The 144,179-nt window shown below is 46.9% G+C and overlaps 1 protein-coding gene across 1 annotated transcript; it reads left to right on the top strand.

Annotated features, from left to right (window-relative positions):
- Positions 1-29,908: 29,908 nt before the first annotated feature.
- WDR38 (WD repeat domain 38) lies at positions 29,909-136,239 on the top strand. The gene is made up of 9 exons (XM_086919965.1): positions 29,909-30,171; positions 48,521-48,641; positions 54,406-54,522; positions 96,152-96,249; positions 97,439-97,519; positions 98,478-98,600; positions 104,506-104,655; positions 116,755-116,802; positions 136,040-136,239. Exons 1-9 carry the CDS (start codon positions 30,103-30,105, stop codon positions 136,124-136,126), a joined length of 894 nt encoding a protein of 297 aa, XP_086776091.1. The 5' UTR covers positions 29,909-30,102; the 3' UTR covers positions 136,127-136,239.
- Positions 136,240-144,179: the final 7,940 nt, after the last annotated feature.

Genomic DNA, 144,179 nt, shown 5'->3' with positions numbered 1-144,179 from the left:
ACATGATAGCACCTCATTAAAAAGCATTGTAGTTAATAGAGGGTTTTAGGACTTTAGTTACATTATAAATCATTTGTTGATGGTACCATACTCATTTTAGGAATTGTGGTGTGTTCTAAGGTGATGTGAAAAAGCCTTCTGCTATGATATCATGATTCATGTTTGAAAGAAAACTAATATCTCATGATTTTCTCACAGTGGTTTGGAAGGGGATCTATAAGCTAAACTGAAAGCATATTTTCTGTAAATTCACATTATCTTTCTCAGTCATGTGAGAATGAAGTCTGACATTCTCAGTAAAACATGTACATCCAACAAGGACAGAGACTGTCAGTTGATTCCTTTGTGTTCTACTGCAGCCTCCTAGAGTATTCTAAAGAACAACTAGAGCGCTAACAGTCCTACTCATTACAAAGGTATAGCACACCTGAAGCCATCGTGATGGGAATAAAGTGGTATCTCTTAAAACATTTAATTTAAAAAGGAACAAAATGAGGGGGTATATTATGCCATAGAAAGTATTATTAGTGCTGCAGAAAGAAAAATTAGGGCACATTTTGAGTGATTTCTCAAATCCTCTTCTATTTCATTAAAAAAAATTCTGACATGCAGTCTCCCAAGATGGCCACCAGAGACAAAAGAGCCCAAATGTAGCCCAAATATCACCCATATGTAGCCCAAGTATAGCCCAATGACAGAATGTCCCAGAGTGTTCTAAAGAACAACTAGAGCGCTAACAGTCCTACTTATTACAAAGGTATGGCACACCTGAAGACATCTTGATTGGAATAAAGTGGTAACTCTTAAAACATTTAATTTAAAAAGGAACAAAATGAGGGGGTATATTTTGCCATAGAAAGTATGATTAGTGCGGTAGAAAGAAAAATTAGGGCACATTTTGAGTGACTTCTCAAATCCACTTCAATTTCATTAAAGAATTCTGACATACAGTCTCCCAAGATGGCCACCAGAGACAAAAGAGCCTAAATGTAGCCCAAATATCACCCAGATGTAGCCCAAGTATAGCCCAATGACAGAATGTCCCAGAGTGTTCTAAAGAACAACTAGAGTGCTAACAGCCTTACTTATGACAAAAGTATGGCACACCAGAAGCCATCTTGATTGGAATGAAGTGGTAAGTCTGAAAACATTTACTTTAAAAAGGAACAAAATGAGGGGGTTCATTTTGCCATAGAAAGTATGATTAGTGCTTCAGAAAGAAAAATTAGGGATCATTTTGAGTGACTTCTCAAATCCTCTTCTATTTCATTAAAAACAATCTGACATGCAGACTGAAACATGCACTTTGAATACCCGCAGCAGACTTCCCTGGTGAGCAGTAGCTTTACTACAGTGATCTAATGAGCAACTAGAGTGCTAACATTCAGAATTTATGGCAATTGTGTGACACATCTGAATGCCTTCTTGATGGAACCAAAGTAAACAAGCATTGAAAATGCAATAGATCTCGCCCTCGTTTAAGTTAAAGCCATTCTGTTTGTAATGAGGTGGCTTTTTAGCTTTGCTTTTATTAGTGTTTTCTAAACTTTCGTGTAAATAAAATGCATCTATATGCATATATGTATATGTATGCATGCATTTATATTTGTATTTATACAGATATACAGATTATATATGTTTATATATGTATGTATATATAACATATATATATATATATACACATACATATATATAAATGCGTATGCATATATATGCATATATATATGTGTATATGTGTGCGTGTAGAGAGAGGTAGAGAGGTAGAGGTGTAGAGGTAGAGAGGTAGAGGTAGAGAGGTAGCGGTAGAGAGGTAGAGAGTAGTAGAGAGAGAGGTAGAGAGTAGAGAGTGAGTAATAGAGAGTAGAGAGTGAGTAGTAGAGAGTAGTAGAGAGCAGTAGAGAGAGTAGCAGAGAGTGAGTAGTAGAGAGTAGTAGAGTGAATAGTAGAGTGAATAGTAGAGAGTAGTAGAGAGTGAGTAGTAGAGAGTAGTAGAGAGTAAGTAGTAGAGTGAGTAGTAGAGAGCAGTAGAGAGTGAGTAGTAGAGAGTAGTAAAGAGTGAGTAATATAGAGTAGTAGAGAGTGAGGAGTAGAGAGTGAGTAGTAGAGAGTAGTAGAGAGTGAGTAACAGAGAGAGAGAATAGTAGAGAGTAGTAGAGAGTGAGTAGTAGAGTGAGTAGCTGAGAGAGAGAATAGTAGAGAGTAGTAGAGAGTGAGTAGTAGAGTCAGTAGTAGAGACTGGTAGAGAGAGTAATAGAGAGTGAGTAGTAGAGAGTAGTAGAGAGTGAGTAGGAGAGTGAGTAGTAGAGAGAGTAGTAGAGAGTAGTAGAGAGTGAGAAGTAGAGAGGGAGTAGTAGAGAGTAGTAGAGAGTGAGTAGTAAAGAGTGAGTAGTAGAGAGAGAGTAGTAGAGAGTGAGTAGTAGAGAGTAGTAGATAGTGAGTAGTAGGGAGTGAGTAGTAGAGAGAGAGTAGTAGAAAGTAGTAGAGTGGTAGAGAATGAGCAGAAGAGAGTGAGTATTTGAGAGTAGTGGAGTAGGAGAGAGTAAGTAGTAGAGAGTAGTGGAGAATATTCCAAAGTTTGGCACAGCACCACTTGCACAATAAGTCCAATCAAATCATATCACTTAGAGTCCTTATCGAAGCGCTGAATCTTGGTGTATATTCAAATGCTTTTATTTTCCTTAAGTTTATGTACCACAGCCAGCCGAAACGTTTCGTTCTGTACAACAGAACTTCTTCAGGGCGTTCTTATTTCCTTCAAGTTATGTCAGTATCCTGTTGTCATATAACTAGATATTTCTTCCAAATGTTAGACGAGACGTAAGTACATTCTTATTCAAAGTGACTAGGTATCAATTTTACCCACACAATTCGGGCAGACTTGAGTAATTTATAGCATCCTCAAAGTAAGCCTTTCAAAAATTCCAAAGTATAGGACATGATAATTCAAATCCAAATGTTTCTCAAGAAAAGTCATTTTCAATCGTTCGGAATATCGGTGTTTTGGCAGATATGACCCAGGGACCCCCAGTATGCAAGGGGAATTAGTCCCCCCTCTGCAAACGCGCCAGTGGCCTGCGTTGCAGAGAGGTGTAAAAAGGGGCATAGCCTCATTACACCTCTGTGCAATGCAGCCCCCTGGCGCATACTGGAGGTTCCAGGTGGGCTAGTTGGCCCCCAGGGACCCCTAGTATGCAAGGGGAATTAGTTCCCCCTATTCAAACATGCACGGGGGCTGCGTTGCAGAGAGGTGTAAACAAAGGGTGTGGCCTCATTACACCTCTCTGCAATGCAGCCCCCTGGCGCATACTGGAGGCTCCTGGTGGGCTAGTTGGCCCCTAGGGACCCCCAGTATGCAAGGGGAATTAGTTCCCCCTCTGCAAACGCAGCAGGGGGCTGCGTTGCAGAGAGGTGTAACAAGGGGCATAGCCTCATTACACCTCTGCAATGCAGCCCCCTGGCGCATACTGGAGGTTCCAGGTGGGCTAGTTGGCCCCCAGGGGCCCCCAGTATGCAAGGGGAATTAGTTCCCCCTCTTCAAACATGCATGGGGGCTGCGTTGCAGAGAGGTGTAAAAAGGGACGTGGCTTCATTACACCTCTCTGCAATGCAGTCCCCTGGCGCATACTGGAGATTCCTGGTGGGCTTTCAGGTCTTATATAGTTAGGAATTAGCATTAAAAAAAAACTTTGAAATTCACTGAAAAAAACGTAGTTTTGTAATATGTGACGTAATCAGCAGTGCATTGCAGGCGCGCAAGTTATAGTGAGTCCAACTAACTATAACGTGGGAATTTTAATGGTTTTATGTCAGTAAAATTTCCAGCTAACTATAACTGGTGTGAAACCTATGGTTTTTTCAGTGAATTTAATAGGTTTTTTAAATGCTAATTCCTAACTATAACTGGTGTGAAACCTGTGGTTTTTTCAGTGAATTTCAAAGGTTTTTTAAATGCTAATTCCTAACTATAACTGGTGTGAAACCTATGGTTTTTTCAGTGACTTTCATAGGTTTTTTAAATGCTAATTCCTAACTATAACTGATGTGAAACCTATGGTTTTTTTCAGTGAATTTCATAGGTTTTTTAATAGCAAATTTCTATAGCTATGAAATATATTTTTTTAATGAATCCTATATTGTATATTTATAAAATACTATTTTTTATATGTATATTCTTCATTTTTTTTTTGCCCTGGATCGCTCCCGGTGCGCGTCCCAGTGAGCGCACCGGTTATGCGCAGTCTTGCGGCGCGCCCCAGGGCGCGTACCGGTGAGCGTCCCGTTAGCGCTATTGCCGCGAACGAAAACATCATCGTGCTCTATCGTGTAGCCGTGTCCGCATGATACGCATGGCGTAAGCGCACCCAGAAGCATCCACGTGCATACGAACGCACTACGTAAGCGCAGCCGGGCGCGCACCGGGGCGCGTAGCGTAAGCGCGTCGGGTCATGTGACCTGAAAATAACACTTTTCATTGGTTCCGAACAGTTTTGGTTTCCAAATGATGAAAACCCAGCTCATGTGACCTGAAAATAACACTTTTCATTGGTTCAGAACAGTTTTGTTTTCCAAATGATGAAAGCCCCCACCTTTTTTCCTCATTCTCACTTTATTCTTTGAGTGCGGAAGACCTGCTTCTATTGTTAGAGAAATGGCTACAGTAGCAGCAGCAGCTGGAGCATCTGCACCACCACCACCACCACCACCACCACCACCACCACCACAAGGACCACCACAACATCACATTGGTGGTGAAGAAGAAGAGGAGGAGGAGGAGGAGAGAAGGCAGTTCCTGCATGAAGACAATCCCCCATATAAACCTAAGGAGCACTTTATATGGGAGTTTTTTAAAATCCCAATGGGTTTCAAAAAAGTTAATGCTGCAAAGGTGACTTGTCTTATCTGTGGCGCTGAACTTTCCAGGGGGAACCCTGCAAAAAAATATTCATTTGGGAATCACACAATGCTACGCCACATGCAACGAAAGCACCCCAATAACTATTCTACAGCAGAGGTCAGAGAACTGACCAGAAACCCTCCCCAATCTTCTACGAGCACCTCTAAACAACCCACTCCATCGGGTCCTGAAACTAGAGAGATGGTCCCATGCATCCAACGCCAGTTTGGAGACTACAGGATTACTTGTATATTTTGGGACTATCATTTCTTATGGGGAGCAGAGCATCAAACTTATAAACCGTGCTGGAGACAACCACCGGTGCCGAAAGAAGCCTTAATTTTTTCCTGGTTTTTTTGCTCCAGTTGAGCTGTTTACAATTCCCTGTTTTTTGTTTGTCCCCATAAAAAATACAAAAAAATATAAAACTGTTCATAAAAGCCAAAAAAAGTATAAAATGTTCCAAAAAACTAAATAAAAAATATAAACTTTTCTTTTTAGAACTACCTCCAATTTATAAAAAAAGGCTAACTTTTTTTAAAACTCTGTCATTCATTTTTCCCCATGGTATGCTCCCCGGTCCGCTCCCCGGTGCGCGTACCGGGCGCTCCCCCCACGCAAATCGGAAAGAAAAAAAATGTGCCCCGCTGGGCCCTTTTATGGCCCCCACATCAAACCTAGGGGGTTGGGGGGGGGTCTATCCTGCCCCCTTTTGGTCATTTCCCTCTTTGTTTTTGCCACCTCTTGTGTCTCGATCCTACCGAGACACAAGATGGCGGCCGCTCCAGACTGTTTCGAATGTTTACAGACACCCGAGATTCAATCAGCTTTCTGAGCGCGAACTCGCGTAGCGTGCTGGTTCGCGCCCCGGTGCGCGTACCGGGGCGCGCTTATAGATATACATATTTTTTTGAACCTAAATTACTCAAAATCCACTGGAGCACATATCTTGAGACATAGCAAAGGCACATCAGGCTACCAGTCCCTACAATTTTGCCAAGTTTCGTGGAAATCCATTCAGCCGTTCGGGCTAAAAGTGAGGTCGACCGCCCTATGGAAATTAACATGGGGAAAACACGTTTTGGGACCCCCCTTTTTTCTCGGCCCCCGCTTGACGAATCCCCCCCAAACTTTCAGGCAAGGACCGGAGCGCCGCGAGGCAAATTTGAGGAAATTTTCAGGCAGATTCCTCAACCGACGCCAAAGTTATTCCCAATAGAATGTTGCGATTTCCCTATTGAAAATAATCCTAACTATAACTACCTACTGGCGACCGCCAGTAGGTAATATATATATATATATATATATATATATATATATATATATATATATATATATATATATATATCGCTCAGGGTTCCCAGCAGGGAAATGAAAACGCACTCTCTCGTCACAACTTTAGTTACAGCGGTTTATTTCAGCAACCAGTACCCAACGCGTTTCGCTTCTTACAAAGCTTGCTCACGGGATGTTGAGCAGGTTTCTAAGTCCTCCTTTTAAACACAGAGTCATGTGACTTCCTGTGAAGTTGATGGATGCATGCTGGTTAATGTAGTTGCCATTACATTTTCGTCACCAGTTTGCTCCATTGTGTGTCCTTGTGCAGTTTTTAACAGAAAGATAAAAGGGAGGGGAGTGCAATTGTTCGTGTGTAGACAAATTAATTAACTCTTTAGCGAGTTCGTTCATTTTTTCTCTCCAATGGGCCCATTGGATGAGTTGTATCATGTCACTTGTTGCTGTTCCCAGGTTTTGGGTTGTGAATCAGCATTCCGGTCACACAGTCTTTTGCTGTTGTTGTGTTTTGTGTGAGATTCCCTCTAGTGGGTTAACCCACACAATGGAGCAAACTGGTGACGAATATGTAATGGCAACTACATTAACCAGCATGCATCCATCAACTTCTCCGTGAACAAAGCCTGTTCCTAGGCTGAAACGCGTTGGTCTGAGATGGAGCAATAAACCCTCGTAAACAACTTAGAACTTTGTTGTGCCGCATCCTTTGTGCGAAAAAAAAATAATATATATATATATATATATTATATATATATATAAATATATATATATATCAGTCCAAAGATCGCTTCTCTGGAGTATCCCTCGTCTAGTGGGGGTGGCACGCTGCCGGTGAGGCACCCGGCAATCATATACCATACAAAGCGGCGTTCCATGGCGTGAATAAACCCTACCTTTGCTGACAGACCTACGGTGTGAGCGTGGATTATTTGCAACTGAGAGCACGCTTGGAACGCCGCTTTGTATGGTATATATATATATATATATATATTATATATATATATAAAAAAGGTGTCCTTTGTTTCTGCTCGGGTTGGAGGAGAAGTTTGGTGTGTTTTTAGCGCGTTACCCACGGCGCGCACAAAGGACCATTTCATTAAGTGGTAACACATTTGGGAACTGTTTGACTTGCTGCCGAGATGTCAGAGTATTCTGTGACCCGCCACCGCAGCCTCTGAGGTGCCTGAAAGTAGCTGATTGTAGCGGGTGTAATTGGTGCGGAGAAACGCTGTCATTGGACTTCCGCCTCTGAACGTGTAACCTACTGAGGCTGGTGGCAGAAAGAAGGGGACATTCGGTTGGTATTTCACATTCCCGTGTAGTTCTCCACTACACTGCACCGGAAAACCAGTGTGGTGCACATTGGGACTGGTAGTCCTTGGAATCAATGCACGTAAGGTTCATTCAGTGCAGGTGAGCCCTCGGCCACTGGGGAAGGAGGAGCTATATAAAGATCGACTAGTAGGTTCCACGCTACTTTGACAGATGCATTTGATAAAGGCATTCTGCCGAAACCGGTCATGTCTATCTGCCATTAAAACAACATTTGAAGCCCTGTGGTGTCCTTTGTTTCTGCTCGGATTGGAGGAGAAATTTGGTGTGTTTATAGCGCGTTACCCACGGCGCACACAAAGGACCATTTCATTAAGTGGTTACAGACATTTGGGAACTGTTTGAGTTGCTGCCGAGATGTCGGAGTATTCTGTGACCCGCCACTGCAGCCTCTGAGGTGCCTGAAAGTAGCTGATTGCAGTGGGTGTAATTGGTGAGGAGAAACGCTGTCATTGGACTTGCGCCTCTGAACGTGTGACCTACTGAGGCTGGTGGCAGAAAGAAGGGGACATGTCCTTTGTTTCTGCTCGGATTGGAGAAGTTTGATATATATATATATATATCCAAAGTTTCTCCGTAGTTTAAGAAGAAATGCGGGACACCCAAAGCTTCTGTGATGGTATTTAAGCAGACGGAAAAGGTCTCACGACGCGTTTCACCACTTAAGGCTTGATCACGCTCGCCTCAAATGTGCTGCCAGCCATTTTTAAACCCACAACACCCACGTGCATAGACATCTATGCGCGAAAAAGCAGACATATTGTAATGTAACGAACATGATTGACATTTCATCAAAAACGTACTTCTGTGCAAGGAAACAGACGTATTAACATTACAGAATTAATATCATTGTGTAGTTATCGGCAGAAGACAATTTTTACGTGAAATCACGAAAAAGGAAAATCATGTGCAAACAACCTTGTTATATCACCAAGTATATGTTCGTTAGAATAATATCAACATTGACGACTCCAGTCTAATATTTACACAGAAAACACCTCGTTATGGTCGCTGCGCTGGTAAATGCAACCATGCTTGTGATTGGCCGCTTTTCTAAGAGCAGTGTTCTCATTGGCTCTGTGGTTGCCATAGAGAATATACACATGTGCACATTTAAATGAACAAAATCGTGCTATGTCAAAGTTTGAACGCTGCGTTTTCTGTGTCAATTGTTTACATTCCGCCCAAGAGGGCTATAGACATCATGATATACATTTTTGAAATGCTATTGTACAGCCTACCCTGAAAATGGCAAAAAGCATTATTGCTACATTATTGGACAATCTTAGAAATGATAAAACTATTGTTATCAGACAAAGTGACAAGGGGGGAAATGTTGTGGTACTTGATAAGGACAAATATCTTAATGAAGGACTACGCCAATTGAGTGATACTGAATGCTATTGTCAAGTTAGTTGTGATGAACTAACCCGATCTAACATAGCGTTCAGGGAGTTATTGGTAGAGTGGAACAACAAAGGATTGTTAGAAAGGGAAGAATTTCAATACCTATACTGTGCCCATCCCAAAACACCCATATTGTATTTACTTCCCAAGCTCCACAAGAATCCCACTACTCCCCCTGGCCGTCCTATCGTTTCCTCCATTGGATCTCTCTTAGAGCACACATCGAAATATATTGATCACTATCTCAGATCGTATGTGTTAGCCCTGCCGTCCTACATCAAGGACACAACCCATTTTTTGACCATTATAAATGGTCTACACTGGGAGACTGATTACATCTTGGTCACATTAGACGTGAATAGTCTATATACCAGCATTCAACATCAGTCTGGTTTAGAGGCTATTAGACACTTTTTGAAAACTCGATCTATATCTTACCTGAGACATTCTGAAATGCTTATCTCGATGATAGATTTTTGCCTCAACAACAATTTCTTTTTCTTTAACGACATCTTGTATCGACAGTCACAGGGCACGGCCATGGGGACCTGCTTTGCGCCATCCTATGCTAATCTTTACATGGGATGGTGGGAGGAGCAGGTCGTCCGGGAGATGGCAGAATTTGACAACGTTGCCCTGTGGCTTAGATACATAGATGACATTTTTTTCATTTGGTGCGGAGATGAGATATCTTTGACCGAATTTATTGGAAAACTGAACTGCAACAATCTAAATCTAACCCTCACTGATAGTTTCAGCAAAGAAACTATCGAATTTTTGGACATAAAAGTGGAAGTCTCTAATGGACAACTCAACACCAGATTATTCAAACAAACGGCGGGCAACAGCATACTTAATGCCAATAGCTGTCACCCAAGAAATCTGGTGTGCAGTATCCCGTATGGAGAACTTCTCCGTGCTAAACGGAATTGTAGTACCCAAGAAGCTTATGAGGAGGAAGAAAAGATTATGTGAGAACGATTCCAAAGCCGAAGATACACTAAAAAAAGATCCTCCGAGCTAGAGAACGTGTGGAAGAAAAGAATAGAGAGGAATTGTTGAATCCTAGACTAATAGAGCAGGAGGAAGAAAAAGTTAGATTCATTACCACATTTTCTGGCCAAGCCAACGAGGTTCGTGGCATTTTCAAAAAACATTGGCATGTCCTACAAACCGACACACATCTTAAGAAATATCTCAGTGACAATCCCCAAATCACTTTCCGGAAAGGGAGGTCACTGAGAAATGAGTTAAGTCACAATTATGTTACCTCTAAAGTTATTGACAGTGTTCATAAAGAAGGTGGCTTCAAGTGTTGTCGCAAATGCAAGGCATGTAAACATAGTTTTGATTGTACATCACTCACAGTCCCCAACACCAACAGAGAGTTCAGAATACGTAAACATATCACATGCACCACGTCTTACAGCATCTATGTCTTAATTTGTCCTTGTGACAAATGGTATGTTGGCAGTACCAAGCATGAAGCCAAGAAAAGGGTACTGGAACATCTACGAGCAATCCACAACAACAATAAACAATACCCCATAGCAAGACATTTTTGTAACAAACATATGCAAAATGAGAAGCTAGTTCGCATGGTGGTCATTGATACAGTGGATCTAGGTATACGTGGTGGGAACCGGGAAGTGTCCCTCAGGAAATTAGAATCAAAATACATTGTGGACTTTGATTGCTTAATTCCGAAAGGATTGAATAACAGTGAAGAATTGGCAATACACCTGCACGAATGAGAATTTTATCTTGTACAATATTTGTCGAAGGTCTTCAATTCTACAATTTTAATGTTATAATTTTCTATTATTTTAGATTTCACTCAATGCGTGATAGCGGAAGAATTGACGACTCATGGGATTCCACGACACTATTATAGACATTACTCCCGAAATGTATCACAAATACCTAGAAATGTTTTACGATTATGCTGTGTAAATATGGGTATTTCGTGACTAAGTATGCAAATGCAAAATAAGAGAGAGATTTACAATTGAGAGAGTATGTTTTCACTTTCAAATGTTTCACACAATGAGTCACATGACAAAGTTTTTGTTATTGTATATAACTTTATTGAATTAACACAAGCATTCACTCGTGAGAAAGCGGCGAAGGCTGCGAAACGCGTTGGGTGTTGCTGTTGCCAAATAAAAGCACTTGAACTAAGCTGACCTGGGCCTCGACTCTCTGTCAACGATCAAAGACGGTAAAACTTTGGATTTATTGGGGCGAGGCGAAACCCCGTCGAGGCCCGCCACGGACTGAGAGGCGCAGGCACGAACTTCGCCAAGCTTTTGGAATGTTAAGTTTCTAAGCCAGCGCCCGCCTGTAATTGACTCGGAAGCTGCATCTGAACAAACAAACCGACCTCTCCGCATTGCACTGAAAACGGAAGAACGCTGCGAGGGTTGAAATTCTTGAAAACAGCACTAACACGTAAACGTGTCCGAGCCTAATATACGATACTAACAGAAGGCAAGTGGAGTTCCGCTCAAGCAATGAAAACATTGTAACAGCGGCAAGCAAAATAAGTGAAAATTATACTGAATGTACTAAATCAGTATGGCGACATCAAGAAACGAGAAACGCTATGAAGCAGCAAGTAAAATGTTTGAAACATCCACATTGGCGCCAAGCGAAGGGAGTACAGCGGAGCCCTCTGTTGGTGAAAATATGTCGAAAAAAGCACAATGGGACCTGCTCTGGAAACACATGAAAGCAGAGCAGAATAAATGGTGGGAGGCGACCACACTGCAAAAGTACATAGAGGCAGGGAGAGTGCCTCGAGGACTCCGGATCTTCATTACTCCCACATTCAGTGATCCAGACCCAGACTTGATCGGCGAATGGGCTGAGAATAATCACCACTGTTCAATGGTGATGTTAAAACTACTGGTTAAATATGCCAACCGTGATTGTGAAAAACTGAGCACGAAGATTGAAGAGGTAACAGCTAAATTAAAGGCACTCTGTGACACTGAAGAATTCAATCAGGATATGGCAAAGCTTGAAACTAAACTGGAACGAATTGAAAGGGACATCAAAGAAAAAAAGCAGAGGAAATTCCTACGGGACTTTGTGGACTATGAGAAAGGACAGATATTAACCTTCGCCAAGAAATTTGACCGGCTGAGAGGCCAAGGTATAAATGTCAAAAATGCATTGGAAAATGCTAATCAAGCGAATGGAGCTAGTTTTGGGGATAAAACACCTGAATCCAGAGCCACAACCAGTGAACCAGCCCAGAACCTGAACATGTCGGTAAAAGACAAAATTTTAATGGAGTTCTCAATGTTAGCACAAGACAGGCTTACAGCACCGGAGACCGTCGAACCAAGCAACCAAAGAGGACGAGGTCGTGGACGCGCAGGAAGAGGCGTAGAAAGGCTGCAGAATACGCCAAAAGAAATGATGGGGAGTCCGGTAGGATCTCGCACACGTTGGCAAAAAAGAACAAAAGAATGGAGCAAACCGAAATGAAAACCAAGACTGTGTTGAATTTATCAGATCGCGAATTAACAAACATTGACATTGACGTTCTATCTAGAGGATTAACCTTTGCCCCTACAAATGAATACGACTACACCCAAACAAGAATTGATCTCTTCTATTTTACAAGGAAACTGCGTTTAAAGAAATGGTTTTCCACAAAGGCGAATCTGGAGAAGGACAAGATCAGTAGAGAAGAGGTTAGTAACCTGTGTATCAATGACATTAAGACATTGCACTTACTGAATGAATTGGGGGACCAAGCAAATTTCAATAGCGATCCGATATTAAATTTACTCAACGATGACATTGCAACAGATCTTAGCAGTAAGAGTCATTTTAAACCCACATCCATATTCATGCCGCAAATAATCAATGAGGCACTAGATGTGTTTGAAAAAGGAGTAAAAAATGACCTCAAAAGAATCAGTGGCATAACATCAAAAGTAAGAAAGAACCTTACCATTGAACAGACCTCAGCCATCCAGACATTACAGAATGACCATACCATTGTGATAAAAAAATCTGACAAGGGTGGTAATGTAGTGGTGTGGGGAAGGGATAGATATGTGAATGAGGGTTTGAGACAGCTAAGCAATGTAAATCAATATGAAAAAAGTTCCAAAATATGTTTTGAAAAATCTAACAAAAAATACTATGATGAGTTATCTGAATGGAAAGTGAAAGGCTTGCTAGAGCAGAATGAATTTGACTACTTGTTTTGCAAATATCCGAAACTTCCGGTACTGTATTTGCTACCCAAAGTCCACAAGGACAAGGATAATCCACCTGGTAGACCGATAGTGTCCTCTAGAGGGTCCAGCCTTGAGAATACGTCAAGGTATGCAGATTATTTTTTACAGCAATATATGAAAGAGTTACCATCATATATTAAGGATACAGGCGATTTTCTGAGAATGATGAATGATTTTGTGTGGGAGGACAACTATTTAATGTTAAGTTTAGACGTTACCAGTCTGTACACGAGCATCCCCCATGACCTAGGGCTGAAAGCCTGCAGACACTACTTGAATAAAAGATCTATTTCCTACCTAATGCACACAGAGGTTCTGTTAAGCATGATTAATACATGCTTGACTGAAAACTACTTCCTATTTGACAATCAGGTGTACAGACAACTGATGGGGACTTCGATGGGCACTTGTTTTGCCCCGAGTTTTGCCTGTCTGTTCTTAGGGTGGTGGGAGGAGCATATTGTTAGACCCCACACCCTTTATAAGAAACACGTCAAAAAATGGGCAAGATTTATTGACGACGTGTTCTGTGTGTGGGATGGTACCAAGGAAGAGGCTGACGACTTTGTGATGAATTTGAATGCTAATGAACTGAACTTATCATTCACACACCAGGTGCACCCAATCCAGATGGAATTTCTGGATGTGTTGTTAAAAGTACAAAATGGCAAAATTGAGACCACGTTACACCGTAAAGCTACGGCTGGTAATAGCATGTTGCATGCTTGGAGCTGTCATCCTAAAAGCCTCATAGAAAGCATCCCGTATGGAGAGTTACTGCGTGCTAAACGTAACTGTAGCACAGATGAGGGATACGAAAATGAGTGCAAAACAATGATCAAAAGATTCAAAGACAGAGGATACAGTGATCAAAAGATATCAACAGCCTGCTCCAAAGTGAAACTAAGAACAAGAAATGATTTATTGACAGGCGAGTCACAAACAGGAAGTACACCCAGTAATGAGATGGTCAGATTTGTGACAACGTACAGTAACAAGGCCCATGAGGTTAGGAAATGTCTCGAAAAACATTGGAGCACTTTACAGACTGATCTTGACATTGGGAAGTCATTAAATGATTACCCGCAAATTACCTTCAGAAAAGGAAAATCTATCAGTGATCTAGTAAGCCCAGCGAACTTGCCGAAATCAGTCCATAAAAAAATGAACCCAGTACAGGGATTTTTTATTTGTGGCAAATGTAAGGCCTGTAAAAATAGTAAAAACTGCAAAACGGTGAAGTTATCTACCAAGACCAGACCATTCAGAATTCAGAAACATTTATCATGCGAGACTGAATATGCAGTGTACGCCCTCAAGTGCCCCTGTGAATTATTTTACATAGGGAGCACGGTACATAAAGCGAAAAAAAGAGTACTGGAACATCTGAGGGCCATAAACCACCATGACCAACAATACCCGATTGCCCGTCACTTTTTTAGTGAACACAACCAAAACACGAATTTATTATCATTTGTGGTGTTGGATAGTGTACCTAAAAGAGAAAGAGGAGGAGACAGAGTCAAGGAATTACGTAGACTTGAATCTAGGTTTATAATTGGATTCCAAACACTGGCTCCATCAGGGCACAATATCGATGAGGGACTGGCATCTCACCTTGGACAATAATAGCGTCTAGTCAAAACTGATGTATAATTAAAACTTGATGTCTTCATAGAACTCTATGGAATATGATTGTTTTATGATAACATAGACTATGATTTTAATTGATATGCTCTCTCATTTTGCAGGTCACGGTTGTTCACAGCGGAATGCGTGAATTGAATGAAAGTCACAAGCAAGACACGGAGTGATTCAAGCAGATTATGAATCAAGCGGTATAGCAGGAATGCACTGGATTGATTTACACGTGTAAGCCCACTGGGGCCTTATGCATGAGGAAACAAGCATGAGATTTACCTTAACAAAGGCATGCGAGAGTTTGAACTGTCTACAGTTGCCCACTGAGGCGACTTATCAGTGAGGTACAAAGGCCTGCAAACAGTTGCGTTGCAGAAAACGCTGAATGAAGTAATTCAGTAATGCGTGAGTGATCGCGCTAAAGGTTTATTGAATGATGCCTTTTAAATAGTACCGCGCAAATGTCTAGGCGAACTATGCAACATAAACTGAATGAGGTAATTCAGAATATGTATTTATCGCTGAAGGGCAATTCAGCCTAATGGACACTGAATTATGGGAGTAGTAGTTCGGTGTGCAGGAACTAACACGACTTTTCCCGAAATGTATCACAAATACCTAGAAATGTTTTACGATTATGCTGTGTAAATATGGGTATTTCGTGACTAAGTATGCAAATGCAAAATAAGAGAGAGATTTACAATTGAGAGAGTATGTTTTCACTTTCAAATGTTTCACACAATGAGTCACATGACAAAGTTTTTGTTATTGTATATAACTTTATTGAATTAACACAAGCATTCACTCGTGAGAAAGCGGCGAAGGCTGCGAAACGCGTTGGGTGTTGCTGTTGCCAAATAAAAGCACTTGAACTAAGCTGACCTGGGCCTCGACTCTCTGTCAACGATCAAAGACGGTAAAACTTTGGATTTATTGGGGCGAGGCGAAACCCCGTCGAGGCCCGCCACGGACTGAGAGGCGCAGGCACGAACTTCGCCAAGCTTTTGGAATATATATATATATATATATATATATATATATATATATATATATATATATATATATATATATATATATATATATATATATATATATATATGGAGCCTTTGGGGACCTGGCTGTACCCATGTGAACATACTGGGATCCTTCAAACAGAAGGGGGAGCCGGTCCTTGAAAAGGTAGGAAGAGAGTGAATCCAATTTGAGAGTCCAAGGTGTGAATTATGGTAGATGTTTTACCAACATATCAGTCCAAAATGAAATATATATATATATATATATATATAAAAGGCAGGATGGCAGTGCTACTGTATCCTAATGTCCCAGCCTGCTCCTGACTACTAGTGCGTGACTAAACAGGCCACTCCGCAGTAGTAGGGGCCTGTGGCTGCCATGTTGTTGGGAAAGAGGACCTGCACCTTAGCACTGATTGGCAGCGGTAAGGCGCCCAGAGACCTAGGTCCAACGAAAAAGATGGTGGAAAAAACAAGGCAAAGGGCGAAAAAAACAGGGTAAGACAACCCTAGGGCTGACAGGTCTAACAGTTTTCCACAATGTGGGTTAGATTGGAGAAGGAATACTAAATGTACCCCCTACAAATTCCATGCTTTCCCAGGTGTGGCATGATGGACTTTGGAAACCATGATGGGGCTTGATCATAGAGCACCCAGCATCTTCCCCGGATGTGTACTAACGGGGTACTATGCCGATCCACGGCAAGATTTGATTTGTTTCCACACAGGGTTAATTTGCACCTAACTGTGAACTGTATTGACATGTTCCAAGATGGCGCGCCCGTTTAACTGAGGTAGTCCGTCTACCATGCTTATGATTGCTTTGCCGCTATATCCCAGGCATGCCCTCACAGTGTAACTGACACTGAGGAAGGCGTAATGCTGAAACGCGTCTGTTAACTGTTTGTGAATAAACCTTTGGTGTGAGCACCGCAAAACCGAAGAAAAAAAAATGTTAACTGTTTGTGAATAAACCTTTGGTGTGAGCACCGCAAAACCGTTTGACTCCACGAGTGCGGTTTTTTGGAGGATACAATCTCTGAGGCTGAGCTGTATGTTAATGCGGGTACCCATTACCGCATACCGCACCCGCCCGCGAGTGCCCTGACTTTCCAGTGGGGCAGTGAGCGTGATTTACGGAAGGGCACCGCTGCAGTACTTTATCGCGTGAATGTGAATAAGTGACCCGGAGGAAGCAGGCGAGCCGCAGGAGAACAGGAGGACGACGCGGATCACGCAACCTCACGGTGAGAGCGCGAGCCCGGATCAGAACGGGGAAAAGTGCAGAGGCGGCAGGGCGACAGTGGCTGACCAAGCGGGTGCTCACACCATCTCACAGAGTTACCAGTATAATCCATGAGAGGATATGTATTGTGAGGACACGCGCAGGGATGCAGCTAAAGGAATGTTTAAAAAACAAGACACTATAACAGTGAGCTCTGGTGCGAGTGCAGTGCCCCAGCCGCAAAAAACCAAACTTAACGAACTGCTTGCAAAACTTGAGAGACTACACGAAAGAGAAATCCGGAAGTGGTGGGAGGCCACCAGCCTGCAAAGTTATATTGATGACAAAAGGGTGCCGAGAGGTCTAAGAGTGTATACCATCCCGTCTTACGAGAACCCAGACCCTCAACTTCTAACAGATTGGGCCGAACATACCGCACAATATTGCGAAGGAACTTTGGCAATACTAGTTAAATACGCGTGGAGTGACCGCGAGAAGACTCTAGCAGAAATAGAGTCACTAGAACAAGAACTGTTAAAGGAAGAAAAACCCGAGAAGCTAGCAACACTCAAAGACCAACTCAAAATTCGTCTGAATAAGTACGAGGAAAAGATCAAGACTCGCAAACAGGAGAAATATATAAGAGACGAAAATGACTACCTATCGGGCAGGATCCTAACTTTTGCCAAAAAGTACGACGCCCCGAGAAAAGAAGTTGATCGCAAAAGAGCTCAGGGCACGTCATCTCCATTGAACACGTCGGAATCAGAAGTCACCGACAGTGAAGCTGTGGACGAACAAAGGAAGAGGACGACAACCGTGAGGCAAAGAGGAGGCCAGACACCCCTTCCCCCTCCTTTTCACAACGAGTGTACGGTAATCCGCCAGTCATGGTTACGGGGCGGCAAGAACAAGCCTCCAGAAACCGGGGCAGGAGAAGAACAAGAAGAGCAGGAGGAGGCAAGAAAAGGAAGGGCACAGAGGTGGAGGAACAGAAGAAAACCCAGCAAAAAATAAACGCCACCGATGGAGAGGACCTCACTGTTGTTAACCTATCGGAGAGAGAGTTAACAGAAGTAGAACAGAACTTATTAAGCCGAGGATTAAGTTTCTGTCCTAATAATAAGAGCGAATATACACAGATGAGGATCGACATACATGCATTTGTGAGGAAACTCAAGTTACATAAGTATCACAAAATCAGAATTAATACAAAAGGATCGAAACTTGCACAGAAAAGACTAACTGCTACCGACATCCTATCCTGCGAAGACCTCAGAGGTATAGAGACTCTGGAGAATCTAAGAATGGAAAGAGAGACACAACCATCGCAGGAGAACACGATGATCAATAGAGCTCTAGAAAATGAAATAGACCAGGAGAGAGAGGAAAGCAAATTTAAACCAATGTCAACATTCTGCCCGATAATGCCGTGGGATGCAATAGATGCATTTTCTGAGACGGTTCTCAAGGATTTAGTGGCTCTAAGGGGAAAACGTGACATGTCCAACATAAAAGACAACATTACCCCACAGGAAAGGGAGGCTCTACGCAATCTGGAAAAAGATGAGACAATAATAATCAAGCCCTCGGATAAGGGCGGGAACGTTGTGCTTCTAACACGTGAATACTATCAAAAAGAGGCACTGAGACAACTTTCAGACACGCAATATTACCGGAAAACAGATGACAAACATTATAAGGAGGGCATCAGAAGGTATGATGAGCTAGTGAATAAATGGTACAAGAAATCCATGCTGGGAAGCGAAGAAAATATGTACCTGAGAAGCAACAACCCTATGATCCCAACCTTCTACCACTTACCCAAGCTACACAAAAATGCAAGGGAGCCCCCGGGAAGACCTATAGTGTCATCAATGAATGGATTGACAGAGAATATGTCTAAATTTATAGACAGCTACCTATTCCCTCTAGTAACACAGCTCAAATCCCATGTGAAAGACACCAAAGACTTCCTAACCAAAGTATCGGAGGTAACGTGGGATCCTACATATTTGATGATCGTGTTGGATATAACAAGCCTATACACCAACATCAGACATGATTTAGGCGTGGTAGCAGTGGAACACTTTCTGAACAAGAGACCTGCAAGATTCGCCTTGCACAATCGCATGTTGCTGGAATTCATAGAATTCTGTCTAACGAGCAACATTTTTCTGTTCAATGACCAGTTATATACCCAGGTCTCTGGGACCGCGATGGGCACCTGCTTTGCTCCCAGCTACGCGAACTTGTTCGTCGGCTGGTGGGAGGAGTGGGTGCCCCAGGTCCTTCAGACTGGGGGACAGAAAACAGAGAGAGTGATACAGTGGTTCAGGTATATTGATGACCTCTTCATCGTGTGGCAAGGGACGATGGAGGGGGCACAGCAATATATAAGAATCCTGAATGATAACAGCTGCAACCTACACTTTTCAGGCACAATAAGCTCGACAACAGCTGAGTACTTGGACCTAAAAGTGGAAATAGACAACAACAGGCTGCATACATCACTGTACAGAAAGGCGACGGCAGGCAATTCCATCCTGCGAGCCGACAGCAACCATCCAAAGAGGCTGATACAAAGCATCCCGTACGGGGAACTGCTGAGAATGAAAAGAAATAGCAGCAGGGAGAATGACTTTGAAACAGCAGCAACAAGTTGCATAGAAAGGTTCACCAGGAGGGGATATGATCCAGCATCCTTGGATAAAACTCTGAAAAAAGTCAGGAAAATGAAAAGGGAAGACCTCTTGAAGCCAAAAGTACCAACTGAACAAATGAGTAATGAAGGAAAATTCCGTCTAATCACACCTTACACCAGTGACTCCATAAGATTGAGGAGGATTATGCAAAAAAATTGGCATATTCTGGCAACAGATCCAACACTGAAAGAGGACATCCCAACCAAACCCCTGATCACGTACCGCAAAGCAAGGTCACTGAGAGACTCTCTGGTGAGAAGCCATTTCAAGAATGTGACCTCGAGAACAGGCAAAATTGCAGAGATGGGTGGGTTTTTCCCATGCGGGAAATGTAAGGCCTGCACGGGATGCAAAAGAGTAAGGATATATGATATCCCAGGAACAGATATCACCAAACCCATTAAGAAATTCTTAACCTGCAGTACGAACTATGCAGTCTATTGCCTGATCTGTCCATGTGGACTAAAATATATTGGGAGTACGATTCACCAACTTAAGATCAGGGTACTTGAGCATCAAAGGGCTATAGAAAAGGCGGATCCCGCATACCCAGTTGCGAGACATTTTGATCTGGTTCACCAAAGGGATAGGACCAAACTACAGTACTTTGGCTTGGATTGTGTACCTGAAAACCCCAGAGGAGGGGACAGGTTAAAAACACTGAGACGCCTGGAGTCAAGGTACATAATCGATCTCATGACTAAAGCTCCCAGGGGGCTCAATCATGGGGAGGAACTGGCAGTACACTTGGGGAAATAATCAATGAGAGAACTAACCTGACAATTTCCTTTGACTATATATATATAGTAGATTTTGTGAAGACAGCAGCACGTTGTTTGATTCGATTTGACAAACTGATCCTAAGATGGGTGAAGGGCGAATGGGGACACTGTATATATTGTGCACTGGAGGTAAAACTGGAATATAGAACTTGCCAATACATGGCATGATGGACTTTGGAAACCATGATGGGGCTTGATCATAGAGCACCCAGCATCTTCCCGGGATGTGTACTAACGGGGTACTATGCCGATCCACGGCAAGATTTGATTTGTTTCCACACAGGGTTAATTTGCACCTAACTGTGAACTGTATTGACATGTTCCAAGATGGCGCGCCCGTTTAACTGAGGTAGTCCGTCTACCATGCTTATGATTGCTTTGCCGCTATATCCCAGGCATGCCCTCACAGTGTAACTGACACTGAGGAAGGCGTAATGCTGAAACGCGTCTGTTAACTGTTTGTGAATAAACCTTTGGTGTGAGCACCGCAAAACCGAAAAAAAAAAAAAATGTTAACTGTTTGTGAATAAACCTTTGGTGTGAGCACCGCAAAACCGTTTGGCTCCACGAGTGCGGTTCTTTGGAGGATACAATCTCTGAGGCTGAGCTGTATATATATATATATATATATATATATATATATATATATATATATATATATATATATATATATATATATATATGGAGCCTTTGGGGACCTGGCTGTACCCATGTGAACATACTGGGATCCTTCAAACAGAAGGGGGAGCCGGTCCTTGAAAAGGTAGGAAGAGAGTGAATCCAATTTGAGAGTCCAAGGTGTGAATTATGGTAGATGTTTTACCAACATATCAGTCCAAAATGAAATATATATATATATATATATATATATATAAAAGGCAGGATGGCAGTGCTACTGTATCCTAATGTCCCAGCCTGCTCCTGACTACTAGTGCGTGACTAAACAGGCCACTCCGCAGTAGTAGGGGCCTGTGGCTGCCATGTTGTTGGGAAAGAGGACCTGCACCTTAGCACTGATTGGCAGCGGTAAGGCGCCCAGAGACCTAGGTCCAACGAAAAAGATGGTGGAAAAAACAAGGCAAAGTGCGAAAAAAACAGGGTAAGACAACCCTAGGGCTGACAGGTCTAACAGTTTTCCACAATGTGGGTTAGATTGGAGAAGGAATACTAAATGTACCCCCTACAAATTCCATGCTTTCCCAGGTGTGGCTTATATTGGAGTCAGAATAGTAAATGTACCCAACCCTCCCCCACCCCTCCTCCATCCCCCCCCCCCCCCCCCCCCCCACCCATCAAAGCCGAACACTTTCTCCAATGTAGCTTACATTGAAGTGGGAATAGTAAAGCTAACCCCCTTAAAGTCCAATTCTTTCCTCGTTGTGGCTTAGCCTGGAGTGGAAATAGTAAATCTATTCCCCTCAATGTACAACTATTTCTTCAACATGGCATAGATTGGAGTTGGAATAGTAAATACATATTGTTCAATGTTTAACATCTTTTACAATGTATTTTATGCTGGAGTTTGAAAATGTATTTTACTGTCTTGTAAGTTGAACACTTGGTAGTGTTTTTTTGAATTAACAAGGAAGAAATGTTGTGTTTTTTAAGCAATGTGTTTTTTTTGGTTTGTACTTTTACAGGTGAAAGTATTCTTTATGTGTAAGTATAAAAATTATAACATGCTATGTTTTACATTTTGGGTTATCAGGTGAAAATTGAAAAAATTGACACTTTTTTTCAGGTAAATTTTATTTATGGCACAAAGTAATTTTAGTAATATTTATTTGCATTTCGACATACATTATCACACCTTTCTCATCAACAAAAAAGTTTAAACATATATTTCTTGTTTTTTTATTTCTCTTTAAATATTTATCTTGAACATTTGGTATTTGGATAAATTTACGCATACAAATATCATATATATTACATTACTATACATATTATATATATATATGTATGTTATACATTGAATATAAACATAATAATAAAGTGTTTACATAGATATATTATATTCTTCATGCATACAATGTAGCACTGCGGCCTGTGCAGGTAAGAGCCGTGGGGCCGGAAGGGGGGATTTCGACGGACAATGACGAGCAAAAATTAAATAATTAATTAATTTCCCCATCGTCCGTCTAAATCCACCCCCTCCGGTCCCACCAATCCTACCTGCACGGGCTGCGGCTGCAATGTAGTGTATACATTATAAGTTCTTTTTAATATATTTTTACATTATTTATAAACTCTGTCTACCTTTTTAAAATAATTAATGCTTTGAGAGGAGTGTCTGTAGTGTAACAAGAATACGCATATATAACAAAACATCTTTGGGAAAGAATGAATCTTTATTTCTTGTCTTTAAATATGTAAGAATGTGTTTGGCGACAAGCAAAACCCATTCGTAGTCCATCAACTACGATATTAATATTGTCTGTGCAAACAATTCTCTTAATTGATACCAGGGTAATATGTGAATAGAGTAATTAACAACTTCGAAGTAAACTTGTGCAGCGTCACCACTGTTTTACTATGTGCCTCGCTTTTTCTTTCTAATCTAGAAACACATTTTTGTTGATTTCTTCACATTATACAGCAGACGGTCGAATATGTCTCCTGAAGTTAGTCCACAGTTATGCAGAAAATGCTGGGCCTCAGAGTCTTGTAATTTTTGTTGCCCTGCTTATATGCAATATTTGTTTTTTTCTAAAAGGCTATTGCATTTTGAAAAAAACTCATACATTTATTGGGTAGCAGCTGAAGGATCATTTGTGGGTGACTATGAAGGGTGACTTAGAATATCAGGGGTGAAACCTTTACTATGCAAGGGACACAGATTTGTATCACAGAAGGGACTGCAGAAACCCTACTACACTAATAAATACCTGTTGATCATACAGTTGCTAACATTTAAATGAGGGCAGTCACAGAGGGTGTGGCCCCATGCAAATGACATAACTCCTTTGTCCTTGTGATTGGGCATCTGAACATGGGGTGCAACTCTCCTGGGGACCCATTACGAGTCTGGCGGTCCTCGGACCGCCAGACTCGTGCCGGCGTGGTGGTGGTCTCCCAAATGCACTATTACAATAAGGACGGTTAGACCACCCTCGCCCGCCACAGCTGCCAGGGAACAGCGGCGGTCTGGAGGCATCACATATGGCTGGGAGGGGCTGGGACAAGCACACAGACAACGGAGGGAGGCTGGGAAGGGTTGGGGCAAGCACACAGACAACGCAGGGTGGCAAGAGGGGCTGGGGCAAGCACACAGACAACGGAGGGTGGCAAGAGGGGCTGGGGCAAGCACACAGACAACGGAGGGAGGCTGGGAAGGGTTGGGGCAAGCACACAGACAACGCAGGGTGGCAAGAGGGGCTGGGGCAAGCACACAGACAACGGAGGGTGGCAAGAGGGGCTGGGGCAAGCACACAGACAACAGAGGGTGGCTGGGAGGGGTTGGGGCAAGCACACAGACAACGCAGGGTGGCAAGAGGGGCTGGGGCAAGCACACAGACAACGGAGGGTGGCTGGGAGGGGTTGGGGCAAGCACACAGACAACGGAAGGTGGCTGGGAAGGGCTGGGGCAAGCACACAGACAACGGAGGGTGGCAAGAGGGGCTGGGGAACAGCATACAGACAGTGGAATATGGTTGGGATGGGCAGGGGCAAGCACACAGACAACAGACAGTAGTCAGGAGGGGCTGGGTCAAGCAGACAGACAACGCAGGTGGCAGGAGGGGCTGGGGAAGCACATGGACAATGGAGGGTTAGTCAGTGGTGGGTGCAAGCACACTGAGGGAAGGGAAGCAGGAATCACTAGGAAAGAACACTATTTTAGAGTGCATACACAAAAAGAAATAAAGTGGCACCTGAAAAAGCGAGTAGTGAGTCATTACTCCAGGGGAGGGACAAACACATGAAAGGAAGGAAGCCGACCTAAAGAGCAAGCACATGAGAGTGACAGTGAAGGAAATTAATAGTAAGCAATAGGCAGCCTCCTTGCCCCCTGTAAGGGAGGAATAGGTCATGCAAGGGGCAGCACATGCGCTGTCTTAGATGAGACCTAAAAAGGATTTCCAGACTTCCCACTAAAATAATCCATCCAGTTGTGCTTCTGATGCTGTTCACTTCTTCCATTGTAGGTTGAGCCAATACTCGAAAGACCTTTGAAATGCCAGAGAATGTCACAGGAGTACACTGACTGTTGCAGAAGGCTGGATTCATAGTTTGGCAGCTGTGAGGCATACGCTAATAAGTGGCAGGTGTCCTGTCCATCCTATTCAGAGTGCACCCTACATAAGGCGGCCGGGACATCCGGAAATCTCTCAATCCATCCCAAAGACATGCAGGATATATCTGGAGGCCTTGTCGTGTCTGTGGCTCCAGAGGGGTGAAGCGAGTGGGTGGGCAGCCGCGGCCGGTAGTGGGAGTAACGGCCAGGCAGTGACGTGGGGAGGGGGAGGGGCAGAGTGGGGGGTAGTAATGTATGGATTACGGACTTTAACAGGTAAGTAAACATAAAAATAAATAAAACGAATTTCGTTGCGCACACTGCACTGCATTTGGTGATGCAGTGCAAGCAACGAAATTTGTTTTATTTATTTTTATGTTTACTTACCTTTTAGGCAGGGGCGGATTGGCAAGGCGGGCATTCGGGCATCAGCCAAAGGGCCAGTGTCTCAGTGCCCTCTGTGGGCCGTTTTTTTCTCCCTTTTCCCAGTCCACAGAGAGTGGACTAGGAAAGGGGAGAAAATAAAACCGGCCCACAGAGGGCCCGTAGACAGAGACAGAGAAATGAAAGCAGCCTCGCTGTGCTCCGTACAGCGATTATCAGCTGTGGCCTCTCCTTCACCCCCTGCAGCAGTGGCGTCACTAGAGGTGTGCGTGGGGTGCGGACCGCACCGGGTGACACCATCAAAAGGGGTGACACCATGGTCCGTGTCAACAATAATCTTGGCCGGCGGCCGGGTAAGGTTCGACAAACAGTAATATTATTTTGCATTTTGGTGTCACGGAGTCCGTGATACCAAAATGCAAAATAATATTTCTGTCTGTCGAACCTTACCCGGCTGCCGGCCAAGATTATTGTCACAATTAGGCTACGACTTCGGCATCCGGTCCGGACGTCAATGACGTTGGAAACGTCACTCACGTCGTTACGTGACTCCCGGACCTGACGTTTTAAAAATACATCTGCTTCCACGTTCCACGTTCTCGAAAGTCCACAGCAAGTTCCACGAAGGACTGTATTATTCTGGTTGTTTTACCTCCTATTAGAGTGGGACTCCACTTTATATGTCGATAGAGCTGATGAAGGGAAGCGAGGTAAGACTGTTTTGAAAAGTTTCCCGAAGTGCTTGTATTTGAGTGCAGATATCAAGTCCGGGCTGAAGTCGTTAGAGTCTACATCCTCCTACACCCAGTTATCTGCCTCCATGCCATGCCCTTGTACAATCAGTTGTTAATTGGGTAATCAGATTGGCAGACACTGAGCAGAGGATTCTGGGATATTACGAGGAGTCAATTTCTGGAAGCAGCAATCGAGCCTAAAGCTTCCTCCGACCTTACTGAAAACTGCAACACACTCATTTGCAACATATACGTTTCGCGGTCTACAGTCAGTAAAGTATGGTGCTGGAGGTCCCGGCGCCAACAGAAGAAAGAGATGGGCACCCTCCTCCGGGGACTGGTCGCAACCATCGGACAAAAGAAACTACGAGAACATGGCTCTGTGTCTTGAGATTCCTCACAACTGTTGCACGTAATGTGACACAAATATGCACACCAGGTCATGAATTAGCAAAACACTAGCACTTTAGATGAGAAATAGCTCAAAACGAAAGGAACGACAACAAAAGCAGTCCTGGATCCCCGAACATCCTGGGTGGTGATTCTCTCCCACGGGACTGGCCACAGTTGGGTAATTGCTGATCGGAACTGATGCTTGCAGACTGAAACTACAACCAGAGAGGCTGGAGCACAATTTCCCTCCTCAAAGAGGTTTCTGAGAGGGGCTGGCTCCCTTTACGCTCTTACCACGTGCAGCAGGCCAGGTAGAATCTACAGGGTCTGCTCTTGTTGCAAACCAAGTATATTTCCCTTAGAAAAGTCCCTGACACAAACTACGCGGAAAAGGAAGACATTGGGAAAGGCGGTGCTTGTTCTTCAGGGGCGGCAGGTTTGCTCTAACTTGCAAATGGCATTCATACATACAGACAGCTGTCCTCCCTCAGTAAACCACAAATCTATTTTTATTCTCACATTGTGGTTCCTGGTGATGGTCCCTGTTTCTGTCAGAGCTTATGTCCATTTTCTAGATAGCCGACTTCAGCAAAAACTTGAAGCCATTGGACTTTGCTTCACGGGCCTGCTCCCGAAGCAGTAAGTGTGTAGTTAGGGATATTTAGCAACAGTTCGGTTTTTTTTTTGCTTGTGCTACTTCAAAAATGCCATTACTTGATGAAGTGATCAAGTGAACTCAAGATCATGTTCTGATGAAGATATTTAAGTGGGGCATTGGTATAGTCCTTCCCTGACGAATGAAACTTGAATGTTGGCACTTCTGAAGTACGTTATTTTCTTGTCATGATCTTTCCCGAACTTTCCACTCTTTAACACTGTCTGATTCCATTCTAATATACATATAGATGCAATACAATGTAGATGCCAGGGCGAAGATAAAAACAAGCATTTTTCAATGCAATAGGTCTCGCATTAAAGAGAGTTAGAGCTATTGGCATTGTAAATGACAATGCCTTTTATTTTATGTGGTGTTTTCAAAAAAGATAAAAGGCACTGTCATTTACAATGCCAATAGATTAAACTCTCGCAAATGTGTGCTATCAAAATTTTTAAAAAAAGCGCTAGGAGAGAGCGTGTCCTGCCTGCAACAGCAGGCAGGGCAAAGCTATTTGAGAAAACAGTGCTTGGAGGCTGTAATTAACGCCTACCAAGCAACAACACACGTAACAGGGGGTGTCACCATGGGAGGTTAGAAAATTAGACTAGGGAGTACTAAGGAGGGACCCACTAAGCATTTTGACTAACTAACAGCCACAGTTTACAGTGGACAATAACACAAGCTGATGGAAAGTGTGGGCAGAGAGTGGGTGGAGCTTCAAGTCCCTACCTCAATACAGAATGCCCCGCAGAGCAGCACATGCGCTGGTCAGGATCGACCTAAAGATCAGCCTTAAAGAGAGTATTCACAATCTAACTGGAGCCTGACCTCTGCAAATGGACCAGTGTGATGCGGGAAAGAGGAATCATTTCAGGAAAACCAAAGGAAAAAGAAGTCCCTGCAGGCTGAACTCTGGCTAACCGAACCGGGGAAGTGAACCAGGGTTTTGCAGCGCCAGGTGCACGCTTGTCTTCCTCTGCAGCTGGTAAGTGGCATCCCCATTCTTCCCTTCGCTGTGTTTGAAAGTATGCCCTTTAGCGATTACAACCTGTGCTCCTTGTGTCTGAGCGTGCAATATACCCAGTAAACTGCTTTGGTCTGTAGTTGCGCTATTGTGTGGAAGTGTAACGTACTGCCCACTGACTATGAGTTGCACGTGGGTGTCATGTTTCCATAAGTTACTGTGCGCATCTTTCTGAGTCCGTGCAGACGTAACATGCTATGCCCGGAAACAGTGTAGCCCTGAACGGGCATGTAGGGTTCTTGTGCTGCCAGTAAACCTGTGTCTAACTGGGCAAGGGTAGACTGGTGCCACGCATAGTGTGTGTGTACTGTACTGTCCAGGACATGTGTGTAGCTGCACATGACACGCGGGTGCCATGTGCATTTTAGTCCCTGTGTAAAGTCGTGTAAGGGTATCTGGGGGGCATCATGGATTCATGATGTAAGTCGTGAGTGGGTGACACCATGAGTTACCAGCACTGGGTGACACCAACCCTAGTGACGCCACTGCCTGCCAAGCAATCACGCTGAGGCTGGGCTGGGGAGGGGTGATTGCTGGCAAGAATAGGCCTCCCTGGGGGACAGGTGTTGCTCAGGCCTTTGAGCCATTTTCACCTCGGCCCCCCTGGGGCCCACGTAGCCCAGAAACAGTGTTACTCTTAACACCTCGTCCACAGCCCTTCACATTCAGGGCATAGTGGGCGAGGAAGAATGGGTCTCCCTGTGTGGGCCAGGTGATGTTTGGAACTCAGGCACCATCTTCTCCTCGGCCTCCGCCTGGCTACTTGGCTACCTTAGATGACCCAGCAGCTGTGTTTTGTGCTCCCCTGCCAGGACATTGCCCTGAGGCCTGGAGGGCTGATTAATTTACTAATTGCAGGGGCCTTACCTCTGTTCATGAGCTCCTAAGCTGAAGGGCTGGGGAGGGCTAAGTAGGTTAGTAATAGCAGGGGTATTTGCTGCTTTTCAGGTGCTCCTGCGCTGGAGGGCTCGAATAATTTTGTGACAGAAAGAAGCCTTAATGTTTTTTTTTAGTTGCTCAGCATGTAGGCCATTGTCATCTTGGCCCAGTGTCCTACGCAAGAACAGTATTCTCCCACTTTCATTCCTTGTCTGTGCAAATGGTATTTCATGAAAGGGCACACCCCTTGAATGTGGGCCACGCCCCTTAAATATGGGCCACGCTTCATGAATGTGGGCTACTTTTTTCGTCAGTGCCCGAGCCAAATTGTGATCCCAATCCGACCCTGCTGTTAGGGTCCATAATCCATACATTACTACCCCCACCCTGCCCCTCCCCACGTCACCGCCCGGCCGGTACTCCCACTACCGGCAGCGGCTGTGGGTGGGCCGACCGGATCACACGTCTCGGGGTGCTAAGGCTCTACGTTTCCACTCTCAGTATCGAGTATTGAGCTGCGTTCCTCTTTTCCACCCCTCATGAGATTGCGCTGGCACCATTGACTTTGTGTGGTTTGTGTAAAAATAAGCAAGTAAGTAACAAATGTGCATATTCCAACATTTAAACTAAAACTCGAAAGTGGGAGATTTTGAAAGAAACGGGTGGTGCCCTTTGACTTATGTTATGAGGCAGTTTTAGGCGGGAGACAGTTGAAATGAGGCCATTTTGGCTTTAAAAATCGTGAGTCTCCTGCCTGAATCTGGTTCCTTGGCAGGTATGAAATATAATCAATATTGCATGAGGAATGTCACATTTGGCAGGAAGCGTTTAGGACATTTTTACTTTGAAGGAGAAACTAAACTAGGCCATGTATTTGAGGCGTCGACAGGAGAAAAGGGTTGTTTGCAAAGTTTGAATGAGCCTGTTTACAGCCGGGAGGAAGGCCCAGCGCCCGGGCTCGGCGGGAAGGCCCAGCCGAGCCGAGTGCCTGTTACCAAGGGGACTGGCTGCGGGCTGTGTACACTCGGCGCAGGCCCCAGGCAGGGCGGGCGCTGCGGTCACCGCGGGCCGAGGGGCGCTGGCACCGGCCGTGTCCAGCGCTGCCAGTCTGGGTGCACCGAGCACCGGAGGCGGGTATGACATCGGGGCGAGGAGTCTGAGACAGAGAGGCGCTACTCTCAGGCGGGTGTGTCACCGGGGCGAGGAGTCAGAGAGGCGCGCACCTCAGGGCGCTGCTCTAGCGCCATGTGGCGGAACCCAGCCGAGAGCTTCGGCGCTGTACAAACCAAATATTTTGCGAGGCACAAAGGCGAGGTGAGTGCGGTCCAAGCGTTCATGTCATATATGTAAGGTGGATTTGTAAAGCGCTGCCTGTCACCGGGGTCGTGCGGGTATCCAGGCGCTGGTTCTTGCAGGCTCATCCCAAATGCACCGAGTGGCAAAAAAAAAACACATGATTTATTTTTCTCTTTTATATAAAATTTTGATCTAGCGCAAACTTTGCCGATTGACCGCACAAAAATACAAATACATCTATTAAAGCGTAATGACGTCAATACAGATATAAATCAAGATTCGAATGGTAGTGTCCATTAATGATTACTGATCGTACTCCCAATTGCACCGAAAAGGGTGACGAAAGAGCGACTTAGAATCAAAAGTGTTCATCTCGCAACCTTCGAACATTGGTCAATACCAGGCAAAAAACTATGATGAGGGGCACCGGGAGGCGAGCGGGGCAGAGGAGGGAACACAGCATTCAGAAAAGCGCCCATGGGAACACTGACGCGGTTTACAGAGAACACCTTCATACCGCCAGGACCATCTCTGGCGCGAGCTGTGCGTGTGTGCAAAGGGTTTGGAGAAAGCAGCTAAAACAAAATAGAATTTGATGAGAAGTGAAAGTAGCAACTCAGTTTGGATTGTTATTACGTAGCTCATTGTGCAGTTAGTTTTCATACTAAAAAAATAATGCCTTATATTAGGTACATTCCTAATTTGAGATACAGTTATTCACCCACAGTCATGCCATTAATATATTAGGTCTTTTCTAAGAAGTTATTAGTGAGAAAATGACTTTAAAGGGAAATAATAATAAAAAACACTTAAATTAACGTTTTTTTAGAACTGTTTTTTGACTGAAAATGAAACAAGATGAGGCTAAACTCCGATTGTTTTTACTTTTGACTTCCATAATTTTGAAATAGCCGACAAATCAGGGGCGGCTTCTCCATTAGGGCTGAGGGGCTGCGTCCCTCTGAAATTCCTACCCATAAAAACATATTAAATAGATCGATTTTAGAGATATGATTGTATCTCTAAATAAATCAATGTATGCAAGTCTGGGCTGGGCTGCTTGTTTCATTCTGCCTGCACCCCCCATTGGTGGAAATAAGGAATTGCTCAACATAGACATTGATGCAGAGAAGGATCTGTGCCACGTATGACGCGTGCATGATACAAGCGTGCATGTACAAGCAGGTACCAATGCCACCACTAGGTGGGACAGTAACCAAAACATTGCGCAAATAAGGACACTCCACACAACTCTGCTATAGCATAAAAGGTCACTTTTATTATTAGGACAGCCAAAGACAGACTCCGAAACATTACCTTTATTAAACAAACACCTTGTATGATTTTCCCAAACCTTTTTCTCAAATTGGTTTTACATCACCATTCCCCAAATGATTTTATTCTTTGCCAACAATCCCAAACTGTTTTAATACCAATCCAATGTTTTGCCTTCCAACTTTCCCTTTCCCTTCCCACCTACCCTCCCGTCCCAACCCCCCAGAGAGAAAGGATAAATCCGCTCTAGACTATCCTATCCCCTCAGAACACGCCTAAACAAACAAAATAACACAAAGGAGCACTGTCAAGACTGCCCTAAAGTGACATCACCTTCTTTTTTTCTTTTTTTTTTTTAAACAAAGACACAAATAACATCTATACCAGAAAAAACCCTTCCTAACCTCTTAACAGTTAAGGGCGGGTGGGTCAAAACTTGACGCCACCGCTCCCTCTCCTCAGCTGAATGACATCACCCTCCCGCTCCCGCTCCCGCCCCGCGCCTGAACAATCCCTCCCCTACACCTCCCAACAGCCAATCGCAGCACGTGGGATATCCCATCGCTCGAATCATCCCAGGGGGACACCGGCTCATGCCAAGTCCCCCTGAGACCCATCGCGCAAATAAGGACACTCCACACAACTCTGCTATAGCATAAAAGGTCACTTTTATTATTAGGACAGCCAAAGACAGACTCCGAAACATTACCTTTATTAAACAAACACCTTGTATGATTCTCCCAAACCTTTTTCTCAAATTGGTTTTACATCACCATTCTCCAAATGATTTTATTCTTTGCCAACAATCCCAAACTGTTTTAATACCAATCCAATGTTTTTCCTTCCAACTTTCCCTTTCCCTTCCCACCTACCCTCCCAACCCCCCAGAGAGAAAGGATAAATCCGCTCTAGACTATCCTATCCCCTCATAACACGCCACCCAGGAAAACCCCCAGTGTTTTCCTGCCCCACCCAACTTCTGTCATAGCGAAATTTTGTATTCTCTTTTTTTAAAATTTTTATACATCCTTATGTGATCACCATAGATCCACACACCACAATTTTGCCAATGCATCCCGCAGTTACATAAGATAGTATGCTTGCCCCATCTGCGACAAATGCACACCGTCTCCTCTGAATAAGTGAAGCTTTTCGCTTGAAAAATGTTCATGCGCCAGAACAGTTATGCCCATTGCTGTGCTGAAAATTTTTAATGCTCTGTTCAACTTACGGCGGGCTTTTTCTACCGCCGAATGTACCCGGGCCCCTCTCCATTGGTGTCTATAAACAAATTCAGTCCAAACAACCCTTGTTCCCACCCAATTATTTTGAATCACCGACAGATCCAGCTTCATTTGCTTTATCAGGGTTAGGCCTGATAATTCCACCAAGTCATTTTCTCCAAGGTGTATTATTAGTAGATCTGGAATTCCCCAAGCGGCTGCCAGTTTAGACAGCAAGGGAAATAGGTCATTCCATTTCATCCCCCCCACCCCTTTCCACAACACCTCATGTTCCTTTCCATACAAACCCAAGCCCCGTCCACAGATTTGCTGTTCGGCAAAAACTGATGACCATTTAACTATCAAATGTCCCACAATCCAAGTCCTCTTTTTCCGAGGGAAATCCAACACACGACCTGTGATACAAAAAAACAACATTAACTAAGATACCACATTGGAAGGCTAATGTATTTTACAACCGCACATATCTGTAACAACAGTTAGATTTCCAACGTCCAATGCGTTGTATCTCCTCCTTCCCCCAACCCAACCTGGCAGCCTCCGTAGCAGCACCTATTCCGGAGCATTTTGGATTTTCCTCCACCATTAAAAGAGTTTTCCTCAGTACTGACAAAAACTGAAAACAAGTTAACTGATCCCCCTTAATGTGACAACAAATTGTTCCAGAACGAAAACATTTTGACTTTAAAAATGACCCCCACTCCTCAAATGGACAACAATCCACCACCCCACTCCCTCCCAATTTTATCCAAGTCCCAACCCTTGTTTGGTCTGTCTTTGACTGTCTCAGCCTGATCTGCAACACATTCCCAGCCAGGATGTTGATATCTGATGTCTGGATCCCAGATTGGTGCCTTAACCCAATTAGTTCGCAAATGCGGAAAGCACCAAAGAAAAGCCAGACCATGCATAACCTAAACCTCACTAATTCCCATTTGTTCTAACAACAACTAGGCAGGACTCCTACAATTCGTCTTAACAGGTCAAATGTAATATGTTCTCTCAAAGATTTAACCTGAACCTTGCTTCTCCCAAACCCCTTCAGCATCCTCCGCAAAACAAACCCAATCTGTACTGCCTTGCCCAAAAATAACTGTCTATAAAATTAAATGCCTGCAAGTTTGCCCGAAATCGTGGTATGCGACAAACCTTTGTCCATCAAATGTAATACAAAATCTAATATAAACTGTTCACTTCCAACTGCTGTGCCATCCTGATCAAGATCCGAAGCATAAAGTAAGAATTCAGACCAAACTTGCTGGTAGCTTCTTCTAGTGTACTTAGCTATGGAATGTTCCACCAGCTCCGCAATCCTCACTCCCCCAGGTCCCAAATGATCGAAGGGATCACCGTCTTGTGTCTGTCCGCTCTTGGCGCCAACTCCCGGAACTTCTGCCAAATGCAACGAGACAGAGTATCGGCAATTGAGTTGTTCACCCCAGGGATATGCTTAGCCTTAAAGACAATGTTCAGCTTAAGGATTTGCAACATAAATGCCTGTAACAAATGCAGAACCCTCACATCTCTCGCTCACTGCCCATCAACCAAACTTACCACTGCCATATTGTCTATATGGAACAGTTCACAGCGATCCCTGAACTCCTCTCCCCACACCTGCAATGCTACCAAAAGCGGGAAAAATTCCAAGAAGGAGATACTACGGCCCTGTTCTAACCAATGGGCCGGCCAAAGCTCTGCGCACTAGCGCCCTTCCCAGAATAACCCAAAGCCTTGGGCTCCCGAAGCATCTGAGAAAATCTGGACCTGCCACACCGTGTCTTCATCCACAAAATTGATAAACACACCAATGAACTCATCCAAAATCCTCAATCAGACGACCAAATCCTCTTTAACTTTGCTTGTCAGTCTTATGTGATGATGAGGCAAAGAAACCCCCGACATAGCAAAACCGAGACGTCTGCAGAAAGTTCTGCCCGCTCTCACCACTCTGCAGGCAAAATTAAGGTACCCCAACAGCCGTTGGACCTGACGAAGTTGTAACCTCTTCTCGCCAATAATTTCCTGCAAAAAGACCCTAATCTCTTGCACCTTAGCCAAGGGCAAATGATCTACCATCGCTGCAGTATCGATCTCTATACCTAGGAAGACTAACTTCGTCGTCGGACCTTCCGTTTTTTCTGCAGCCAATGGTACTCCAAATTCACCTGTCATTTCCTGAAAACAAGCCAAAACTTTGTTGCATTAGCCGCTTCCTGCCTGACCAATAAACAAAAAGTCGTCCAAGTAGTGACAAACTGCTGCATGCCCAGATTTCTGTATTACACACCATTCCAGAAACTTGCTAAAAGTCCCAAAAAGGGAACACGAAATAGAACATCCCATTGGCAACACACGATCTACATAAAATGCTTCTTCAAAATACATGCCCAACAACTCAAAATCCATAGGGTGGATGGGTAACAACCGAAAAGCCGCCTAAATATAACATTTTGCAAGTTGCGCTCCAATACCAGCCAGGCGAACCATCCGCAAAGCATCATCGACTGAGGCATATGACACCGCCGTGTCATCCGTCGAGATGAAGTCGTTAACTGACTGACCTTCTGGACAAGACAGACGGTGAATAAGACGGAACTCACCTTGAGCTTTCTTTGGAATAACTCCCAAAGGCGAGACCATCAAATTAGGCAGGGGACAATGCGAAAAAGGACCTACTATTCTACCCCGATCCAATTCTTTGTCCAGTTTAGCTCGGACCACATGAGGTAACTCTTTTGCTGATTTTAAATTTTCAGCCCAACGCTGTACACGAGGACCTTGGTACCCAATGCGAAAACCTAACCGAAAACCCCAGAGCAATTTTACTGCTGCTGCATTATCGGGGTAGGTCTCCAGACAGTGCAGCATAGCTCGAAGCCTAATTGGGGTAGGAGCCTTTTGGTATAAGAGGTGGAAGGGTGCCTCGTCCTCTCTGCCCCCTCCCATGGTCCCCTTGGTGTTGATTGGGGAAGCACTGGAAAATAGCATGTCTACCCCCGCACTGAGCACATTCATGTTTAAATTTGCAATATTGTTGCACACAGGACCCCCGATTGAAACCCCAACACGCTCCCGTGGTAGGCAACTGTCCTCTTCCAAAACCACCCGCCCCCAGTGGAGCGGGACGTTGAAGAAAGGGCCGATATGTTATAGGGAGGCCACCGGCCGTATGGATCGTGTTTGAAGTCGGTGCCCTGACATCCATTGGAGCCACAACTCCTGGTCCACCTCCCCCCATGGCTTGTCATTAAACAGGCTCACTCTGGCCCTAAACTCCACGTCGTAATTCAACCAGGCATAGCCTCCCGCCTGCAAATGTGCCCTCCTTATGATGTCTATGTACTTAAACAAAGCCACTACCCTCTCTGGATAGCGCTCACAATAAACACTTGCATATATTATGAAAGCAGCCGTCCAGTTTTCTATCATTTTAGGCACTTTTGGGCGGCATGACAACTCCAGTTCTTCCTCCTTCAATCCCTCTCTAGCCTGCTGTTCTCTATGTAAAAGTCGGAAAATATCCACATAGTTATGACTCCAGATTCTTTGCCTCGTCCTTTGTGATAAGTGCATGCCTAAGGGCATGGCCACACCCATGTAAGGTAATTTTGTACGACCACACCCTTGACTCCCACTCTGCAAAGAACTACTTAAAGACGAAACAGGGCTTACCCCCCCATCACTTTCTTTCTGACCCCCAGACCCCAACATTGTCTGTGGTGTAACTTGTGGCACTGTGCACAAATCTCCTTGAGGCTTTGCCATCCTTTTAGTACCACCCTCCCCAGGCCCCACACGTGGGCCGCTCACCAAAGGCCGTGTCCATGCAGCCCACCAGTCTACCTTACCTGATGGCAGCTGTGTAGCCCTTTGTTGGAATTCCCTCAGACCAAAACGCTGATGATGTCCGCCATGCCGTCCCCGATCTGAAGAGAAAACCGCTCCAGTTCTCTGAAACACACTTGAAGAAGTGAGATGACCTACCCCCCTCACCCCAACATCTTGCCCGCCCAAGCCCGGAGCCGCCTCCCCCAAACCCCATCACCTTGAAGTATCCACATTTTCTTTATCAATACCTTCATCATCACCAATGACATCATCATGTACTATATTATCACACAAACTTATGTTTGGCATTGAGCCAACCCCAATGCCCCCATCATATCTTACCCAAGTGGACCCTTAAACCGATCCTTATGCACTCCAGGGAAAGGCTTCTGAGGCAAATCAGCGTGTTTCACCCATACCCACTGCCCTTGCCGAGGACCCATATCTGATTCAAACTCCACCTGTGGAAGACGCGGCGGTGGTCTGGGTTCCGGAAAGACCGCAACTACATCGCTATTCAAGGAATGAGACCCACCCTCGCCACTACCCCCCACCCACACAGAACTTGTTTCACCAACACTGTCCCAACCAGCTCCTCCAGCTGTCTGAAAGTCATATAGCGACATGTCCACGTTGTCCTGCTCCTGGATGTAGTCCGCGCCAAAATTCATCCTCGGGGCCCTCTAGCTTGAGGCAGCAGAACCTCTTGAAAATCTGCGCGCTCCTGAACCTGCATGCGATGTGCTGTCAAGGCTGCCTCACCCTGACCAAAGATTTCAGCCCTACAAATAGTCTCCCGAACTTCCTCTTCTTCATCACTGTCTGTTGGGTAATCTACTAGCGCAGACACAGTGTCCCCAGACCAAGTCTCAGGCGCTATGTCAATTCTGGCGGTATCCTGACCTGTAGCATATCTCACTGGGAGCAAACCTCCTGAAAACTTTGCCACCTGCTGCATAAGTGATACTCCTGGCGACTGTACAGGCGCTCTGGCGCCTGTGGCATAACTGTCAAACAACGCCCCATCACGCAGTGTAAAATGCTCCTGACTGAATTCACCACTATCACAGGTTTTGTCGCTCCTTTTACCCAATTTCTTCTTTGCCTGTGGCACCAGGGGCCCCTGACTTCCCCTCAGCGCACCTGGCGCAGATGCAGAGCGCTGCGTAGCCTTCCTGCCATGAGCTCCCCTCCCTGAGGAGCACGCTCGGCGAGGCTTAAAAGTAGTCATTGTGGACTCACAAACAGTCTCCACAGGACGGCTGGACAGGGGCATACATGCTGCCACAGCACGACTCACCCCTTCCGCCGCCAAGCGTCTCGGTCTCTTCGCCTCCTCAGCGCCTTCAATAGTGGCTCCAGGACGCAGTAAGTCTGTGCGCCCTACTGCCACCAGCGCCCTCGCCGCTTCTCTGGCAATGTCTTCAACTGACATGACTGCCCTGCTCCTCCTCCGATAAACCAAAATACCGGTACAGCGTTATAAATTACACAAACGCAGACAGGAATTTTTCTCAGCTGTCAGCACCAAAACACGACGCCACCGCTCCCTCTCCTCAGCTGAATGACATCACCCTCCCGCTCCCGCCCCGCGCCTGAACAATCCCTCCCTTACACCTCCCAACAGCCAATCGCAGCGCGTGGGATATCCCATCGCGCGAATCATCTCAGGGGGACACCGGCTCATGCCAAGTCCCCCTGAGACCAATTAGAAGAAAAGCAATGACTTTAGAGCATTTTAAGCACGTCTTCGATAGGGCCTCCAAGGTGGGTCTATTTTTGCAAACATGATGGAGTCAATGAACCTCATTCTTGAGTCAGGCATGCCAGGATAAGCTTCCATTCACTTCCTGTGCCCGAGCACTGAACTCATTTTGTTGTGTCTCCTACAGGCAGAGTCCACTTCAAAGCATTTACAAGCACATCTGTTTGGTGAGATTTTATCTCATCACAAGAATTTAACCCACTTCTCAAGTTTTTCAGTTGTTTTCGGGCACATCGCTAGCTGCTCCTGTGTACTTCGCGAGGTGGGTGCATGTGCTTATATAAGCAACGGAGCTGTGCTGCCTTCTGCATGGCTAGAACTCCCACAGGATATACCTTATCAGTAGGTCATGCTAAATAAGGGAGAGGGGGAGAGATTCGTGGGTTTTTTCTATGAAATTAACATTCAGCAGAATGGTATGTTGTAGAATGAACGCTTGCTGTAACTTGGACTTTGACTACAGTGAGAAGACGCACAGGACCATCTCTTATCTTGTATACATGAGTCTAAAAATGCATGGGTCTCCAGGAAGACTGTGGAAAGTAGTGCACATGATGCAAAATATATTTCTTGTACTGAAAGTGCACATTTTTAAACCACTTCTTGTGGGCATTCTGAAAGATTCCCTGGGTATGCAATTCACCCTTTGCTTATCATTAGCTTTGCGGTTCATAACTCAAATTTTCTGGCTTTCTATTTGCTGGCTTTATTTGTTTTAGGCTGTCCAGCATGCCTTTGTCTCTCCCGTGGCGCCAAGCTTGTTCACCATTGCTCCTTGTATTGGTCCACAAGTCCTCTCTTTCTGTTAACAGGGCTTTACATTTTGTTCTTATCTTGTCACATTTGCTGGTGCACTCAAAGACATAGGTCATTGTCAGGCTATGTCTTTCGAGGGAAGGTGGTGTTTACTTTTCTTTCTCTGACTTCAAAGTGAGATGATTTATTTGATAATCTTGCCGGGTACTGGGAAAGAAAATGTATTTTTCTAGCTCAAGACAAAATTTAAATGTTTGTAAATGAACTGCGCAACTATTACGGAATATATCAAAATTAAAAAAGTACAAATAAAGCAAAGTTGTTTTGTCATTCGGAAGTGTGGTGAAAACAAATATTTTAATATAATCAAAACAGATCAGTACAATAGGTGATGTTATTTCCACACATTATCGTTTGTGCACTGTATAGTTTTATCAGTAAAACTGTATGAGCAAATATAATGGTCATTTCAATAGAAAATGTGTTGTCTGTATTGGCAGTGTGATAACACACCATGCATACTCCAAGCTACTCTACTCTGTGACACTCCACTCTACAACACTCCACTCTACTACATGGCTCTCTACTCCACAATGCACCACTCCACGCTAGGTCACTGTACTCTACTCTACATCACTCCACTTCATGCCACAGCACTGTACTCTATGACATTCCATGCCACTTTACTCCATGCTACGCCACTCCACTGTATGATACTTAACTCCACTCTACGCCACTCCACAATACACCACTCCACTCTACTGACCCTTCAGTCTAAGCCCCTCAACTCAATTTTTTTTTAAACAGATTTTATTAAGTTTTCATAGTGTGCTCAAACGTTTCTCATACATATTCATACACAATACATTGGCCTTGCAACATTTGATCGATAGTTGTGCCCATATCATGACTTTGCCTCGCCTCGGCTAAACCTGTTTAGTCCGTCAGTCTGTTCCACATAAGGAGTGAGGCCTTTCCTGTAGCAAGAGGCATATCCCAGTTAACCTGAGGTACAGTCCTACAGGGCTGAATCATGTTGCTCCTTGCTTGCACAAGCACTGTCTGCCTCTATGCTTCAGAGAAGACAACAAAGAACATCTCCCCCTCCCCTCAACTCCACTCCCCCCCCCCTGGGTCCCCCCACCCTCCTATCCCTACCTCCCCCCTCCCCTCAGACATGTCGCTTTCCCTAACAGCGCACTTATTGCTCTTTATGTGTTCCGCACACTCCATTCAAGTCCTATGACAGGAGCCCACATCTCTTCTGAGAGGACGCATCCACCTCCATGATCTCCCCCCCCATTCTCTCACCTCGTTACCTGCTGTTGCGGGCACATGTAGTAAAGAGGGCACTCATAGCCGGAGAGATCAGTCATCATCGTCAGTCGGGTTTTGAGAAGATCTACCATCGCCACCCAGGATCTCGCCGAGTCCCACAGTTTGTCATTGTCAGTCCTCCGAGCTAGTTGGAGCCGCAGTGTCCCCTCGCAGTCCGCCCACTTTATAAAGTCTCGTAGCCAGCGCGCAACAATGGGGGCCGTGACCGCCTTCCAATGGCTAGTAATTTCACGCTTGGCTAGAACTAATCGCAGGTCCAGGAACCTGCTGGTGGTTTTGTTGCGGGAAGTGTGGGGAAACCAGTGTAACAAGCACACCACTGGAGTATGCTGCAAGTCCCTCTCTGTCACCTCTGTCAATTTGGCCAGTACCTCTCTCCAGTATCCCTGAAGCAATGGACAACCCCAGAACATGTGCATGAATGCTGCACCTTCCAGTCTGCATCGTGGGCAGGTAGCGTGGGAGCCAAAGAACTCATTAATTTTGTGAGGCGTAAGATACGCCCGACGAAACACAAAGAATTGGATAAGTTGAAATCCAGCGTTTCGGGAACACTTCCAGGCCCGTCCCATTAGCAATTCCCAGGGTTTATCCTCTATAGGCGTTCCCAGGTCAGTTTCCCACTTAATACGCAGTTCCTCTAGAGGAGTCCTCAAGCCCTGCGTCAGCCTCTGATATAAACACGTCACCGCCTTGATCTTATCTGCGGAGGTGACCACATATTGACAAGGGAGGAAGACCCGTGGTTCCTCCAACCCTTTTTTCCAGTGCTTGCGCACAGGTACCGTTACGCCCGTGTGTAAGAGAAAGTCCTGAGCATGTAGTTCGTGCCTCTGCATGAGATCTTGAAATGGTAGAAGTGAACCATCTTCATACAGATCTCCAATGGAGGAGATCCCCAGCTCCTCCCATTCATGTAGCCGCTGCCAGTCTCCTCCGTGGGGAAGCTCCACACAGAACCACACCAGAATCTCGGGGGCTTAGGCTGGGCTCCCTTTATTGCGTCGCAGAGCCCTATACCAACACTGCCTCAAGACCCAGAGCTCCCTGGACACCTCACTTTCCCACACCGGAAGCTGTAGCAAAATCCGACTAAAGTGGCGGAGCCCTAGGTCCCCGCCTCTCTGGACTGCTTCCATTCCCAGCTTCACAGCCAACCGTTGTGTGAACCATTGGAACTGGGCCGCATGGTAGTAAGCCTCGAAATCAGGCGCTGCTAAGCCCCCTTATCGTCGTGGGCGCATCATGGTTAGCAGGGCTACTCTCCGTCTTCCCGTTCCCCACAAGAAGCTCGAAACCATGGAGTTGAGTTGGGCGAAATACTTTCCAGGTATTCAAATCGGCACGGCAGGGTAACAAAATAATAAAGTAAACGGGGAGGGTTATCATTTTTAATAATGCCACACGTCCTGCAACTGACAAAGGTAGAGAGGCCCAGAAGTCAAGGTTACTCTTGGTGGTGTGCAGGTCCCGCCCTATGTTACCCTCAAATAAGTCAGCTGCCTCATGGTAAATTCTAACCCCCGGATACGGTAAACACCTATCCTCCCATCTCAAATCGACCCCCTCGGGAGGATCACCACACTCCCCACACATCGGAAACAGACAGGTCTTGGCCCAATTGACTTTGAGCCCTGCAACCAGCCCCAATCTCTCCAGTAAAACCCGGGCTCCCCGGAGCTCATCAGTAGTATTGGCGAGGAACATCAACAAATCGTCAGCGTACAGGGCAATATAGTGCATCTGACCCATCCCCTCTAGACTTCTATAATGTCCCCCTGTCCGTGCACGGACCGCCATTGGCTCCATTGCTAGGCCGAACAGGAGGGGAGACAGCGTGCAACCCTGTCTCATCCCCCAGCCCACGTCACAAGCATCCGAGATTACACCCCCCGTCCGAACCCTGGCCGTCGAGCGAGAGTAGAGAATCTTCATCCATGCCACAAACTCCTCACCTAAGCCAAAGGTCCTCAGAACTCGGAACAGGTATGGCCACTCTTGACTATCGAAGGCCTTTTCGATATCTATGGATAGTACACATGCCCCATTGTCTCTTGCACCCGCTTCATGTAGTAACTGACAAAGCCTCTGAATATTCATGGCCGTGTTTCTGGTAGGGATGAACCCAGACTGGTCTCCGTGCACCAGAGTTGTCATGTGCACCACCAGACGACTGGCCAAAATACTGCTCAGTATTTTATAATCGATATTTAACATCCCCAGGGGTCTATACGCGGTTCGGTCCCACTCCGGTTTACCCGGTTTAAGGAGCGGTACAATCACTGCCTCCCTCGTCGAAGCAGGTAGATAGCCCACTTGCTTTGAACGGTTATAAAGAGACACCAGCTGCGGAGCCAGCACGTCGATGTAAGTGACGTAGAACTCCAAGGGTAGTCCGTCTGTGCCTGGGGTTTTCTACTTGGCCATATGCTTGAGAGCTCCCCTGACCGCGTTCAATTCTACCGGTTGACCCAGGTTCTCCACCCTGAAGCCTCAATCTGAGGTAACTCTATGTCAAGGAAATCCCCTTCCTCTAGCTCCCTGGGGTCCAATGTGCTACTATAAAGGTTGGAATAGTAATACAGGAATTGCGCATTAATGGCCTGCTGCCCATAGTGGGTCGTCCCCCTCTCTTCCCGTAGTTCAAGGATCAGTGTGCCCCTGCGCGCCAGATTCGCCAACCAGGCTAGAAGTGCTCGTGACTTATCGCGCTCCTCATGAGCCCGCACCAGGTAGGCCCTATAGTCGAAACACCTCAGCCTCTCCACCTGTGATGCTAGCTCTTCCTTCGCCTTCAATAGCCCCTCCTGAATGTCCTCCCGCCCCGCCCCGGTCTCTCTCTTTCTTTCTCCCGGAGCCGTAGTTCTGCCTGCTGTACCTCACTCAATAGAGCTCTACGCACCCCCACAGCCTCCCCAATGCGCCGCCCGCGGATCACCGCTTTGAATGCATCCCACTCATTGTGCAGACTGGAAGAAGTGCCCACGTTGTTCTGGAAGTAGTCCTCTATTGCAGTACCTATGGTGGTTCGGAAGACCTGATCCTCCAAGACCTCCGGCCGGAGTCGCCAATTAGGAATCGCCGTTCTAATGCGAACCCATTTCAGGGTCACCAGTAGGGGGTTGTGATCAGAAGTCGTCCTAGCAAATATTCACTCATCGTGATCATTATATGGACATCAGGGGAACACAGCACCGCGTCCAACCTGACGTGTAACTCATGGACTGCTGAAAAATAAGAGTAGTCGCGCTCCCCAGGGTGATGGGCCCTCCAGGAATCTGTAAGCCCCCAGCTCCGCTGCCAGTCCCTCCTGATTTCCGCTAGTCTGCGAGTAGGCGCATCAGGGAGTGGTGGATGGGAATGGTCCAAGTCTACATCTGTCAGACAATTAAAGTCTCCCCCTAAAAGAACAGGACCCGTCAGCACCCCCACCAATGTCTGTGAGAGCTGTGTAAAAAAGGTGGACTGTTCAATATTTGGGGCACATATGCTGCCTAGTGTAATGTCCCGCCCATCCAGTCGGCCCGTGACCACCGTAAACCTACCCTCTGGATCAATCACCTGGCTCACACACTGAAATGGAACACCTGCCCGCACCCAGACTAATGTCCCCCTTGCATAAGCCGAGTAAGAGGTGTGGTAGACCTGCCCTCTCCAGCGGCGTTGTAATGCCATTCCCTCCGCCTTCGTCAAGTGAGTTTGCTGAAGTAGTGCGATTTGCACTCCCCTGCGTATTAAATAAGCGTGTATTTTGTGTCACCAGCACATGGTATGCATCCCCCGTATGTTCCAAGACAGGACTTTAAGACCTATGGAGGTGCCCATGGATCCATCGCATGCACGCGCTTGCCTAAACCCCCCCTAGCGACTTGTCTAACCCTTCCCCATCCCATCCAACACTCAAACTTCTCCCACTCCCCAGGACAGGCACACAAAAACAGGTTCCATCCAAACCAAACTGTTCATATCCATAACCATAACCAGGAGGTAACTCGTAGCTCACGCACAATGCCCCCAGAACCCTCTCCCACCCCCACCCTTCCGTGTGAAAAATCTGAATAGCCAGCTAGGACCCCGGTGGCCTTGGAACATCACCCCCTGCCGTACTGCCCCACATCAGAGCGGCCCCCCAGTACCAGTAAGTGAAACAACCCTTGCAGCAACGACCCACATAACCTCATTGGCCCCCTCAACCAAACATCCCATCAGCTGTCTGTGGGGTGACATTCGGCAGCTCCATGTCAGAGAGTCCTTGGGTGCTTCCAGACCCCAGGCTCCCTGCTCCACTCTCCTCCGCGTCGGTATCAGTACTTGCCAGGCTGACCACCCCTCGGTTGATGGCCGCCACTGCTCTCACCACCCTGTCTTGCTCATGCCGCTGCACCATCGGGGAAGTGGGCCGCCCCCTTGGTGGGGTAGTCACCTGTCATTCTCGAGGGGAAGCCGCCCGCGAGGCACTCACGGCCGCACCTCTGCGACCCTCCAACCAGTCCCACGCCGCCTGCGGGGTAAGAAAGAAATAGGTCTCCTCGTCTGCCGTCACCCGCAGGCGCGCCGGAAACAGCATAGCATAAGGGAGACTGAGCTGATGCAGCTTTCTCTTGACAGCCAGAAAGGAGGACCGTTGATGCTGGACCTCCCTGGTGTAGTCCGGAAATATCAGCACCTTACTGTTCTCTATTTGCAGGTTCTGTTGTTCCCGGGCTCTCTGCAGGATGAAGTCCCGGTCACGGTAATGCAAAAGTCTCGCCACCATTGGCCGTGGAGGGGCTCCAGGTTTTGGTGGGGGGCGGGCCGGGACACTATGTGCTCGCTCCAGCGCATAAAATGGGGAGAGGCCTTCCGGCGCCACCTCCGACCGCAACTAGTTCTCCAGAAACCGGACCGCGTTGGCACCTTCTTCACATTCCGGGATCCCCACGATACGGAGGTTGTTGCGCCGGGAACGCCCTTAGCCCGCATCTCGAGGACTTTGACTCTGTGAGTTACCTCGTTTAAAGAGTGACGCAGAGCAGTCACCTCATCCGGAATGTCCTTCATGGTGGTTTCGTGGGTCGTCACTCTCTCCTTGAGCTTCCGGTGATCATCCTTCAGCAGGGTAAGATCTGTTCCGATGACGTCCATCCTTTTCTCAAGCGCTTCACGGGAGGCCACTATAGCCTGCATTATTTCACCCAGGGTGGGGTCCCCAGGCCGTCCTGGTCTCTGTCTCACCTCATTGCCATCCTCGTCCTCTGTGTGCTGGTCCGGTTCGTCCAGGCATAGCACCTCAAAGCCCTTATTTTTTTTCGACACGCGGCCCATTGTAGTGGTCAGGTGCAGTCAAAATGAGCAGTGTCGAGGGAGCCCACAGTCACACTCCACCCCAGCAGGGCACAGCTGTCTCCGGCCGTCCTCTCCAAAGATCTCCACCCCAATTGCCGCTCCGAGAGGGTACCGGACCAATGTCTCGCAGTGACACCTCTCAGAGGAGCTTCACGACGCTGAGCTGTCTGAGCCGTCGTAGGACTTGTTCATGTGGTGCCTCCAGTGTCCCGCTTGCCAAGAGATGGCCCAGCACTCCACCCGTCCATGTCCGCCACCAGTCCGTCACCAGTACAATGGTATCACGACCCACTACCAGTACCACTTCCTATGTCGCAAGTATCCTTTAGGGTGGTCGTCTAGGGTCGCCGGCAAGGTATCCCCCAGCCAGATGCATCAACCTCGCCCCCATTGCCATGAGCCGCCCACCAGGCAGCCCAAAGAAGCTCGCTCTCACTCCGCTCTGGCAAGCCCCCTTCTCCTCAGGTAGGCACAGGGAAGAGGCACACCCACCGCCTCAGGGGCCAGAAACAGCACCCCCAAGGAGACTCGCTGGTCCAGGCAGCAGCAGGGGCAAGACAGCGACAGGGCAAGTCGAGGGTTCAAGGCACACCTCACAGCGCCACACCAGAGGGACCTTCAGTGGGGCTTCTGGGCTGCGAAGACAGCAAATTCAGTCCCGGGCAGGCCGCAGTCCCAGCTTGCACTCTCCGCCGTCTGCTCCTGGGCACCTCAGCCCGTCAATCAGGAAGCGGGTCTCCCCAAGACAGGCCCAAGGCCTCAAGGGCCCCTACCTGATGCTGTGGAGGGCTGGTGGCACTTTCATTTGGAGGTTCAGTCAACTTCTTGTCCTGAAGATGGTCTGATGGTTTTATTCCCTTGAGAGACCAAAACGTCGACTACGTCATCTTCCTCTTTTTAACATTGATTGTTTGAAATTGTTTTGAGAAGATGTTAACATAGTGTATTGTATAGGTTAACAGATGTCACCTGACAAACTATGTTGAGTTGCTGCTCTATTTCTTGTTTTCCCTGATCAAGTTTATAGAACATATATTAAATATATGACTTTTTGAAATATATTCTCTCGCCCCGTTCATGATTTGTTATATCACCAACTTATAGTTGTCATTATATGTAAAGTTTACATTTATTGTCTTGATTAAATCTGCTGTCCACCACTTTTTAGCGTGTGACCTTCAAAAAACATTGTTTACAAAGTAATAGTACAATACTTTAGATAAACAAAATCCCTTGTAGGCAAACTTATTTTTCTTTAAAACTTTATCGCCCAAGCCTGCAAGGGTATATTGGGTTCCCCACTCTTTTTTAATTTTTACTTCTAGAGTCAGGAACCGGACCCTCAGGACAGCGCCGCCATCTTGTCCGCCGAGCCGGCGGCCTGCAGCTCGGGAGGAACGTTATTGCCCCCTCCTTTGCCAGTATCCGAGCGCAGAAGGGGCACCAGGTATTCCGCTGTGCAATGCGGCGCCGGGGCCCGAGTTTGCCAGCCAGGATCAGTGAGTGTAGAGGGCAGCTGCGGGGGAGCTCCGGAGCCCGCTTCTGCTTACATCGGCGCTGTAGCTATGCCCCCTAACCCCCTCAACTCCATGACACTCTACTCTACTCTACTCCACTCTACGCCACTCCACAATACACCACTCCACTCCATTGCCCTCCAGTCTAAGCCCCTCAACTCTATCACACTCTACTCTACTCAACTCCACTCCACGCTGCTCCACTCTATGACACTCTACTCCACTACACTCTGCTACACTCCACTCTAAGGCCCTTTACTCCACTCTACACCACTCCATTCTAAACTCTATGCCATTCTACAACAACCTACTGTAGGCCACTCTATGACACTCCAGTCTATGACACTCCACTCTATGACACTTTACTCTACAACACTTTATTCCACTCTACGCCACTCCACTCTACTACACTTAACTCCAATCTTCGTCACTCTACTTCACTCTTTGCCACTCTACACTACTCTTCCCCATTCCACTTTACGACATTCCAGTCTACAACACTTTCCTACACGCCATTAACTTTTAGCCATGCTGAACAGCAGCCACGCTGGTTTACAACATGGTTGAAATACATTGGTAAAGCAAATAGCTCTTGCATGGAGACCTATTGGCTTTGCCAATGCTTGTTCTAGGAGCTAGCATTGCCACTGCTTGAGTTATTTACAGAACAAAAAGCATTAATGGAATGGACGTAATCGTGGAATATCTCTTATTAATATTAGTTTAAAGGGCCCTTTTAATAATTGTAATAATGACAGGAGTTTTCAAAAATACGTCCTTTTTGCGAACGAGCAAAAACATAGTTATTGCAGGAGATAATGAAGTGGCAAGACACAGGGGCTGGGTTGGCAGCTTCTGCCTTGTATATCTATATACCCCGGCATCGCTATTTATATTCAAGTGCCTCCTGTCCAGGATTTCTGCAAACATGGGCTTGGAAAACAAATCTGACGCTATAAAAACAGACAGCATCCCCATCACAGTTCGAGACAGATCCCTGCTGAGTACCCTGATGCTGAACTGCACCCCCTCCAGAGACACACTGGCTCCATAGCTACTGTCTGCTCTCTTTTCATTCGTTGCTTCCCCTTTAAACCCTGCATCTTTCACAGGGCACTTGTCGCTGGTGACGACCCATTATGTAATATCAACAAAAGGTTATTATTATCAGAGAGCAACAGCCTTATTCATCCAAACCAAAAAGAAGCAAAAGGGCAGGTTTTAACCTCCCCAAAACATCAGCTCCTTGTTAAGCATGTGCATACTTGGTTACCACAGTTTTGTAAATAAATATAATGTCTTGTCTGCCTCCCCGCTAGGTCAATTCATGCACCTTTTCACCAGACTGCCAGATTCTGCTCACCTGCTCCGATGACAGCCGCCTCTACATCTGGAATGCCAAAAGCGGGAAACTTCTATGTAAAGTCAAAGGTCATACAGGTAACATCCATGTCCACCATTACCTTTGCATGTCACTGGCCAGGTCGACTTCTGCTACACAGAGGCCCCAATTATGAGTCTGTCTGTGTTTTCTAACCATGGATTGGAATCCATGACCGGGGTCGCCCTAGTTATGGGCCCAGTAGCCGGGTACAGCTCGTTTCCATTGACAGAGGGAGCATGTGACCCACTTCTGGGCATAACTAGGGCGAAACTGGTCCTGGGTGATGTAGTGTCTTGATATTATGAGTGCTAGGACCCTTGCAGTTCTGAGCAGACTCCAAACAGGAATTACGTAATCTGTTGGGAGGGGCTAAAATGGGTTTATAAAAGTTATGACGCAATGCATGCAGTACGTGAGCGCATGTGGAGGAATAAAGACATCTGTTACAGAGATCTGTGTGTGGCATGTGTGTTTGTATGCTTCTGGGCTGGCAAAGATGCTACAGGTGCTACCCAAGTGATTGCTAGACTTATTGCAAGCAGCCTCCAATCACCTTAAATATGTTTCATGTACTGCCCCTAGTGGGATGAATATGCCATGGCGTGGGTCCCATGCTCACACAGGGCCGATTTACAGAATGAACTCGATCCTAAACTTACTACTGTTTTGGTATTCACAGATTGCACTTACTACTTTTGGTATTCACAGAATGATCTTACTCATTTCGGTATTCACAGAAGTTAGGACTCCTAACTTTAGGACTCCTAAATGCCTTCTGTGAATACGGAAAGTCCTAAAATTACGATTTTTCTCAATTTAGTAGTAGTAAAGTTAGGACTCCTAACTTTAGGACGCCTAAATGCCTTCTGTGAATACCGAAAGTCTTATAATTAGGATTTTTCTCAATTTAGTAGTAGTAAAGTTAGACTTTACTACTACTAAATTGAGAAAAATCCTAAAGTTAGGAGTCCTAACTTCTGTGAATACCGAAATGAGTAAGTTCATTCTGTGAATACCAAAAGTAGTAAGTTCATTCTGTGAATACCAAAAGTAGTAAGTTCATTCTGTGAATACCAAAAGTAGTAAGTGCAATCTGTGAATACCAAAAGTAGTAAGTGCAATCTGCGAATACCAAAAGTAGTAAGTGCAATCTGTGAATACCAAAACAGTAGTAAGTTTAGGATTGAGTCTTAAGTTCATTCTGTGAATCGGGCCCTCTGTCACTGGAACCAAGCTGTGCCTGGCCGATGAGCCCATAACTAGGGTCCTGGGTTGCTTGTGTTCTGTCAGGAGCTTTCCATTGTACACTAGCCTGGCTGTTTCTCTCCATCTGATAGCATTTTGGTGTCCCTTAAAGGAATGATGACAGCATGCGCTGATATCCGGCATTGAGATGGATGACAGCCCTTCATAGGGCCCTCTTGTTATTTCTTTAAATGGTTTATCTTGGTGTGTCCTTTGCACTCTCCAATCACTCCCTTTGTCTTACCACCTGGCCAAGAGAGGTTTTCTCCTCTGCTTCTTTTTGGTAGAAGGGAGGACGTGGCTTGGCAGTTATGGTTGGACTGTTCCGATTGTAGCAGTGTCAAGACTGATTTGCATATAATAACAAAAACAGAGTGGCAACACCAGTAATTGAACATAGATAAGAAAGAGGTTCTTGAGTCTTCAATATTGTGTCTGTATTCTTCTTTAATATTCTTAACTCAGCACATGTGCAGCCAACGCATTTCACCCTAAACAGGCCTTTATCAGGGTAAGACTAGTATCGCACGGTAGATTTTAGATGGGAGTACATCGTCATCAAAAAGAGGCGAATGTAGAGGTGTAAAACCTTTCTTATGCACATGAGTGAGTCAAGTCCTCCGCAAAGCAGGTAACAGCGGGGGGCGGACGGGCTGGGTGTGGAGGGATTTCGAGGTACGATGCAGAGGGAAAATTAAATAAATAATGAATTTACCCTTGGCATCATCCCTCGAAATCCCCCTCACCCAGCCCCACCACCCCACCACTGTTACCTGCACGGACCGCGGCTGGTCCTCCACATGGTTCTTGGTTGAACTATGCGTAGTCAGGAAGTACGTGTTTAAGGATGAAATCCAGCAATGAAGGCCGATTAATCACTTATTTGGGCATCATGAACTCCCTCGAGTCCGAGAGATGTTCAAAGTAGCGCGGCCCGTGTACAGCTTGCCTTCCTTATCGACGTTGACAACAGATCTGGAACACCGACGGCGTTCCATTGAGGTGGGCAACATTATATAAAAGATCTGTTTGTTTACTTGTGTGAATAATTGAGCTGGGCGGCCTCGAATCCCTTGGCTGCTTGTCGAGATTATGGTGTAGTTACTGATTTGCTTATGGTTGGGTCCAAACTGATGTGGCATACTGAGCATACGAACAATGGGTTGGAGTGCTACCCCAAGCTATTACGAGTAGTTAGATTTATTGCAAGCAGCATCCCATCACCTTCTGTGTATTTCACGACTTCGCAAGTATCCCGGTCTTATGTCCACTATGGAGGGAAAATCATATCCTGAGCAAAGTGTACACTCCCGGCTCTTCAGTTTTCGTGTGTCCTGGTACTGGTGCACAGGACCTCTTCGGTGATGAGTAGAAATGATGATCACAGTACTGGTTAAGACAGCCAGTACTTCTCCACCTCTGAAGGCCATGCCTGGTCAGACAGGAAGGCCGCTTCTTTGGAATGTCCATGGGCTCTTTCAATCATCCTCGGTGCTTCCTGCTCTGTTGACTCTACTGTAGCCAGGCTATCTCAGGTGGATGTGGAACGGCTCTCTTTGTAGACACATTTCACAAGAGGACGTCGGTTACACTCAGGAAGGAGAAGAGTCACTCTGGATGTGGCAGCCTGGACACTTCAAAGGAGAATGGATTAGGTACCGCTTCCACTCCGAGGCACACCGGATTTCAGGGAGGAGAACAGGAGATGTGTACGTGAGGGTGGGCATGTCCTTGAGAACACAAAGGAGACCCCCACCTTGTTCAGCACACACACAAGGTGTCAAATGGACAGCGGGACTCACCAGTCCATTCATCACAAATTAAACCCCATACACTAGGACTACAGGAATAGGACCTGCCCAAAAGAACTCTTCGTTCGCTGGGAGCGAAGTTGGTTACAGTACCATCCACAAAAAAAGTAATGTGGGGTGGGAGAGCTTTGTCTTCTGTGTGGCAAAAGCCTGGAATGACCCTCCTTTCCACCTGAGAAATGCCACTGATCTCTTGGCTTTCAGGAAGGGATTAAAAACCTGGCTTTTTAACAAGTAAAACTTCCATTTATTGTTCTTAGGATAAGTAACTAGCGCCAGGACACCCTTGGGTAACTGTTGCACTCTAAAAATGTCTATAACATAACATAACATAACACTCGACCTTCAATTCAGGCACCTTTCAAACAGGATGAAGGCAAAAGACCGCAGTTATTGACAACCGAAGAGAACTCTACACCAAGAAACTTACTGGGGCACCGGTAAAAAGGCTTCTACTGCTCACTCCGAAATGTGCTGCCACCACTGTCAGTCGTACAGAGCCTGAGGGGCCAGGACTGCAGCCACTCTCAGTAAAAGGGCATCAGCTCTGATGTCAGTGGGGTCACTAAAAAGGAGGGCCTGTGGAGCTCACTGGTGTAAAAGTACAAGTGCTTTCCAAACACTTACAAGGGTAGAGACCAGCTTCACCTCGTGAAAGCTTATCTATGATATTTAAGTTATCTGCATTCTTAATAGCGAAGAAATGCCAATAGACAGAGCTGGCCCTCGGCCAGAGAGATCTCGATTGGGCACTTTATGCCGAAGAATAAGGAGTATTATTTTAAGGTGATTTAATTATAGCATTTGGATTAAGCGTGAAATTGGGGCAAGATTTCAGAGTTTCTGTAGTTTGATCTTTCACTGGAGGTCACTCATGTATAAAATAATCTATTTGATTTAAGAAGTAAGCTGCCTACGATGCATGTCCCCAGCACTCATGCTTTCAGTTGTGAGAGGTAATATTTACAGATGTGCAATATTTCATTCATAGTTTAAAATAGAGATTGACTCGGTTAACCGATGTCTACCGGTCTCCTGCCTAGAAGTTCTCTAGCTGTCCATAGGTCGTGGGATTCCTGCGAGAAGCGCGGGTGCAAACCTTTGAAACTGCGGCCATCCTTGAAAGGATCTCAGATGCTGCACCATTGGAAGTGAGGAGCATCTCCAGAGAAGTGCTGCGCTGTCCTACTGAAGACGCATCAGCTGTGTGTATGGTGCTGCTACCCTCCAACGCCACTATGGCAGCCATTCTGAGACTATTCATGCAGTAACTTCAGAAGCATCGCAGGTGTGTGGCGGTCACCAGCACTGATGGTGGAAGGATGCGCTTCATGGTGACCAGAGTCCGTTGTCCTTTCACTTGGGTAGAGAAGATCAGTCTCTCCAGTGGTTTTTCGTGATGGTTCAGATTGGAAATTGGCTGAGTAGGGTGTGCATTATGCAGTCAGGAATCTACACAGAGCACGGATGGGTTGGGGTGGTGTGGGGTGGTGTGTGTGTGTGTCGATTTACTTTAACGTTCATTTGATCCCTCGGAGGAGCATGACTGTTGCTCAGCCAAAAGAGGCTGTTTTGTTCAGACGCCTCATTACCAATTATATTGATTTGATGCAGAATTTGTCAGCAGTGAGTGTCGTATGATTAATCGAACCCGAGCTCTATTGCTTCTATATGTCGATTTGTGAGACAGTATGGATGCACTAATGATGTGGCAATGCTTAGCAAACTATGTGGCTCTGGAGCATTGTTGTGTCCATTATGGTGCAATGGTATATTTTGGGCTGTCTGTTTATTATTATTTTTTTTTTATGAAAGTCAAACTATAATTATTTATTTAAGGTTTTATAAAGAGCATAAGTGAATGGACTGGGTTACGGAGACATGTGCAGCGATACATATAAGAATAACACAAGTACTGGTATCAGCCGAGCATGAAGCATGTTTATAACTAGTCAACATATGAGGAACGTTTCGGCAGCCAGTTGGGTTGTGTCACGGCCTAAGGTCGGGGGAGTAACATATGTACTGAGTTCATGGAGCTAACAGTAGGAGACTAACTTTGTAACATTCTGGTGATCAGGTTGAAACTATCTTCTGGTTGGTGCTGACGTGCAGGAGAAGGGTTTCCATCTCTGTTTTGAATGCTCCCTAGGATAGGATGGTCCTTACTGATGGGGATGTACCATGTTACAACGCATACCATTACAACTACCTACCGTTACAACGCGACCATTACAACGCATACCATTACAACGCATAGCGCTTTGAGGTGCTGGATAGTGGTAAGTATAATTTACTATTCTAACTCCAGTCCCCGTGGACCCTAGGGAAGGTGTTGGATAGTAAATTATACTTATTCCCTATCCTAGAGCGCCCCCCATCGCAATGCGTTGTAATGGTATGCGTTGTAAAAGTCGTGTTGTAACGGTATCGCGTTGTAACAAATGCGTTGTAACAGGTGTATACCACTGATGGGGTTGTGGATGTGTGTAGTTCTGTATCCTGGATGTTGCATGATTGTGTGAGTTTTTAGACTGCCAACTACAGCTCTGTGTTAGATGTATGGAGGTGTGTCCTTTCTTGGTGCCGGGTGCTGTTGGAACCCAGTTATATGGCAGATCTGTGCAGTGCTGATGCGTCTAAATCGCTTGTGAAAGGTAGCTGGGCCGTGTTTCTATAAGGCTTCAATGTGTTTTGTCGGCTGCTTTCTGCTTTACGAGAAATGTAACTAAATACACTCTGCCTTCTGCCTCCCTCTCTCCAGGACCAGTGAAAGCCTGCTGCTTTTCTCCTGACTGCACCATGTTCGCCAGCGCCTCGTATGACTGCTCCGTGAGGGTCTGGAGAACAGCGACCGCAGAGTGTCTACACACACTGATGGGTGAGTAAAATAACAGATAAATAAATGGCATTGTCATTTAAAATGCCAATAGCTAAACTCTCGCAATTGAGAGAACTATTGCATTGCAAATACAGCCCTTCCAAGCTTTGTGTATACTTGTGACATGCATGCTAACAACATGCAAGGTATTAGGGAATGTGGGATAAGTGGATAACACAATAATCGATTGTGAACTATTTCAGTTACTCTCCATGGATATATTTGATTCCCCTCTCTCAACAGCTCGTCACCAACTGTTTCGCTGCGATTCGCTCGTACTCCGCTCTAGCAGCTTCTTGGTCCTACTTCAGTCACAAATAAAAATAAATCAGGTATGCAAGTAAATGTTTGCAATCACGGATAAAACATCCAAACACTCAAACTCTCTCTAAGCAAATTTAAACAATTTAAATGCAAGCTAAAGCTTATTTGCATGTAGGCGATTTTGCTAGGATCAACATTTCTGGGGTGTCCTTGACCTGCCAACCATCACGTGGAACCCAGACCTCGAAAGATTTATAAAGTAATTGCCTTTCTAAAAAAAGAACAACATACATACCAGAGGGGAAATCGCATTTTTGCAAAAGAACTTAAAGCACATACTGAAAACGATTACCACAAGTCCAAATGTGTGTATGTGTAGAGTGTTGTAGTACTTCCACGATGTGAGAAACTCATTTGAACTTTTTTTCACCTCATTACCCTGAGAAATCATGTCTCACACATTGGAGGTTAGTCTCACTCTCTGCCAGACTAATTTGACTTTTAGCAAACAGGTTCATACCTTGCATCCACATGTTTTCTAGCACGATCCCTTGGTAGGAAGCCAAAGAATTGCAAACATATAAACTGCTGGCCATATGCATCAGCGATCAGCAGTTGAAAGCACCCTCATAACACTTTTAAGCCCTGTGATCGAACCAAAAGTGCTGCTCCCATAACACAAGGGCTGCCACAGCTGTGCCTAGAGGCCTTTTACTGGTGGAAGTTCCGGATCCTTGCTCTGTAGGATCTAACAGCCTTATTCATCAAGGCCAAATCGGCTCGCAAAGGGCCAGATTCTGAGAATCTGGCCCTTTGCGAGTGCGATTTTTGCATTTGGGATTCATCATCCCAAATGCAAAAATCGCTGATTGCGATCTCGCAATTTTGCGTGGAATTACATTTAAGGAATCTCTATTTGAGATTCCTTAAATGTAATTCATCATCCACATTTCTTTTGCGAATTCGCAATTTCTGGCCGCAATTTACAGCGAAGTCAAACCTCGCGGTAAATTGCGAAAACTCAGAAAAATGCATTTAAATGCATTTTTCTGAGTTGCATGTTACACACACACATGTCCTTTGGACATGTGTGTGTGCAACACCTGTGTCAAATGTCATTTGAGGGGTGCTACAGGGTGTCCTTTGGACACCCCTGGCACCCTTCAAATCGCAATCTTATTTGCGATTAGCAAATTGCTAATCGCAAATAAGGAATACTCCCCATTCATTCCTATGGGCCTTTTGGCCCATAGGAATGAATGGGGAGTTTTTCCTTATTTGCGATTAGCAATTTGCTAATCGCAAATAAGGAATCAGTAGGAATCGCAAAAAATTTTGCTAATCCTACATGAATCCCGTTTTGCGAGTCCTTAATAGCGATTCGCTATGCTTCCCTATTAGGGCCTCGCAAAACGGGAGAATGATGAATCAGGCTGATAGAGGAGTAGAGGGGATCTGTAGGCATTACCTTGGCGTTGGAACTGGATCACAGAATAGATTAACAACACACCCCCACATTCAAAGGAACTGACCCGGCTAACTCCAAAACACAGGGACTGCTGCTGGAGGAAGTGTAGGACAAGTTCAAACTGGCTCTATAAGCGGGATTCCCTGGTCGTGTTGCCCGGGATGGAGATCCTACCTCTGTAGGCCATCCAAACGCTCTTCAACTCCCCGCCATTCTGACATCATCTGTACTTGAGAAAAACGCTACTGCCTGGGACTGAAAGGATGATCATTTGTCGGCTCCAGTGTACACATACCTGCCGCAAGCCAGAAGAACCAAAGGAACATCAGCGGCGGCGGGCTGAGTGGGCCGGGGCGTTGTAACTATTATATCAAAGCTTAATTACATATCGGCATTTGCAGTCCTATTATACTCTGGGCCCAAGTCATAAGCTTATTTCCATTTTCTGAGTGTTCTTTTTCGTACTCCCAGAGGTTTTGTGTTACAAGAAGCCCCCATTAAGAGTCACATTTAAAGTAAAAAAAAAAAACTTTATGCAATTTTTAGAATTAAAACAAAATGACAAGGTGTGGATGGCGAGGAGTTATAGAGGAAAAATGCACAAGGAATTTCCCATATAGGTGAAATGTTAACAGACTAGCAAGCTCCCATTTTATAACTCAAGGCATATAAAAAAAATTAGAAATGCGTCTGTGAAAAATTGTGCTCGCAGTCAAATTTCATTAGATACCTTTTCAATACAGCATTTGATCTAAATACAAGCGGGGTGTCCCTGAAGCGGGCGCCGCACTCAGTGTTGTCCGGGCGTGTGCACTAGAAAAGTGAAAGCGTGAAGGGAGCCGTACACGTGCACATCGCCTGTCCAGGCGCGCACATGTTTTGTCTCCCTTCGCAAACCAAAGCAACGACAATAGAGGCTCGCCAAGGCGAAGCAGTGCATGCGCTGTGTTTGCTAGGCGAGACTTAAAAAGGGAAGTCTTGTGGAATTGTCTATCAAGATTAATTTCCATACATTGTAGTCCACGTCACCAACACATCTTGGAGGACATCATAGAGTGTGTTCTGTGGGGGGGGGGGGCATCCTTCTTCTGAAGGGTCCACACAGAAGCAAGTTCATTATAGAGAAAACTGTGTTACTGCAATCTTACTGCATAGCGCGGACTCTGAACGAATGCTTCCAATTATTGGCACAGAAGGAAAATTTAATTTAGGAGAACAGGTAAATATTAAGAGAATCACACAGTTCTCTCTCGTCATAAAGCCAGGATTCAAAACCAGGTCTCTTGGTTCCAAAGTTAGTTAACAAATCCCATCTCTGTTACCGTGGCCTTCTCAAACAAGACTGAAAATTACAAATGTTGATGTTATCTGTTGTCTGGCCTATTCTCAATGGTCTGCAGAACCCAAATGCTACTGCAGCTGACAGAAATGCAAAGCCAGCCGGGTTTGAGCTTTTAGGGGGTAAGCAAGGATGGAACAGTCCTGGCTTCCTCTAAGATGATGTACCTGATCTTTATTCACCACCTCCCAATTACAGATATTACCATAACCAATCCCATTTGTATTGCCAATAATCAGTCAGTTGGCAGTGTAGAAGGTCCAAGCGTTTATTAGACAAAAACAAACTCTGCCAGAGGAGCTTCCTGCGACCTAACCCCACGAGGTCCGCCAAGAAGACTGCTGGCACATTATCAGAACACCACATATATACAGTTGCATTTGCAGAACCATTGCCCTAGATGGAAAAATACAAGCTGGTACAGGTTGGAGCAGAAAGGGAAAGCCCATATATGGCAGACAAAGCACTCTTGGTTTAGCTCTTCCTAGTTTAGCAAGGTCGGCCGGGTGACTCCCTTCTGCCAGCTTCCAGACGGCCGGCCCCGCACCCCTCCCGGAATGTGCTTATCAGGCCCCTCTCTGCTACCTACAACCTTGACGAGCCTAGCAAGCTGAAACAGCAATTCTGCAACAGTTGGCGTATTTCTCAGGAGAATGCTTTCTGAATATAGGGAAGGAAATGTGGGCTGTTAATACATGGCTCCGAGCGAGGCCACAAAATGGCGTCGGTCAGGACAACTAAATGTGAAATGCATAGGCCAGTGCAGGCTAAAGTTCTAAAACGTGTCAGATGGAGTTATGCTAATGTGCATGTGCGGATACTAATAGGTTTTAGATACATCATGCTAATTCTAACACATTGATTATAGGTGCTATATCATTGTATCTTGATGCCAGTTCCTCAAACCCTCCTTTTAGCGTGGTGTAGCTAAATAGATAGGACGGAAAATCTAATCTTCAAAAATATCTTCATTAATTGTCATCAGCTCATTTATCTCCTGTTGCAACATCTGGGCTTTAGAAGGGACTTTAGGTGGTATACACATGGTAGCGGCCCTGGAAGCACAGTAAGAACAACAGGCCGGGCCACACTGCAACAGGACACAGCAGGTAAAAATGATACCGGCTGCCCCGCACAGGATTAGAAAAATCTTCCATCCCCAGGTGGTCAGAAGTCCCCAGAACCACCCCGACAGTGACCAGGAACCATTATCGACATGCATGTCAGAGGCAATGCGGTGCAATTTTTGAATGGCCAAATGAACAGAGGGGGCGGAGTCAGGAATATATACGCAGCAAGAGCTGCCGATCACGCGGCATGCTCCACCGCGGTCAGCCAAGATGACGTCTAAAATCATACGGTTTTGGAGCGCAACGAGCCTCGTCGCCTGAAGCTCAGTCGTAAGGTTGGTCATGATGTCAGTAGTTATATTAATGACATTTTCCACTATCCTGGACAATCTTCGAATTTCTCTGCTATTAAAAATTGGACCCCAGAATGGCACTAACCCTTTGCTAAAATCTGTAAATTGCTGCAGAGAAGTGTCTGTTTGGTCGACCTCAGTCTTAATAAGCTGCCTGCGGCGCCTTTGGGGCACCACTGAGGGCGTTGGGGCCATAGAACGTAACCGGTGTGTACGAGGATAATCCGAAGGTGCTACGTAGACAGGTGGATAGAGGAAGGACATATAACACCGTCCTGCCCAATTTCGTGGTAACCAGGTGTATGCATTTTCACCACAGACAAAATAAACATTGGGCGGGGTAACCAACGGAGGGCAGATGCGTTTCCGCAAACGATAGGTGTAGTTGCAAATGCTCTCCCCAACCTGCACCTTTCCTATCCCTTGCACGCAAAATAATGAGGAAACATTCAGGATAGGAATAGGCACAGTACGATCTCTAGTAACATTTCGCTCAAGAAACAACTGAAAGTATTGAGATGCATTGAAATTTCTAAAGTCATAAAGTTCTTCTTCCATCCAAACCTCATCTCTAACTGCTAGATATTTCTGCATACAAGCCTGTGGGTCTATATACCCCCGCCCCCCACGACCACTTTTATTGAAACCATAATGTACATCAATGTATTCATGCACCAAGTTATGCTCATTGTAATCCAAAGTTTTTCGCTGTTCACCCCAATGGCGGTATATAGCCGAAAACAGCCTAAACCATGCTTCACAGCTTCCTAAATAGGTCAGGGGTAAGGAGAGGAATAAATCATGATTATGAACCACCGAGGGCAAAAGCCCACATACCCAGCAATCAGTAGTGTTAGCAACACTGTGAGTTTGATGAAGCATTTCAACAAAAACATTTTTGGCATAAGTCTGACGATGGCGCTCCTTGTGGGGTGCTAAAGTGTACAGAAGATGCTCAGAGGGGGCAATAGTGGTTGGTATACATTTTTGCAAAGGGTGCTCATGTTCCAGATAGACAAATAAACCCATGAACACAGCTATTATAACAGCAATTACTACTACAAAAGCTACTTTGACACTTGTGGTCCATGTCGAAAACATTGGTTCATAAAAGTGTATAGAACGTGGGGCAATTGGAATTTCTTCTTCTAATACAGGTCGGCCAAAAGGGTACATCCCTAGCTAAAATAATCCTAAAAAGAAAACATTAACTCCTGGCCTAGCAGTCCGTCCTACCAGAGGGTTCTTCTCCCTGTGTCCGTTAGAGCCTCACAGGCAGGCTCTCATCATTTCCCAGAAGAACCAAAGAAAGGTGGTCTCATTTTCGTGCGACAACCTGGCCTTTATGTTGGCATCGGTCTTTCTTTCTGAACAGAGCACAATGATCAAAGTTCCAGCTCTCAGCGTGTTCAGTCCAGTGTCTCGCTCAGCACCTCAGACCAGCAAGCTAGCAAACCCTGCTTTCAAGCACTCAAGTCCTTCCCTATCTCCTGACCGTGTGGTCTGGGGTACCGTCTTTGTGCTTTCTCGGCCGCAGGTTGTATCGCACACTACCCGGCACTTCCTGATCAGAAAATAGCACACCAGATCTTTTCTGAGAATTTTCATGTGTCGGGGTGCAAAGAGCAGGATTCAAAGCTTCAACAGATTCAGTAGAGACCAAGTCGTCTGGCCTCGCCACGCTCTCCTGTCGCCTTGTTTCAATCTCACAGGCATCGGAAAAGGGTACGAATGCAGTAGCTTTCTCACTCTCCTGCGTCAGAATACCCCCCACACGTTGCTGATCATAAGGAAGTGGAATCGGCAGCCTTTTCAAATGTGAAACATGAAGCCAATGCTTCTTCCCGTCCACTTTAACTGCCGTTCGGGTAGCCAGAAGGATCTGACGGGGCTCAGACCACCTTGGAGCCAGGCTGGAGTCTCGATCAAATTTCTTCACCAGTACCCACTGGCCGGGTTGTAGTCGATGTCCGGGGCCATCTGGCAGCGGCTGCAGTACGGAGGCTACCTGCTGATGAACAGAACGAAGGTCTTTAGTTAAAGTGTAAAGGTAATCAATCAACATAGGATATTCAATATCAGTAAAAGACTGTGGCCGGGGCACCCCCCATACGTTTGCCGGCCTCCCAAAAACAATTTCATAGGGTGATAGACCAGATCGGGAATGAGGGGTAACCCGCAAGGACATGAGTGCTAAAGGCAGGGTGTCGGGCCATTTCAATCCTGTACTTTCCTGTATTTTAGCCATTTTCAACTTGAGCGTGCCATTGTATTTTTCCACAAGTCCGGCTGATTGGGGGTGCCGGGCAGCGTGGAATTTCTGTTTAATCTGTAGGCCTTCACAGATGTGTTTAACCAGGGCCCCATGGAAGTGCCCCCCGTTATCTGACCAGATCAAGCGGGGCAAACAGAAGCGGGGCAGAAATTCTTTGAGGAGCGCTTTAGCAGTTGCCATTGCCGTATTTTCTTTGGTAGGATAGGCCTCAACCCATTTGCTAAAGGCACAGACAACCACCAAAACGTACTTCAAGTTGTTAACGCGCTCCATGTGAATATAATCCATCTGGAGTACCTCGAAGGGCAATGTCGGGGGTGCAAAATTTCCGCTCAAAACATTCTCCCCCTTCCCCGGATTGTGTCGTAGACATACCATGCAGTATTGGACCAACCGGACAGCCGTCCTTTGAATGTTAGGGTTGTTCCAAACTGGGTCCAAAAGCCCACAAATGCCTTTCGCTCCTATGTGTGCAGGACCATGCGCCATAGTCACGATGGCCTGCACTAGTGCATTGGGCAATAACCATCTTTGTTTCTCTGTCAGATCGACCCAACAATTATTTTCATCCAATCTCCCTACCTCCTTTTCCCATTTTTCTAATTCATCGGGTGTAGCTTCCTGCTGTAACACCCTTACACTTTCCATGGTGTTATCGAACAACTCTGAATCCTCCACCCATCTTGCAGAGGTATTGACAAACATTTTTGACATTGGGGACTGTGCTGTCTGCTTGGCCACCTGATCTGCAAAAGCGTTCCCTTCCCCCACCTCATCCACTATTGCTTTGTGCGCACTGCATTTAATGATGGCCACTTTCCTAGGCAAGGTGAAGGCATCTAATAGACGTAGCACCAAGGGACCATTCTGTATCTTCTGACCATGGGAAGTAAGGAAACCCCGCTCCCTCCACAGCCGCCCAAAGCTATGGGCCACGCCAAAGGCATATTGGCTGTCAGTGTAAATGTTGACCTCAAGTCCCTCGCTTAGTTCACAGGCCCGCAGGAGGGCCATAAGTTCGGCTGCCTGGGCAGACCGATGCGGAACTCGGAATGTCTCGACTACTGTTTTTAGAGTCGTAATTGCATATGCAGCTGTTGTTGTTCCATCTGCCAATTTGAAACAGGACCCATCTACATACAGTTCCCCCTGGGGTTCAGCTAGGGGGGTGTCCGTTAAATCGATCCTGCCTTTAGTTTCTTCTTCAGTGCGAAAAATACAATCATGTATGTCATTACTCTGTTCACCCGTAGGGAGTGGCAACAAGGTGGCCGGATTCAATGTTGCACACCGGGTGATGTGTGGTGCAAATAGTGTCAACTCGTAGCCAGTGAGGCGTGCGCTTGTGAGATGCTGTGTTTTCGTTCTGTTTAGCAATGTAGCCACAGCATGTGGCACCATCACTGTTAAGTTGGAATTTAAGACGAGTCCTTCGGACTGCCGGATGGCCACTGCAACAGCCGCAGTGGCCCTCAGACAGCTTGGAAGTGCTCTTGCGACATTATCCAATGTAGCTGACAAATAAGCGCAAGGTCCTTGCTTACCACCAAAGTCCTGCGTTAACACTGACAGTGAACAACCGTCGACCTCATGCACGTATAGTACGAAAGGTTTACGGTAGTCCGGAGTGCCCAAGACAGGGGCAGAACAAAGAGCAGACTTTAGAGTGCTGACATTCATCCGTCCAGGGAAGGGGTTCATGCACGTCCTTAGTAGTCAGATGCAACAGAGGTTTAGCAAGAAGGGAAAAATTAAGTATCCATTGGCGACAGTAAGAGGTTATGCCAAGAAAAGTGCGAACTTCACGCTGCGTGCAAGGGACAGACATTGTAGCAATGGTAGTAATACGTTCAGGTGTTAGTCGTCTTCCCTGCTTCGATAGTAGATGACCGAGGTAGGTCACCTCCTGTCGACAGTATTGGACTTTTTTACCAGGGAGACCTTATTCCCTTTTGCAGCCAGATGATGTAACAATTTAACGGTCGCATCCTTGCAACCCTCTTTCGTATCTGAAGCGATCAGGAGATCGTCCACATATTGCAGGAGGACGTTACCCTGTGGCAAGTCCAAGTCATCCAGCAAAGCCTTGAGAGCCTGGCTATATATACTCGGGCTTTCAGTATAGCCTTGTGGTGCGCGGCAGAAGCGGAAGCTGCGGCCAGATAACGAGAATCCGAAGATCTGCCTGCTGTCAGGATGAATGGGAATACTGAAGAAGGCATTCTTCAGATCAATGACCGAAAAATATTGTGCAGTTGGTGGAATCATCGTAAGGATGGTGGTAATGTCAGTCACCACCGGATACTGTGGCACCACAATCTTGTTGACAGCTCTAAGGTCAATCACAAAACGATAAGCAGCATCTTGCCCTGGTATGCTAGAATCAGAATTCCGTTTCAAAATCGGAAGGATGGGACTATTGCACACATTTGCGGCTGTTTCCTCCACCACTCCCTTGTCAATCAAATCCTGGATAATAGATAGCAGTGCCCGCTCACCAGCAGGTGCAATCTTGTACTGCGGAATGCGTGGCAGTTTTGCCCCTTCTTTCAGCGTGATGTGAACCGGGGGAATGTCTAACTTACCAACATCAGCATCCCCTGTCGCCCAAAGTGTGGCTGGGATGCCATGGAACTCCGGGGGCAGGGGCTCATTTTTGGCAAAGCATTGTTTCAAATATTCAGGACAAGGTCTGATCGTCAAATACATCCCATCCGCCGAACAATGTATGGTCGCATTTAGCTTTTTCAACATATCCAAACCCAGCAAATTTTCTCCACAATGTGAAGTAAGCAAAAGTGGAGTGTCGACAGTAGCAGGGCCAATCGAGAAGGGAAGAGGTCTGGAAATGGGACTGACCACTGGGACTCCCGAGAATCCCACCGAAATATTATTTTGCCCGGACAGAGTCGCCCCTGGAACCAACGATCGAGCAACGGAACTATTCATTGCCCCCGTGTCAATTAGGAAATCTTCAGAAGTCCCCAACACCTCCCCTTTTACATAGGGTCCCTTTTGATTGACTGGGATCGACACTTGGCCCCTACTCTGTCCCTGGCTGTCCTATGCTTGTGCATACGAATCCGGATCCTCATGTTCATAATCGTTCTGGTAGTACTGCCTGTTTTCATTTTTATCGAAATGATTACGCTCAGACTTGCCTGATCCCTCTTTTCTGCGCATATCGTTCCGGTCGGGGCCTCCCCGTCCACGTCCTCGCCCTCGAACTGCTCCGTTCTGAGCAAGTAACAGTGGACACTGTGCTTTCCAATGCCCCTCTTCTTTACAATAGGAACACTGGTTCAAACCCACAGTTGGAACCCCGCCTGCACCTCGGCCTACCCCCGCCCCTCGGGACGCAGGTCCCCTAGTTCCTCTCCCCCCTCCTTGTCCCCGCACGACCTGCTGTAGTAGCACTCGTGTTTTCAAATCCTTGGCCTTTTTCTCCACTTTCTCTTTACATTCATTCTCTCTATGTTCATAGTACTGGGCCATACTCAAAATTACACAAGGGGTAGAGGTAGTCCATGTACTTTCCGCCACTTGTAAACGTGCAGAAACTTCCGGGGCCAAGTTTGTAACAAATCTATTCATGAATAGCCTAATTCCACCTTCTGTTGCCAGATCTTGCCCACTAAAATCGATAAAAACTCCTTCAAATCTCGTAAAGAAATCGGACACACTTTCGTCCTTTTTTTGTTTGCAAGCAGTCAATTTGTCCCAATCAACCTTTCTTGGTGGTATCAAAGTGTGCATAAAGGCAATAATTCTCGCTGGCAGGGATGTTATTTCAATTCTGGGCTTGTCCCCTGGTTTCCGATCCCTATCCCATACTCGTAGCTCATCCCACGTACCTCCTAATTCGGCGTGATCAGTGTCATGCACCTGTCGCCATATATCTACCGGCACGAGTAATCCAAAAAATAGTTCTACATCTGCTAGTGTCATAACAGCCGAGGCAGCAGCCTCGGTTAATTCTTTGTAATAAGCCGTGGGGTTTTTGCGTGGGTCGGGCAGTTGGGATTTCAACGAAAGGACCTCACTCCTCTTCCATGGAGTGTACACCCATTGCTCCTGAAACCTGGCGTCTACCCGTTGACGAGTAATGTCCTGATTACCATCACGCAGTTCAGGGACCTCGGGATGATAAATGGGATGGACCTCTCGCATGGGGTGCTGTGAAGTCCATTGAGTCAAGGGATGCTCCGAAGTCCATTGAGGACACTTCAAAAATATTCGTCCCCGATACTGGACGATAGTGACTACGTGTTTATACACTTCCTGCGGGCTTAAGTTGAACCTATAGGTCCAATCACGAATCTCATACAATAATTGAGGAGCGCTCCCATTGCTAAAGCTGACTTCCCAAGCCCAAATGAGGGAATTTGACATTTGAAACACCACATGTTGTTGCATTACGGGTTCCAAATCTTTCACAGTGCTCCATATGTCTGCGACTGTATATGCATTATTCCTAATCCATTGGACAGCTTGATCAGCTAACACTTCCTTTTCTCCATAAGCCACGGACGACCTGGTAAATAATCGTTTACCTTCCAACCCCCCTACTGCCCCTTTTGGAGTCTGATCTGCTGCACCGGGCGTGGTGCTGGCTGATTGGGAGACTCCTATGGGGCTCGGTACGCTCAGCTGTACTCGGGGGAACGGGTAGGTCGATTTAGAATCAGGGATAAGAGTTGCCATCCCCCCGGTCGGGGGAACCGAGAGGTTCGTATCACCGTTAGGGGTGGTGGAAGTCTGGTCCACGGGTGCTGATGCCGGTGGAGCAGCGGCCGCCTGGACGGGGACTGCAGGATATATACGTTGCGGGGCATATGGCGGGGGAGGTCTTTGATCTAGTAGGTCCTCGATCTCATCCTCAGCTTCAGTTCTGGTTACATAGCTTTTGTCAACTTGCAACCTAAATCGTCTATCCTCTATTTCTATGTTCTTTTCTGTCTTATTCTTATCGTGTGCAATAGCCTTTTGCGTAATAGTCTGTCCTTGCTGAATCCTAAGTAATTTTTCCGATCTAATACGTCTCCTTTTGGCTTCTTTCTGCCATTTATTCAAGGTGTCAAACATAGCCTGTCGGCTGCGTTTAATGAAAAGATGTTCTTGTAAATACTGGATCTTCTTCTCATCAAAAGATCCAGTCTTTGGCCACTGTAATTCTATGTTATCCTTAGTGTACTTATGCCACAAGGAATTAAAAAGAAGGGGGCCAATTCCGTGCTTGCAATACATATCGTGGCTGGGTGTACCCTCCGGAGGAGAAGGTTGGCTTTCGTCCAACCTCATACTCTCCGGGCGGAAACAGCCGAAACACAGTTTGCTGAGACACGGCATTGTCCTCCTCTATACTAAGTCAGCTGAAAAGGAATCAAATGTTAATATTCAATCGAACCACATTGTATTCAATACAATTTCATCAAACACATGGCCATGTCATCATTCACTCAATCGTACATATTCCATCATACATAAAACAAAAACACGTTATATACAGACAAGAGGCAAATAATATACCAATATCCTGCAACCAGAAAGGGTGGAGTTCGTCAACTCCTGCCCGTGGAGAACTCTTCAATGCAATATTCAGAAACCCACAAGATCTATGTTCAACAACAGTCTTGTCCTTAGACTGCCTGGAGATAGTTTACACAGGTTTCTAAACCACAGACCAACCTACAGGCCATCCGGCAGTATTCATGGTTCACCTCCCGGACTATACTGGCTAAGCCCGCTTTTGCAAGCGCTGCTCCAGATTTGTCCGAGCGCTACCCAATCTCAACTGTCGGCGTTCCCGAGGACAGTCCGGCCCAAGTGCAAACCACAGTTTCCCACAAGTAAGGTGTATAACCACTATCTCCAGTTTTTTCCACAACCAAAACCGGGGGCGTCCACACGTGCAATCTCAATATTGCCCCGTTAGACCCCCTTTTTCAGAGTATCTCTGTGACTATCAGTCACCCAAAATGCCAAATACCAAGTCCGGAATCCAACACAAAACAGGACAAAACACTCACCTGGTGCACGCAGGTCTGATTGCACGTTCTCCACTGCCAACTCTCAATAAGGCCAACGTGGCTGGTTCTCGGGTCACACCCGAAGGACTCCGGCGTGAGGTCACTAGCAGCTGAGATTCTCTCCACCGGAGGGGCAAAGCAAAAAACCCCAATTTCTCGTTGGTTTATTCTGCGATCCCCCCCGATCGACAGTACCCCTTTTCAATGTCCCTCTCTGGGATACAGAGAGACGACCCCAACGCGGAGTCCCGGCGGAGTCGCCGACTGATGTACCTGATCTTTATTCACCACCTCCCAATTACAGATATTACCATAACCAATCCCATTTGTATTACCAATAATCAGTCAGTTGGCAGTGTAGAAGGTCCAAGCATTTATTAGACAAAAACAAACTCTGCCAGAGGAGCTTCCTGCGACCTAACCCCACGAGGTCCGCCAAGAAGACTGCTGGCACATTATCAGAACACCACATATATACAGTTGCATTTGCAGAACCATTGCCCTAGATGGAAAAATACAAGCTGGTACAGGTTGGAGCAGAAAGGGAAAGCCCATATATGGCAGACAAAGCACTCTTGGTTTAGCTCTTCCTAGTTTAGCAAGGTCGGCCGGGTGACTCCCTTCTGCCAGCTTCCAGACGGCCGGCCCCGCACCCCTCCCGGAATGTGCTTATCAGGCCCCTCTCTGCTACCTACAACCTTGACGAGCCTAGCAAGCTGAAACAGCAATTCTGCAACAGTTGGCGTATTTCTCAGGAGAATGCTTTCTGAATATAGGGAAGGAAATGTGGGCTGTTAATACATGGCTCCGAGCGAGGCCACAAAATGGCGTCGGTCGGGACAACTAAATGTGAAATGCATAGGCCAGTGCAGGCTAAAGTTCTAAAACGTGTCAGATGGAGTTATGCTAATGTGCATGTGCGGATACTAATAGGTTTTAGATACATCATGCTAATTCTAACACATTGATTATAGGTGCTATATCATTGTATCTTGATGCCAGTTCCTCAAAGAGGCCGGTGTGCATGCCGAAGCATTTACTTTAGGCAGCACAAGTATAACAATCAATAAATGGCTTAAGAGTGTATTCTTATATATGAAAGGGAATATGAGTTATAATAAGTAAACATGCAGGAACTTTAATACGTTCTGTGGCATTGTGTTACTTGGGGAATTCGCAGTAAACTCAATCCTGCAACCTTACGTGCCAAGCAGATGGGCGGGAGCCTGAAGGGAATGAGGGTTATAATTAACTACATTTAACCCAGCATTAAGAAAGGATTCTACCTACTTCCACTGATTCTCTTGGTGCTCTAATGTGGGTGTGTTTCCTATTGTTTCTAGCCTCCTGTGAGAGTTTAGTCGCCCCAAGGGAAGGTTTACAGTCTCTGCGATGCTTTAGGTCCCCTTGATATTCCCACAATGGTACATAGGGGCGTATGTATGAGGAAGTGGCCGAGTGAGGCGTTACAGAAAAGGGGGTGGTGATGAACAGAGTGTCTGAATTAAGCAGACCACTCTTACCCAGTCCAAAGATCAGGGCTTGATCCATCACCGTTATTTATCTCACTGCCCCATCCCAGCTCAGAACCTGGCTATATGCAAATCAGTCTGTCCCTGGCCCAGTGCATCATGGGAACAGGGCAAACTAAACTACCAAGCCAATTCTTCACCAGAAAGGAGACAAGCTACCGGGGACCGGTTTCTGGCATTTCAGCCGTCTTCGGCCCGGCTTGCTTGAATCCTGATGGAGCAGTGAGAAAGGGACTCATGTCTGAGTAAACCCTGCCACACCTATAGTGGCCAAAAGCGATTCAGAAAAGGGGGTGGTGATGAACAGAGTGTCTGAATTAAGCAGACCACTCTTACCCAGTCCAAAGATCAGGGCTTGATCCATCACCGTTATTTATCTCACTGCCCCATCCCAGCTCAGAACCTGGCTATATGCAAATCAGTCTGTCCCTGGCCCAGTGCTTCATGGGAACAGGACAAACTAAACTACCAAGCCAATTCTTCACCAGAAAGGAGACAAGCTACCGGGGACCGGTTTCTGGCATTTCAGCCGTCTTCGGCCCGGCTTGCTTGAATCCTGATGGAGCAGTGAGAAAGGGACTCATGTCTGAGTATACCCTGCCACACCTATAGTGGCCAAAAGCGATTCAGAAAAGGGGGTGGTGATGAACAGAGTGTCTGAATTAAGCAGACCACTCTTACCCAGTCCAAAGATCAGGGCTTGATCCATCACCGTTATTTATCTCACTGCCCCATCCCAGCTCAGAACCTGGCTATATGCAAATCAGTCTGTCCCTGGCCCAGTGCATCATGGGAACAGGGCAAACTAAACGACCAAGCCAATTCTTCACCAGAAAGGAGACAAGCTACCGGGGACCGGTTTCTGGCATTTCAGCCGTCTTCGGCAGTACAAGTATAACAATCAATAAATGGCTTAAGAGTGTATTCTTATATATGAAAGGGAATATGAGTTATAATAAGTAAACATGCAGGAACTTTAATACGTTCTGTGACATTGTGTTACTTGGGAAATTCACAGTAAACTCAATCCTGCAACCTTACGTGCCAAGAAGATGGGCGGGAGCCTGAAGGGAATGAGGGTTATAATTAACTACATTTAACCCAGCATTAAGAAAGGATTCTACCTACTTCCACTGATTCTCTTGGTGCTCTAATGTGGGTGTGTTTCCTATTGTTTCTAGCCCCCTGTGAGAGTTTAGTCGCCCCAAGGGAAGGTTTACAGTCTCTGCGATGCTTTAGGTCCCCTTGATATTCCCACAATGGTACATAGGGGCGTATGTATGAGGAAGTGGCCGAGTGAGGCGTTAGCCATCATAGCTTAACGCCTCACTCCACTACTTCAGAAACGCAGGCCTGCACCATATTCACAAGGGTATGGTGCAGCCTTGCGTTTCCCCTTGCGATGGCGCTAAATTTAACAACTGAGCGCCAAGGCAGGCACCCTTGCACCAGAGTGCAATGGTGGCTGCGTGCAGGGGAGGATTTTTTTTGTGTAGGAGAAGGTGTCCCTTCCTGCACATAAACAATCCTGAAATTCCATTTTGTCACTTCTAAGTTACAAAATGTCATTTTTTTAAGGATTGTTTATGTGCAGGAAGGGACACCTTCCTGCAAATAAACAATCCAAGGCGTTTTGCTTTTTCCATGTGTGCTGCACAAGGCAGCACACATGGAAAAAGGAAAAACAAGGAGAAACAAGCATTTGCAATGCAATAGGTCTCGCATTAGGAAAGTTTGAGCTGTTGGTATTGTAAATGACAAATTTTTATTTATGTGTTGGCTTTGAAAATAGCGAAATTAATAGCTTTGTCATTTACAAAGACAGTACTTTTAACTTTCGCAAATGTGACACCTATAGCATTTGTAATGCAATATGTGTTGTATTACGTGTCTTAGATGTATTGATATTACAAATAACAATTGCTTTTAATTTTTTTAAATAATTAATACCTAAATAAGATATTGTAATTTATAATGGCAATATCTTAAACTTTTGTAAATAACTTTTGTGAAGATTATGTTAAGTGTATTTTATTGTGACGAAAATCCAAGAACAGAAGTGAAATATTAACATTTTTTTGTGACATTTGTAATAAAGCTCGAAACATTGAGAGAACATATTTGAACCAGTTGTTGTTGAATGGTTGCACAGATTGAAGCTGTGGTGGCGCTGAATGATGTTGTGGTGGTGACGAGGGATGCTGTGGCATTCAGTGATGCTGTGGTAGCGTATAGTGATGCTGTGGTAGTGCTGTGGTGATGCAATAGAGTGTAATTATGTGGCGTGTAACTATGTGGCACTGAGTGGTGTTTGGAGTGTATGCTGCATTGAGTGCAGTGTAATTATGTGGCGTGTAATTATGTAGCACTGAGTGGTATTTGGAGTGTTTGTAGCATTGAGTGCATTGTTATTATCTAGCATATAATTATGTGGCACTGAGTGGTATTGTGTGGAGTGTGTGTTGCATTCAGTAGTGTAATTATGTGGCATGTAATTATGTGGCACTGAGTGGTATTTGGAATGTTGCATGGAGTGCAGTGTAATTATGTGGCGTGTAATTATGTGGCACTGAGTGGTATTTGGAGTGTATGTTGCATTTAGCGCGCTGACATTTTGTATCATATAATTATGTGGCACTGAGTGTTATTATGAGGAGTGTATGTTATAAGTGTAATTGTGTGGCGTGTAATTATGTGGCATTGAGTGGTATTGTTTGGAGTGTATGTTGCATTGAGTGTAGTGTAATTATGTAGCCTATAATTATGTGGCACTGAATGGTATTTGGAGTGTATGTTGCATTGAGTGCAGTGTAATTATGTGGTGTGTAATTATGTGGCACTGAGTGGTATTTGGAGTGTATGTCGCGCATTGAGTGCAGTGTAATTATGTGGCGTGTAATTATGTAGCACTGAGTGGTATTTGGAGTGTTTGTAGCATTGAGTGCATTGTTATTATCTAGCATATAATTATGTGGCACTAAGTGGTATTGTGTGGAGTGTGTGTTGCATTCAGTAGTGTAATTATGTGGCGTGTAATTATGTGGCACTGAGTGGTATTTGGAATGTTGCATGGAGTGCAGTGTAATTATGTGGCGTGTAATTATGTGGCACTGAGTGGTATTTGGAGTGTATGTTGCATTTAGCGCGCTGACATTTTGTATCATATAATTATGTGGCACTGAGTGTTATTATGAGGAGTGTATGTTATGAGTGTAATTGTGTGGCGTGTAATTATGTGGCATGGAGTGGTATTGTTTGGAGTGTATGTTGCATTGAGTGTAGTGTAATTATGTAGCATATAATTATGTGGCACTGAATGGTATTTGGAGTGTATGTTGCATTGAGTGCAGTGTAATTATGTGGTGTGTAATTATGTGGCACTGAGTGGTATTTGGAGTGTATGTCGCGCATTGAGTGCAGTGTAATTATGTGGCGTGTAATTATGTGGCACTGAGTGGTATTTGGAGTGTATGTTGTGTTGAGCGCAGTGTAAGTATGTAGCATATAATTATGTGGAACTGAGTGGTATTGTCTGTAGTGTGTGTTGTATTCAGTAGAGTGTAATTATGTGGCACTGAGGGGTATTGTGTGGAGTGTGTGTTGCATTCAGTGCGAGCATTTCTGAGAGCCCCTACTTAATATCTCTGCCAAAGCATTGCTAACACAATGCCTTAGACGAGACCTAAAAATTAAGGACTGGTTATAATAACTACAAGCACTTGAATATATACAACATATAGGGGTTAAAATAGTGAATCCTGCACCAATAATGCACATAAACATGGCAACCAGAGAATGAAAACCCGAGCAGTGACTAAAGGAGCGTGCCTCGGAAATAATCCTAAGAGACAAAGCCAAACCGGGAAAACACCATGTGTGTCATGCTCAACACCACCACAAGTGAGCCAACAACAAAAGAACGCTCAGATTGCATCTCAAGGTAAACACTCAATAATATGAACTCATGCACCACTGTATTGCAGACCAAGTGAAACACAAATGCATGTTAACTGGTAGCTTACGTGCTGAACACCAAGATCTAATGTTGAAGATGTGAACTGAATGTTGCTATCTGAACAGAAGGGGAAAGAAGTATGATTGTTCAAACTGACATAAATGAACAAACGCTGGTACCCATAATACCAAATTAATGAAATACCCTACCTTTCTGAGCAGGTACGCAAAGACGCACCACTGAAGTCTCAATACCCCGCGTACAAGGAAACTTCTAATGTCGTGAGGTAAAATGGGAATGGATCCTATTATAAAAAACCAGCAGAGTACTGTATGAATCTACGTATACATTTCCCGTGGAACGACTAAATACACAAAGTGCAACCCGAAATTACCTGGCAAAGTGAATATGCAGCCTCAACTGAAGCGTGGTCCTACGGCAATAAAACAACCTCCAGAAGTGGTGTTTAAACCAGGATGGGGGAATGCCCCAACGTCCAATGTTCATAATAGAACAAGAAGCTGTGATAACTAAAATGAAACACAAGTTCCGTCGTTAAGGACATCTGTGGATGTCCCGGGCTCAAGTATATATGCCTAAGAAACCCAAATTCTCACCGTTCTGCAACTGACAAGAGTCCCACACTGACTGACATGCACCTAATACTCCGTGACAACCGGAAGACCGGAAAGTCGGTCTCAAATATAGGAGTCTCAAAGACATTGAAAGTTGACTTGACGCAAACATTGCGGGGAGCTTTAATGATTGAACGGTCAAATAGCACACTCTGATGGAAACCCTAAACTGAAATGCGGCTGCTAGAAAACGTTCTTTCTAATACCGAGCATGACAAAACACTACACTAAGGCCATGGTTGAATCAAAAAATGAATACGCGCGTGGCTGTTACCACCATGAACCTCACCCCTTGTACTAAAAGACGAGAAACCCCGAAACTAGTGCCATTCTGACTCCTAGATTATTAACCATGAGGGGCAATGACTAAAACCTTTATCCAACTTTGACCGGACTAAAATAAGTGATGCATGAAGAATGCTCTCAAAGTAAACAAGACAACAATGCGGCGCAGGTAGGATCTTCCAGTTTACCTTCAGCCTCGAGGAGCTGTACACGAGCTACATGGAGCAGCACTGTGGCGGAGTACACCACAGACCTCTACACCTGATTCATCAACCCCTCCTTGGGCCATCTGAGGAAGTATCAGCTGAACTGGAAGTCACAGCACCGCCGTCACTCTGCCGGCCTGCGACCAGGAAGTCAGGCAGGCCGGCGCGACAACAGGAAACAGGAAGTAGGAGGGCGGGAGCCTACCCCGCCTCCCACGGAAGAGCCACGATTGGAGGGGGCCGTGTTTGGAGCACCGGAGCAGGCAGGAGCCTACCCTGCGCCCCGGTGCCGAAGGAGGGAAGAAGAGTCCTGCTGCCGGGCCCTGCAGCTGAGAAGAGCCGCCGCACGAAGGAAGCCGGTGAGTGGGTTGCTGACGGGGGGGGGAGAGAGCATGTGCGCGCGCGAGTGCGGGCGGGCTTTGTATGTATGTGTGCGTGCGTGTGACTGTGGGGGAGGTGTGTGTGTGTGAGCGAGTGTCTGTATGCCTGTATGTGTGTGCCTGCGTGTGCATGCGCTCGCATGTGTGTGCGTGCGTGCATGCAGAGGGGTGGGGGCTGCCTGCCTGCGTCTGTGTGAGCAAGGGCTGTGAGTTACTCTGCGCATGCGCGGGAACTCTGCGCATGCGCGGGTCAGACGCGCGCTCCCGCGGTGAAAACTGCGAAGGATTACGCTCGTGTCAGATTGGTGTCCACATTCCCAATAACGGGCCTAACGGGCCACAATAGGTCTGAAGCAGACACCTTCAATGCTCACGCATTGAGGGTAGGTCTGCTCGACCTAAAAAGCATTTCTCCTCATTTCACCAACTTAAGACCAGGTTTTTCATGGTCTTAATGTTGGCGTTGCCTCCTATTTACGCTGCCCTTGTAAATAGGGGGCAACTTCAAAAACAATAGGGCATATGTACAAGCCCCTATCGCCACTATTGTCACTTTTTCTGACATTGTGGTGTCGATAGGCTTAACGCTGCCTTGTAAATAAGGCCCCCTTCACACTATGGTTAGCGTGAAAGGGGTGGGCAGTGGGTGTTGCGCTGGGCGTTCCACCGCAACACCCATTGATTTTGACTCTGCCCCCTATGTCAAGGGCAGCGTACATAGGAGGCAGCGCCAAAATTAAGACCAGGGAAAATCTGAGGGCATATGTACAAGCCCCTATCACCACCACAACGTCACTTTTACCTATATTGTGATGGCGATAGGGGTGTAACCTTATTTACAAGGCAGCGTTGAGCCATTTAACGTGGCTTAATGCTGCCTTGTAAATAAGGCTCCCTTTCATGCTATGGTTAACGTGAAAGGGGTGGGCAGTGGGTGTTGCTCTGGCTCTGGGCGTTCCACCGCAACACCCATTGTTTTTGACGATGCCCCCTATGTACAAGGGTGGTGTACATAGGAGGCAGCACCAAAATTAAGACAAGCGAAAACCTGGTTTTAAATTGGCAAAACGAGGAGAAATGCATTATTTCACCTCATTTTTGCATTTTCCATGTGTGCTGTCATGTGCAGCACACATGGAATAAGCATAATGCCATGGAATATTTATGTGCAGGAAGGTCCACCTTCCTATACATAAACATATTTTTTTTAAATGCCATTTTGTGACTTTCATGTCTGCTGCTTCAAGGAGCACTCATTAAAGTGACAAAATGGCATTTCAGGATGGTTTCAAGGGAGACTGCATTGGTGCTACACTGCTAAGTAGCGCCATCGCAGGGGGAAACACAAGGCTGCACCATGTTGTTGTAAATATGGTGCAGCCTTGCGTTTCAGAAGAGCCGTAGAGAGGGGTTAAGCCAAGAAGGTGTACGCATCTCTCCGCCACTTCCTTGTAAATATCCCCCCCCCCCCGATCTTAACTTGGCAAAATGAGGAGAAATGCTTTATTTCTCCTTGTTTTTCCTTTTTCCATGTGTGCTGCCTTGGGCAGCACACATGGAAAAATCAAACTGCCATGGATTGTTTATGTACAGGAAGGTCCTCCGTCCGGTACATAAACAATCTGTAAAAACATAATGCCATGTTGTGACTTTCATGTGTGCTGCATGAAGCAGCACACATAAAAGTAACAAAATGCCCTTTTAGGATTGTGTATGTGCAGGAAGGGATACCTTACTACACATAAACAATCCTCCCCTGCACGCAGACACCCCTTGCACTATGGGGCAAGGTTGCCTGCATTGGCGCTACACTGCTAAGTGTACCGCCAGTGCAGGGGGAAATGCAACGCTACACCAAATCCTTGTAAATGTGGTGCAGCCTTGCGTTTCAGAAGTGGCAGAGTGAGGCGTTAAACCATGACGGCTAACGCCTCACTCCGCCACTTCCTCGTACATATGCCCCAATGGCTGTTGTGGTGGAACGCCCACCGCAACTCCCACTGCCGACCCCTTTCACGCTAAGCATAGCATGAAAGGGGCCTTATTTACAGTTAAGTGGCTTAACGCTGCCATTGTAAGTAAGGCGAGGCCCCTATCGCCACCACAACGATGACGATAGGGGTATGGACATATGCCCCATAGTCTTTCAGCAATGAAAGGGGGGCGGGGCAGTGTCAGTCGGCTCTCACAGTGTGAGCGCACGTGCAGTGAATGGGCAGTGCTGACATCACAGAAGGATGCAGTTGAATTTGTGCTGCTCTCGAGGACACCCATGGGCGCAGGGGGTTGCACCTTCTTTGCAGCTTGCGATCATCACTTTGGGGGTGCAGGCTCACATACAGAGTTTTGGGTCAAGATGCAGCAGGTCCACAGTGGTACCAGCCCACCACACAGCCCATTTCTGCAGGTTCAAAGCAGGAGCTCATGGGTGACTGCCCACCTCGCCGGGCATCTCTTGCAAGGTAACATTCCCACCTCATGCCTGCTGAAGCTCCATCTCATGCTCCGCCTCTCCCTCACCAGTTCACACCATGCCCATAGGATGCCAAGTGCAGTGGCTCACAGCATTAGCAGTCTCTCTCATGAGATCCCCTCACAGAACCCAACAATGGCCTCCGGCCTTCAACAAGCAGGCTGCTTAGTGTGTCAGAATATTGTACTCATAAAAATCCTTTGCATGAATAATGTGTAGCAAATATCAAATGACTGTTTGAGTATTCGTCTACTTTTGTTGACAGAAACTCCCAGAACCCCACCTGCTCCAATAAGGTTCTGGCAGAATTTAAGCATTTGCAAATGCACCCCCCACTTGAACAATTCCAACATCCCAAGTTCTGTAAATCAGGTTTGGAAAATTACAATTGCAGATTAGACGTTGTTCACCCCAAGGTTGAACGTACCTGTGCAAAATACTGCATAAATCAGGCCACCAATGAAAGACCTGAGTCGGTTCAGAGGCTGGCCTTCCTTGCTTTCTTCCTTTTCTTTGCTTTCTCTTCCTTCCTTGCTTTCTCATGCTTCACTTGCGTTGTCACTTTGTTAACTTTCTTCGAGTCTGCCGCACTCTGCCATAAAATTAGTGATTTGGTCCAGGGCACTGCTTAATATCTAAAGCAGTAAGTCCCAGGACCCAATGATATTGCTTAAAATGCAACTGCAGCTTGCACAAGCCACTGATCCTGCCAGTGCTGCAAAATGCCAATACCAATAGCCTGGACACGCTGCTATTTTTATATTTTAGTTCATTTAAACTGGCATGATGTGCTAAAAATGGGCATACAGCGCCATCATGTGGTGGACAATCATAAAAAAGTGCTGTGTTAAAAATAAAGGAGCTTATTTATGGGAAACTAACGCAGCGCGGTGCCGCAAGTCATATTACTGCTCCGCGCTGCGTTAGTTTCGAGGCACAAGGATGTGACATTTACAGCAACATGTCGCATCTCTGCGGCTTTCCCTGCGCTGGTGCATAAACTGCTGCCATGTACCCGCACAGGCACCCTTGCCCTGCATCATGGGGAGATTGTTTTTGTGCTGGGAGGGGCACCTTCCTGCACAACAACAATCACATGAGGTGATTTCCTCTTCCAATGCGTGCTGTAGAATGCAGCACGCATTGAAAGAGGAAAAAACGAGGAGAAATTCAAACATTTCTCCTCGTTGCGCCTCGCTATGCCACCCCGGGGGGTGGCTTAGCATCATGATGCATTTCCAGGTTTACGATTGCCCGTAAATCTGGAAATGAAGCAGTGGACATGGGTGTTGCTTGGGATCACCCACAGCAACTCCCATGTTACGCCCCTAACACACAACGTGTTCCGTGAAATGGGGCGATATTTATGAGTGATTGTTGCGCCATCAGTGTGTCACGCAATGTGATGCACCAATGGCGCAAGGGGCTCATAAATAAGCCACTAAGATCAATATTGATCATTTGTCCACGCTGCTCCGTGCAGCAAGCCTCATGTTGTGCTGCCTGAAAGGGAAAGAGCAGTAATACAATGTCTTTAACATTGTACGGCTCATTACCATGCTTTCCGCACTTTTGGCTTCCTAGCATTAATGCAGGCACCCTTGCAAGGGAACCTGCATTGTAGACAGGATTGGTTTCGTTGGTACACTTTCCTGCACAAAAACAATCCTCAGAGGCATTGTCCTATTTCTACGTTCTGCAGCGTACATAGAGGAAAAAAGCGGAGAAACATAAGTATTTCTCCTCGTTACGCCTTATCTGCGGAGGCGTAGCATTTTGACGCATTCCCATGTCTACCAGTAATGGTAAATCAGTGAATCTGCATAAACCCATGGATGGATGTGTGTGAACACCCTTGTGGAACCCAATGAATGCCTCCCTGGGGCAGAGTAACGCAAGGCAGCGATCTGTGCTGCCTTGCATGACTCCAGAGTTATCTAGCCATGCAGGGCCTTGCGTAGCTGGATACATTTAACTTAGGGTTTGGGTAGCCCTTGTGCCCCCTTGCATGGCATGAGGGTGATGCAAAACCTCGATAAATCTGGCCCTAAGTGTCAGTGCTGAACACTAGCAAACACCAACACAAATTAAGCAGAGTTCTAGGCTCCGGGGTGGGACAAACTAGAGCACTTGAGTGCTTGGTAGGCTTCCTAAGCCAGAGATCTCCACCCAACACTTGAAGGATGAGAGGGTGGTACTTCCCATTGATCATGTCCAAGACTGAGACATGCCCCTCACTGCAACTGAACTGGATCTAGATGTGCGGATGCACCTTAAGAAGAGCACCTTGTTTTACATAATGCTTGAACCTGCGGACTTTACCATTTGTAATGCTCTTTAAAGGTCAGCTGTTACTATTAGTTAATTTAATCACACTCAATCTACTGACCTCAGTGGAAGCGTGGAAGGCAGAGTTGACCTTGCTGGGAATCAAACTTGTAACTTACAGCAGATGTAAACATTGAGCATTCAACTCACTGAGCTACCTTGCCAGCATGCTGAAGAAAAATACTGGAGACGCGGAGTCCCCAAAAGCTCTGGTTTGCTATACACAATTTACCAGCACTGGGAAGCATGACATCTGCTGGGAGGATGGCCTTGTGCAATGTTTAAGTTATGTTAGCTACTTTTGTGTATCACACTTTTGTCATTCTACGGCCTTGTAGCGCTTTTAGGTCTGAGTGCCCTCTTCACACAGCTGGGATCTCGCAGAGTCCAGTGCCACTGTGGTTGATATTTTAACCCACTAAAGGATGGTCTCTCCGAACTTGTGAATGAGAAAACCAGTGAATATATTTAGAACATGGGGTACAGGACAGCAGCTGACAGTCCAGACAGGGATTGAAGTGGGCCGGGTCCCTCCAGGTCTGAGACCGGTACTAATTAAAAATGGACATTGAAACCAGTCACTATAGGGCCCTATATTCAAGTCCTTGTTTTTACTGGCAAATAACACTGATCAATTTCTCAACAATATGTAAAACAAGCATTGACATAGCCAACATAGCCAATAGGTCTCGCTTTTGGGACCTTGTAAGTAAGTATAAGACTTCACCTTTACATTTACTTCGTATTTCGGTTGCAGTGAATGTAGACGTGAAGTCTTACACTTCATTTTTTTTTTTTTTCTTACAAGGTCCCAAAGGCGAGACCTATGGGCTATGCGAATGCTTGTTTTGTGTGGAAGAAATAAAAAGACAGTGTCCCAAAGCGGTTTAAAAGAAGAAAAAAACTCAAAACTACGTGCATTAGTGAGTTTTATCCAATTATATTGACTTAGAAAAATACGAAGGACAGCACAATGGATTTTCTTTCGAATAACGTCCATTAGACTCTGCAATGCCAGAAATCGTAAGACTTCTGCATTGGCACACGAGTAACACTGTTGACCAACATGCGCAATACTGTGTGCTTTCCATTTTTCAGTAGCCATTTTGCCTAGTTGTAACAAAGTTCTTTGGGCTCAGCTAGGCTCCGGCTCTACCAAACCCTGGAATATGGACTAGAGTCGAAAACAGGTGTTTTGCTAGTGCCTAAAACCCACAATGGAAAATAATGCTCATATTGTAATAAAATATTTAAGACACATTAAGAACATGGACAAAGAACGTGAAAATGGAGCTTAAATAAAAAGTAAACAACGACAAGCATAGATTAACCCCTTCGCCGTGGCATGAATTTTACCGCAACGCGGAGGTGGTAGGGGGTGTGCGCGGCGCTGCTGTGCTTGTGACGGAACCACGCCATTATGAGTCACGGGTGGCGTGTGCTCATGACGGCGTGGTTCTGTCACGGCCCGCTCGCTCATTATTTCGCCCGCACAGGCGTGGAATTAATGCCACGTGGGCGGAGCGGCAGCCGCATGACGGAACCACGCAATCCTGAGCACACGCCGCTCGTGGCTCATGACCGCGTGGTTCCGTCATGCGCACGCAAGGGGTTAAGACAGCCATCGCAGAACGACTTGTACTACCTCCAAGTAGATCTCACTAGAATGGAAATCAGCATGACAGAAACACTCATAGTTTAGCAAGTTGTACAATCTCTCGCCTCTCTCAACGGGTACATGCAAACATGATCCACGGACAGTATGTTCACATTAACTCGAAAGGTATGAATCGATACAGCGAGTGACCTTGCTTTCTACATCCTTCCTAGTTTGTCCCACTTCGGGTGCAGCCCTTGTTCTATATTTAGAATAACAGATGTGCAGGTTTCTCCCGAACAAATGAAAAGAGCAGGTCATGATTTTGTGCGGTTTTCCTTTTACAAGGAAACTGATGCTGCAGTGGAAAACCTGTTTGTAAAGTGTATTGTTGTGCTACAAGTTAATTCGGATGTGACTGGAAAAACAAGAACGGGAAAACAAAAAAAACCTACAAGAGCAGTCTTATATACAAAAAAAGACAAGCGCGCGCGCCTCGCGCTGAAAGTAAAAAAAAAACGTTTCATGAGGACAGGGGGAAGGGAGAGAGGCAGGGGCCTGTACCTGTTTGCCTTATGGTAGCTAGCAGGAACCATCTGTTAATTACAAACAGATGGTTTCAAAGCTCGCTCCCGCAAGGGAATCGCCAAACGTGCAAGCGTTGCTATTGAAAGCAATGCAAAGCGTGCACGTTTTTGGCAGAAAAAGCGAATCGATTACTAAAGGTCTTCTCCTATGCAGCGCATACGCGCTGCGTAGGTGAGACCTAAAAACATTAGGGTAATCCATGTCAGCCATTTAGGTCTTGTTTATATTTCACAGTTTATTTAATCTTGCATTCTGTAATATTAGATAATTCCTGGATGTTTCTTTACTTACGTTCGTGTAGCATATTAATCTGGTATAGTCGCCTCCAGGTGTTTACAACAGGCCGCGATTGAGAGCTTTGGAGTGGAGGCTGGAAACAGTACAGAGAAAGTTTCTCACTGTGCCTTTCAGTGGGTCATAAAGATGTTTTTTTTGCTAGCGAGGTGTTTATAATCTCTGCATCACTCCCGTTGAGCACCTCACTCCCATATGTTAGAGAAGGCAGTAGTTTAGCTGCTATTGATTTTAATAAAGGGCGGTAAGACAAATCTCCAATGGATTTCTGGATAGATCTAAATGCAGCGATAATGGAGTTCGCTTTCCTTGTAATTTCACCTTGTGATATACGAACTTGCCATTATTGCTGTAAGTTACTCCCAAGTACTTATAATCATTTACTTTTCCAATTTTTTGCCTTCCAAAAACCAAGTATGCGCATGCTTTAATCGTAAATTGTTGGTGATTACCATCATTTTAGTCTTGGCATCATTTATGTGCATACCGTTTTCCTTGGAGTATTTAGATATCCCATCGATCAGTCGTTGCATCCCCACCTTTGTATAGCTCATTAGAACAACATCGTCCGCATATAGCAAGTTTGATATCGGAGTTTGAGCCAACCTTGGTGGGTGGGCATTGATGTCGTTTAGGTCAGAAGTGAGATCGGATAAAAATAAATTGAAAAGTGGGGGAGCTAACACACAGCCCTGTTTGAGCCCATTCGATGTTGGAATTATTTTAGTCACCGTTGAGCCATTACCCATCCTCACTCTAACCCAAGTATCAGAATGCAAGAGTTTAATAATTTTTAACAGCTTGACTGGAATTCCTTGTTTTGCAAGCTTGGCCCAAAGAAGCTCACGATCAACACAGTCAAAAGCAGATTTAAAATCTACAAAACACAAATATAAGGGTAATTTTGCTCGTATTGCCTTTTCAATTAATATTGCTAAAATTAAAAGATTTGTTGTTGTACCAAGGCCTTTGACAAAGCCTATTTGGTTTGGGGGTATTACCTGCACTTCTTTTGCCCACTCTGTTAAGTTCATTAAAAGAATTACTGGCAAACAACTTTGCATCTGAGTCCTGCAAGGTAATTAGACGGTAATTTTCTGGCTGTTGCCAGTTGTCTTTTTTAAATATTGGAATTATAAGCGAGCCTTTCCACGAGTTCGGGATTTCTCCACTCTCAACCACATCATTGAAAACATCAGTAAGATGATCTGACCAGAAGTCGGGCAACTCTTTAAATAAAGCAAAGGGAATGCCATTCGGCCCAGGGGCACCATCTTTTTGTTTTTTTATCAGTCTTGCCACTTGGCTGGTATTTATAGTCACATCTGTCTCTCCTTCTTTGCAAATCTTTGTTACAGAATATTTGACATTAGGTTGTATCAGAGACAGTTGGTTTGGGTTGAGATGAGTTTGTAGAAATATTACCCATTTTTCTTCAGATAAACTTGATCCAATTCCCAGATTCTTTGGTCTAGATAAGCCATTAATAAGTCTCCAGAACTCCCTTGAATTTACCATTGAACTTGCATGAAATATTTTTGACCATAGGTCTTGTCTTGCTTTATTCTTTTCATTCCATATCACTTTCCTTAGTTTACGATTGTTATTCGAGGTCATAAAGGGATTCAGAGGCATGCTCATCCAATACTTGGCCTCTCTGCAGAATAGCAGTGGTCATGTATTACAGTTGCAATTGTGATTCTGTGCAAATGTCTGTGAAGGAGGTAGCAGTTTTCAAAATATTGACAAGGCGAAAGTGTAGAAATGCAGTGATTACTGGTGAGTGGGCACATTGTATGTTTGGGGTGTAGCGAAGTGGAGAAGATGCAAAAAAGTGCATTCAGGAGAGAGTGAAAACATGGAGATGAAACAGATAAGATGTAAGATATGTAGTTGGATGAGACAAGGAGAGAAAAAGGGCATGCATGTCTAACAGAATGAACATAACGGGAGTCAATGAAACACTGAAGACCACTAACTCTTCCACAGGACTCTGTAATGATTAATTCACGATCCCAACACTTTTCAGAATTGAAACATTTTCACTATTAATTATTTACAACAAAAGCATTGTTGCTACTCATTTATTTTTAAACAGCAAGCAAACATTGACAAAGTCATCAGTTCTGGCTGATTTTAGGTGGTTGTGTTATACATCTGGATGCAGTAACAGAGGGTTCAGGAAGGAACCAAAATACACTATGGGATTCACAGAAACGTAGCTTAGGTGTTTAAGCCTCGCCTTTAATTACACAGAGCACCCCCTTTTAGAGACCCTCACCCCACTTTTTGCATTCCACTCAAAGCTGTGAGTACAGATATGCTAGTTTGAGAAATGGAAATACAAGAAGCATAGGCAGAGATGTTCTTTTGAAAACAGGAACAGGAAAGAGATTGATTGAAATTGTGGCTCCATTTCTCTATACTTTGTGTATGGCAGAGTCTCCAGGGAGGATGTGTTTCAACCGAACCTCCTCCAAGAGATGGGAACTTAGGGGCCTATTACGATGGCGGGCACCGCATCGGGTCACGGGACCAACCGCCCATGTCGCGGCGGTCCGCCATATACATTAGGATGCGCCCGCCACACCGCCGGGCACATACTGCATTTCTAATGTCAGCAGCACCCGCCGCAATGCCAGAAATGCAGGTCATTCATTTGCATGTTCAACGTGACAGGCACCGAGCGGTGCCTGCCACCTTGTGCATGCAAATGCAGGGGGGAACCATAGGTACCCCCCATTTGCAACCCCAACACCCTGGGGACCGAAACAGGCCCCCAAGAGCAAAGACCGCATGCCTTTCCATGGCAGCAGCGCCGCCATGGAAAGGCTGATCTCCGCCAATATCCTAATATGGATGGCGGCGTCTTGCAGACACCACCACCACCATATTAAACATGTTTTCTGCCCGGTCGACGAGTCGACCGGCAGAAAAACAGCGGACGGTCTTTCTGTCCGCCGCGGACCCCCCCAGCCATCCTAATATGGCTGGGGGGTCATAATACATCTGGTGTGGATGGCAGGCGGTTGCTACCGCCGGCCGGGCGGGGGCGAACCAACAGCCATCCTAATGGGTCCGATAGTTTTAAAATAAAAGCCAACAGCGCTTCCACTCTGCAGACTGATGATGTTTTATGAGCTGAGGTCGCTAGGAACATATATTAAATTACCAATATTTTCATAAGTAAGTTGTTTCTGTGTTTGAAATCCCTTCAGGTGCAGAGTGAGACTCACTCTTGGGAGGGGGTCTTATTGTATTCTGTCTGACTTGTTAGGTCGAGCCTGGGCAGCGCATGCTCTGCTCTGCGAGGCGTGCTGTATTGATGTACTGCATAGAAGCTCCGCCCATTTCCTGCCCTTTTCAATTGGCTCCTGTTACTGTCCTTGCGAAATCGTTGCTTTTTATTTGTGAGAAGGCTTAGTAATCCCTCCTTGATACCGCCTTGTCTGCATTTGTAACCTCCCATTACGACTGGACTTTTTACTTATGTTGTTACACAGTCTGCTTTATAAGTTGGTGGGCACTATTTTCTTTAATGTTCTTCCCCATTCCACCCACGACATTGCAGCAGGCCTCCTGCTTTTATAATAATTGGTTTTAAATTATAGTGCAGTCTTCTGTAACTATAGAGGCCGCGCTTATATAATTATTTAATTTACAGTGTGTGCCACTTTGACTTTAGCAGGCGTGCTTATTATTTATTAAATCAGTAGCGCGGGCCGCTTTCAATTTAGCGCCTGCGCTACAGAACCTTTATAAATGGATGATTTTTTTTTTGCTTAGGGTGAAAGCTCACCAGACGCGCTTTCCAGCTAATGTTGGCCGTGCCCCTTTCTTTAGACGCTGTTCGCTGTAACCTGAATACGGCGAGCAGCGTCTAACGAAAGGGGTGTGGCCACTATTAGAGTGGTCTTGCATTTGCAAGAGTTTGAGCTATTGGCATTAAAAATGATAATGCCTTTCATACATGTGTTGATTTAAAAAAACACATAAATAAAAGGCATTGTCATTTACAATGCCAATAGCTTAAACGTTTGCAAATGCGAGACCTATTGCATTGAAAATGCTTGGTTTTTAGGTATCCTTAGAGTTGTGTTTGTTCTAGGGACAGCATTTCTTCTGATTTACTTTGGAACAGATACAGAGAGTCTGAGGAAAGCTGTACTCAGCTGGTGATATCAGCATGACAGCTGCGATGTCACGCCTCGAAGTTGTGATAGAATGGGGTGTCAGAAGCTGGAGATTGACTGAGAAAAGAGCAGGAGGCACAGAGCTCTACAGCCCTATCCCGCATCTTAAAGAGACCGGCCTGGAGCTCTGCAGCCCTATCCACCAACATAAAGAGGCCCGCCTGGAGCTCTTCAGCCCGATCAGGTGTCTTCAAGTGGCCTACGTGGAGCTCTGCAGCCCTGTCAGGTGTCCTGAAGTGGCCACGTGGAGCTCTCCAGCCCTACCAGGTGTCCTGAAGGTACTCCTGTGGTGCTCTACAACCCTATAAGATGTGCTGAGGTGGCCCACCTGGAGCTCTGTAACCCCTTCAGGTGTCCTGAAGAGGCCTATGAGGAGCTCTTCAGCCATATCAGGTGCCCTGAATAGACCCACCTGGAGCTCCACAACCCTATTAGGTGTCCTGAAGAGGCCCATGTGAAGCTCTGCTGCCCTAACAGGTGTCCAGAAGAGGCCCGGGTGGAGCTCTACAGCCCTATCAGGTGTCCTGAAGAGGCACACCTGGAGCTCTACAGCCCTATCAGGTGTCCTGAAGAGGCCCAGGTGGAGCTCTGCAGCCCTATCAGGTGCTTCGAAGAGGCCCACCTGGAGCTCTGCAGCCCTATCAAGTGTCCTGAGGAGGCCCACCTGGAACTCTGCAGCCCTGTCAGTTGTCCTGAAGTGGCCCACCTGGAGCTCTGAAGCCCTACCAGGTATCCTGAAGAGGCCCAGGTGGAGCTCTGCAGCCCTATCAGGTGCTTCGAAGAGGCCCACCTGGAGCTCTGCAGCCCTATCAAGTGTACTGAGGAGGCCCACCTGGAACTCTGCAGCCCTGTCAGTTGTCCTGAAGTGGTCCACCTGGAGCTCTTCAGTCCCATCAGGTGTCATGAAGTGGCCAACGTGGAGCTCTACAGCCACATCAGGTGTCCTGAGGAGGCCCACCTGGAACTCTGCAGCCCTGTCAGGAGTCCTGAAGTGGCCCACCTGGAGCTCTTCAGCCCCATCAGGTGTCATGAAGTGGCCAAAGTGGAGCTCTGCAGCCCATTCAGGTGTCCTGAAGTGGCCCACCTGGAGCTCTGAAGCCCTACCAGGTATCCTGAAGAGGCCCAGGTGGAGCTCTGCAGCCCTATCAGGTGCTTCGAAGAGGCCCACCTGGATCTCTGCAGCCCTATCAGGTGTCCTGAAGAGGGCTCTGCAGCCCTATCAGGTATCCTGAAGAGGCCCATGTGGAGCTCTGCAGCCCTATCAGCTGCTTCGAAGAGGCCCACCTGGAGGTCTGCAGCCCTACCAGGTGTCCTGAAGAGGCCCATGTGAAGCTCTGCAGCCATATCAGGTGTCCTGAAGAGGCCCACGTGGAGCTCTGCAGCCCTATCAGGTGCTTTGAACAGGCCCACCTGGAGCTCCTCTGCAGCCCTATCAGGTGTCCTGAAGTGGCCCACCTGGAGCTCTGAAGCCCTACCAGGTATCCTGAAGAGGCCCACGTGGAGCTCTGCAGCCCTATCAGGTGCGTTGAGCAGGCCCACCTGGAACTCTGCAGCCCTTTCAGGTGTCCTGAAGTGGCCCACCTGGAGCTCTTCAGTCCCATCAGGTGTCATGAAGTGGCCAACGTGGAGCTCTACAGCCACATCAGGTGTCCTGAGGAGGCCCACCTGGAACTCTGCAGCCCTGTCAGGAGTCCTGAAGTGGCCCACCTGGAGCTCTTCAGCCCCATCAGGTGTCATGAAGTGGCCAGCGTGGAGCTCTGCAGCCCATTCAGGTGTCCTGAAGTGGCCCACCTGGAGCTCTGAAGCCCTACCAGGTATCCTGAAGAGGCCCATGTGGAGCTCTGCAGCCCTATCAGGTGCTTCGAAGAGGCCCACCTGGAGCTCTGTGGCCCTATCAGGTGTCCTGAAGAGGCCCATGTGGAGCTCTGCAGCCCTATCAGGTGCTTCGAAGAGGCCCACCTGGAGCTCTGCAGCCCTACCAGGTGACCTGAAGAGGCCCCTGTGGTGCTCTGCAGCCCTATCAGGTGTCCTGAAGAGGCCCCTGTGGTGCTCTGCAGCCCTATCAGGTGTCCTGAAGAGGCCCACATGGAGCTCTGCAGCCCTATCAGGTGCTTTGAACAGGCCCACCTGGAGCTCCTCTGCAGCCCTATCAGGTGCCCTGAAGAGGCCCACCTGGAGCTCTACAGCCCTCTTGGGTGTCCTGAAGAGGCACACGTGGAGCTCTGCAGCCTCATCAGGTGTCCTGAAGAGGCCCACGTGGAGCTCTGCAGCCCCATCAGGTGTCATGAAGTGGCCAACGTGGAGCTCTACAGCCACATCAGGTGTCCTGAGGAGGCCCACCTGGAACTCTGCAGCCCTGTCAGGAGTCCTGAAGTGGCCCACCTGGAGCTCTTCAGCCCCATCAGGTGTCATGAAGTGGCCAACGTGGAGCTCTGCAGCCCATTCAGGTGTCCTGAAGTGGCCCACCTGGAGCTCTGAAGCCCTACTAGGTATCCTGAAGAGGCCCATGTGGAGCTCTGCAGCCCTATCAGGTGCTTCGAAGAGGCCCACCTGGAGCTCTGCAGCCCTATCAGGTGTCTTGAAGAGGCCCATGTGGAGCTCTGCAGCCCTATCAGCTGCTTCGAAGAGGCCCACCTGGAGGTCTGCAGCCCGCCCAGGTGTCCTGAAGAGGCCCACCTGGAGCTATGCAGCCCTATAAGGTGTCCTGAAGAGGCCCCTGTGGTGCTCTGCAGCCCTATCAGGTGTCCTGAAGAGGCCCACGTGGAGCTCTGCAGCCCTATCAGGTGCTTTGAGCAGGCCCACCTGGAGCTCCTCTGCAGCCCTATCAGGTGCCCTGAAGAGGCCCACCTGGAGCTCTACAGCCCTTCTGGGTGTCCTGAGAAGGCCTATGAGGAGCTCTTCAGCCATATCAGGTGCCCTGAATAGACCCACCTGGAGCTTCACAACCCTATTAGGTGTCCTGAAGAGGCCCACGTGGAGCTCTACATCCCTCTCCGGTGTCCAGAAGAGGCCCAGGTGCAGCTCTACAGCCCTATTAGGTGTCGTGAAGTGGCTCACCTGGAGCTTTGCAGCCCTATCAGGTGTCCAGAAGAGGCTCACCTGGAGCTCTGCAGCCCTATCATGTGTCCAGAAGAGGCCCACGTGGAGCTCTACAGCCCTATTAGATGTCCTGAAGAGACCCACCTGGAGCTCTGCAGCCCTATCAGGTGCTTTGAAGAGGCCAACGTGGAGCTCTGCAGCCCTATCAGGTGTCCTGAAGTGGCCCATGTGGAGCTCTGCAGCCCTATCAGCTGCTTCGAAGAGGCCCACCTGGAGGTCTGCAGCCCTACCAGGTGTCCTGAAGAGGCCCACCTGGAGCTCTGCCGCCCTATCAGATGTCCTGAAGAGGCCCCTGTGGTGCTCTGCAGCCCTATCAGGTGTCCTGAAGAGGCCCACGTGGAGCTCTGCAGCCCTATCAGGTGCTTTGAGCAGGCCCACCTGGAGCTCCTCTGCAGCCCTATCAGGTGCCCTGAAGAGGCCCCTGTGGTGCTCTGCAGCCCTCTTGGGTGTCCTGAGAAGGCCTATGAGGAGCTCTTCAGCCATATCAGGTGCCCTGAATAGACCCACCTGGAGCTTCACAACCCTATTAGGTGTCCTGAAGAGGCCCACGTGGAGCTCTACATCCCTCTCCGGTGTCCAGAAGAGGCCCAGGTGGAGCTCTACAGCCCTATTAGGTGTCGTGAAGAGGCTCACCTGGAGCTCTGCAGCCCTATCAGGTGTCCAGAAGAGGCTCACCTGGAGCTCTGCAGCCCTATCATGTGTCCAGAAGAGGCTCACCTGGAGCTCTGCAGTCCTATCATGTGTCCTGAAGAGGCCCACCTGGAGCTCTGAAGCCCTACCAGGTATCCTGAAGAGGCCCATGTGGTGCTCTGCAGCCCTATCAGGTGCTTTGAAGAGGCCCACCTGGAGCTCTGCAGCCCTATCAGGTGTCCTGAAGAGGCCCATGTGGTGCTCTGCAGCCCTATCAGGTGCTTTGAAGAGGCCCACCTGGAGCTTTGCAGCCCTATCAAGTGTCCTGAGGAGGCCCACCTGGAACTCTGCAGCCCTGTCAGTTGTCCTGAAGTGGCCCACCTGGAGCTCTTCAGTCCCATCAGGTGTCATGAAGTGGCCAACGTGGAGCTCTACAGCCACATCAGGTGTCCTGAGGAGGCCCACCTGGAACTCTGCAGCCCTGTCAGGAGTCCTGAAGTGGCCCACCTGGAGCTCTTCAGCCCCATCAGGTGTCCTGAAGAGGCCCACGTGGAGCTCTGCAGCCCTATCAGGTGCTTTGAGCAGGCCCACCTGGAGCTCCTCTGCAGCCCTATCAGGTGCCCTGAAGAGGCCCACCTGGAGCTCTACAGCCCTCTTGGGTGTCCTGAGAAGGCCTATGAGGAGCTCTTCAGCCATATCAGGTGCCCTGAATAGACCCACCTGGAGCTTCACAACCCTATTAGGTGTCCTGAAGAGGCCCACGTGGAGCTCTACATCCCTCTCCGGTGTCCAGAAGAGGCCCAGGTGGAGCTCTACAGCCCTATTAGGTGTCGTGAAGAGGCTCACCTGGAGCTCTGCAGCCCTATCAGGTGTCCAGAAGAGGCTCACCTGGAGCTCTGCAGCCCTATCAGGTGTCCAGAAGAGGCTCACCTGGAGCTCTGCAGCCCTATCATGTGTCCAGAAGAGGCTCACCTGGAGCTCTGCAGTCCTATCATGTGTCCTGAAGAGGCCCACCTGGAGCTCTGAAGCCCTACCAGGTATCCTGAAGAGGCCCATGTGGTGCTCTGCAGCCCTATCAGGTGCTTTGAAGAGGCCCACCTGGAGCTCTGCAGCCCTATCAGGTGTCCTGAAGAGGCCCATGTGGTGCTCTGCAGCCCTATCAGGTGCTTTGAAGAGGCCCACCTGGAGCTCTGCAGCCCTATCAAGTGTCCTGAGGAGGCCCACCTGGAACTCTGCAGCCCTGTCAGTTGTCCTGAAGTGGCCCACCTGGAGCTCTTCAGTCCCATCAGGTGTCATGAAGTGGCCAACGTGGAGCTCTACAGCCACATCAGGTGTCCTGAGGAGGCCCACCTGGAACTTCGCAGCCCTGTCAGGAGTCCTGAAGTGGCCCACCTGGAGCTCTTCAGCCCCATCAGGTGTCATGAAGTGGCCAACGTGGAGCTCTGCAGCCCATTCAGGTGTCCTGAAGTGGCCCACCTGGAGCTCTGAAGCCCTACTAGGTATCCTGAAGAGGCCCATGTGGAGCTCTGCAGCCCTATCAGGTGCTTCGAAGAGGCCCACCTGGAGCTCTGCAGCCCTATCAGGTGTCTTGAAGAGGCCCATGTGGAGCTCTGCAGCCCTATCAGCTGCTTCGAAGAGGCCCACCTGGAGGTCTGCAGCCCGCCCAGGTGTCCTGAAGAGGCCCACCTGGAGCTCTGCAGCCCTATAAGGTGTCCTGAAGAGGCCCCTGTGGTGCTCTGCAGCCCTATCAGGTGTCCTGAAGAGGCCCACGTGGAGCTCTGCAGCCCTATCAGGTGCTTTGAGCAGGCCCACCTGGAGCTCCTCTGCAGCCCTATCAGGTGCCCTGAAGAGGCCCACCTGGAGCTCTACAGCCCTTCTGGGTGTCCTGAGAAGGCCTATGAGGAGCTCTTCAGCCATATCAGGTGCCTTGAATAGACCCACCTGGAGCTTCACAACCCTATTAGGTGTCCTGAAGAGGCCCACGTGGAGCTCTACATCCCTCTCCGGTGTCCAGAAGAGGCCCAGGTGGAGCTCTACAGCCCTATTAGGTGTCGTGAAGTGGCTCACCTGGGGCTCTGCAGCCCTATCAGGTGTCCAGAAGAGGCTCACCTGGAGCTCTGCAGCCCTATCATGTGTCCAGAAGAGGCCCACGTGGAGCTCTGCAGCCCTATTATGTGTCCTGAAGAGGACCACCTGGAGCTCTACAGCCCTCTTGGGTGTCCTGAAGAGGCCTCTGTGGTGCTCTGCAGCCCTATCAGGTGTCCTGAAGAGGCCCACGTGGAGCTCTACAGCCCTATTAGATGTCCTGAAGAGGCCCACCTGGAGCTCTGCAGCCCTACCAGGTATCCTGAAGAGGCCCATGTGGAGCTCTGCAGCCCTATCAGGTGCTTCGAAGAGGCCCACCTGGAGCTCTGCAGCCCTATCAGTTGTCCTGAAGAGGCCCATGTGGAGCTCTGCAGCCCTATCAGGTGCTTCGAAGAGGCCCACCTGGAGCTCTACAGCCCTCTTGGGTGTCCTGAAGAGGCCTCTGTGGTGCTCTGCAGCCCTATCAGGTGTCCTGAAGAGGCCCACGTGGAGCTCTACAGCCCTATTAGATGTCCTGAAGAGGCCCACCTGGAGCTCTGCAGCCCTATCAGGTGCTTTGAAGAGGCCAACGTGGAGCTCTGCAGCCCTATCAGGTGTCCTGAAGTGGCCCATGTGGAGCTCTGCAGCCCTATCAGCTGCTTCGAAGAGGCCCACCTGGAGGTCTGCAGCCCTACCAGGTGTCCTGAAGAGGCCCACCTGGAGCTCTGCAGCCCTATCAGATGTCCTGAAGAGGCCCCTGTGGTGCTCTGCAGCCCTATCAGGTGTCCTGAAGAGGCCCACGTGGAGCTCTGCAGCCCTATCAGGTGCTTTGAGCAGGCCCACCTGGAGCTCCTCTGCAGCCCTATCAGGTGCCCTGAAGAGGCCCACCTGGAGCTCTACAGCCCTCTTGGGTGTCCTGAGAAGGCCTATGAGGAGCTCTTCAGCCATATCAGGTGCCCTGAATAGACCCACCTGGAGCTTCACAACCCTATTAGGTGTCCTGAAGAGGCCCACGTGGAGCTCTACATCCCTCTCCGGTGTCCAGAAGAGGCCCAGGTGGAGCTCTACAGCCCTATTAGGTGTCGTGAAGAGGCTCACCTGGAGCTCTGCAGCCCTATCAGGTGTCCAGAAGAGGCTCACCTGGAGCTCTGCAGCCCTATCATGTGTCCAGAAGAGGCTCACCTGGAGCTCTGCAGTCCTATCATGTGTCCTGAAGAGGCCCACCTGGAGCTCTGAAGCCCTACCAGGTATCCTGAAGAGGCCCATGTGGTGCTCTGCAGCCCTATCAGGTGCTTTGAAGAGGCCCACCTGGAGCTCTGCAGCCCTATCAGGTGTCCTGAAGAGGCCCATGTGGTGCTCTGCAGCCCTATCAGGTGCTTTGAAGAGGCCCACCTGGAGCTCTGCAGCCCTATCAGGTGTCCTGAAGAGACCCATGTGGTGCTCTGCAGCCCTATCAGCTGCTTCGAAGAGGCCCACCTGGAGGTCTGCAGCCCTACCAGGTGTCCTGAAGAGGCCCACCTGGAGCTCTGCAGCCCTATCAGATGTCCTGAAGAGGCCCCTGTGGTGCTCTGCAGCCCTATCAGGTGTCCTGAAGAGGCCCACGTGGAGCTCTACAGCCCTATTAGATGTCCTGAAGAGGCCCACCTGGAGCTCCGCAGCCCTATCCGGTGCTTTGAAGAGGCCAACGTGGAGCTCTGCAGCCCTATCAGGTGTCCTGAAGTGGCCCATGTGGAGCTCTGCAGCCCTATCAGCTGCTTCGAAGAGGCCCACCTGGAGGTCTGCAGCCCTACCAGGTGTCCCGAAGAGGCCCACGTGGAGCTCTACAGCCCTATTAGATGTCCTGAAGTGGCCCACCTGGAGCTCTTCAGTCCCATCAGGTGTCATGAAGTGGCCAACTTGGAGCTCTACAGCCCCATCAGGTGTCCTGAGGAGGCCCACCTGGAGCTCTGCAGCCCTATCAGATGTCCTGAAGAGGCCCCTGTGGTGCTCTGCAGCCCTATCAGGTGTCCTGAAGAGGCCCACGTGGAGCTCTGCAGCCCTATCAGGTGCTTTGAGCAGGCCCACCTGGAGCTCCTCTGCAGCCCTATCAGGTGCCCTGAAGAGGCCCACCTGGAGCTCTACAGCCCTCTTGGGTGTCCTGAGAAGGCCTATGAGGAGCTCTTCAGCCATATCAGGTGCCCTGAATAGACCCACCTGGAGCTTCACAACCCTATTAGGTGTCCTGAAGAGGCCCACGGGGAGCTCTACATCCCTCTCCGGTGTCCAGAAGAGGCCCAGGTGGAGCTCTACAGCCCTATTAGGTGTCGTGAAGAGGCTCACCTGGAGCTCTGCAGCCCTATCAGGTGTCCAGAAGAGGCTCACCTGGAGCTCTGCAGCCCTATCATGTGTCCAGAAGAGGCTCACCTGGAGCTCTGCAGCCCTATCATGTGTCCTGAAGAGGCCCACCTGGAGCTCTGAAGCCCTACCAGGTATCCTGAAGAGGCCCATGTGGTGCTCTGCAGCCCTATCAGGTGCTTTGAAGAGGCCCACGTGGAGCTCTGCAGCCCTATTATGTGTCCTGAAGCGGCCCACCTGGAGCTCTACAGCCCTCTTGGGTGTCCTGAAGAGGCCTCTGTGGTGCTCTGCAGCCCTATCAGGTGTCCTGAAGAGGCCCACGTGGAGCTCTACAGCCCTATTAGATGTCCTGAAGAGGCCCACCTGGAGCTCTGCAGCCCTATCAGGTGCTTTGAAGAGGCCAACGTGGAGCTCTGCAGCCCTATCAGGTGTCCTGAAGTGGCCCATGTGGAGCTCTGCAGCCCTATCAGGTGCTTTGAAGAGGCCCACCTGGAGCTCTGCAGCCCTATCAGGTGTCCTGAAGTGGCCCATGTGGAGCTCTGCAGCCCTATCAGGTGTCCTGAAGTGGCCAATGTGGAGCTCTGCAGCCCTATCAGGTGCTTTGAAGAGGCCCACCTGGAGCTCTGCAGCCCTATCAGGTGTCCTGAAGAGGCCCACGTGAAGCTCTGCAGCCCTATCACGTGCCCTGAAGAGGCCCACCTGGAGCTCCACAACCCATTAGGTGTCCTGAAGAGGCCCACGTGAAGCTCTGCAGCCCTATCACGTGCCCTGAAGAGGCCCACCTGGAGCTCCACAACCCTATTACGTGTCCTGAAGAGGCCCACATAGAGCTCTGCAGCCCAACTTGGCCCGAAGGTATAAGAGCACTTTACATGCGCACCATTTGTATTATAGACGGACAACTTGTTTTATTTTTAGGTACCAGGAGATTAAGTCATTTGCCCAGAATCACAGGATGCTTGAACCTCCAGCCAGACTCGAACCTGCTTCCCCAGCTTCGAAATCGGTCACTCTAGCTGTTAAGCCACACCACAATACAAATCTGAAATACATGTCGCAAATTACCCAAACAACTCCTCCACAGCTCTAAATAAGCCAAGTTAAAGTGGGCAAAGTATTTATGACGTTGACCTCCGAGGGACATCATGTCTTCTGTACAGATCATGAGGTAAGTGTTTCCATGTAAAGCGGCTAACTAGTTCCTCTCTACCCTCTCATCACCCCTTCCTCATGGATTCTTATGCATTTGACTCGCTCTCTGGTGAGGAAGCGTTAAGTGTTGTGAGAGTCACTTCTGGATCACAATCAGTTCTGGAAACCTTCCCCTAGAGAACACTGCTTGCAAGTGCTGCTGGGGTCAGGTGCCAATGCCATTACCTATGTAGTCAATGAGCAGTTTGCTCCTGGAGATCAGGTCTTTACGTGCTTTAGTCGTAGTAATTGGACTAGTCCTTTTAATAACAATGATTTGTTAAAAGGAAAGCCCAGGGCTCATTAGATGGGGTCCAGCCAACATGGAGCCACCGGCCACCCTATTTGGCAATCTGCCCATATATGTATGTATATATATGTATATATATATATATATGTGTGTATGGCATTTTTATAACGCAAACCTAAGCCAAAAGAGAGCAGAGCTCTCAAAAAGGTCAAAGTCAAGAATAAAGTGAACATGTTATAGGAGAAGTAGCTGGTTTGAGGGCTTATAACTCATTGTGATGCAGTGGTCTTCAAAGTGGTGCATTTTCAACTCTTTCCTAAATTGGATTGGCATTGGGGCAGTCCTGATGGATACTGAAATGCTGTTCCATAAATAGAAATGCCAGCTGCCTGTTTTTCTTCTATACACTTCTTAGTCTGCACCCTGAAGAGGTGTCCTGGCTGTGGGTGTTCCAAGAACACAATAGATGATTAACTTGTCTGCAAGATAAGCAGGGGTGCCTGTTGTGATGGCCTTGTAATTGAGGCAGCTCATTTTGAAGATGGTGCAGGCTGGCGAGGGGAGCCAGTGGAGTTCCATGATGATGGGGCTGATGTGATGATCTTTCTTCAGGGCCTGGATAGACGAGCTGCGGTGTGTAGGATGCCCTTAGGCGTGCAGTTGTAGAGTCTGGGAGGCCAACTAGCAGGTTCCGTCCGAGATCAGAAAACTGTTGTGGCTGTGTACATGTTTATTGTATTCTTTTAAACTTAGTCACTTCTTTCTTGAAGCTAAATAGCCAAATAATCTCTTTGCAGGCCATCAGAAGAGTGTGGAAACTGTGTGCTTCAGCCCTGACTCCAGACAGCTTCTATCTGCAGGCTGGGACCAAACAGCTATCCTGTGGGACCTGCAGGTACAGTACAGAGGCCTATCGGTGTCCAGTAAATAAAGCTCCGACGCATTCTTGGAGGGTGGTACCCACCTGGTAACTATTTTACTCAATGCTAAGTTTGTTTAGAATACATATGTTCAGGAAACCAAAGATTTTCATGCGAGCCCACTGCCAGCACTTCCGAAAGCTGGTGCTGCTGCATACCACTGGCTGTCGGGTCTTGATTTCACCTCACGCCTCTTTCTTCCACCACCCTCACTTTCTATCTCTTTAGCTTACTTTTGCAGGTAAATTTTTATCTCTGGTTTCTCCCATTGACACTGCTTTCCTACATTTCCTTTCGTACTTTCTTCCTTTTTTATCTTATATTCTTGCCCATGGTCAAAGTCTGATGATGAAAAATAAGACCTGATGCCCAGAATTAGGGTCAGTGCCTCCAAACTGTACAAATTAAGCACTTCGCTTGCTCATTCACGTCATTCGAAGGGTCTTCGGTAAGAATCAGCGAATAAAGACCCCTGTCGTCCTGTCCTCCCTGTGGAGCGTGTAATTCCTCCTTAGGGTCGATTCAAAGAGGTGCAGGAGGAAGAGAGGAAGGGTGCAGGCAGAGAGTGGAAACGGACATTCTTATCTTATTGGCTGCTTGTATAGTGCTAATGCCACCCTTTTGCCACCTCAAAGCGCTAATGAGGAACACAAAAGGGTAATGGGAGGCGAGAGGGAACACCAAAGGTAATAGGGTTGTAGAGGGGAGAGGGAAGAAGAAGGTGGCATGCTAGTTCATTTACCTTATTCCCTTCTTCACAAGCCATGTTTTAAACAGGGGGTGTCCCTGTCACCCTTTCCCTCCTCTTTCCATGCTGTGTCTCTCACCTTCCCCTCCTCTTTCCCTCCTCCATTCTCTGTCTACTTTCCCTGCACTTACCCCCCCTCCCCGGAATCTCTCCCCATGCCTGCTTCTTCCCTTACGTATATGTCCTTTTTCCCGACCTTACTTGTAACTATGTTGCCAGGCTCTAATAACTGTGTAACACTCTGATACCTCCCGGTCTAGCCAGCGCTATATGAAACCTTTTAAATAAATAAATAAACAAAACGATGAAGTGGGGTTTAATTTTGACAACACCATTAGAGACTATTACAAAATGCACCTGGACATTGAAATTAACAGTACATTGATGTTGAAATCCCATTTTTTCTACATTTCCAGCAAGGTACATTTCTAAAGACCTTCTCTGGACACCAAGACGTCATCCAAAGTTGTTCCTTCTCATTGAACGGCCGATATATGGTAAAGACATTACACAAGATATGACCTCCTCTCTGAAAAATGTCATTAATTCGGTTACTTTGGAGATGCTGCAGTATGTAGGAAATATATTATCAATGTTTTTATATTCAAAACAAAATCTACCTTCAATTGTTTTTTGTCTTGTGATGGGCGTCAAATAGGGATAGCAGAGGGTTGCGACTAGTTCCCCTTGCCTGCACTTCTTCACTCCTTGCACTGCCTGTGCTACCCCTGATCTCAGCAGTAATGTTATGTTATGTTATAATATTTATAAAGCGCATTGCTGCCCCCGCAACGGGGCATCCCAACGTGCCAATGAAGACAGCAGCAGCAACTGAAAGGAGACAGGCAGTCCACCTCTGTTTACATTCTGAAGTTACCTCTGATTGCCCTTCACCTAGCCCCTCAGCAGCAAATCAGAGGCTCTTGAGCGGCTAAGGGTTGGCCAAGAAGTCACTCTTATGTCAGCTGTGGGTCAAAGGGTGTATGATGTCACCTCTGCTTTCTTGGCTATTTGGTGAATCAGTTTCTCTGAAAGCGCACTTAGGACATCAACCAAGGCTTATCGGACATAACTGGCAAGCCCAACTTCACAGTTTTCCAGAACCTACTAGAAGAGTTCATGCAAAAAAAATATCTTCACAAATATGATATACAAATGTTACTTCTATCCGTCATAATTTTTGTCAAAAGAAGTAAGAAGTGCTTTATTTCACCTCGCGTACAATGATGAACTACACTATCGCTCTACATCTCTTATCTACCTTCATTTAAGCTTTATATGAAAATTATCATATTTGTGTCATTCTCTGTTAAAAAGTTCTTTAAACCTTTTGATCCAAAAGTACAGACAGTACTTTGTGTTGTTGTGAAACATCAATAATTAATTTTACTTTATTTTGTGTTTGGGACAGAGTGAAAACAGAGCTTTGGTTACATCTGTCTTTGTTTTTTTCAGGCCACTGGGTCTTGGGACTACACGGTTAAAGTCTGGGACTTGCAGAATGATGGCCGCTGTAGGACCCTTGAAGGACACACGGGCAACATCAGCTGCATTTGCTTCTCTGTAACTGGAATGCTGGTAAGAACTGAGCCCAATGCTGCCTGCCTCCATCATGGGTTGAGACTCTATTGAACGAGTTACTATTTATTTATTTTCTTTAATTTATATAGCTCCTTTATCCAAAGCACTGTTAAAAATATCCATGGCACAAAATGATATGAAATCAGTTGAACCTCAATCAACTCAAAATAAAACACGTCAGGGCTACAGAAGAGGTGGAGTGGAGTGTAGTAGATGATTTTTCAAATGTTTTAAGTGCTGTCGGTGTTGGAGAAAGTCTCAAGTAAACCGATAGGCTGTTGAAGATTTTTGTACACAACAAAGAACCTGAAGCAAGAGGCAAAACCAGGAAGCCAAGGATGGACCATAAGACACTGACTAGCAGAACACTAATGTCTAGTAGAATGATAGAGTAAATCATTGTGATGGGAAGGAGGAATTCCCTTAGGTCATTTGAAAAAAATATTGAGAAGAAAGTAGACTAGGGAACCAGCACGCCCAAATCAGAGATAAAAGGTGTAGTAGGATCATAAGTAAGGCTCCCTGTTTTCCGTTTTTACTGATTTTTACAGATTTATAGAGAGAAAACCTTTTATTTTATTGTCTGTATTTATTTTTAAATGTGGATAAAATAGTATGCAAAGGGAGCATTGACGAATAAAAGAAGTGGCAGGAGAGCGTATTGAGTGAGTCCTACGCAGAGAAGATAACAGTCTAACCAAGAGGGGACTTGGTATTGAATAAGAAGATCAACAGGTAAAGTTGGAAGAAAAACACAGATTTATTGATCTTGTACAGTGGAAACAATATGTGCACCATGCTGAAAAGATTTGATTATGAAGTGATAGATCAGAGTCAAAGATTCTAAAAAGACATCCACGCGTTGTATTCTTCTGTATTTTGACATTCCTGTTATTCTTGAGACTTTCAATAGAAATGAAATGAAAGGGGGCTTTATATAGCGCATGGCTGCCCGGGAGCGTCCCAACGCTGTGATTGCAGTTAACAACTGAGAAAAAAACAGAGGGGTAGAAGAGGGGAGTTAAAGTTATTGCGGGAAAAGGTAGGTCTTAAGTAGCTTCCGGAATTTCATGTAGTTCGGTTCAGAGCGCAGCTGAGTTGGCAAGGAATTCCATAGGGTTGCTGCTGTGACCGAAAAGCGTCGCCCTCCAGTGCGGGCCTTCTTGACTCTGTGGACAGTGGCCAGGTTACCTTGGGAGGAACGCAGGGACCTGTTAGGTTTATAGGGATAGAGCATGGTCTTAAGCATGGGGGGCCCTTTACCTTGCAAAGCTGTGTGAGTAGTACATAGGGCCTTGAATTTGATCCTTTCACGGATCGGTAGCCAATGGAGAGCCTTAAGGGCTGGTTTAGCTGATGCTCTCCGAGGGGTGCCTGTCAGAAGTCTTGCTGCAGCGTTTTGAGTTCGCTGAAGAATGTTAATAGTGGATTCTGGGGCAGCCAAGAAAAAGGCGTTGCTATAGTCTAATCTGGACAAGATTAGACCTTGAATAAGCAATTTTTGAGACTGTGTGGGGAGTAATGGAAGAATCTTCCTGACAGAGCGGAGTAGGCCCACACAGGTACCAGCCGTCTTTTTGGCCTGCGTTTTCAGAGAGAGGTCTTGCTCCAGCCAGAAACCCAAGCTTTTGAGTTCTGTCTTGGGTTGTGGAAGGGTTCCTAAGCATGATGGCCCCATAGCAATGGGGAGGGATGTTGTTTGGTGTCCCAGCAGCATGAGCTCAGTTTTAGAGCCATTTAGTTTAAGCCTTGAGTCACACATCCAGTTATGGATTCCTTCAAGACAGTCATGCAGGTTTCTAAGTTTATCACTTTCTAAAGAAAACAAAACAACCATTTGGGTGTCATCAGCATATGTGACGGCTTTGATCCCAAAGGGAATGACCACATCCTCCAGGGGGACCATGTAGATGTTAAACAATGTAGGGCTCAGTGAAGAGCCCTGCGGAACCCCACACTGGAGGGGGAAAGATTTGGATCGCACATTCCCTTCACAGACCTGGAAGGTTCTGTCCTTAAGGAAGGATGTGAGCCAACATAGTGCCGTGTCTCTCACCCCTAGGTTGAGGAGTCGCTGGATCAGGATCTTGTGATCCACTGTGTCAAATGCAGCGCTTAGATCCAGGAGGATCAGTAGAGCCGATCCTCCTGAATCCAAGATGCACCTAGCTTCTTCGACCACTTTCAGAAGAGCGGTCTCGGTCCCCTGACCCGGGCAGAAACCTGTTTGTGAGGGGCGAAGGAGATTGTTGGATTCAAGGAAAGCCGACAATTGCTGATTGACGGCCTTCTCTGCAATCTTACTTATGCCAGGCAAAAGAGAGATTGGTCGAAGGTTAGAAAGGTCTTGAGGGTCAAGTCCTGGTTTTTTCTGTAATGCCTTAACTATTGCGTGTTTCCAACTGGGGGGGACCACTCCTTGGCTAAGTGAAGCATTGATAAGGTTGGTGGCCAAATGCGAGATGGTAGGTCCGACTTGTTTGATGATGTTAATAGGGGCTGGGTCATTCGGTGAACCACTTTTCATGCCTGATAGAGCTTTCAGGAAGTCTTCATTGGACAGCTGGTTAAGACTGTCCAAGGTCGGGCCTATGGTTGAGGGCAGCAGGGCCGCAGGGGGATTGTCATCAGATTTTGGCGGAAGGGCTTGTAAGATGTTTGTTATTTTATTCTGGAAGAAGGCTGCTACTTGGTTGCAGCTAGCAACTGTGGGTTCCTGAATTGAAGGGGGTTAGGGATTTTAAGTAACTCTTTGACTATTTTATAGGTCTCCCGGGACGAGTTAGAGGCAGATTTAATTTTTTCTTCAAAAAAGGAGGCTTGGGCTGTTTTTCGGGCTGATTTATAAGTCCTCATTGCTTTTTTGTATTCCTCTTTGTTGAGGGGATCCCAATCTTTCCTCCATTTCCGCTCTTGGATTTTACAGATTTTTCTTAGGTTCCTCAATTCTTGGGAATACCATGGAGATTTGAAGATTTTGCTTTTTTTCTTTAGATTTTTCTTGGGTGCGACTACATCCAGGGTGGAGGTGAGCCATCTAGTAAAATTTTTGTCTGCTTTCACGGGGTCAGGGTCTGCGGGAGGGGCAGATTGTGTTAATTCCTGGGTCCAGTTCTCGAGTGAGAGTTTTCACCATATTCTATCCTGCTCTCTAGATATTTGAATTTGGGGGGTGTCTATATTGGTTTGCCATGTGAACGGGATAAGCAAGTGATCAGACCATGGAAGAGGGAGTGAGGGTAAAATTTCTATCTTAGGGAAGTTGGCAAAAACTGGGTCTAAAAGGTGTCCTTTGGCATGCGTTGCCTCTGAGTTTTTTAAATAGAGGTCGAATGCCTTTAATTCTGAAATGAGGTCGCTAGCAATTATATCTGTGCTATCCTCAAAATGCAGATTTAGATCTCCTAGTAGGATGAAATTGGAGGTCGAGGTGCAGGAAGAGATTGTGGACTCTAGCAGTGATCCGACAAAATTTCCTAGACTACCGGGCGGGCGGTATATAAGAATACCCGAGAGGGATTTGTTAGGAGTGATTTGGAAGGAAAAGTGGACGCTTTCGCAATCCTCAATTCCTCCCTCTTGTGTCCTGCATGTAAGGTTGTCTCTGTGCACGATCGCTAAACCGCCTCCTTTTCCCTTTGTTCTGTTCTGGTACTGTATTACATAGCCGTGAGGTAACATGTTGACAATATCTGCCTCGGAATGAGACGTCAACCAAGTTTCCGTGAGGAAATGTATGTCTAGCTTAATATCTTGGATCAACACGTTGATCTCTATGGAATGTTTGGATGCAGATCTACAGTTAAGCAGAGCCAGGCTGACATATTTTGGCATACGGCGATTAGCTTTCCAAATGGACTCACCCTGAAGCGAAGGTGGTGGGATGAGAGGGGAGGCAGCCGTGCTGTATTGTAAAAGGTGATCTCGTGAATATTTGATCCGGTGATTAAGTAAAATGGGCATAGTGGGTGGCCCTGTGCCCGGCCTGGCCCAGACGGGCTTGCCTCTGGCGCGTCTCCGGCGCGCCATTGGCGCGCCCGCTGCGCCCGCCCGCTGCGCCCGCCTGCTGCGCGGACGGAAAGAGGGCTTCATTTTATAGCGAGTGGGCCCAAATCGCCCAGCCACTAGAGCGCTGTCCAGGCCCCGTTTCAAGATGGCGCCCGTAGTTCTGCGCCTCGAGGGGGATTGCAAGAGTGACCGGGAGCCCTGAGAACGGCTTCGTTTCAGGCAATTGATTCTGCAGGGAGAAGCAGCTCACTGCGGTCGTCGGGGGCAATTCACACGTATATTTTAAACCAAAACACAATAAAATGCAATAATGCCAAAGTTTAAAAAGCGCTATTCATTTTCAAAGTGCAGTGCTCAAAAATGGAAAGTAACAATTATTCTGCTACTAGAATTCTAACCTCCCGGCTTCCGCCTCAGGAGTTAGTGCAATCAATCAATATGGGAAGGGACAGTGTGAGGCTCTTTTATAGCGAGTGGGCCCTTAATCGCTTAGCCACTAGAGCGCTGTCCAGGCCCCGTTTCAAGATGGCGCCCGTAGTTCTGCGCCTCGAGGGGGATTGCAAGAGTGACCGGGAGCCCTGAGAACGGCTTCGTTTCAGGCAATTGATTCTGCAGGGAGAAGCAGCTCACTGCGGTCGTCGTGGGCAATTCACACGTATATTTTACACCAAAACACAATAAAATGCAATAATGCCAATGTTTAAAAAGCGCTATTCATTTTCAAAGTGCAGTGCTCAAAAATGGAAAGTAACAATTATTCTGCTACTAGAATTCTAACCTCCCGGCTTCCGCCTCAGGAGTTAGTGCAATCAATCAATATGGGAAGGGACAGTGTGAGGCTCTTTTATAGCGAGTGAGCCCAAATCGCCCAGCCACTAGAGCGCTGTCCAGGCCCCGTTTCAAGATGGCGCCCGTAGTTCTGCGCCTCGAGGGGGATTGCAAGAGTGACCGGGAGCCCTGAGAACGGCTTTGTTTCAGGCAATTGATTCTGCAGGGAGAAGCAGCTCACTGCGGTCGTCGGGGGCAATTCACACGTATATTTTACACCAAAACACAATAAAATGCAATAATGCCAATGTTCAGTGAATATATTATTTCTCATAAGTAAAGAATCTGTTATAAGCGTCTCTACCGACGTACTTTGAAAACATTAAAGGACCCACTCAACACTATACCCTGACACTTAGGAATTACTGAGGCTTCCTTACTGAATCTTCTACAAGTACCTGAACTGGGAATGGGTGGGAAACCAAGACCCCAGGCCCACGAATTGTCCCCACTCGCTGGTAGGAGGATCAATCAAAACACACTAATGTATATTTTACTGAGATGGTGGTTTTGGATGGATATCATCAAACTCCTTTTCTAAGGTCAATGGTCAACCCAACAAAAGCCATATGGTGACTTTTAACCATGAGTGGTGGAGGTCAAACTCAAACCTGTCTTGGCAATACATAATCTAACATCATGTCAAACGCATAGCGAAACCTAGAATGCTGATGTAAATGTGAAATATCATAACAGTCCACTAGCCCCATGTTACCATGCTCACCTGTAACTAAAGTCCTAACAGACAAACTCTGTGTGGTTGTCCTCAGAGGCGTATATTTAGAAAAGCAAAGTGACAAGCTACAGAATGCAACGTTTTTTCAACTAAACGCTTGGGCTGCTTCAGAGCAAACATTGTGGCCTAGAGATGTGGGTAACTTTGACAGATTAACTGCTTCCTTATCCATCATACATTTTAAATAACATACAAGACTAATATAGGATTTATTTTTTTATTTGGAACCATCGTCAAATTTTTTTTTAAGTGAGACAAATCCCCTTTTCTGTATGGTACCTACATGCACAAACAGTATGTCAATTTACTGATCCTCTTTTCTTTCTGTAGGCCACTGGTTCCTGGGACAAAACCGCGCGTGTGTGGAATCCTAACAAGGGCACACTCATCTTCCTGCTGGCAGGACATCTGGGCTGGCTGAAGAGCTTGTCATTCTCCAAGGATGGGATTCTATTGGCCTCGGCAGGATATGACGAGATGGTAATGCCCCTCTGCAGTGCAGCAACATTTAAATTACTCAAATTACCATCATGTGTCACGGTTGACTGGTTCATTTGTAACCCTTGCCTATGTTAAATTCAAGATGTCAGACAAATTCAAAAACACAGTCCAGTAACCAGGCATTGTTCCAGTTGTGGTAGAGGTTTATAAACCTCCGGCATTAGGTTTAGGTGCTGTATTATTCACTCAAAATATTCTATATGTTTTCTTCAGTAAGAGATGTCAAAGATTTTGTTCTTTTTCTCTGGTTTTTGAATAGTTATTTAAATGAATATTATAATTGCACCTGTATATATTAGCTGAACTGTGTACTATTAGATATTAGAACATTGGAATGTTGGGAGCTCCATTGAAAACAATGGAGTGCTCCGGGCTGATAATGGCTGGTATAAGCCTGGAGCTCCAACATTCCAATGTTTCCTTGTTCACAGCTCTGGCTGTGAACAAAGGCTTCAGGGAACCTGAGGGGATTCCAATCCCCTCGCGCTCCCAAAAGGCTTTGTTTTTTTGTTAGAACATTCTGTCCTCTAGTGACAGAATGTTCTAATAGCCTTATAGCCCTTCGTAGAGGGCTATACCGCTATTAAAGTCCCTCTCCCTTGTTAAAGGCCCTCGCCTTCGGCTCGGGGCTTTTAACGCTGGAGAGGGCCTTTAATAGCCGGTATAGCCCTCTACGGCGGGCTATAAGGCTATATTAACTCTCTTTTGTGCTTTCTCTTTTCTCACTCTTTCTGTCTTTCTTTATTCTCTATACTTCTTTTTATCTTTATATAATTATTTTTTTTAATAAATGTTTTTATTTTATTTTTCTTTACCTAGGGTTCTTTCAATTATTAACTGGTTTTACAGATTACACTAATATGTTAATACATCTTTAGATATCTCGATATAGATATATGTATTATTCTGAACAATTATGCACTTACTTTTATAACTCTAATGGTATACCCATTTATAGAGCAATGTATACAAAAGATGATGAGCTGATATCATCAGTGATATCATCAATGATATCATTTGAGATGTCAAATGTCAAATGATGTCATAGAACATGTCATGAGTGGTGTCATATGTGAGGTCATAAGCAGTGCATGGCGGGGGCGCAAGTTATAGTTTGCTCTTCTAACTATACCTGGTGAATTTCTGTGTTTTTATTTTAGTTCAAAACATTAATGTTGTCACTGACAAATTCACTTAACTATAACATTAATTTAACCTTTGTTTTTTTCCGTGAACTTCTAAAGGTTTAAAAAAACATATCTTTTTCACACCTACCTATAATGTTACCTTTGTTTCAGTGAATTTCTAGTTTTCTTTTAACCTGAAGTAATATTTAATTACAATACATATATCCAACTCCTGCCAAAGACCGTGTTCGGCAGAGGGTTGGCTGCAGGGCCTGTTGCCAACCCCCCACATGCAGCCAACCAGCTGTGCGCAGCTGCAGGGTATGCCACAAGGCCTAGTGTGCGGCCAAGGCATGTGACCAGCCACTGTAAAAGCAGTCAACCCCACAAGGGGCAGGGCCTTTGGCCGTGCATGGCAGGGGGTTGGTCAGAGGGCCTAGTCTGCTGCCAAGCCTTTTTCCAACCCCCTACATGAAGCCAACCCCACGCTGCGCACAGACTTCAGTCGTGGACTGTGGGGGTTGGCCACAAGCCCTGGCCTGCGACCAGACCCTGTGGCCAACCTCCCCAAAGGCAGGCAACCTCACACTGCAGATGTCCTTGAGCTGTGCATGGTGGGTGTTGGCCACAGGGCATGGTCCTAGGGACCCCATACACCAGGGTCTTTTTTCAAAGGGGAGGTGGGTCACTTGACCTCCCTCCCGAACCTTATTAGAACTAGGTTACCCCATCCACAGGGAATTTTCTGTAATTAAGGAGGGAGGAGCTGTGTGACCCCCCTCCCAGAGCATTAGTAGTCCATGGGAACCCCTCCCCCAGGGCCTTTTTTTTAATGTAGGGGAGTGGGGCCGCATGGGGATCCCATCCTCGGGCCTTCTATTTATTTAGGGGAAAGGGACTGCAAGGCTTCCCTTCCTGAGTCTTAATAACCCTGGGGACCCCATCCCCAGGGCCAAATATATATCAAGAAGAGGAGGGGGCCATATGGCCTCCATCACAAGCCTATTTAGAAACCCCATCCCTCAGGTTCCATGTTAAAAGGGAAAGGTGGCCACGCGACCCCCTTCCCCGAGCCATTATTGGCCCCAGGACCGCATTTGTAAAAAGGTGGGTGCCCACCTAGGTCACCTATCATACTCTCGTTTGGGGCAGTGTTGGGAGCCCCAAGGCCCCCGCACACCCAGTCAGCTCCCTGAATGCAGCTAGTAATGCTGCTCCCTGCGGGCGGGAGCAATATTTTGATGTATTTCCCTGCCCGCACTGATCAAAAGTCTGCTCCCATCGGGCGTGAGCATTTTCAAAGCTCCCGCCTGCTTGGAGCAGACTTGGTGTTTGGTCCCACTTGGTGGGAATTTCAGAAATGCTCCCATCAAGTGAGCGCAAACATTGGTTTCCCTGTCCATGCTGCTGCAGGCACAGAAACTGCAACCCGAAGGATGCTGGACCATTATTGGCTCGGGTTGGGGGCCCGCTCAGCCCCCTTCCCCATTTCGTCAAGTTTCAGACCTTTAGAGGCTCAGCGAGGTGGGTCTGTGCAGCCTCCCTCCCCATTTAAATAGGTTTCGTCCTGGGGGTGGGTCCCCTGCAGAGGGGGGGCAACACAGCCCATCTCCCCTTTATAAATACAGCCCTGGGGGTGGGCTCCCTGGGGCATAAGCCTCATAAATGCAGCCCGGCTGCCATTTTTTTTCTGATCTCGCTGGAGTCCTGCAGTGTTGCATCATTTTTTGCCCCGTGGGTATAGGGGGTCAGGGTATCCCTACCCTGCCCCCTTATATTATTATGTTTTTTTAACTTCAAGACAGGGGTCTAAGTCCTTGAGTTTTGTAATGGCTGCTAGCAGCATAGCATTTTTCTCATGTTGCTGGCAGCTAGTCAGAGCTCTTGCTCCCGAGGGAGTGTGACTCTCATTGGAGCGAGATAGCCTAAGGAAAAAAAAGCTCCCAGGGCCAGTCAGAACGCTCTACTTTTAAATTGCCGCCCCACGAGAGACTTTCAAGACTCTCGCAGACGCAACTGTACAGATATACAATTATTTTTTAACCTTAATTTCTCCAAAACTACTGAACAGATATACACCAAATCACAAAAAGCACAATCTGAGGACCAAATCTAGCTTCCTTGCAAATTTGGTGTAATTCCATATTAAAGACATTTATGGAAAATGCATGGGACACCTCTTTTTTCTCTGCCGCCGCTTGACAGATTACTCCGAAACTTTTCAGGTTAGGAGTTGAGGGGGGTGAACATGTATTTATAAAGTTTTGTGAAGATTCATCAAACGGGGCCATAGTTATTAGAAAAAACGCTCTTTCTACGGAAAAGCAGACCTAACTAAAACTGCCAAGTGGTAAGTAAGGTAATATATATATATAGAGAATGTGTTGAATTGTGTTTTATTACTTCTAGAAATTGAATTTTATCTCTATTTTATGTTCATATTTACATCAAATAAAGCATTTTTAAACAAACAAAAACATCCCAAAATTGTCCCTAATGCATCCACGGCTAACATCAAAATCTATTGGGCCCATTAGGAGTCCGGGCGGATTGCCCCTGCCAGGCTGGCGGTAGCCACCGCCTGCCTGGCGGGGGCAATCCCCCCGCCATCCTTCCCTGTATTCCCCCCGCCATATTAGTATGGCGGGGAGACCACGGTGGAAGAAAACACCGCCTGCCACTTTTCCGCCCCGGTCGCCTTGCGGCCGGGGTGGAAAATGTTTAATTTTTTTGTAAATATCTTTTTATTGCAGCAATGATAGATAAGTATACAGTACAATTTATGCCATTCCCCTTGACGCTCCGTGTGAGCTCCGCTCCCACTCCCCAGTATCACACAGCCATTCAGCTCGCACCCCGGAGGTCGAGCGGCAAAGTCGCAGGTACATAGGGAACTGCGCTGGAGCATTCTGTGCATGGCTACAGCCAACAAGTGGATGGGAAACGGCAGCGCTGCTTTTCGGACCTAACACTCCCTCTCCCCTGTCCCAAGTCCAGTTGAAGCCAAGAGTTTCTGTGCAACTCCCGTGAACATACCCCCCTCCCCTTCCCCTAACCCCCCTCAACTTTTCCTACCCCGCCTTCCCCGTCCAGGATTCCCCCCCCCCCCAACTCTCCCTGCCCCCTACCCAGCCCCCCCACCCCCCCAGGCGTGCCAGAGTATCACCTAATTGAACTCTCAACCTTGTCACCAAGATCAGACCCGAAGCATGGTACCAGGATTCGTCTGCAATCATCCGTAAATCATCTCAATGGAACGCAAGGGCAGTGCAATAGCCGAGCGGGTCTATGCCGCCCCCCGTCAGGCAGGCGTCCCTCTGGAGCCGGGCTATGTACTGGGGATTCCTCCTCCTCCACGTCCAGGAGCGTGAGATCTAGGACCAGCCCCTCCCACGCCCTGGCTCTCTCCAGTGCCAAGTCATTGTCTATCCTGAGCGCAGCTCGCAGGCGAAGCTCACCCTCACATCTAGCCCATTTAAGCAGTTCAGCCTTCCAGCGCTCTACTACGGGGCCCCGGGACGCCTTCCACTGGGACGTAATGGCCCGCTTCGCCAGGAGAAGCCCCAAGTCCAGGAACTTACTAGTGACTTTGTTCTTTGATGTGTGTGGGAACCAGTGTAGTATGCAATGTGCCATGGTGAGTTGCAGGTCCCTCTCCGTCACCTCCCTCAGAACCTCCACCACCTCCCCCCAGAAGGGCCCCAGCTCGGGACAGGACCAGAACATGTGTCGGAAGTCTGCGGGATCCGCCGGGCAGCGCGGACAGGACGCTGGGTGAGCCGGGAAGTACTTATGTAATTTATCAGGGGTCAGATACGCCCTATGTAGGACATAAAAGTGCACCAGCTGGAACCTTGCGTTGCGCGTGCCGTTCCGGGCCCCCTCCAGTATACCATTCCAGGCCTCTTCGGGGATCTCAGTCGCCAGGTCGGCCTCCCATTTCGTCTTCAGGGTCAGCAGCGGAGCGGTGGATTCCGAGACCATGCGTCGAGTCAGGCACGTGACCGCTTTGACCGTCCCTGCCATCATCACGACGTACTGACACCCCAGGGACAATGGTGGCTCCGAGATGCCCGCCCCCCAGTGTTTGCGGATCGCCGCCGTTAAAGCCGCATGTAGAAGGAAGTCCCCACCCGCCAGTTCGAAGCGGTCCTGCAGGAGGTCGAAGGGCAACATCACTCCATTTTCGTACAGGTCACCTATGGATGACAGCCCCTGCTGGTCCCAGCCGTTCAGCCCGCGCCACGAGCCTCCGTGCGGAAGCGCCCTGCAGAGTCTAAGCGGGATCTCTGGTGCGTAAGGAACCGTAACACCGCATCTCCGGCGATACCTGTTCCAGCATTTCCGGGCCGTCGCAAACTCCTGGGTGAGGTGGAAATCCCCCATCGGAAGTCCCAGGACAATCCGGGACAACACCTGGACCGGACCCGCCGGTTCTCCTGCTCCATCCTCCCCCCTCCTGGCCCGAGCCACCCATTGTGTCAGCCATTGCAGCTGCGCCGCTAAGTAGTAGAGCTCGTAGTCCGGCACCGCTAGACCTCCGTCCGCCCTAGGGCGGAGAAGCGTGGCATGGGCCACCCTGCGCCTTCCCGTCCCCCACAGGAAGCCGATGACCATCGATCGCAGCCGCCGAAAGTAGCTCGCCGGGATCCAGATCGGGAGGGTCCCGAAGAAGTAAAGCAGCCGCGGGAGGGTTACCATCTTGAGCAACGCCACCCTGCCCATGAGCGACAATGGGAGCGTGCCCCAAAAGTCGAAATTCTCTCTAGTGTGCCGTATCGCCGTACCGATATTACCCTCAAGGATATCGGCTCTGTCATGGAAGATCGAGGTGCCAAGGTATCGCAGGCTCCTCTCTTCCCAGGTCACTCCCTCTGTAGTTTGCGGGCATGCCCTCCGTGGGCGGGCCGGGAATAGGTGGGACTTCTCCCAGTTCACTCGGAGGCCCGAGATTCTACCCAGCGATTGCAGGAGGGCCTTAGCTCCTCGCAGGGAGTCCGCCGAATCCGCCAGGAACATCAGCAGATCATCTGCGTATAGTGCGATGTGGTGGTCTTGACCATAGACGTCCAGGCCCCGATACGCCTGCCCCAGCCGGGCCCGAGCCGCAAGCGGCTCGACGGCTAAGGCAAACAGCAGGGGGGAAAGAGGGCAACCCTGACGGGTGCCCCTGCCCACTCCGCACATCTCAGAGATGATCCTCCCCGTCCTGACCCTTGCCGTCGCGTTCGTATAGAGCAGCCTCGTCCAATCTACGAAGCCTTCGCCAAGGCCCAGCGCTCGCAAAACATGGAAGAGATACGGCCATTCCAGGCTGTCGAAGGCCTTCTCCATGTCGACAGCAAACACCACTGCCTCATCCCCGTCGTAGGTGTCGGCCTCTAGTATGTGCAGGAGTCGCCGCACGTTAAGCGCTGTATTGCGGGCCGGGATGAAGCCCGATTGGTCCGCATGTACCAGCATGGGCATGTGAGGGAGCAAACGCGTCGCCAAGATCTTGCTCAGAATCTTATAGTCCAGGTTGAGCATGGACAGTGGGCGATACGCTGCCCTGTCCCATGGCTGCTTACCCGGCTTCAGTAGGGGGACTATCAGCGCCTCTCTCGTGGTCGCAGGGAGGCAGCCCAGCCGCCTCGACTCGTTGTATACCCACGTCAGCCGGGGCGCTAGGAGATCCGTGTAGGTGAGGTAGAATTCCGTCGGGAATCCATCGGTGCCCGGCGTCTTATTTCTTGCCATGCTCTTGATGGCAACCCGTACCTCCCTCTCCTCAATCTTGTCCCCAAGTCGCTTTGCGATCCCCTCCTCCAGCACCGGTAGGTCAAGACCCTCCAGAAAGGCCCTAAACTCCTCCGCCGACGGGAGGACCCTGCTGCGGTAGAGCTCTGTGTAGTAGTCATAAAACAATGCGTTAATTCCCTGTTGATCAAACCTCGCCGCCCCCGCCTGGTCTCGGAGCTCAAGAATGACCGAGCTTCGGCGGGACGGGTTGGCCAGCCAGGCCAGGAGAGCCCCCGATTTGTCGCGTTCCGAGTGCGCTCGCGTGAGGTAGGCCTTGTAGTCAAAGCATCGGAGACGCTCCACTGTCGCCGCCACCGCCTCTCGCGCCCCTAGCAGGGCCTCGTGGGTGTCCGGCCGCTCAGGTCTCGCCCTCTCCAGTCTCCGCAGGGTCTCGTCCTCCCTCTCGATGTCTTCCAGTAGCGTTCTCCGCACTCCCGAGCCGTTGCAATGCACTGGCCCCGAAGTACCGATTTGAAGGCGTCCCATTCCGTCGCGGCTGACCCCGCCGTACCCGCGTTCTCCTGGAAATATGCCTCAATGCCCGAGGCAATCGTGGCACGGAAGAGCTGATCGTCCAGTGCCTCAGGGCGGAGCTTCCAAGCCGGGATCCTCGGGCGGAGCTGCGACCAGCGCAGCCGCACGAGGAGCGGGTTGTGGTCCGAGATCGAGCGCGTGAGATACTCACTGTGGCACACCTCCGCGTGCACGTCTTGCGAGCCTAGTAAGGCGTCAATGCGGACATGTAGCTCGTGGAGAGCGGAGAAGAAGGAGTAGTCCCTGTCCGACGGGTGGTTAGCCCTCCAGGAGTCAACCAGTCCCCATCGGCGCTGCCAGGCCGAGCGCGCGAGTGCAAGTTTACCAGCTGGTGCATTCGGAAGGGGAGGGTGGGATCTATCCAGGTTAACGTCTGCCACGCTGTTAAAGTCGCCGCCCAGGAGCAAGGGTTCCACCAGAAACTGAGCTAGTTTATTGGACAGTAGTGCTAGGAATGCAGGTTGGTCCACATTTGGGGCATATATGCAACCCAGGTTAAGGTCCCTCCCGTCCAGCTTGCCACGCACCATTATGTATCTCCCCTCTGGGTCAATCACCTGTTGTGTGCATTGGTAGGGAATCCCCGCCCGCACCCAGATGGCCACCCCCCTAGCATAAGCGGAGTAGCCGGTGTGAAAGACCTGCCCCCTCCAGCGCCGCTGCAGTGCCCTCCCTTCTTTGTCCAGCAGATGGGTTTCCTGAAGGAAGGCAATGTGTATGCCCCGCCTGACCAGATAGGAGTGGATCTTATGACGCCTGTGCATCGAGTGCATCCCCCTCACGTTCCATGTGAGACATCTATAGCCTAAGTCGGATCCCATGGCGAAGTCTGCCAAGCCCCATCCACTCCACTCACTCTCCCGGCAACCCCCCCAGCACGCCTAGGTCCCCCCCCCCCGTCCCCCCCCCAACCTGCATAATCAAACTACCCCAACTCCCACACCCCCGGACAGACAACCAACGTGGAAACCCCATCCAAACTCAAGAATCAAAGAGCGTATCACTACATAGTAGGGCTGGAGTGGCAGCGATGCCGGCTCCAGACAGGTCCGAAGCCCCCCGCCCCCGCCCCACTACCCCTAACAACAATCAGGAGAGACCCCCCGACTCTCCCCGTCCCCCACGGTGCCAGTGCGAAGTCCCGGGGGGGCATCCGCATCCCACTGCAGAGCGTCCAGTAGCGGTCCCCCCCCCCCCACCTGCATGTCCCATTGTCTTACTTGTGTGGCCAATGTCTCACGAACCGTCTCAGCCAAGGATACCTTCCGCTGTCTGGGGGGTCACCACCGGCAGGTCCGTCTCAGAATGTTCGTGCCCACTGCTGGAGCCAGGGCTGGGAGTGCTGTCCTTCGACTGCTCAGATGCGCTGCTGGAGGGGCTGGCGTCCCCCTGGCTGATGGCCGCCACCGCTTGCACCGCCTTGGCTCGCTCCTGCTGCCAGCCCGTTGGGGAGCCAGATCGTCGCGTCGGTGTCGCTTCCGCGGAGTGTCTCCTGGGGGGGGTCTGCGGCGTAGGGCCCGTGCCCGGCTCCCCTCTCGCGTCCAACCAACTCCAAGCTTCCTGCGGCGTCAGGAAAAAGTGAGTGCGTTCTCCATCGACCACCCGCAGCCGCGCCGGGAACAGCATAGCGTAGGGCAGGTGCAGTGATCTCAATTTCCGTTTGACCGCCAGGAAGGAGGCACGCTGCTTCTGCACATCTCTGGTGAAGTCCGGAAAGACCATGACCCTGCTGTTGTCTATTCTCAGGTCCGGGATTTCCCTCACCCTCCGCAGTATATGGTCTCTGTCTCTGAAGTGCAGAAGCCGCAGCACAATCGGGCGCGGAGGCACCCCCGGTTTGGGGGGACGCGCAGGGACCCTGTGCGCGCGCTCAATGGCAAAGAACGGCGAGAGTCCCTCCGGGGCCACCTCGGATCGTAGCCAGCCCTCCAGGTAGGTGACCGCATCCCGCCCCTCTGCGTTCTCAGGGACCCCCACCAGGCGGAGGTTATTGCGCCGAGAGCGTCCTTCACTGTCCTCTGCTCGGAGCTCCAGGACCCGCACCTTCTGGGCCATTTCCGCCAATGACGTTTTGAGCTCCGCCACGTCCCCTGGCAAGTTTTTCAGGGCCACCTCTGAGGTCGTCACCCGCTCCTTCAGTTTCCTGTGGTCGTCCTTCAACAGGATTAGGTCCGACCCTATGGTGTCCATGCGCTTCTCAAGCGCCTCCCGCGACGCCACAATCGCCTGCATTATGTCCCCCAGAGAGGGATCCCGTGGGCGGGTCGAGCTCCCGGCCCCTTCCCCCGGCGGGTCGTCCTCGACGAGGTGCCCCGGGTCGTCCTGTCTCAGGGCCTCGAAGCCTTTCTTCCTGCTGTTGCCCCGCACCATCCTGGCGGGCAGTGATCGTCAAGCGCCCCTGCGGTGGCCACCGATGTTCCCCCTCTCCGTCCTTGGTCCGCCTCAGGCCCGCCGTGCCTTCCGACCACTGGGCCTGCGTCTCGTGGGGTCCAGTTCAAGGGCGAGTCTCCGCCGGCGTCGTGTGGCACCAGTGCCCCTGGTCCGGGCTCCTAGAAGGCTAAGGCAGGGTAGTCACCGATGAGTACCTGGTCCGCTGTGCTCGGACGCCCCCGGTCAGGTAGGCACCTCTTCCCGCCCGGAGCGTCAGTGACTCATAGGGGTGGGGAGTCAGCACCTCGTCTCCCGTTCCCCTCTTCGTCCCCCTTGTGCGCGTGCTGCCAATCCACAGTGGCACAGGCTCCCTGGCAAGACCGTCACCGGGATATCAGGACAGGTGCCCCTCGTAGGTCCAGGCCTCCACTCGGCCCCCACAGCTCCGCAGACAGCCACCCAGCCTAGGTAGGCGCCTCGTGGTGGGGGGGGGGAAGGGCAGTCAGTCCCTCAAACCCCGCTCTCCCTGACGGCCAGTGTCCTCGCGCACCCCCCAACGCCGCCACCAGGAGGTCGGGTCGTGTGTTGTGCGCTGGTCCAGCGGCCCACGCAGCTCCAGGGGCTCTGTCGCCGGCCGCCAACGCGGTCACTCGGTCACCGCCAGCGCCATTTTAGGGTCAGGCATGGCCGCCGACTCCCGTCCTCCAGCGTCACCCGCGAGTGCGCCAGCCAGGTCCCCTCACCTTTGTCCGGTCTCCGGGGGTTCTCCGCCGGCCAGCGGTCAGTCGTCACCGCGTCAGGGGGTCCTTCCTCGCCTCCTGGAGTCAGCCGCCAGGCACATCAGGGCAGGACGGCGGCCGCCATTTTGGGCGCTCTCCTCTCCGGGAGCCGCGCTCGAATTGTTAAGTCCAGTGGGGGTGCACACAGGGGCCCCCAGTCCTCCAAACTCACCCTGCGTGCCCCCGTTGCCCTCCTATGTATTTTTGAGGGGTCTGGGTGCGAGCCGGGGTTCAGGATATGCGGTGGTGCGAGGCGGGCACGGAGGAGCTCCGGAGTCCCGCTTCCACCTACATCGGCGCCTTAGCCACGCCCCCTCATGGAAAATGTTTAATATGGTGGTGGTGTCTATTAGACACCGCCAGCCATATTACGATGGCAAGAGTGCAATGCCTGCCGCCACGGAAAGGCAGGCGTTCTTCACTCTGGGGGCCCCCAGAGTGAAGGTGAGTGGGGGGTGCACATGGGGGGTACCTGTGGTACCCCCCTTCATTTTCATTTCCAAAGCGGCAGGCACCACGCGGTGCCTGCCGCTTTGCAAATGAAAATGCTGGGATGTATTGTCAGCATTGTGGCGGGCGGTGCAGAGAGCACCGCCCGCCACAATGCTGAGAATACAGGATGTGCCCGCCACTGTGGCGGGCACATCCTAATGGCAGCCCCGGACCCCTGCCCTTATGGCGGGCGGTCCTGTTTTCCGATACGCCCGCCCGCCATCCTAATGAGGCCCTATGACTCAAAATATGTATGTAACCCAAAAATGGGAACTTTCTCCATTAGACTCCTGAAAGTTTTTTCAATGAATGTGATAGTTTATCCTCTTTTCACCTTGGGATTTAAATAGGTAGAATTGTCAGCAGGTGTTATTACAGATTTGATGTTCATCGTTATACTTAACCCGTTAGGGTCAGTTCCCCCACCTAATCCATTTTCAATTTAATAACTGTGTCCTAGCACCAAGTAATTTCCCAATCCATTCCATGTCACAGTACACACTTTTTTATTTCCCAAATCGATGCTTTCTAGGGGAGCAAATGTACTAGACCACCTACAGGAAATGATGTGCGACAGGAAAGCACTATCCTAGAAACATGGCGGAGCCTAGAAACCTATTTGGCAATCTTATGGAAAGAAAACTCTGTTTCAATATACGGAAATCGCTGTGTTCTGTGAAGGAGAGAAACTCAGCATCAAGAGTAGCAAAGAAATAATCACCAAGTTAGCTCTACATCGCCTGTCGATATACACGTTACATACAGGCTTAGAAAGAGCAGATGAACAGTATAAAGCACCAAAAAAAGCAAGCTACAGTTGAAGAAAAACATCAATGAATTCTACTAGTACTAAATACACTCACCTGGCCCCAGTGTGTATCCAAAGCAAACCTGTGGGTGCATTTCTCCTGGTGTATGATTCTTACTCATCAAATATATGTGTATCATTATTTTCAATGTTAACTAAGTTTTTTATTTGTCTTATTTTTAAACAGGTGAAGGTTTGGGATTGTGAAAATGGAAAGTGCCTTACAACATTAGAGGTAACTTACCAAACTGGATTTAGAAAAGGTGTTTTCTTATATCAATGATTATTGTTTATTTTCATGTATTCTCTCAGGGAGAGGTGTGGTGCAGTGGCCAGAGCGGCTGACTCCGAGCATGGGGATCACGGTTCGATCCCCGCCTTGAAACCTTTAAGGGTGATATGCTTGCACTTTACAAAAATTGATTATTATTAACCCACTGACCTAAAAAAAGAAAACATTCATACAACTATTGTTAACCTGGTTTGCCCCAGGTCATGCTGATAAAACACTCTGTTGCCCTCACACCCTAGCCCTATCAATGTGAATACTACCCCCAAAATGACTGTGCACAGTGACCATTGATATATGTATTACAATGATGTTCATTCTCTTCTGGTTAGTGCAAGAGGTGTCATCCCACCCATGTTAAGGCGAACTAGAACATTAAACTTAACAAGCATTTGCAATGCAATAGGTCTCGCATTTGTAAAGTTTAAAGTCGTTGGTATTGTAAATGGCAATGTTTTTTGCATGGTCTGGTCTGTTGTGCACCCTCAGACCCCATGTGAAGCCCTCGCCCCCAACCTGAGAGGATGACATGGTCTCTTGTACACCCTCTGCCCCATGTTAAGTCCCCTCCCCCATCTGAGAGAAATATACCATGGATATTAATAACGCTCACCCCAACGGGGTCTCTTGGCACTGAATAACAGATGTTTATTGTTAAAAAAGCTAATAAAAGCGCCACTTGTGAGAGGCCTATAGCGCCTACGCCTCCGGATTCAAAGCTCCTTGTGGTGCAGAATAAACAAGCATTTACAATGCAATAGGTCTCGCATTTACGCGAGTTTGAGCTATTGGCATTGGAAATGACAATGGCTTTTATTTATGGTTTTGTGTTTAAAACATAAATAAAAGGCATTGTCATTTGCAATGCTAATAGCTTAAACTCTCACAAAAGCGAGACCTATGGCATTGCAGATGCTTGTTTTTTTTGCAGTTTTATATTTTATAGCCAAAAGCATTTTGCATTGAAAGCCTTACAGTTTCACTCTTCACATTTAAAGCATGGGAAGGATGTCGTAAGTACTATATGAATGCAATTAATCTACAGTTCAGTACCATACATGCGTCTATTAGTCTCTGCAGACAGTGGTGTTAAGAAACAATTCTGGGTTGTCACCTAACGCATATGACCCTCTCCTATCCTTCTCGGTCTTTGAGTTAAGCTATCAAAGGCCTTACCTGTCCCTCGGAGGTCCTGGGATGTCGTCAAACTTCATGTGGATGTATTTCACATAACAGCAGTACAGCAGGAAGGCAAGGGCTGCAACAGACAACAGAACGAGCAAGAGCCAGGAGAAAAAGCCCAGCAGATCCATTTCTGCATTCAAGGTGGCCGTAATGTGTTTCTTCTATATGTCGAGTGAGTGGCGATCTCTAGAAATACTCACTGAGTAAACTTTACGTTCTCGCTGAACCTCTCTCAGTCACCCTGGGTACTCCGAGCGCCCAGATATCTTTTGCTTCCTCGAACTTCCTGAAAATCCTATTCCATGCGTGCTTAAAGTGATAGCACAAGCTAAATTCGAAATCACTTTCCTAATTTAAACAAGCATCAAGCGTTTCCCAGCTATGCGCCATCATGAAATAATCGCACAGAAATCTAGTAGCTTGATAAAACTAGTCACCAACTGTTTGGCTGCAAGTAATTGTTAGCAATCACGTGTAAAACATCAACACACTCGTACTCTCTCTAAGCAAATTTAAACAATTTAAACGCAAACTAAAGCTTATTTACATGCAGGTGATTTCGCTAGGATCAACATTTCTGGGGTGTCCTCGACCTGCCAACCATCACGTGGAACCCCGACCTCGAAAGATGTATAAAGTAATCGCATTTAAAAAAAAACAAAAAACATACATACCAGAGGGGAAAACGCATTTTTGCAAAAGAACTTAAAACACATACTGAAAACGATTACCACAAGTCCAAATGCAGGTATGTGTAGAGTGTTGTAGTGCCTCCACGGTGTCAGAAACTCATTTGAAATACTTTTCACCTCATTACCCTGAGACATCATGTCTCACACATTGGAGATTAGTCGCACTCTCTGCCAGACTCATTTGACTTTTCGCAACAAGGTTCATACCTTGCATCCACATGTTTTCTAGCACGAGCCCTTGGCAGGAAGCCAAAGAATTGCAAACATATAAACTGCTGGTCACATACATCAGCGATCAGCAGTTGGAAGCACCGACAAAACACTTTTCAGCCCTGCGATCGACCCAAAAGTGAAGCTCCCGTAACACAAGCGCTGCCACAGCTGTGCATAGAGGCCTTTTACTGGCGGAGGTTCCAGATCCCTGCTCTAGAGGATCATAGAGGAGTAAAGAGGATCTGTAGGCATTACCTTGACGTTAGAACTGGATCACAAGATAAATGAACAACACACCCCCCACATAACATTCAAAGGAACTGACCCCGCTACCTCCAATACACAGGGACTGCTGCTGGAGGAAGTGCGGGACACGTTCAAACCGGCTCTCTAAGAGGGATTCCCTGGTCACGTTCCCCAGGATGGACATCCTGCTTTTCTAGGCCCTTCAAACGCTCTTCAACTCCCTGCCATTCGGACATCATCCATACATAATAACGCTACTGCCTGGGACTGTAAAGGATGATCATCTGTCGGCCCCAGTGTACACATACCTGCCGCAAGCCAGAAGAACCTAAAGGAACAGCAGCGGTGGTGGGCGGAGTGGGCCGGGGCGTCGTAACTATTATATCAAAGCATAATTACATAGCTGCATTTGCAGTCCTATTACACTCTGGGCCCAAGTCATAAAGCTTATTTACATTTTCTGAGTGTTCTTTTTTGTACTCCCAGAGGTTTTGTGTTACAAGAGGCCCACATTAAGAGTCACATTTAAAGTAAAAAAATAAAACGTCATACACTTTTTAGAATTAAAACAAAATAACAAGAGGAAAAATGCGCATGGAGTTAACAAGATAGGTGAAATGTTAACAGACTAGTAAGCTCCCATTTTATAACTCAAGAGATATATGAAAAATTAGAAATGCGTCTGGGAAAAATTGTGCTCGCAGTCAAATTTCATTAGATACCTCTTCAATACAGCATTTGATCTAAATGGTCACCAGAAAGGCAGATTATGAAAAAAACAAAAAGGAAGGAAGATCACTTCAGAGTTTTCATCTCACAAAAACAGTCTGAAACGGACTGTGAATCACTCCCTTTAGCGTTACAAGGAACACATTAAGCTTATGTCTTACATGACACAGTCCAGCTCTCTTTGAGATCTCGTTTATGTCCTTGAATCGACCTACTACTTGAATTACTGACTGCTACCATAAATGAACCTCAGACAGAGTTACAGCGAAACCGAAAGCAGATCTCAGGACTGGGCTGCGACTGAGGGCGGGGGCTGCCCGCGCATGCGCGCTCTTTGCTGGAGAGGGAGCCCCGGCGCTAAGGCAGCTGAAGTCCCGGGTCCCGTCCTGAGTGACCACCAGCGCTGTGGAGCTCCCACGCCGAGACACACCCAATGGCTGCCGAGGGAGAGAGGCACACGGACGAGGCAGAAAGAGCACGGTGAGTGGGGGTTTGTATCTCTGTGTGTGTGTGTGTGTGTGTGTGCTCGCCCGTGAGTGGTGGGGGTGCGTGCGTGGCTGTTTGGGGGTGGGGGTGCATGTGCGTGTGTGGCTGTGTGTGCGTGCGCTTGTATGTGCCTGCGTCTGTGTGTGTGCCTGCCTGCGTGTGTGCCTGACTGCGTGTTTAGGTGAGAATCAGAGGCAGGGGATGTGCACGGCGCCGGCTGGGCGTGCGCGTCCACGAGGTGAAATCGCCGATGGAAAGCTTGTGCACATCCCCTGTCTCACATTCATCGGAACACGCCAACAAAAGATGTCTTCGCAGACATAGGTCTGCTCGACCTAAAAAGCAAGTGGGTGATCTCATGCTTCTGTCTGTGGATAGACCCCGCTCTGCCCCTTCACATCTTAGCAGTGGGTGATCTCAGAACTGTGTCCACGAGGCCTGTAGGGACCTCCCCGCCCCGATAAATATACACATATACACACATGGTTACACAATACCTATTTGCTTATGACAGCGCTGAGGAGGGAGAAAGAAAAGAGAGGACAGAATCAAGAGACAGTATTGTTTGGCACAAGTGATAGTGAGGCAGGGAGCGGAGACTGAGGAGTATGGGGATTAGAGAGCGCTAGAGGAAAGAGAGAGGGTTAGACAGCAAGGGACAGGGTAGAGGGCAAAAGATAGGGCTAGATAGTATGAGACAGCGGGTAGGGTGCAAAAGCCACTAGGATGGAGAGCAATAAAGAGGTAGAGGGTAAGAGGGGGGTGTAAGGAGCAAGGTATACTGGGGTAGCAAGAAGCAAAGTGTGGGTAAGAGACGAAGGGGTAGAGAGTAAGAGATGGAGGGAAGGACGAGAACGGTCCACCCGAAGCTGGATATAATGCCCCTTCTGTTGTAACACCGGGGGTCCTGCAAACTATTGACGCAGAGGAACTCCTGGAAAGAGGAGACGGGACAGGTGGACACCACACTTAGCTGTTCGGGGAGGGGTGTACTCCACATGCTTACCAGAGCTCCCTGGAGGGAAAGGCTGATTAACTTAACTCTGGCGTGCAGCCTGAGGGCTCTTCATCAAGGAGAGCGTGTGAGCACCGTGGGATACAGCCAGCTGAACATGGGGTGTGCTGGGGGGTACTAGGCACCTATGGGAGTCGGATCAAAGAGCCCACAGAAACCTACCACACCATTGGGTGCAAATCTCCATATGCGAGGAGCCAGGCCCGCCACGCCTGTTGGAATCTGAAGCCTGTCCAGGTGTCGGCCATGTTTGCCTGCGTCCCCACATTTTGCGCACTTCACGCCCATGAGGCCCTTCTGGAATCTTTCATCACAGGGGTTTAAAAAAAACAACAACAAAAACTGAAACAGAAAGCGTGGTGCCTCTAAGTGGACACTGCACCCGCCCCTAAAATATTTCACTAAAAGTAAATCCTTAATTACATTCTGCTCTATTGTGCATCACTTTTGGTCACTTTTGAACTGCCGCAAGATGGTGATAAACGTAGTCCTTCTTTCCCAGACCTTAAAAGCTCCTTACCGCTTATGTTGTTGTACTTGCATAGAGCCTATTTAACTAAACGCTGAGATGGGTTGTTGAGTGTCCATGCCCTTAATATGCAGATTGCATTTAGATCTCTGCAGCAGGCGCCCAACTACCGATCTACCTCCCGCTCAGGGTTATTAGTTCACCAAACAGTCTCGCCACACCAGCGTGAGCCTGACCCACCTGTCCACGGGAAGCACATTGATCTCATTAGCATAATCTGATAATACAAGCTAACACTGCTGTTTAACCCGTTCTGCGCTTATGACGGAACCGTTCCGTCACGCGCCTCGGGTGAGCTGCGCTAGTGACGGAACGGTTCCGTCACGGCCCGCTCGCCACGCCTGCGCGGCGCTTATTTCGTGCCTGCGCGGCGCGTTCTATTGAGTGGGCGCGTTCGTGACGGAACCGTTCCGTCACTAGCACAGCTCACCCGAGGCACGTGACGGAGCGGTTCCGTCACAAGCGCAGGTGAGCCGCGCGGCCCCCCCCCCCGACCCCCTAGCACTGCAGCGGAATTGCCACCGCAGTGAAGGGGTTAAATCCCCCTGGGGTCTGTAATTGATGGAAATCCTGTTCGAATAGATTAACACTGCAAGTGCCCCACAGGGCCCAAAAAGTCACTGAGATCAAAATCTGCGCTATACAAACTGAAACTCCCAAAGGGTATGGACAAGTTCCCACCTTGTTATTCCCTCTCCCTCCCAACTGGTGATACCGTATTTTGAACAGTTCGCCTCGTTCAATGGTCGCTCCCTTTGAAGTCGTTCCGGATTTCGACATCGCTGGACGTCTGCGCAAGCCGTGCTGGGCTCACCAATGCCACACTTGGCGAGGTGCCCTCAGAGTATCGAGCTGGGCACCGAGCAGTTGTCAGCAGGCACGGCGCCGAGGTGCAGTGCTTTGGAGAGGGGTAAGTTGGGTGTGACACTCCGACCACTCTGCAGTCATTTACCTACCGTAAGTATGCAGCACCCTGGGGGGGTTCATCGGACCCTCGATACAGGGCAGAGAAGCAGAGGCGGGCGGCCCCACATGTGATCGTGTGCCGAAGAGCAGACTGCTCAGTCTTCTGAGGCGGGATTGAGTACATACCAGGTCTGTTCGTTCCACTTTCCAACCCATGGCACCTGTAATGTCCAGACTGTTAGCAGCTTCTAGGGTTCCACCGCTTTGAAGACCTATCAGTTTGTTGAAAGGGAAAGATCCGAAGCACAGCGTGATAAAGGGACTTCCCCAGGATCACACAGCCTGCCTGAGCGGGGAAGACAGATTATAATATGGATTTCCCAGTCACATAAAGAATGATGTAAACACTAAAACGCAGGATTGCTGCATTTGTTCCTCAGGGCTACGAGTCTGTGACCTCACACGGGTTTCCCTACACATTTACTCCAGGGAATGCATGGACAAGTTCACTTATAGAATTGGCAACCAGGTCATAAGTCAGGCGCACAGCTGGAGGTAAAACAATATCAAAATAAGTTGTAATATTAGTGAACTCCAAGAGAGAAAGGGACAGGTTACCATACAATCCCCAGAAAACTCTGAATAACAATCCAGAGTTCGTCACACATTACCACTGGTATCTCCCTGAGCTCCACAAAAATAAACAGCAATGCAATCTATGCAAATAAGTATAGAGAACAGTTCCACTCAAGTGCAGAAGTAATGTCTTTCTTGAAAGAAAATATATCCGTTGAGGTAAAGTGATCCACAAATCCAATGTTATGATTGTCCCATGTATTTTAATGGTCGTTTTCCAAAATACGCTCTTTTGTAGTTACTTGCTTTCAATATTCATTCTTCAAATAAATCCTTTAACAGCCACACAGCCAACACGTGTTTCGTCAGATGCTTATTATTGCATCAACTGACTTCATCAGGGCTGCAACCCAGAGAATAAGACATTACATAAGTAAACCAGTCTTGTACCAATTTCTTAATAACCATCACCGAAATTCAAAAGGTTGAAAAGGAAAGTAACAACAAGTTAGAGAGACAACCAAGCAACTAGTGTAAATCAATAAAAGGCCACCTCAGTGAAAATACATATGCACCATAGTTTAAAAGACGTGATTCAGTTGTACAGTGAAAAGTAGTCCCAGCGTACCATATAAAAACAACTCAACATAAAAAGAGAGTAGTTTACCTTAAACGTTATCTAGTCCTTCCCTGGACTATTAATCATAATATTCAAAGTCTGAGACAAGTTTGAAAATGCCTGGAATAAAAGTATACCGGACTGATCAATTTTAGTGAATATATAACCAATCCAATTATCAATGTACTGAATACAAAGCCATGACACCTATTATTAGGGTTGTATATTAAAAAATCATCTATCTGTGACATCCATGTGTAATTACAAAATAAAACTGCACTGTCACAATTAACCAGTAAATATAGCCACATATGTCAAAGTCCCAACTATATCCAAAACGTCTCCTATACAATATATGCCACATACCTATCTATAAATGTTTTATTAGGCGTATAACCTCACCTCATTTCATCCGCTTCTTAGACTCCACAAATTATCTAATCTTCAAATTCTACATCGATCGTAATTCGTCCAAAAACGAGATATGTTTAAATATATGTTCCTCTAATAAACGACCCTGCTCCCCTCGATGTCGGCACTCACCTATCTAATATCGCCGATGCTCCCTCGTACAAATCCTTGCTTTCGCGTTGTACCCTAGCGCCATCTTTATATTATTATCGTTAGTCAAAATAACGGGCGCCATGTTGTACATCCGATATTCTCATCTTGAGTAACTAGCTTCAACAAGTCCATTTTTAATATGTAAGGATTAATTATCGGATCAGGTACTAAGAAAGTCGGACTCACATTAGATTTAGACGGACTTGTACAGTCGAATTACCAATTTATCGTAATACTTGCGGACTGGATGGCCAGTTGGGAAATATTAAAACCTGTAACGGTAATTATTGATGAGTCGAATATATATCGACATCTGATTAACACCATCAACTCTTATGATTTTCCCCCCCTGCGCTGAAAATCTGTAAAACCCGTTGTTCATGACGAGCTCAGCTCGGCATGAGTGTACGAGAGGTGTACCTCATGACGAGCTGAGCTCGTCATGAGCGTCGAAGGGGTTAAGAATGAGATTAGATTATCCACAGATCACGTACCTGATCCGATATTTAATCCTTACATATTAAAAATGGACTTGTTGAAGCTAGTTACTCCAGATGAGAATATCGGATGTACAACATGGCGCCCGTTATTTTGACTAACGATAATAATATAAAGATGGCGCTAGGGTACAACGCGAACGCGAAAGCAAGGAATTGTACGAGGGAGCATCGGCGATATTAGATAGGTGAGTGCCGACATCGAGGGGAGCAGGGTCGTTTATTAGAGGAACATATATTTAAACATATTACCGTTATCTTTACAGGTACATGTACTCGTGTATCTCGTTTTTGGACAAATTACGATCTATGTAGAATTTGAAGATTAGATAATTTGTGGAGTCTAAGAAGCGGATGAAATGAGGTGAGGTTATACGCCTAATAAAATATTTATAGATAGGTATGTGGCATATATTGTATAGGAGACGTTTTGGATATAGTTGGGACTTTGACATATGTGGCTATATTTACTGGTTAATTGTGACAGTGCAGTTTTATTTTGTAATTACACATGGATGTCACAGATAGATGATTTTTTAATATACAACCCTAATAATAGGTGTCATGGCTTTGTATTCAGTACATTGATAATTGGATTGGTTATATATTCACTAAAATTGATCAGTCCGGTATACCTTTATTCCAGGCATTTTCAAACTTGTCTCAGACTTTGAATATTATGATTAATAGTCCAGGGAAGGACTAGATAACGTTTAAGGTAAACTACTCTCTTTTTATGTTGAGTTGTTTTTGTATGGTACGCTGGGACTACTTTTCACTGTACAACTGAAGCACGTCTTTTAATACTATGGTGCATATGTATTTTCACTGAGGTGGCCTTTTATTGATTTACACTAGTTGCTTGGTTGTCTCTCTAACTTGTTGTTACTTTCCTTTTCAACCTTTTGAATTTCGGTGATGGTTATTAAGAAATTGGTACAAGACTGCTTTACTTATATAATGTCTTATTTTCTGGGTTGCAGCCCTGATGAAGTCAGTTGATTCAATAATAAGCATCTGACGAAACACGTGTTGGCTGTGTGGCTGTTAAAGGATTTATTTGAAGAATGAATATTGAAAGCAAGTAACTACAAAAGAGCGTATTTTGGAAAACGACCATTAAAATACATGGGACAATCATAACATTGGATTTGTGGATCACTTTACCTCAACGGATATATTTTCTTTCAAGAAAGACATTACTTCTGCACTTGAGTGGAACTGTTCTCTATACTTTTTTGCATAGATTGCATTGCTGTTTATTTTTGTGGAGCTCAGGGAGACACCAGTGGTAATGCATGGACAAGTTATTGTCATGGCCACTAAAACTCAGCTATGTACCCAGGAGACGATGCAGATAAGGTGGGTGTTATGCACAAACCAACATCCTTCTTCCTGGCGAGAACTGAGTCTAAACGTAGCACAGCGGAATATTTTTCATTTTTCCTAACGTCCCATTACTTTTAGGGAAGGATCATGCATAATTAAATGTTCCGGTCCCTGCACGCACAGATGCTAGTTACCACAGTTAGGCTGAGACGGAGGCAAGGGGCGATAACAGAAAAGAGGAGAAATAGGAGGCAGAGAGCGATAAAAATGAGAGAGAGACATCGAGAAAAAAAACGGGGGGAAATGCACTAACTTCTAATGATGGCAAAGTGAATACATATATCTGTTGTGGCGGTGTGAGTTCACACTCGACATATTGTCAAATGATCACACGCTGCATGCACAGTTCACGGAGACTGCTCCAATTACACAGCGGACATGCAGCCCCCTCCGACGCGGGTATCACATGTGACGGTGTGCAGGTCAGGAGATTATTTGGAGCGGAGGGTACAGGACAGATGTTACCTACCCTTATTGCATTTCAACTGCAGAGCTTTAGCTTCCATGGAAATAGCTGCAGGCAATTGAATTGCACACAAATTCAGTGTGGAGAGAGCTAGGTACACATGCCTGAGATCCACACGCGACACGCTGCCTTCACGCCACATGCACATGCGGCAGTTGTCTCTGTGATTGGTTGACAAGGTCCACCAATCATAGAGATGACTGGTGCATGCTAACACGGCGTGAATACAGCGTGATTAAAGATGGCGTGCGCTTGTCCCGATGGGCGGGCTTGAAAAAACAGCAAGGGTGTCAACAAAAATGACGCCCAGCAAATGAAAAGCACAATAAAAACATTAATCACGACATGAGCGAATCGGAAACGATTAGGACAGAGGGGCGAGATCTAAAAAGCGCTCACCATCAGTTTTCATTCAGCCTCTTGGATTTGTTGCATCGCGCTGGGGCTAAGTGAAAACAGATACGCATGTCACGATGGGCCGCATCACAAAACTGCAAGGGCGTCAACAAAAGTGACAACCAGCAAACCAGAAGCACGGAAAAAACATTAATCACGACCTAAGCCAATTGGAAACGGTCGAGACACAGGGGCATGTATTAAAGTTCCCCTTCTTAGAGTGTTTACTATAGCTTTTGCTGGGCGAGGAGCGCATGTGCGCTCCAACGCCATGCGAGACCAAAAAAGGTATCATCTGCTACAGAGTATACATACTGAACCTCCGCCCATCCTTGCCCCAGGGCTCACAATCTGTCAATCCATGCCATAATAATTGCAAACCTCGACCCCTGAGATTTCACTCAAACAATCCCAGCTGCCTGTTCCAAATACTTGTGTGTCACTCACAGTCTGGAAAGGCAATGAGCTTCAGAAAACAAATGACCCTCCATCAACAGTGAGCACATTCCTACTGACCCCTCAATTATCTGTACCAGAGAAGCGTTCTTCACCTCTATGTCTTCTCTCTCTGCCATGTCCACCATCTTCAGAGGAAGACCTGCCTTTTCACAACAACTGAAAATGGACCTTTGTCAAGGTCCTTCAAGGTCAATGGGCATCTTTGGAAATGCCACACCTGCAGATTATGCTGGACCTGTGCTCATGATGGCAACCATTGGTGGACAGGTTTGCGACTCATAACTTTCCTACCCCTTGTAACTTGAAAACTCTAACCTGAGTGAACCTTACTGAAAAATAACTATGCCTTGCCAATTTAACATTTTTGATCCACCAGATTCCAAAATACTCCCTATGCTCTTGCACCAATATCTAAAAGCAACCAACATTAACATGGGTGCTCGAACTGCCATCTTTTATGATTACCATTATCTCCGGTGAAAGCTATTTGGGGCCTTGGAAACAAGTAACGTTTCCTGTTCTGGTACCGACCCTTCCACTTAGCAACCAATCATCTTTTGAAAGAGTACACACTGGCACTCACTCATCTGGCTTGGCTGTTAGTAAGCCTTTCAACACCATTCAGTAGGCAGGATTGTAACATGTAGGTGCTTTTGAACTATGCAGAGGGATATGAATTGAACACTGCTTTGGCAGCAGAGCAGCCAATAGAGGGATTTCAGGGCAGGCATGAAGTGTTGGTCCTTTGTCTAATGATGAGGCAAGAGACATTTGTTTTGGACAACTACCTTAAATGGAAAGCCTTTTGTTTTGGTTGACCAGACTCCATTTTATAATGTAAACCAGCTGTTATTAACAGTTAGAAAATGTTAACTTCTGTAGACACCCACTATGGAAGCCAGGAACCCCTGTCTACACAAATTCTTCGATTTGAACCTCCAAATAAAACACAAAAATACAGAAACTAGTAAAGCTTAAACAAAGTCATGAATTATGATGTATTATATTTAATTCACAAAAATATTGGAAAGTTGAAATTTTAATTTAATTAAATTTTAATGGGAACATAAAGCTTTTCAAAATGTAATTTTTTTAAATACAAACTAATATGCTTGGCTCTAGTCTATCACATTGTCTTATTTGCTCCTACTGCCTGCTCTCTTTTTGTCAGCGCTTAAAAGTGCATCTTAAATTGAGGCAAACAATTTCCAATTTGTTGCATTTACTGTGCTCCCACAAATAAAGATAAGGATATCAACTTCCAGTTTCTAATTCCTTCACCTTTACTTAGAGTTCTAAAAACTTTCTATATTAAATTTAGCTTTTTTGTGTATATTTTCTCGATTAATCTGCTAATATTATTTAACTTTCTAAACAAGTCACAGACCCCTGGAGTAGGCACTTGCAGACCCAGAGGAATTCACAGACCACAGAATCACTGATCGAAAACACATCAATATATACTCCATTGTCAATACTCCTTTCTTCTCTGGTAACTGGCAATAAATAAAGTTACAAGGAGATCGATTCGGTGGTAGCAGCTGGTGTGAGGAAGTCAACAGGAACTAAACAAGTCTCGAAAACCCCTGTTTGTTATCTGCAATAACTGCTTCTTTCTTCTCGGCTGTATGTCACAAGATCAAGGGCGGGAAAATTGACCTGCATGTATAAGGTTTACGAACTGGTCATCAATGTAAGAGTACATACAGTAGTATAGATTTAATTTTCTTAACTCCAAATCTACTTATCTTCATGATACATTTGTAGTTGATATTGTGGATCTTATCTAAGAACAGATAGCTATTTAAAAACTTTGGTAGTATGGTAGAATATGTTTAATCTTGCACCACAAAAACAAATAGCTGTATATTGAGGGTATAGTTAAGGACAAGTGGTTAGCACTGTGATGTCAACAAGTGTCAAAGAATGAATACTTCCACTTATCCCTGGCATTTTCATGAATTCACATGCATGTAATCTTACCAGTAAGCATATCTTTTACGTAATTATTTTCTAGCCCATGCAAGTTACTTGATAAAACAATGTCAAGCATACGAACAGGAAATAGCGCCTGGTTTATTAACAGACATTAGCAACTTAGGACTCTACAACGTCAGAATTTTTAAAATGCCTCTTCCATCCCTTGAATGTAACATCAACACATTGAATGTTCCATATTGTCAAAAGAGTTAACTTTTCGGGATGTATCAGATTTTGCACCTACATGAAAGTGTGCATATTGATGCTTTGCCTATAGCTGCAGAGATGGTGCATTGATGTCCCATATATAGAATGATGCTGCCTCCTTGAGATTGATTCAGAAAAGGGGGTGGTGATGAACAGAGTGTCTGAATTAAGCAGACCACTCTTACCCAGTTCAAAGATCAGGGCTTGATCCATCACCGTTTTTCAGCTCACTGCACCATCCCAGCTCAGAACTTGGCTATATGCAAATTAGTCTGACCCTGGCCCAGTGCATCATGGGAACGGGGCAGACCAAACTACCAAGCCAATTCTTATACTGGGAAGGAAACAAGCTACAGGGGACCGGTTTCTGGCATTTCAGCCGTCATCGGCCCGGCTTGCTTGAATCCTGATGGTGCAATGAGCTAGGGACTCACATCTGAGTATACCCTTCCACGCTTATGGTGGACAAAAATGATTCAGAAAAGGGGGTGGTGATGAACAGAGTGTCTGAATTAAGCAGACCACTCTTACCCAGTCCAAAGATCAGGGCTTGATCCATCACCGTTTTTCAGCTCACTGCACCATCCCAGCTCAGAACTTGGCTATATGCAAATTAGTCTGACCCTGGCCCAGTACATCATGGGAACAGGGCAGACCAAACTATCAAGCCAATTCTTATACTGGGAAGGAAACAAGCTACCGGGGACCGGTTTCTGGCATTTCAGCCGTCATCGGCCCGGCTTGCTTGAATCCTGATGGTGCAATGAGCTAGGGACTCACATCTGAGTATACCCTTCCACGCTTATGGTGGACAAAAATGATTCAGAAAAGGGGGTGGTGATGAACAGAGTGTCTGAATTAAGCAGACCACTCTTACCCAGTCCAAAGATCAGGGCTTGATCCATCACCGTTTTTCAGCTCACTGCACCATCCCAGCTCAGAACTTGGCTATATGCAAATTAGTCTGACCCTGGCCCAGTGCATCATGGGAACAGGGCAGACCAAACTACCAAGCCAATTCTTATACTGGGAAGGAAACAAGCTACCGGGGACCGGTTTCTGGCATTTCAGCCGTCTTCGGCCCGGCTTGCTTGAATCCTGATGGTGCAATGAGCTAGGGACTCACATCTGAGTATACCCTTCCACGCTTATGGTGGACAAAAATGATTCAGAAAAGGGGGGTGGTGATGAACAGAGTGTCTGAATTAAGCAGACCACTCTTACCGAGTCCAAAGATCAGGGCTTGATCCATCACCGTTTTTCAGCTCACTGCACCATCCCAGCTCAGAACTTGACTATATGCAAATTAGTCTGACCCTGGCCCAGTGTATCATGGGAACAGGGCAGACCAAACTACCAAGCCAATTCTTATACTGGGAAGGAAACAAGCTACCGGGGACCGGTTTCTGGCATTTCAGCCGTCTTCGGCCCGGCTTGCTTGAATCCTGATGGTGCAATGAGCTAGGGACTCACATCTGAGTATACCCTTCCACGCCGAAGACGGCTGAAATGCCAGAAACCGGTCCCCGGTAGCTTGTCTCCTTTCTGGTGAAGAATTGGCTTGGTAGTTCAGTCTGCCCTGTTCCCATGATGCACTGGGCCAGGGACAGACTGATTTGCATATAGCCAGGTTCTGAGCTGGGATGGGCCCGTGAGATAAATAACGGTGATGGATCAAGCCCTGATCTTTGGACTGGGTAAGAGTGGTCTGCTTAATTCAGACACTCTGTTCATCACCACCCCCTTTTCTAAATCGTTTTTGGCCACTATAGGTGTGGCAGGGTATACTCAGACATGAGTCCCTTTCTCACTGCTCCATCAGGATTCAAGCAAGCCGGGCCGAAGACGGCTGAAATGCCAGAAACCGGTCCCCGGTAGCTTGTCTCCTTTCTGGTGAAGAATTGGCTTGGTAGTTCAGTCTGCCCTGTTCCCATGATGCACTGGGCCAGGGACAGACTGATTTGCATATAGCCAGGTTCTGAGCTGGGATGGGGCAGTGAGATAAATAACGGTGATGGATCAAGCCCTGATCTTTGGACTGGGTAAGAGTGGTCTGCTTAATTCAGACACTCTGTTCATCACCACCCCCTTTTCTAAATCGTTTTTGGCCACTATAGGTGTGGCAGGGTATACTCAGACATGAGTCCCTTTCTCACTGCTCCATCAGGATTCAAGCAAGCCCGGCCGAAGACGGCTGAAATGCCAGAAACCGGTCCCCGGTAGCTTGTCTCCTTTCTGGTGAAGAATTGGCTTGGTAGTTCAGTCTGTCCTGTTCCCATGATGCACTGGGCCAGGGACAGACTGATTTGCATATAGCCAGGTTCTGAGCTGGGATGGGGCAGTGAGATAAATAACGGTGATGGATCAAGCCCTGATCTTTGGACTGGGTAAGAGTGGTCTGCTTAATTCAGACACTCTGTTCATCACCACCCCCTTTTCTAAATCGTTTTTGGCCACTATAGGTGTGGCAGGGTATACTCAGACATGAGTCCCTTTCTCACTGCTCCATCAGAATTCAAGCAAGCCGGGCCGAAGACGGCTGAAATGCCAGAAACCGGTCCACGGTAGCTTGTCTCCTTTCTGGTGAAGAATTGGCTTGGTAGTTCAGTCTCTCCTGTTCCCATGATGCACTGGGCCAGGGACAGACTGATTTGCATATAGCCAGGTTCTGAGCTGGGATGGGGCAGTGAGATAAATAACGGTGATGGATCAAGCCCTGATCTTTGGACTGGGTAAGAGTGGTCTGCTTAATTCAGACACTCTGTTCATCACCACCCCCTTTTCTAAATCGTTTTTGGCCACTATAGGTGTGGCAGGGTATACTCAGACATGAGTCCCTTTCTCACTGCTCCATCAGGATTCAAGCAAGCCGGGCCGAAGGCGGCTGAAATGCCAGAAACCGGTCCCCGGTAGCTTGTCTCCTTTCTGGTGAAGAATTGGCTTGGTAGTTCAGTCTGCCCTGTTCCCATGATGCACTGGGCCAGGGACAGACTGATTTGCATATAGCCAGGTTCTGAGCTGGGATGGGGCAGTGAGATAAATAACGGTGATGGATCAAGCCCTGATCTTTGGACTGGGTAAGAGTGGTCTGCTTAATTCAGACACTCTGTTCATCACCACCCCCTTTTCTAAATCGTTTTTGGCCACTATAGGTGTGGCAGGGTATACTCAGACATGAGTCCCTTTCTCACTGCTCCATCAGGATTCAAGCAAGCCGGGCCGAAGACGGCTGAAATGCCAGAAACCGGTCCCCGGTAGCTTGTCTCCTTTCTGGTGAAGAATTGGCTTGGTAGTTCAGTCTGCCCTGTTCCCATGATGCACTGGGCCAGGGACAGACTGATTTGCATATAGCCAGGTTCTGAGCTGGGATGGGGCAGTGAGATAAATAACGGTGATGGATCAAGCCCTGATCTTTGGACTGGGTAAGAGTGGTCTGCTTAATTCAGACACTCTGTTCATCACCACCCCCTTTTCTAAATCGTTTTTGGCCACTATAGGTGTGGCAGGGTATACTCAGACATGAGTCCCTTTCTCACTGCTCCATCAGGATTCAAGCAAGCCGGGCCGAAGACGGCTGAAATGCCAGAAACCGGTCCCCGGTAGCTTGTCTCCTTTCTGGTGAAGAATTGGCTTGGTAGTTCAGTCTGCCCTGTTCCCATGATGCACTGGGCCAGGGACAGACTGATTTGCATATAGCCAGGTTCTGAGCTGGGATGGGGCAGTGAGATAAATAACGGTGATGGATCAAGCCCTGATCTTTGGACTGGGTAAGAGTGGTCTGCTTAATTCAGACACTCTGTTCATCACCACCCCCTTTTCTAAATCGTTTTTGGCCACTATAGGTGTGGCAGGGTATACTCAGACATGAGTCCCTTTCTCACTGCTCCATTAGGATTCAAGCAAGCCGGGCCGAAGACGGCTGAAATGCCAGAAACCGGTCCCCGGTAGCTTGTCTCCTTTCTGGTGAAGAATTTGCTTGGTAGTTCAGTCTGCCCTGTTCCCATGATGCACTGGGCCAGGGACAGACTGATTTGCATATAGCCAGGTTCTGAGCTTGGATGGGGCAGTGAGATAAATAACGGTGATGGATCAAGCCCTGATCTTTGGACTGGGTAAGAGTGGTCTGCTTAATTCAGACACTCTGTTCATCACCACCCCCTTTTCTAAATCGTTTTTGGCCACTATAGGTGTGGCAGGGTATACTCAGACATGAGTCCCTTTCTCACTGCTCCATCAGGATTCAAGCAAGCCGGGCCGAAGACGGCTGAAATGCCAGAAACCGGTCCCCGGTAGCTTGTCTCCTTTCTGGTGAAGAATTGGCTTGGTAGTTCAGTCTGCCCTGTTCCCATGATGCACTGGGCCAGGGACAGACTGATTTGCATATAGCCAGGTTCTGAGCTGGGATGGGGCAGTGAGATAAATAACGGTGATGGATCAAGCCCTGATCTATGGACTGGGTAAGAGTGGTCTGCTTAATTCAGACACTCTGTTCATCACCACCCCCTTTTCTAAATCGTTTTTGGCCACTATAGGTGTGGCAGGGTATACTCAGACATGAGTCCCTTTCTCACTGCTCCATCAGGATTCAAGCAAGCCGGGCCGAAGACGGCTGAAATGCCAGAAACCGGTCCCCGGTAGCTTGTCTCCTTTCTGGTGAAGAATTGGCTTGGTAGTTAGGTCTGCCCTGTTCCCATGATGCACTGGGCCAGGGACAGACTGATTTCCATATAGCCAGGTTCTGAGCTGGGATGGGGCAGTGAGATAAATAACAGTGATGGATCAAGCCCTGATCTTTGGACTGGGTAAGAGTGGTCTGCTTAATTCAGACACTCTGTTCATCACCACCCCCTTTTCTAAATCGTTTTTGGCCACTATAGGTGTGGCAGGGTATACTCAGACATGAGTCCCTTTCTCACTGCTCCATCAGGATTCAAGCAAGCCGGGCCGAAGACGGCTGAAATGCCAGAAACCGGTCCCCGGTAGCTTGTCTCCTTTCTGGTGAAGAATTGGCTTGGTAGTTCAGTCTGCCCTGTTCCCATGATGCACTGGGCCAGGGACAGACTGATTTGCATATAGCCAGGTTCTGAGCTGGGATGGGGCAGTGAGATAAATAACGGTGATGGATCAAGCCCTGATCTTTGGACTGGGTAAGAGTGGTCTGCTTAATTCAGACACTCTGTTCATCACCACCCCCTTTTCTAAATCGTTTTTGGCCACTATAGGTGTGGCAGGGTATACTCAGACATGAGTCCCTTTCTCACTGCTCCATCAGGATTCAAGCAAGCCGGGCCGAAGACGGCTGAAATGCCAGAAACCGGTCCCCGGTAGCTTGTCTCCTTTCTGGTGAAGAATTGGCTTGGTAGTTCAGTCTGCCCTGTTCCCATGATGCACTGGGCCAGGGACAGACTGATTTGCATATAGCCAGGTTCTGAGCTGGGATGGGGCAGTGAGATAAATAACGGTGATGGATCAAGCCCTGATCTTTGGACTGGGTAAGAGTGGTCTGCTTATTTCAGACACTCTGTTCATCACCACCCCCTTTTCTAAATCGTTTTTGGCCACTATAGGTGTGGCAGGGTATACTCAGACATGAGTCCCTTTCTCACTGCTCCATCAGGATTCAAGCAAGCCGGGCCGAAGACGGCTGAAATGCCAGAAACCGGTCCCCGGTAGCTTGTCTCCTTTCTGGTGAAGAATTGGCTTGGTAGTTCAGTCTGCCTTGTTCCCATGATGCACTGGGCCAGGGACAGACTGATTTGCATATAGCCAGGTTCTGAGCTGGGATGGGGCAGTGAGATAAATAACGGTGATGGATCAAGCCCTGATCTTTGGACTGGGTAAGAGTGGTCTGCTTAATTCAGACACTCTGTTCATCACCACCCCCTTTTCTAAATCGCCTCCTTGAGATTGTCTGTTTAATGTAGGTAATAAAATCATTGTCTTAAAATTGCGCCTTTTGTTAAACCGTGTGTCAACAGTCATTCACGAGCTTGCAGAATAAGTGAAATACTCTTTTTGTCTTGTTGCAGGGAATTTTGGATCCAGCCTACGCCTGTGCCTTTTCCCCAAATGGAACCTTGGTACTATCAGGACCCATAGAGCAGGCAAGCCTCTAGGGAAAGCGGCCATAAAAACAAAGTGACTTCTTAGGAAGAGGCACCAGCTAAAGTACTCTGGTGGAACTGTTTCACTTGCAGGAAAGATGACAAATTCACAATATCTCTGGCAATTAAGGCAGAAAAAAACATGGTTCAGGGGTGAGAGATGTGTCTGAAGATATCCTAGTGCAGAGCTCAAAGTCAATTCATGACATCAGAATGAACTGGTCACCAGATACACATTACTCGGATGCAAGTCATGAGAATGAACTGGTCACCAGATACACATTACCCGGATGCAAGTCATCAGAATGAACTTGTTACCAGATGTATGTATGTATGTATGTGTGTTCTTATATAGCGCTCGACTTACCCTAGGGCATCTCGGCGCTTGCATTGGGAACCCATCCTGGTTTTCCCTGTGAGATAACCCGTACTGGGTATCCCCAAGTTGAAAGCCAGGCATCCAGCCGCGGGGGGCCGTTGTGGAGATTAAGCAAGCTATTGCCCGGAGTTGCAGAGTGTGAGCCTGTGATTCGAGCAGGCACCGAAGCGAGAATTATCGAGTCCGTGGACAATTGGGCTCAGGACCCTGCCGCGTCGGGAATTGAACCCTGGTCCCGGGTCTGACCTCTGCTTCAGGGTATGCCTACTCTAACCAGTGAGCCACACTTCTCCACTTACTCTGAGCCATGTCATCAGAATGAACTGGTCTCCAGATACACATTACTCGAAAGCAAGTCTTCAGGTGAACTGGTCACCAGATACACATTACGCAGATGCAAGTCAATAGATTTAACTGGTTACCAGATACACATTACACAGATTCAAGTCATCAGAATGAACTAGTCACCAGATACACATTAACCAGATGCAAGTCATCAGAATGAACTGGTCCACAGATACACATTACTCGAATGCAAGTCTTCAGATGAACTGGTCACCAGATACACATTACTTGGACGCAAGTCAGTAGAATTAAGTGGTTACCAGATACACATTTCTCTGAGCCATGTCATCAGAATGAACTGGTCACCAGATATACATTAATCGGAGCCAAGTCATCAGAATGAACTAGTCACCAGATACACATTACTCAGAAGCAAGTCAGTAGATTTAGCTGGTCACCAGATGCACATTACTTGGATGCAAGTCATCAGAATGAACTGGTCACCACATACACATTACTCTGAGCCATGTCAACAGAATGAACTGGTTACCAGATAGACATTTTTCAGATGCAAGTCATTAGGATGAACTGGTCACCAGATACACATTACTGGGATGTACGTCAACAGAATGAACTGGTTACCAGATAGACATTACTCTGAACCATGTCATCGGAATGAACTGGTTGCCAGATACACATTACTCAGATGCAAGTCAACAGAATGAACTGGTCACCAGATACACATTACTCGGATGTAAGTCAACAGAATGAACTGGTTACCTGATAGACATTACTCAGATGCAAGTCATTAGGATGAACTGGTCACCAGATACACATTACTCGGATGTAAGTCAACAGGATGAACTGGTTACCAGCTACACATTACTCAGATGTAAGTTATCAAAATAAACTGATCACCAGATACCCATTACATGGAGCTAAGTAATCAGAATTAATTGGTCACCAGGAGAGCTCTACACATAAGCAGGTTAGATTTGAAACAATTTGGATGAGATACACATTACTTGGATGTCTTTAGAGAGAAGCAATCTTGAGCAATTGTACCTCCCATGAGTGAACAACTCAATAGAAACAATCCAAAACTTCAACATACAAATAAATGGAGGTGCAAGCACCTCAGTAGAAATTCGAATTCAGCACTCTGCTGCTGAGAAATTGGGCGAGCGGCGAGGTGGGAGGGTCATAGATAAGATCCGCAATTCTGCCACTTTTCAGACATCACTGCAGATTTTAGTCTACTTCCATAAAAGTATCAGTGACCCAAAGATTCTGGAAAAGGTTTTAGGGATGGTGGCCCGTGTCCATATCTTAAAGTTTAATCGCTGATCTAACAATGTACTAATACAGATTCAAATCCATCCTTTGGAACTGAGTGTGACTGTGCAAGAAAGACAAACACAAAAAATAGGAAGCATAGAAAGTTAACAAAGGTTTTTGAAAACTCTTTAAATCAATCAACAAGTTCATAAAATTGCTCAGAATAACAGCATTCGGGAAAAATGTATTAATATTTTCAATGCGTATGAAATTAGGAAACATTTATATGGTATTCAAATTTCACAACCCTGGGAGTGGATGTTGCAAAATGAATTCTCGAAACAAATACTGGACGCTTGGTCATGCATGTTGGTTCTCCAGTGTACCCAGAATACTGCTTGTCTTTTATGGGAGACTCATCTTACAGTGCGGTTTATCCCAAAAGGAATTCACACAAGTTAAACCAAAACTGGAGTGAGGGTACCTACAGTGTTCTTTGTATATATCTTGAAAAAACTCTCTGAAGGCCCTCCTAATATCCTCATCCAACAAGAAAGTGTCATTATCCACATTAATCGCAGCTATATTGTTGCGGACCTGATCTATTTTCGTCTTCCAAGCAAGTAATTTCCCTGCACCCTCACTATATTCAAAATGTGCCAACTTGCTCGCCTTTCATCTCTGTTGGATTCTTAGATTTAAAACAGAGGCAAGACTGCCTTTCAAGACCGATAGTTGGTCCCGGAGAAGATCTAAAACAGATTCTGGAGCAATATGATTAATATCTATCTCATGTTGAATTTGCGCTATATCTGCTTCAGTTAAGGTGATTTCCTCCCTATATTGCTTCATACGATAGGCGACTTTCCCCGTAATAAGTCCCCTCAAAAAAGCCTTAAAAGAGTCCTAAATAATTCTATTTGTGGCAGAGCCACTATTAGATATAAAAAATTATGGGACTCCGACTTAAGGTCTGCAATGTCCTCTGGATTGGAAAGAAGAGAACGGTCAAAAGACCATGAGCTGAGGGGCATCTTAATAGACCAGACCAAATCCATCACTACTGCTGAGTGATCTGATAGATGTGATGGGAGATAGTTGATGGTCTTAACAGAATCTACCAGTCTCTGACTAATTAGAATGAAATCAATCCTGGACTGATGGTGATATTTAAAATTACGGAAAGAGACCCCTTGTTGTTGCCCGGACCTCTGTTATGACATACCCATACTGTTTCATTGCAGCCTGTAAGAAAGATCTGGTCTTAGAAAGGACTAGGGACCGACTATTAACAGATTTGTCTAACACAGGATCCAACACAACATTAAAGTCTCCGGCAAATATAGTGGGTTCAGGGTAGGATAGCAAATGGGAAAACATAGACTCCAGAACTGTAGGGTCATCTTGGTTCGGGCCATAATAACCCAAGCTTGTACATTGAGACCCTGCTATAATCACTGACGCGATGGCCCATCTGCCACATGAGTCCACCGCTTGTGACACCAACCTAGCCTTGGCCCCTTTTTTAAAGATAACCGATACACCCCTGGTATTTGTTGTCTGAGTAGTTGAGACAGCAAAGTCAATCCACCTGTTTTTCATGATGAGGGTAAGAATTTCACTTTGAGTTAGATGGGTCTCCTGCAATATAATGACCTGCACATCAAAGTCCCGCAAATATTGCAAGATTAAATTAGATCTAGGCTTGGTGCGGAGGCCATTAACATTCCAGGAGATATATTTCACACTACCCATCCCTCATACAGGAAGCAAAAAAAAAAGAAAAGAAAACCAAGAGTGACCATTGTAATTTTGAATCTTTACCCAAGAATAGTCTGTTACCGTCCCTTATAACACAATTTGGCTTATCGAGAAAATTTTTATATTTTTGCCACCACCCACCACCAACCCTCCCCCAGTGCCCCCCTACTTCCCTCCCCATGAAAAACCCTACTGTGTTATATTTATATGAGTATTACACTTTGTATTATACAACTCGTTATATCCTATGTTGACGTAGTTGTATTCTATGCTCATGCCCTTGGTCTTCTCAGTTTTCTGGAGTGTAGAACAAAGGGAAGAGCAGGAGCAGTTGAGGCAGCAGCTAAAGGGGCGACTGCGTGTCTCTAGGGTTGTACTACGAATAAGCCTATATTTTTAGTGAATGGCGATGGACTTGTCTTCATTACAAAAGTGCGACGAGGGAAAGTTGAACCCGATACAACCCCTGGGACAAACAAATATTGAGTTTTCAAGAACACGCATTGCCAATCATCATTATCTTCTTTCTGCTCATCTATGGATAAAATTTCACACCCTTAAAAAGGTACTTTTATTTGTGTGTGTATGCAGTCAAACGCAGTGTATTGCATGCTTATTAACGAAGAATTGTCAAGCGTAATGGTACTGAAGTAAAGAATAATTTTGTGCTCGGTAAATGAGACTACACGACTTGTGAAGTAAAAGTAAGCAGTGTTACAGTGACAAGTTTGTCAGCAGGCTACAATGACAATTTGGTGAAGGGCGTCACTGCAGTCTATGCGAAGTATGTAATGGCGTATTTGTATACCTTCAAATCACGCATCTTGCAAGTTCCAACTGAATACCGGTCATTCCAATGTGACGCCTCCATTGCTGACGCTGAGAATTTTCCCACAGACATCATTGCGCATTGAATGGTGGGTGATTTCGTCATCGCGCAATGCATTGTGGGTGTGCATTGCATTGTGGGTGCGTTTCCTGTATCTTAGCAAAGCATTTTGTCAGCGATCTCCTGCATTTTGGCAAATTGCAGTCTGCGCATTTCAACGTTTGATGACTGGAGTAAGTTACTTTCAACTGCGCATAATTCTTATGCATGAACATTGGATTTCATCTGGGTATTCAACATTTCTTTTATTTTACTGATTTTCTTTCGCATAGATACCATCAAAGTGACTAATAGACAACAGTGACCACTTTATTTATGTTGATGTGGCTTCAAAGACAACGGTGACTACTTTATTTATGTTAGCAATTTTTTTTAGTATTTCTGACATTGTGTTACCACCAAGTAACATGTTATGACAGCGGTGTCTACCTTATACAGTCTATTGCTTTTAACAATATTTATCGTAAACATCATTTGAATTTAGATATCTCCTAATCCATTTCTCTGTCATAATATCTTTTAGTTTTCTAATATGGAAACGAATTCAGTATTAGCTCCACCTAAATTTTTGCCATGGCGTGGGAGGATTGGGAAGAATCATTTGAAACTTACTTAGAAGCCACTGGTGGCGAAACCTTCCTAGCTTCATGTAAGTTAGCTCTTTTAAAACATAATTTGGGTGTTGAAGGAAGAAAAGTTTTAAAGACTTTACCTAAATCTGTAATAGTAAACTGCACTACCTTGAATGTTACAGATGGTGAGAATAGTAACTCCAGTGAGGAGGAAGTTGTATTTGACAGTTCAAAAACTGAACAAATTATTTCTGACGAGTATTTAATGCTCTAAAAGCTTTAGAAGAAGATTACGGCAAAAAAACAAGCATAGTTGTTAAAAAACACAACTTTTTTTCCAGGGCTCAATTAGCAGGAGAAACCGTTGAGCAATACATTGCTGTTTTAAGAACTTTAGCTGCAACATGTATATTTAAAGATTTGCACGAGGAGATTATTAGAGATCAATTTATTAATAGGACTAATAATTCCAAAATCCAAGAGAGATTGTTGGATTTAAAAGATCCATCTTTACAAAAGACTATTAATATTGCTAGGAGAGTTGAAAATAATTTACGCTATGTAAAAGAATTGAGCAATGAACACACCAAAGACCGGTGCGATGTTTGTGCCATTAGCAGTCGCAAACCTAAAATATCAAATGATAAACTCAGCAATCATCGCGATGAAATCAAACCTAAATCAAAGTTTAATTCTGGCAATGATAGAAATATCAATTCACAGACGAAATTCACCAATGGTAGAACACAATTAACTTACAACAAACGTTTTTGTTTCGGTGTGGTAGTAATTGACATTCTGCAGACACTCCATGGTGTCCTGCTATCAATGTTACATGTTTTAAATGCAACAAAAATAGTAATTTTTCCAAAATGTGTAGAACTGGTGATCGAGAATCTTGGAAACGTTCTGTGAATTTAGTTAGTGATGCTGTTGAAAACAGCAGTGATAGCGAAATTGAGGTTATGGCTAATTGGGCTAATGAAGTTGGTGAAATATCTGGTAGTAATCAACCGCCCAAATGCAATCTTACTAATAATTAATGTAGTGCTGCTTTATAGGCAGATTCTTGTTCTCCATTTACTATAATTGACAAGAATATGTGGGAATCCACCGGAAAATGTATCTATTACGACCTGATGTTGAATCTGTTGGCTATTGTGGAAACAAACTTCCTGTTTTAGGATATTTTGTGGGCTAAAATTTATGTTGTTGAGAAGGGTAAAGATTTGTTGGAATGGAAAGAACAAAAGAGTTTAGGGATAATTCTTGATCCCAACCATCCAAATCAAGTTCTTTTAACTCAAGATGTCGCAGTCTCTAAGTGGAGTAAAAAGTTTCCTGATCTGTTCAACTCTTAATTAGGTTTTTGGCTTAGCTTCTGCCTCAGCAGTGTTTCAGAGGCTCATGTGTAGAATTCTCAAAGACATTGATAACATGCTTGTATTTCAGGATGATGTGTTGGTCTGGGGCAAAAGTGATGTAGATCATGATCGTATTTTGAATGAAGTTTTAAGGAAGCTACAACTGGCAGGTTTGACTGTACTGCTGAAAAATGCAGATTCACCACAACAGAAATTGAGTATTTAGGACACACTTTGTCTGCATACGGTATTAAACCACAAAAAAATCTGTTGGATGCCATCAAAAATGCCCTTTCACCTTCAGACAAGGAGCAATTGCGCTCTTTTCTGGAGTTGGCAGAGTATTATTCGAATTTTGTATTACATTTTGCGTCAAAGGTACATTCTTTAAGACTTCTTATGAAAAAAGGTGTTAATTTTGTCTGGAATTCTGAGTGCCAGACAGCTTTTGACAGCATAAAGAACAATATCATCAAGGCGGTAGCTCTCAAACCTTTTAATCCTAATAACAAATCCATCATTGTAGTGGATGCTAGTGCTTACGGACTAGGCGCTGTATTAATGCAAAACAAAAAGACAAATCTGAATAGGCAGTAGCTTTCGCTCCCGTACCCTGAGAGGAGCAGAAGCCACTTACTCTGTAATAAAAAAGGAATCATTAGCTTGTTATTGGGGGATCAACTATTTGAAAACTTGTCTGGGGCACACATTTTGAACTCAGGACCGACCACAAACCTCTTGTAGATATTTTTACCACTAAAGGAGCAGGTAAAGCAACTCCTATAATTGCTAAATAGATATATAGATTACAGGAATTTGATTTTCAAGTTTTGTATGTACCAGGCATTAAGAATGTTAACGCTGATTGTTTGTCACAGCTTCCTCTTTATGATAGTTCAGATAAGGTTGAGGTGTGTGCGGAAGTTGAGGAGGAATGGTTAGTAGCCACTGTAAGTGAAGCATGCAATGGAGCTATCAGTGTGGAGGAATGGAAACAAGCTGTAATGGATGATTCGTTTTACATGTGATTTCATGCTTGTCACGTGATAACAATCGCAAGTTGTGGTGTGACGAAGAACTTTCAGAGTACAAAACAGTGTGGTCTGAATTATCTTGTGAATCTGAATCTGGAATTGTCAGGAGAGCAGACAAATTAGTTGTACCCTCAAGTTTATGTTCTAGATTGTTAGAGCGTATTCACGAAGGTCATTCTGGTATGTCAGGCATGAAAAGGAGAGCCAGGTGTGATTTTTGGTGTCCAGGCATTGACAAGGATGTTGAAAGGTGTGTCAGAAATTGTGTTGCGTGCATGTGTGGAGACAAAACTCATGTATCACAAGACACCACAATCACACCCATTGCGTTTCCAGATAAACCTTGGCAAAAATTAGCCATGGATATTTGTGGTCCATTTAGTGTTGGTAATATTGCTGGAAAATGTGCTTTTGTTCTAATGGATTATTATACCAAATGGCCTGAGCTAGCATTTGTAAGGGAAACCAAAGCTTCTAATGTTATTAATTTGTGTGAGGAAATA

The sequence above is a fragment of the Lissotriton vulgaris genome, chromosome 5, assembly GCF_964263255.1.
Source record: "Lissotriton vulgaris chromosome 5, aLisVul1.2, whole genome shotgun sequence".
NCBI lineage: Eukaryota > Metazoa > Chordata > Amphibia > Caudata > Salamandridae > Lissotriton > Lissotriton vulgaris.
The sequence above is the reverse complement of the archived record's forward strand: the minus strand, read 5'-3'. Positions and strand labels throughout refer to the sequence as shown.

Bases quoted from the DNA above. Each gene is read 5' to 3' on its own strand.
- WDR38 (XM_086919965.1), top strand. From the start codon at position 30,103: ATGTGGCGGAACCCAGCCGAGAGCTTCGGCGCTGTACAAACCAAATAT. The intron at 48,642-54,405 runs GTAACATCCATG...CCCTCTCTCCAG, and splicing joins TAAAGTCAAAGGTCATACAG to GACCAGTGAAAGCCTGCTGC. The intron at 54,523-96,151 runs GTGAGTAAAATA...ATCTCTTTGCAG, and splicing joins GTGTCTACACACACTGATGG to GCCATCAGAAGAGTGTGGAA.